Source organism: Passer montanus, unplaced genomic scaffold, assembly GCF_014805655.1.
Source record: "Passer montanus isolate IOZ18808 unplaced genomic scaffold, ASM1480565v1 scaffold22, whole genome shotgun sequence".
In the NCBI taxonomy this organism is placed as follows: Eukaryota; Metazoa; Chordata; class Aves; order Passeriformes; family Passeridae; genus Passer; species Passer montanus.
The window spans coordinates 11,181,903-11,297,797 of record NW_024366815.1 but is presented as its reverse complement, the minus strand read 5'-3'; the positions used below and the strand labels follow the sequence as shown (position 1 = coordinate 11,297,797).

At 36.2% G+C, this 115,895-nt stretch overlaps 5 protein-coding genes across 15 annotated transcripts; 2 read left to right on the top strand and 3 right to left on the bottom strand.

Annotated features, from left to right (window-relative positions):
* Positions 1-5,922: 5,922 nt before the first annotated feature.
* NLN (neurolysin) lies at positions 5,923-44,973 on the bottom strand. Of its 4 annotated transcripts, none has more exons than XM_039709614.1 (13): positions 44,692-44,973; positions 32,819-33,075; positions 30,303-30,451; positions 27,034-27,141; positions 24,735-24,837; positions 23,888-24,048; positions 22,495-22,630; positions 20,084-20,450; positions 18,461-18,662; positions 14,506-14,692; positions 13,346-13,474; positions 12,725-12,861; positions 5,923-8,423 (listed from the first exon to the last, which is right to left on the bottom strand). In XM_039709614.1, exons 1-13 carry the CDS (start codon positions 44,943-44,945, stop codon positions 8,289-8,291), a joined length of 2,325 nt encoding a protein of 774 aa, XP_039565548.1. In that variant the 5' UTR covers positions 44,946-44,973; the 3' UTR covers positions 5,923-8,288. The 4 variants fall into 4 exon arrangements, with proteins under 4 accessions (XP_039565548.1, XP_039565549.1, XP_039565552.1 ...); XM_039709615.1 differs by lacking the exon at positions 44,692-44,973 and adding an exon at positions 44,150-44,322; XM_039709618.1 differs by lacking the exon at positions 44,692-44,973 and adding an exon at positions 42,399-42,460.
* SGTB (small glutamine rich tetratricopeptide repeat co-chaperone beta) lies at positions 44,895-68,782 on the top strand. The gene is made up of 11 exons (XM_039709628.1): positions 44,895-45,026; positions 46,463-46,576; positions 51,652-51,755; positions 52,178-52,247; positions 55,803-55,902; positions 58,212-58,316; positions 61,283-61,421; positions 61,512-61,574; positions 63,575-63,612; positions 63,859-63,942; positions 65,382-68,782. Exons 2-11 carry the CDS (start codon positions 46,477-46,479, stop codon positions 65,491-65,493), a joined length of 915 nt encoding a protein of 304 aa, XP_039565562.1. The 5' UTR covers positions 44,895-45,026; positions 46,463-46,476; the 3' UTR covers positions 65,494-68,782.
* Positions 68,783-69,926: 1,144 nt separating this feature from the next.
* TRAPPC13 (trafficking protein particle complex subunit 13) lies at positions 69,927-92,381 on the bottom strand. 4 transcript variants are annotated; one of them, XM_039709624.1, is made up of 13 exons: positions 92,249-92,381; positions 85,736-85,804; positions 84,775-84,874; positions 84,157-84,241; positions 82,691-82,818; positions 82,490-82,562; positions 79,290-79,334; positions 76,804-76,821; positions 74,551-74,684; positions 73,253-73,451; positions 71,145-71,245; positions 70,348-70,498; positions 69,927-70,254 (listed from the first exon to the last, which is right to left on the bottom strand). In XM_039709624.1, the coding sequence occupies exons 1-13, from the start codon at positions 92,292-92,294 to the stop codon at positions 70,150-70,152; spliced, it is 1,254 nt and encodes a 417-aa protein (XP_039565558.1). In that variant the 5' UTR covers positions 92,295-92,381; the 3' UTR covers positions 69,927-70,149. The 4 variants fall into 4 exon arrangements, with proteins under 4 accessions (XP_039565558.1, XP_039565561.1, XP_039565560.1 ...); XM_039709625.1 differs by having other exon boundaries at positions 70,085-70,254; positions 70,348-70,495; XM_039709627.1 differs by lacking the exon at positions 76,804-76,821 and having other exon boundaries at positions 69,932-70,254; positions 70,348-70,495.
* On the bottom strand, positions 87,644-92,366 carry SHLD3 (shieldin complex subunit 3). Its single transcript, XM_039709629.1, has 2 exons — positions 92,249-92,366; positions 87,644-90,127 (listed from the first exon to the last, which is right to left on the bottom strand). The coding sequence occupies exon 2, from the start codon at positions 89,994-89,996 to the stop codon at positions 89,247-89,249; it is 750 nt and encodes a 249-aa protein (XP_039565563.1). The 5' UTR covers positions 89,997-90,127; positions 92,249-92,366; the 3' UTR covers positions 87,644-89,246.
* Positions 92,382-92,523: 142 nt separating the features above from the next.
* TRIM23 (tripartite motif containing 23) lies at positions 92,524-115,335 on the top strand. Of its 5 annotated transcripts, none has more exons than XM_039709619.1 (11): positions 92,526-92,698; positions 93,348-93,510; positions 101,184-101,305; positions 102,107-102,385; positions 102,980-103,162; positions 103,694-103,909; positions 104,989-105,123; positions 109,957-110,086; positions 110,204-110,314; positions 111,724-111,848; positions 112,230-115,335. In XM_039709619.1, the coding sequence occupies exons 1-11, from the start codon at positions 92,609-92,611 to the stop codon at positions 112,407-112,409; spliced, it is 1,734 nt and encodes a 577-aa protein (XP_039565553.1). In that variant the 5' UTR covers positions 92,526-92,608; the 3' UTR covers positions 112,410-115,335. The 5 variants fall into 5 exon arrangements, with proteins under 5 accessions (XP_039565555.1, XP_039565554.1, XP_039565553.1 ...); XM_039709622.1 differs by having other exon boundaries at positions 92,645-92,774; XM_039709621.1 differs by lacking the exon at positions 102,107-102,385 and having other exon boundaries at positions 92,524-92,698.
* Positions 115,336-115,895: the final 560 nt, after the last annotated feature.

Sequence of the window (115,895 nt, the reverse complement as noted above, 5' to 3'; positions counted from 1 at the left end):
ACCCTTGTACACTAAATTTATGTAAGTATCACACCTCCCAGCATAAGTTTTCTCCAAAAAGACCTCATTAACTGCATTCCAACCCAGATATCATGTTATCTTTCTAGTCAGATTAAACTGAATCTATTTATTTCTATCTAACTTTTCTTGTCTTCAGGGCATACAGGTTTCTGGGTACAGCTCTACTGAGAACTGATCACATTGGATCGCTGATGGCATGACAGAAGGGCTAACTTGTAATTTAAGCAATTTCCATAAGAAGTCAAGCAAACCCATGTAATTCCTAAGGAATAAGAGAGAAAGGAAAGACATACATGTCAAACTTAATCCACACTTTCACCAAGGACTAAACTGGTTAAGTTATGAAAAGCCATCCTGGACCAGAAGGTCCTTCAGGTTAAGGGGTACTGATGCATGTCTCCAACAGAGCAAAGTGCACAGAGAAAACAAAATGAAGGAAAAAAGAAGCTGATTTGCCACTAAGTGTGATTATCTTCAGAGGTGTTTTTTTTTCTGTGCAGATTCACACCTGTTGAATCTTTCCCTTGTACATAAAGTTCCATTAGACATGGTGAAGGGGCCTATGGCTGGGCTTATCCAGGGTTTACCATGCTTGCTGTAGAAACAGATAAGACATAAACACACTTGGGCAAAACCACATTAATAATGTGAGCATGTATCTATAACACCCCTCAACTTCTGATTATTTTTCTTATCTGTAGAGAATGTGAACATTTTTGTATAAAAATAAAATTTAAATGTAAGAGAAAAATGCTATTAATATTATTATGTTTAATTGCACTATATTAATTAATATTTTACAGATAGCTGATTTAAGCCCTGTTATCTCTGTGGGTCTTAATTCTGAATTTTCAATGGGATGAAAGTCTTACTTCTTGACTAAGCTTAAAATACAAACCCACACTTTAAAAAATTTACCAAGGTGAATAAAATGTATTCCTCTCGGTGCATGCTCTTAAAACACAATATGTGCTTTGAGACATTTCTCATTAATGCTTTAGGCGAAACCTCTTCCATGTTTATATAATCAAATAGTTGCAAAATCCTTCTGTGACTAACAATATTTGCAACATGTTACACATTATGTGGCTGTAAAATTCCAACTAGATTTCTGACATTTTGTCAGATTTTAGTAGTAACTTATCTTGAATGTTGGATCATAAGTGGTTCTTAATAAATAAAGAAATTAATAAAAGGAGAAATTCAAATTGCTCAGCTCTTTGTATTTCTTTGTATTTGTAAGTGCTTCTCCCAAGTTTAAATTTTACATCTCAGATAATGTGTTGACTAAATTCCTGAGGACAGCAACACTTCAGTGGAGAGGTAAGGGAGAGAATACGTTTTGGGCCTCACAGTGAGACCAATCAGAAGATATCAGGTCTTCAAAAAAGAAGTCATTTAAGAAGTCAACCTAACTGAAATCTTGAAATTCAAGGGGGACAACACAATGAAGAAAAGCTAACTTTGGCTACTCAAAAATCCTATTTGTAATAACAACTTTGGAGTACTATTCAGTTTCTGCCTTCTACGGAGAAAAATATGGCCTTCTTCAACATGAAATCACATTATGAGTTTATCTTCTGTCATGTAAAAAACATCTAAGTGCTACTTTTTCTTGTAGAAGTTTGGAAATCCCACAATCATGCAGTTAAAGAAAACTTTCAGGTTAAAATGTTTGCTTACTTTAAAAGTACATTTTCCATTTTCTTTTACTTTCCATTAGTGGTTTAGAAGGCAATAAGTCTTTGACATTGAATTACCTTGGGTAGTGTTACACTTCCCTGCATAAACATGCAACAAATGCTTTTGCTAAGATATGGTTTATGGAATTGCAACATTTTAAAAGGAAAAATTAAATCAACCTGATTTGTATATTACTAGCCATTCTGTTTCACCCAGTTATAGTGAATGAAATCTAAATCATTGTGTTTGGTGAACATACACCTCCTAGAAGAGGTTTCACTTGTCTTGATTTGAAGAAATTAGTAATGGACTAACCATTGGGACAAACTACTCACAAAGTTGGACTTGTCTTCACTGTTAAAAATGCGGTTATTTTCTCTTCGAAATGACTGGCCTCAGCTTCTGGCTGACATTCTCCTACTAAGGAGTTTTTAATATGTGATGGTGATATCTAGATACTAAAAGTCATCTTTTGCTTTTTCTCCAGTCTTCATACTAGAGCAAGCAGCAGGTTGCTTTGATACAGTATCCTATCTCCAGCAGTGGCTAAAAGCAGATACCTAAAAGAAATGTGAATAGGGCTGCAATACATGTTAAAATCTTGGATATTCTTCTTATTTCCACCCCCCTACTTTGCAAGGTCTTTCCTAAGATGAAAAATATTTTATTTTTTTAAACACCCTCCACTGGGTTTCTCTTCTAAGACTGCATTGTGTTGACTTTATTTTGAACTCACATAAAACTACCACCTCTACAATATCCTTGGCAAGGAGTTCCACAGCTTAACTTTATTCTACATTTAGAACCATCTGTTTATTTGGAATAACATGGCTTACTAGCCCCAGTTAAAAATCAGGCCACCAAAATTTTGTGCAATTGCTGTGCCTATTTTACTGCTATGGTACACAAAAGTAACTTGTTTCTACATAATATTTTCGTGCTCATCCATCATGAGGTTGACTAATCATTTCTTGCTAAAGTCTCCTAACAATTCTGATTGAACTGGCTACTGTAACTAGCCTCTAGACACTTTCCTAAGTAAGGAACTTACAGAATATAGTCCTCCAAGCTTTAGTTTTAACCTACATTTTAGTTGCTTACAGGCATACTACACCTTCCTTTGCCCATGGTACATCAGAATGCCAAAAGTTCTCAAACAATCTAAACAATTCATTGTGACTGCTTTTTTTGGTCAATTCCTTACAAATTCTATCACCAGTGATTTTATATTATTGTTTTATATTTTTATATTCCTGTGCAATGCCTGAAGCACTAAGAACACTGCACCCTGTTCAGTAATTCTATGCCAACAAGTACTCCCAACAGTTAGCTCTTCCAAATCCATTTTATAAATCCTCTATTGATATCTTAGAGTGTTATTTTAAATGAAAATACGCAGCACTAAATCAAATACATAAATCTCTACAATCACCCTCAATAGGCTTGTAATGGCCATGAATTATTACATCAGGTTGTCTGAAAAAACTTGTTTTCCATAAAATCATTTTGCACTCTATAAATTATACTCACTGCTAGCTCTTCAACAACAGAACAATTTTATGCTTCCTGCTGCTTCACCGAAGTTGGCTTTCAAGTTATGTGACAATTAGCCACCTATTTGGTTTTTAAGACTAGAACTCATTAGCAGTGTTTTAGTACAATGACATATGCCCAGTTATCCCAAAATTCACAGCACTGGGAAAAACTTCCAAACCACTAATTCTTGTTTGTTTGTAGGTTACAAGTTATTCAACTCTACTCATGCCACAATGATTATTCTTAGTAGGTATTGCTTAATATGCTCCTCACTTAATAGACTGGAAAGTACCCCACTGTTCTCACATGACATGATTACATTGCTTGCTTCTTTGTAAATGCAGAAGAGGAACTGAATTTAAAACTGTCTTGGTTATCACTTGCCATGTTAGCATTTCTATCCACTGAAGGGTCTGTAACACAAGTGGTATTTATTTGTTCTTAATACATTAAGTTATACATATTATTTGCTATAATGCTTTCATCCATTTTTCTTTGCCTTGACAGTCTTAGCCTTCTTCATAATTTTTAACACTTTACAATTCCTCATTTTATAACTGTTTCTTACTTCTGACCACACACTTCTGTTTTGTTTATTTTTAAATGCTGTTTTTACCGGTGAGCAGATTGCTTCTTAGAATTTTTCACAAAGATTAAGTTGCGAAATTGTGGGATTTTGGCCAATTGAATCTCAAAGACATACAACTTTTCATTCCCTTTTTTTTACCCCAATAATTTTATTCCTTGGTTCTCTTAACACTGAGATTTTTAACCTTTTCAATTCATCAGCAGTATAAAGCAAGCAAGTATTGGTTGAGTCCATTCTCTGTTAATCAATACTGAACAAAATTAGGTCACGATTCTTGGTTTCTAGGCAACCACTTCCAATTCATTTACTTAATTTGTCTGTATCTATTCTAATGAGGTCTAAAATAGATTGACTGCTGTTTGGGACTGCATCTTTAGTATCATCTACACTTTTTACACAGACCAGTGATGATTAGCTATACAGGATTTCTGGCACATGCCCCACAAACTGAACTTCACCAAAAACTTCTTTCCTTCCACCATGAGAATCTATTATTTAAAATATATTAATGAAGAAAATAGTGGTGTAAAAAAATTAATCTCCAGATGTCAGGAAGAAGTCAAGTTCTCAAATAACAAGCCAGTGCATAGTCTCATGTTCTTTGACTTGCAAGCAAGAACAGAAATTTATTCCTACAAAAGCATGTCTTGTTTCTAATTCATAAAACAATGATAAGCATTTAAACAGCCTTTCACAAATCATTATACATCAAGTTAGTCTTCTTCCTGGTATCTGCCTCTGACATCCACTTCAACCCTTCTACAACTATTGTTAAAACACCATTCTCCAACCTCATCCTTCCACCTAACTGCTTTCCTTCCTTTTTCTCTGACTTGGGTACCACATAACCAGCTGATGTTTAGCTTCTCTAACCCCTATCAGTAAATCAATTATCATGCAAACAGCTCTTATGCTACCGGAAAACCCCTCCAGGAATCTCCATTTAACTCAACTACCTTGCACTACCTTCAAAGGTATTTGGATATTGTTTCATTTTTTCAGAGAGAAGTGTTGTAACTAATAGCCACCACATCTCACAGAGCAAAGTTTAAATCTCTTACGTAGACTGTTTTTACTATTTATGTAAAAATTACCACGTGATTTGCAGGCAATCCAGGAAAACCCTACAAGCTGGATCTTTGTCAGACAAGTAGGCAGAAGCAGCTGCTGAGGCCATTACTTAGCCATCTTGCAACCCAGCCATGTGCTCAAACCATTCTTTTACAATGAAGCAACAGAAAGAGAAAGCCGTTGGCTGTTACCCACTTGCTCAGTGGATAATAGGCACTCTCTCCTGACTCTCTGATACTACCCTTTGCTGTGAAATGTTTGTTGTGAAGCCAAAGTCCAATAGGAATTTCTAATACAAGAAAATAATAATCCTAAACACAGTGAAATTTTAACGATACTAACTTTAAAAGCCATCTGTTTGTTACAGACAAAAACTACACATTACCTCCTCATTTATTATAATGAATACTTAAAGTTGGGCTGGAATAAGCTCAGGCTGTCATAAGCCTGAGTTTTGAAATTTAATTAAACCTAGGTGTAGCAGCTCTAGAATAGGCTAGGCTTTGTCAGATATCTATGTTTTGGCATGATTTCATATATGTGATTGTTTCTGGCAGTGTCAAGGTCATCAACTCATGTTTGCAAAGCAGAAGAAGTGTTCCCTGTTTTATTTGGGGACTCCATGTCACAGCCTTAGAATAGTGTCAGAGAAAGTTTTTCCTATACAAAGTTTTCTACCTGTTATAGACAGGTGTAGAAACAGAAACCAGGTTACTTTTCCATTGCAAGATCAGTTATTTAGAATAAAAACATGAACATCAATTTCATAGAATCATAGAGTTAGTTTTAGTTGGAAGAAAAAAAGGCATTTAATCCAACCCCAATTTAATTCAGAAGGCTCTAGGAAACCAATATAAAACTTAGCAGACAAGTTTGATATGTTACCCCATTAAAACTTTCACAAGCACTTCAGAACATACCCATTAGTCTTCTGTGTTGAGTGTAGTGTTAGCCATAGGCTGATCTGACTTAATTACTGCCTGATGAAGGAACTGGCTTCTACAAAAACAAATTACAGTAAATCCTCTTCTTTGGGAACAGATATAGAACATAACGCTTTCATTTGTGGTTACAATATGGTTTAGTTTTTTCCTCCCTACACACATGGATATCCATTTGCTGCTAACATAACTGTGCAATCATGCAGGCATTTCCACACATGAGTAATAGCAGACATTCTCTCACACTTCAGTATCTGGGCTATTCAACACTGTACAACATACAAGAACACACATTAAAGAGTAAGAAAATTAAAAAGTCAATTAAATTGTCATAATTACCATCAGTACTGTTCTAAATCTAACTTTTAAATCACATGACTTTTTATCACCACGTATTTTTGCCTATAATTACTGTACTTACAATTATCTACCTTGATCCAAGACTGCTGAATTTATGCAGAGAAAGGTCTCCCTCATGTGGAAATCTGCCTACCAACTGTAAAATAAAAACTGTCTTTTTCTTAATAAAGGTTCTATTGCTTAGAGTTGCAGATTTATTTGGGGAAAGTATCACTTAGTATGTATTTTACAATGTTTTCGTTCTTTGGAGCTATCATTACAGTGTGAAAGAAAAAAACACGTTAATAAGACAGAATCACAAGAATTTCAAACATGTATAAAAAGATGGCAAAATATTGTAAGCAAAAGAATGTAAGGGAAACCAATCTAGGCAAAATTCATAGGTTTTGAGATAATCTTGTACCTACCAGTTTTCTCAGCTTTCCATTCTGGCCATACTGAATACAGTTCATACACGTGATTTTAACGTATTGCCTTTTCACAGCCCAGCAGAACTGTGGCCTAAAGTTGTAACTGACTATAAGATTTAGATTTAACTTAATTGTGTGGTCTGGTCAGTCTATACAGTTAATCTGTTTTGCCTACAAATAGTTATGATTCTTCATATCTAACGGGTGCAGTTCAAAGGTAAGTCCGTTCAGATTTTCAATTTCAGAAACCAATAAAGCTCATTTTTAACTCCCCAGCTTCAATTCTTCAAAAGAGAAAAAAAGGCAAAAAATAAAGTTTCTCACTTTGAAAAACACCCACAAATTGTAAGAACAATCCCAATTTTAGGTTTTTTCCTTTAAAATGAATGGACAGATTTGACTCAAAGTGAATGACATCAGTTTACTTTTGCTGAAAAAAATCTTTTTAGTTGACCAGGCACATTTTCTTGTCTCATTGTTGAACAATAAACCATAGACCCCTACCACATTTACAATTGTAATTTAAATGTCTAAAATGTATTGGCTAGTAAATAACATTTATAAACTGTTTAGATCACGCCATAATAGTAAAACCACAAAGATATGATACCTAAGAAAAGTGCACTTTTAACAGTGCATTTTTAACAGATTAACAGCTTTATTTGGATGGTGTAGTTGGCTTATAAGACTACTTTTTCTTGATTTTGCAGAAAACCTGCAGAATAATTCCTTGATTACTTTCACACTCCCACAGCTGAAATAATTAAATCCATTGCACTTTTCTGTAGCATCTCTTGCCTGTCACACTGGAATGGAACAGGAAAACTTTCAATTGGCTTTTGTCATTCTCATCAGGGATATCCTATTTCCTTCCTTCCTTATTTGTATCTCAAAATACTTAAGAAACCAACTGAAGCCATTATAATTGCTCAAGTATAATATTTAAATGCCAGTGTTGATATAATTTGGGATACAAAGACCTGATTTGTTGTCATCAACAGAAAGAGTGGTGGAATAACTGAAAAAGTCACTGATTTTGGCTGACTTTTTCCTTTTTAGTTATGCTTTTTAAGTATATAAGTGGTACAAAAATTTAACATGCATCAGAATTAGGTATAAAAGTATCACACAAACATCTCTGCTGTAAAGGTATCTGGGGCAGGTTCTCAGGCTTGAAATTTGTCAGGCAGCTGGACTGAATTCAACCAATGACAAAATCAAACACACTTCATATCCATCAGAGACACTGGTGAAGCATCAAGACAATAGAGAATAGAGAATAAGAATGAATCTGTTTCCTTTATTGCTGGTTGTATTCTTTCTATCCCCTTCAGTTTTAAAATTAATTCACAAGACATAATTTAAGTGCATCTCTCAAAAGAAAAACATGGCATTAACTCCTCACATTGATTAGTATTAATTAGTATCATTTAATAAAAAATTTTAAAAATTACTATCCAATTTCCTCAGCTTCTGCACATCTCATATTTTTTCCTTGATGTTGAATTTTGTAATCCTATGAATTTTTGTTTTAAAAGTCACATTTTTATTTATACAATTTAAAAAATCATCAAAAAATGACCTAGTTTCCCTAGAGTGATACACAGTTAAAATGTGAAACACACTGACATTTCCAGCTGATTGCATACTTATTGCCATTACAAAAGAATCATAACTTCACTGAACACACAATCCCTTACTCAATAGGAAAGCTCTCTGGCTTGGTTTACGCTCCAAGAAATTTTGTAGCATATCCATTCCATCCAAAGATCCTCCAGGTTTCAAAATGAGGTTTCTGTATTTCATCCCAGCCTAACAGAAGGTAAAGCAGAATGTTAGTACTTCTTATCTTACCCACTGCCCCCTTTTCTGTATTTGTTGCAGATTTTAAAATCTATACATGATAAAACAACTTTCCCTGTTCCAGATTTTCCTAATGCCAAATTAGGATATACCAGGATATGTCACAAGTATAATTTAGATCTGCTGGAAGAACTCAAGAGAGCAGAAATTTGACCAGTTCTAAAGAAATTATTTTCCTTGTGGTTTTACCCTGGTTTTGAAGCTATAATCACAACTTGTCTGAAGACATTCTATAAAGCATAACAAACACACAACCTCCTCAAAATCTTCAGTGAAGGATTACCCCTGTGATTGATAGGCAGGAAGAGGGAACCCAACATCCTTTCTCTAACTGATGATTTCTCTTTCTTTAATTTTTGTTTAGATAACACAGATGATACTTCAGAGATAAAATAGGCAATAACATTGTGGAATGGCATGGCAGTCACACCCATACCCATAGTTGTACATACATACATAGTTGTACATATCATACATACACCTATTATAGTATCTTAGAGAAAGCGAGATTTAACTCAGATTTTAATTTAAGGAAGAAACATTATTGCTTCAGAAGGAGTAGATTCCTTTAAAAAATTATTTAAGTTTCTGAGAAAGCAAGTAGTGAGGAGTTTCTTAACAAGAAGTTGCATTTTAAGAAACGTATATATCTGGAGAATTCTGGGCTTCTGAGACATGACTACAAATGAGAAAATGTAATTTTGCATGCGCATTTCCCAAATGCTTCTGATATTGAAGAAGAAAATGTTCTTCCTTTTAAGCAGTGTACATATACATATATACTTCTCCCACAACTCAGTAAGAATACATTGCTTCATCATGACTTGTTGGGGGTTAGAATTTTTCCTTTTGTTTCTTCCTCTCATGGAATTTTGTCCCATATGTTGCTAGGAAACATAACTACCAATACTTAAGAAAACAAAAGATGTAGCTGTGCATCACAACAATCCATTGAAATGGCCCTGTCTGGGGGCGGGTTACATCTGTCAACACAGAGAAAAGGTGAGGGGACCTCAGAAGTTTGGGGCTGGGCTTTTGGTCAGTCTGGTTTCGGGATTCGTGGGAGAAGGGAGTTGTTTGCTGTTTTGCCTGCCGCCTGTCTACTTTGACATGAAACATGAGGACTGGCTCCCACTGAACCCTCTACCCACCTCGCGCTGCCATGGCCACTCCTGCATGGGGGATGCTGAGATCCCCGTCTACTGCAGTTTTCCTGCACGGCAAGTCTGTTTAATTTTTTGTTTTGCTTTGTTTTCTCGGCCATTTGGTGGGGGGTCTGGAGCCAACGTGTGGAGTGTCTCAGTACAGGCCACCTCTGCATGGCAGCCTGGCAATTGTGACCAGCTGCCGGTCATGACTCCCTGCCTCAGCCAAGCCGCCATGCCCGCATGGCGCCGAGCCCCGGCACAGCGCCCCCTGCAGCCGCGGGGGAACGGCCGCAGCCCCGCCCGCCGGGAGCCAGCAGCGCCCCTGCTGGCCGTGACCGGAACTGCGCCCCAGCGGAAACTGAGGGAGCTGCGGGGAGGAGACTTGGGTGGGTTTTCTGGTTTGTTTGTTGTTGCTGCTTGTTTGCCTTGCTGTGCACATACATACCAGTAAAGAACTGTTATTGCTTTCCCATATCTTTGTCTGAAAGCCCCTTAATTTCAAATTTACAAGAATTTGGACAAAAGGGGGTCATATTCTTTATTCCAAGGGAGGTTCCCACCTTCCTTGGTGGACAACTGTCTTTCAAACCAAGACATGATTGTACTGTAAAAAGAAGCAAAGTTTTTAAGTGATGGACTTCTATGACTTAACTGAACGACCATTTGCATTGTCTGAATTACAGCTGGAAAAATCTAGACTAAAGTAAAAATAAATTTAAAAAATCAATGAAGTATTGTTAACACTTCACTATTTTTGTTAGTTTGCTGAACATCAGCAGCAAATGAATATATTGTTCCTTATAGTTTACAAATATTTTTGAGTAGACTTGAGTCTGCTGTTGTCCCTTCAGAGCCAGAATACTGCTCAGTTCTAGGGAGACCAGAGGTTAGTTCAGATAATGTGCAATAATTGAGGAGGTTGGCTACCAATTAAGTTAAAGTTAATTGTTTGTGTAAGAATTTTAATACATTCAATTTCTGAAATTAGGTAGTATAACTGTTGCTCAAAACAGGAGGAGAGGTTTAATTCAAAGAGGAAGAAGTAAGCCAAATTTCTATAAGGTCTAGTCATAATACCTTAACCATTTTCCTTTTCTGCTGTTCAGAAGACTAGACTAAATCTAGATATAGTGACGTATGAGTAACTACAAAAGACATACTGGTATCTAGAATTTGTTTATAAAAAAAAGTTTGTCCCATCCTGTGGGATTCTATCACACTTATTTGGGTTAAAAGATAACTAATTTGAAAAGATAGCATTGAAGAGGGAGAGAAAAAATATCTCCACAGCTATCCCTGATGTTATATCAGCATTCATACAAAGTGTTTGTCTGTACATATGCCAGAGAGCAAGTGACACAGATAAATAATCATCTTTCTGTCTCACTTTTTAGCCTGGATAACAGGCTTCACAATAAAAGAGGCACTAACTGCCTTTCAACTGTTCCACAAAAATATTCACTTTTAGCATAATTAATTTATTCTCAAAGCCTCCCATACATAGGCAAAGAAAACAAAAATTCACATTAAAAATCAGAATAAAAGACATTCCTCAGGAGACGTAAATGTAACACAGCCATTTTGCCAAACTATAGCTTAGGATTTTGACTATATAGACTTAAATCAGACTTTTGAGACTAGAGAGTAAAACTGATGGAACAAAAGTGTGATGGCACTGGAGGGACATGGACATGCCAGAACAAAAACTGACACAAACTTCCACAAGCTTGGCAACAGCACCCTTAACCATCGTTCCCAAATGCTAGCAGTTATAAAAGCCAGCAAGTCTGACCCTCCTGAAATACCATTTTTAAGATCCATATGAACAACATTCCATTAAAAGTTATTTTATTTACTCATTCAACTTGACACTTCTTCTCTAGTGCTCTTATTTATGAGTGACAATATTCCCAATGAATAAGCAGGTATGCTTATTCTCATGTGTACCTGTCATGATTTCCTAACCCTTCAAGGTTAATCTTAACCTCCAAACCCTATGTCACTTCTTTCCTCAAACTGTGAAGTTGGCTGCTTTTCTTCATAAAACACCTTTTGGGTTTTGTTGGCCTAACCACTGCCTCAGTTTCAAAGTCCTACTCCATCCCGATTCTCTTTCAACTCCCCTCTTTGTCCACATCAAATCCTGACCTTATTTACTGTCTCCATCCTCTAGAGGGATGGACAGTTCTAGAAGTTCTGGTTGCTGTGATAAGCACAGGGAGGAAAGAAGGCAAATTCCAGGACAGAAAAACGACAGCCATGTATTTTCTGCTCTTTCCTTTATTCTCTCTTGTGTACTCCTATCAAAAGGAAGAACTAGTGCTGGCAGCTGAATCTGGAAAACAGTTAAGAAGATCAGGAAACTCAAAAGGTTTTCCCATGACAGAACTCATCTATCTCATCCTTAGCACCTCAACTCAAGTCTAATACTCACTAATAAACTCTTAAAAACTTCTCTAGAATTGGCAGGACTATTAATTACATCACTAATTATCCTTTTTCTCTGCTGGAGGTGGAAGAGGCTGGAGAATTACTCTAGAGAAAAAAGGCCCAGTAAATCTAGAACCTCTTAATGACTTGGACTTCCAAAAAGACCTGGGATTTAAACCAAATATGAAACAACTTTCACGTTACTCTGTGTTGTGACAGAGAAAGCTCAAAACAAATTCAGTTTTCTAAATAGTAACTACATAAAAGGACCACATAGTTGAGTTATGCAGAATGTAATGGAAATGTAAAAGAAACAGAGCACCACTATCATACAGGTTTGACAGCAGATGAATACGTGTCTGCTCTTGCAAAGGAGGAATGTTCATTCATTCAGAAGAAGGCATTAGACAAGGCAACACAGTATCTCAAAAGTACTACTGTATTAAATATATGGTGATTCAAGAATTGCATTAAAATTCAAGTGCTCCTGGAAATTTTAAGGTGGTTTTCTTAAAGTTACTTTTACACTTTTTTGTGGTTGATCTGAATTCAACAGGTACAGAAGTAGTACTTGAGACTACTTTGTAGTACTTTGGGATCATGATGGCAATAAATGTTGTTTCAGAGAAAAAGTGCAACAGAAGAGTTTATCAAAAAGTATTCATTACCTACCTTTGGATTCATGATTCCTTCTTGCTTAAAGCAGCTATAGAAGATATCCATGGAAAACACTTCACTCCACAGGTATCCATAGTATTGACCATCATAACCACCTGCCAAATGTCCAAAAGTAGCTGGCATGTTTGTTCCTTGAAAAGTAGATTAACATCAAGTTATTGAAATCAAATTCAGTTATTTCTTTGATGCATACAGTACTTCAACAATAAATAAGGAATGAATTTATATCAACTACTTTGAAACTTTTAGCATAAAGGGTCTGAGTGTGCCTCAAATTACTGAATATAGTCTGTTGAAAACAAAGTAAACTCAATTTCTCATTTTAGGCTACTTGTACATCCAATACAAATGTGACAGAACATCTCAAGTGGAATTCACATCATGTCACTCTAAAATATATCCTGCAAAAGGCTAAGTTTGATATTTACCTTCAGAATTTTCCTTCAGAAGAGATCATTAAGATCATCCTAAATTTAAAAATAATTATTTTAGCTTCATGAAGTAGATTATTCCATAAACAGCCCTGTTTTTTGTATGCCAAGCATTACTGAAAAACAAAAGCATGTTAAATTGAACCACTTGGGCATGCTGTATAAAAGCTTCATACTGACATACCTGGGGTGGCAGGAATTCCTAGAATTTCCATACAGTATTTAGCATATTCATCTGCTGGGTCAACAGACAGCTTTGTATGTAGTACCTGGTCAACTTTGCTCAAAACAATCTGACGGAGGGTTAGAAAGCCTAATTGGGTAAAAACATTTAATTAACTAGCATCAAAATAGCTGGAATTTCATTTGCATCTTTCCTTCAAAGATCTCAACATGTGTACTAAATTATTAGAATTCTGGAGTTACATAATTTCCATCTGAATTACTCTACTTACAAAGAGTTGAGAAGCATGGTTTTAATAAAGGAGTTACCATGTTAAGCCCCCTCTTTTCAATATTACTTTCCTCATAGATCAAAACTAAAATAAAGCAGATATTTTAAAAGCAAATTTTAATTTAAGCTGTTTTTAAGAAGCTACAAGATATGAACCTTTACTCAGATTAAATGCTTATGCAGCTAGAGTCTGTGCAAGCCACAAGGACAAAGACTTCTTGTTCAGGATAGGAAAGCAGTATGAAATAAACAGGAGTAGCTTAAGGATGAATTGGTAGCATAAATAGGAAACTCTGATTACAAGAATAAAGAGATGGGATTGATAGAATAATAATGGCATGATAGGTAATGACGTGTGATTACAGTCTTAGTTTGGAGATACGTATAAGGTCTACAGTAATGCTGTCTGGTATATGTTATGTCTGTTCATTAAATTTGCAAGTAACTTTCATATCTGTTAAGTGTGGCCTGCAAATCAAATGTAGACAACACATGTAGGTATACTGTGTCTTGCACAGTGCCTGTTCTGGAGTACATTTAAGTTTAAAAAATACACAAAAGCCAAACCTGACTACACCAGACTACCCTCCTCCACCTACCACATGCACCACCAATTTTAAATTAAAAAAGTTTACAGGTAAAAATTTACATGGATAGGAAAGGTATTTTAGTCCTGGAGGTGGCCTGGAAAATCAGAGCTGCTGCTGTTCCTGTAAGGAGTTCTGTCTGTCATCATAGCCTTTTTTTAGTGGGGCTCCCACACAGATAAACGCAGAAAGACAGTGGTAAGTGTATACACAGAAAAAATTTAATAGGCTTCTTATGTAGGTCAGCTTTAAAAATTACTTACTTTTATACATATACTGTGGGGAGAAAACGCAGAGAAATACCTGTATTAGCAAGCCTAGAGGCAGCAAGTTTCTCCAGGAGAGCATCTCCAACATGGGTTGCATCTTTGTAATGTCTTGACATCTGTTGTAGTGGCTCTTTTTCCCACACCCAGTTCTCAAACATTTGTGAAGGTACCTCTACAAAGTCTGTTTCCACATTAGTTCCACTAAACCTTGCAAAATCAGTCTAGGGGAAAAAAAGCCATTGAATTAAATTAAAATAGAAGCCAAGATTTTTAGCTGAATATAATATTTCAGATGTCAAAATTTCAGTTTAAATCACAGGAAAATGAGTCATTTGAACAGACCAATAATAATAACAGCAATAATTAAAAAATGAGATTTAAAGAAAGGAGGAAAAAAATCAGACATACGACTATTATCAAGGAGTAAAGTAGAGTACTCAGTTGTTATATACTGCATTATCTACTGGTACAGAACAGTACTTCAATTTTTTTAGTATTACTGATTTTTACCTTTAAGGTTATGACAGCAATACAAACATTTTCTTGCTGTCCTGTGACAATGATATAATTTGTAAATTATTATAGATTTTTGTTGTATTACCCCAATGTAAAATAATAAACTCCAACTATGCACTTTAAAAAGTTTATTCTATTGCAGTCTACCACACTGATTAACAGACTTTACTTAACCAACTTATTCTATTGAGCTCTGCCCTATTTGTCATCATTTGTAGTATATATGGTTAACATACAGCACTTTTTTTGCCAGTAATAGATAGACTGACATAAATAAATCCTAGCAACCTTATCCATGAAAACTTTTCAAATCTGACACTTTGATAAAGGAATCTTTTTCTGAAAGCCAAACACAGTAGAACTTTTTTTTAGTATCAACAATTAACTTCATGTTTAAGAAGCTCCTCCAATACCAATTTTGAAGAAAAATTTGTACAGTTAAGAATCTTCACTAAAATATCCTCTAAATCCAAATACTTCTGAGAAGTCACCTCTGAAAGACAGTTGTTCAAATACACAGAAAATATTTAGATTCATAGAATCATAGCATCATAAAGGTTGGAAAATACTTTTAAGATTATTGGGTACAATGACCAACCCTGTTCAGCATTAAGCTGTTAACCTATGTCCTCAAGTACCATATCCACACATTTTTTTTAATACTTCCAGGGATGTTGACTCCACCATTTCCCTGGGCAAACAATTTCAAAGATTTACAACTCCTTCAGAGAAAAAAAATCTACTAATATCCAATCTAAACCTTTCCAGGTGCAACTTGAACCATTTCCTCTTGTCCTGTCATTGATTTCCTGGGTGAAGAAGCTGGCCTCTGCTGGCTACAGCATCTTTTCAGGCAGCTGTAAAGAGCAATAAGGTCCCCCTGAGCCTCCTTTTCTTCAGGTTAAACACACCTCAGCTGCTCCTCACAGGCCTTGTGCTCCAGACCCTGCTCCAGCTCCACTGCCCTTCTCTGCACTCTCTCCAGCTCCTCAGTGTCTCTCTTGCACTGAGGGCCCAGCACTGGACACAGCACTGGAGCTGTGGCCTCAGCAGTGCCCAGTACAGGGGACAATCCCTGCCCTGGCCCTGCTGCCCACACCATGGCTGATCCAGGCCAGGATGCCATTGGCCTTCTTGGCCACCTGGGCACACCCTGGCTCATGTTCAGCTGCTGTCAATCAGCATCCCCTGGTCCTTTCCAGCCACTCTGTCCCAGCCTGTGGCACTGCCTGGGGTTGCTGTGACCCAAGGACAGGACCCAGCACTGGGCCTTGTTGAACCTCACACCATTGGCCTCAGCCCATGATCCAGCCTGCCCAGATCCCTCTGCAGAGTCTTCATACCATCACTTCACCCTTATCTTGTAATAAGTCTACCTCTTCTTGCCAGCCCAATTTTATTTTTTTTCCTTCTCAGCAACATACTAACAAAATATTTTAAGTGGTAAAAGAAAAAGAATTCTCTGATGTCCTCTCTAAGAGCCGTTGATATTCTCACAGTCCATCCTTTGCTGGGAAATAGATCCTTACAGGATTACAGGCTTTTGAACTTTGTTTCCTGCAGGGTTACCAAAAAAAGCATGTATAATACAGGACATAACCTTGAACTGACATCTGTGTCACATGCATGTGTCTTCCTTTCATGTCTTCAGAAGAACAACACAAAAGGAGTAAAACTTTCCTCTACTCTTGCAGGCTGCTTAAATCTTTCTGGCCCTTCTTTCTGAATTGCTGAATAGCAGCTCTGAAGAAAAGCTAAGAAGCACCAGCTTCAGGGAAGAAATAATGATAGAAGTGGCTAGAGCAAAAAGCAAGTGGCCCTCAGATATCTTCATTTACCCATACCAAGTGCACTACACTAACAAAAAACACCAAGACATTTGGTACAAGTTACTTCAAGAGCGCTCCCTGAACAATACCAACAAATTCCCTCCCTGCCCTGATCTCACTCTCCAACAGTATATCTCACTTTTCCAGTATATTACATAATCAGACCTTTACCAGCAGCTCTCAAATCCCTCCCAGTCTCACCCTTGCATAGCATTTAACTGTAAAGTCTTAACATGCTTAAACAAATCATCACATGAAACAAGACAGTGCTTGGTACACACGAATTCCAGAGGACAGGATGTTCTTATGTGGGACTAGCAATTTCGCACACATGCAAATTTACTATTTACATACAATACAGGAGAAATGAGCATGGCAGCTGGGCACAACAGAAAACACCAGAGGAGTGTGAGAGACAATTGGAAAGCAGGCCTCTGATCTGTGTGCAATTCCAGAGCAACTGAAGTACACATGCACTGGAATTGTTGGCTTCGGCTGCCCTGAAATGACTCCAAAACACCGAGGCACATTCTCACTGGCTGTCAAAATATTGCCGTCAGTTTTGTACTGTTCTATACCAATGCCAAATGTGTTACATTTATAAACACCTTCTATATTGCCTAGGTTTTATTCCTCAGTTTTTGATATCAGAAACACCTATCACATAGTTGATAAAATAATAATTGTATTTCTACCTTTAAGATGATTCAAAAATACCTAAGCAATTATTAACTCTGGATTTAACATATGGATTTCTGTGATGACGTTATTTCTTTATTCTGTATTCCCAGTCTGGAGGATCATGGTCAAGAATTAAAATCTACTCTAGATAATTTTTCCTTGACCTTATTATTTTGTATTTGTTTATACAGAAGACAAAGGAAGTGCTACACAAAATCTGAACTTGTAATTTTAACTGTGAATTTTTTTGTGTGTGAATACTGACACTCATCTCATTCTGAAATATAAAATTTTATTAGGCAAATAATAAATTTATCATCTGGCGGTATCAATTTTACATGTAAATAATAAAAGAAAACAGAAATTTTACAACTTTATCGGTACCTTGATGGAAAATCTGAAACTACCATCAGTTCTTTCTGGTCACTGCAATAAACCTAACCTGTTAGATAGGAAAAAATAAAACAGCTTACGCAAGATCTGTTTTATGCTTGTGATGTCAAGAATGATAGGTCTCAACAGTACTAAATGCCAAAATGCTGGAGGTCAACTAGCTTCAGATATTATTTTCATTCCTAGGTATTGCAGCACTATTATTGTTTCTAATACCTGGTTTCTAATGCCATACCTCTACAAAACTAGAAGTAATAAAAAGCCATCTGAACAAAGCCATGACTGAGCATCTTCTTCACTTTACCTGTACCTGTGATGAGTGAATAGACTCCTGCATGATGCAAATGCAAAAGTACATATTCCTACCAAAATGTTTTTCATAAAAAGTTGTAGTTTTCCTTCAGTTTAAAATAAATATTAAAACTAAAACAAATCTGAAGCTTCAAAAATATAACCAGAACTCTGCATACGTACTTTACTAAAATTAGAAATACCAAAACAGAACTATACCTTGCTTTGAGACAGCTGAGAAAGAAATAAGTCTTACACTGGAGTACAAACATCACTAACCTGTGCACATATCTGATGCATTACATGACCAAATTCATGGAAGTAAGTCTTTACTTCATCATGTCGCAGCAATGATGGTCGATCCGATGCCGGCTTTGTGAAGTTGGTTACCAGAGCAGCTACAGACATCAATCTGCTGCCATCAGAGAGAAGACAGCCAGGCTGTAGACCAAAGCAGGCTGCATGTCCATACTTTCCTTCTCTGCATAAGAAAATACATCAGATACTATCTTCAAACCACAAACCTGCTCACCAGAATGGTGAAGCCTGTTCAAGAACAGGGACAATTAGTCAGTGTCTCTACACAAACTTTTACACAAAAAATGTACATCTTTTCATGACTTCTAAGACTCAATAAGTTAAGAGCACAAGGGGGGAAAAAAGCCCCTTCTACTCTAATACTGAAATCACAACATTTCAGGATTTCCAGCAGCATTTAAAAGAATCTGTTTTTTCACGGAAAGCTGAAAGTATATATAAAAAATATATATATATAAAACACAACTGGCATCTGAAACATATATATAAATATATATATAATATATATATTTCAGATGCCAGTTGTGTTTTAAACTGCTACTGCAACAGGAAGAACCAGGTTCTGTTCACTGATGCAATTTTTTTTATTACAGAAGACAAAAGAATACAGTAAACTGCATTTTCATGCTGATGCAAGAGTTTAAAGAAAAATTATTTTGAAAATTTTGCCCTAAACTATTCAGTTAACTATTCAGATTAAGTCAGGAGTCTTACTGACACATTCCCTCAGCAATTTGCATGATATACAGAAAGGTGGAAGCAGGTAAACAGGTGAAAGAGATAGGTATGTTACCGTAAAAAGAAAAATTTATGTACTACTATATGTATTGAGTAACCTTATTTTCTCAGGCCAGAAAACCTTAAATCAATTTACATTAAAAAAGAATGTCAGCAAATTTATCACATGATAAATACTAATCTAAAAAACCCTACACTAAAGCAAACAAAAAACTAGTGACAAGTAGCCAAAAAGGACTAGCCCAAAATGAATCCTGTCAAACCAGTCTGGTCTCCTATCTTTGACAAAACACAGATCATACTGTAAATAGCTACAAAGACAGCTGAAGAGCTAGAGATCAACATGGAAGTAAATCTGAATGTGTGCTCAACATGAATCTATTCTTGATATTGACCTATTTGATTCAGCAGTCTGGACAACAGGGTAGAAAATACACATAAAGTGTAAAGGGAAATTAGGAGAAACTAGGAACTCTTAACAGACAGAAATATAATTGATTTGAGCAACAAACTGCAGTAAAATTTCAACAGAAATGAAAACTAAAACTCAGTAGTAAGCTAGGAAGGAGAAAAGTTCATAGATGCAAAAAAATTATGGACAACTGACCAGAGAGCAGTACTACCAAAAATATGAATGAAGTAGCAATGCGTCATAAAAATGAATATAAGCAAAAACGAGTGTAAAAAATCTGAACACAGTCCAGAGGACAACTTAATGAACACAGTATTAATCTTGTCAGTGGAACAAATAGTTACTTCCAAATGCGTTTAATTTTAATTAACCAAGCAGCAACCCATTAAGACAAATTCAATTTTAAACATGTAAGCAAAACACTAGGTCATTACCTGGGGTAAAGATCCAAATAGAACTGCCCTAGCATTTCTCCTGTTGATTTATCCTTTACTGTATAAAGAGTAACACTGTCATGCCAAACATGAGCACTTTCTATTTGCTCAAATTCAAGTCCCAGCAGCTTCTGGTAAATATTGAGTAAGCCTTCTGTAACAGCCTCAATTGGGAAGTATTCCTTCAGTCTTTCCTGATCTATGGAGTACTTCAGCTCTTCAGTTTTGCTCATATAATAATGAAGATCCCATGCATTGATTCTTCCATCATAATCAAAGTTTCTTTCTTTACATTCCTTCTTCTTCAGATCTAGAATGAATTGTCTTTCTTCCTCAACCAATGGCTTTAGCTTTTTACTCAAATCATCTGAAAGAAAGATTGCCTTGGAGTCAACTTCCATGTTCCTTATCTATTCCTATAAAGTGCACTCAACACTTCAAGCACATACTCCAGAAGTGGGTGTTTCCCATTCACTCAGCAGCAACAACCAACATCTTCTTTCTTGTCCTAAATACTATAAATGATACAGTAGACTCCATGTAAGCCAAAGAGTGGTGTGAAGGATTTAGGTGAATTTAGACTTTTTCTAAGACATTATAAATGAAAAGTAACACAGATACTTATGCTTGAATCCTTTGATTTTATGTCACGTAATCTCAGTATTCCTCATTCATTTCTTCAGCAACAGCCAAAGACTACAACTGCTGTTAGTTACTGAAGGAAGTACAACACAAAATTCAATACTTCTAGATAAAGTCCTATAAAAAGTCCAAGAGCCCCAAGAATTCTTGCCTATAGGATGGCTGGCTTCTACACTAGCAAAACTTCTGGATATTAAAGTCTATGATTGAAATTATTTCCAATATACTTTCCTTGGAAGCAGACATATTGAATATAAAATATTTAAGCTTACTGACACTTCCATACAGTACATTCTGTACTTATTCTCTTGTAAGTATTTCTGGTTTATCAGAAACTTTTTTCTTCATTAAGAATTCACAGTAGTGTTCATTGCTGATATCTACAGTGTAATATTTGGGAATTGCCACTTCTGTTTCTAGGAAGGCTGTAACACACTAAATGCATTTGCATGATTGAAATAGTGTTTGCAGCTTGTACTGTGCTAAATTCAGAATATGTCATAGGAGAGTTGCTCTTCTTCCTAGATGTAAGATCAGCATATGAACATTTGATTTAAAACATGATTAGATAGGAACAAAGTAGAGCAAAACACTTTGTCATGCTTGTAGCTGAGGATATATCAAAAGAACTAAATAAAAAGTGACAATTAATTTGATGCATGTTCTCCCTCTGTGAGAATTATCATGAAGCATGATATGCTAACTTATCTGTGTCAGCTTCAAAATAAATAAAAAACCACAGTATTACAATAATATAATGAACAAAGAAAGCCTAAAATACTTCAAGTACACTTAAAAACCCTAACATTTAATAATAAACCAAGTATTTGTTAATTGTCAAGTATACTGAAAATTGGTATTGCCAAATATGAAGGAGCAATCAGGAGAAATGCAATAGAATTATGGGTTTAGAGGGAGGAGCACTTGAACCTCTTTACTGAAGCATAAACACAAACACTCCACTATCAGCAAACATACCTTATTTTTGTACTAATTTCTTTGCAGGGATTACTTGTATGATACATCAATATACACTCCTAAGTGGTGTTAGGACACAGTAATAAATTAACACATACTATTCAGTGGAGATACCAGAGAGCAGAGGTTAATTCTACATCCAAGAGTCCATGACATCGTCAGGATGACTCTAAATTAATTCATAAACTGCTGTGTTTAAAATTTTCAAGATACCTCTGTTTTCAGATCAAATTCAATTACATGGCTTTTGAATTCCAGATTTAATCCATCACTCCGGATATAATTTTTTAATTCAGCTCATGGAAGTTGCATCATCCATACTGTAAAGTTTTATAATTAATGCAGTTGTACCAGAAAAAGACACCAAGGCTACAGATTCACAAAAAAATTGGGAATGAAAAGCTGCAATTCTGATGCAGCCTCTTGAACTGATAAAATTGCTTAAGCTGCACATGTTACTCTGATTCTAAATTAGGGTAACTGTATTTTGGGGCAGAAAGGTTTAATCACTTGCTTACACTGGCTGTCACAAAGAATTTGTGACAGCCAATATAAGCAAGTGATTAAACCTTAACATTCTCAGAATTTGCCTTGTGCTTCCTGATTTGGAGCAACTTCATTTGTACAGCTATAATCTAAAAAATATATATGCCAGAAGAGAGGCAGCAGAGTTCAGTTTCCGGCTAAATGTCATGGGTGCTGTGACCCAGTTATGTATTTAAATTCATCTTGGCTGAGGGGACATGTTACTACATTAAATATACAAGTATTGCTTATAAATGTGAACAAACCTAAGAAGGTTGCTACGTTATCTGTGCTCTTGGCAGTGTTTACCTCCAGGACAAAGTTGGCATGTGTGTTATAACCAAGAAGCTCTGCTACTTTTGCCCTTAGTGGGAGCAACTGCTGCAGAATTTTTGTGTTCTCCTAAAAAATAAAGTAGGCAAATTTGTAAAATGAAACCAAAAAACACATGTTAACATAACAATTATCTTGATAATATCTATAATCCTATGAAATAGAAATTATTTCAAATTAAACACTTTCAGATTAAAATATAATATAACCTAAATTTAGCTAGATTCTTGAAATAGTTCTTCTCAGTGTTTGCAGGTTGCTGGTTTTCTAGTTGACCTGATTCATTACACTCCTTATTATAACAACTTATCTTGTTATTTAATCAAAATATACACCATTTTCTTTCAGGCTGTGAAGAGCTTATTTCCTTTATCAACCATTTACATATGAAAGACATAAGGAAATCGCTGGCAGCAGGTTTAATTGCTTATTAGTGATAAAGACAGATTGCTAATTATTGTGCCAACATTCAAAGCTGGTTTGCAAATTTTTCTCTTTTGCCACTCTAACAATCAGTCAGAGAAATATCTGAAACAGAAAGCCCCAGAACTTGACCTAAACGTGTTGAAAAATCCTCAAGAACCTGAAAACATAACTGTGTAAACCTCTAGTTTTGGAAAAGTGAGATTTATCGGGGGGGGAATAATTAAACACTAGATTCAAAGACTGTCACAAAGTTTTATTAAGAAATCTCTTTATATGTGTTGACTTGCAAAGTGTTCAGTTCCTGATGTCATTTTATTTTATCTCACCACATTTCCAAGCATTTCAAGCACAAAATCTCAACTCTGCTATTGTTCTCTAATACATGGTTGGTACAATTGTCTGAATGACATATCCTTTATCTTTCAAAGGTTTTTTTTCTATTTTGTACCTGTCTAGTTGTGCACATATGCAATCTGTAGATTTCACATTTAATCATCAGTATTTATAATTTAAACCTGTGCTTAAATAACCCCTCTCTATTCTAAAAAATCCCAAAGGACTACAGAAGCCACTATCAGACACCCTTTTCTGTGAGCAAAGTGTCCGTAAGCATCTGCAGAACACTGCAGGAAAATTTCACAGAAGATCAAAATCCCAGTTCTATTAACTGAACCACTTGAACATTAAGATACATATAAATACACACAGAGGCAGATTGTCAACTTCTAAGGTCTCAGAAGGATATCAGAATAAATTGGAGCAAGGCTCTGTTAAAGATCACATTGCTAAGTTTTGATTTGAAAATACTCTACAATGTGCAAAGTTCAAACCTAAGATTTGAATGTCTATCTATTTTTCAGCTCTGTCGCTGCACTGTAGAACAGTCAGTACACAACATACCTCTTTGCATCTCGAGTTAAAGGCAGATTCCATTTTTCTCCTGGTTTCTGAAATGCAGCACTTCTTCATAACAGGAAAATAGTGGGGATACTTTAAGGTAACTTTGTATTTGTCTTTCTCAGTTTTCTCTAAACTGTTAATAAAGTCATCAGGAAGGCCATCTATAGAACACAATTTAATAAAAAACGTTTACCAAAATTATCTACTCCCCCCCGTGTTTTTGTGAGACTGTTGCATTTGTTTTGCTGCAATCCACTTTGAGATCAGAAATCTCCACAGAAATATACCTCTTTTTTCACAATTTGCTAAAACTTTTTCAAATGTTACCAAACAAAGGAAAATTTGGAAACACCTGAGAGCACAAGAAAAATACATGTAAGGCCACCAGATAAAAACTGAATACCATAAAAAAAAAATCTCTGTTATTAGAGCGCATTTTATATGATGCCTTCAGATAATGAATCCCCAAAATCTCTGTCACATGAAATCTCTAGCTTGGTTTAAATTACCAATGAGTTAAACTTTATTACAGGACTCAAAAAGCTTTTCCAATAATTACACAGGTTATTGCTTGTTGATAATTGTGAAAAGGAACAGAGTAAAATTATGCTAAAGGAAGTAGGACCAACATTCTAACTTGATGCAAGGCAAAAACTTCAGGAAGCACAAATGTATGAAGACATCATGAACACCTGCAAAGGATAACTCTGAATTGATTCTGGAGAAGGACTAAAAAGGAAACAGAAAAGACTGGGAAACAGTCAGAATTTCATGCATGGGGCAAAAATCAGTTACTCCAATAAAACTGGAAGGTTGCAAAAACAGAAACAGCAAGCATGCTACTCACCAAGTTCTTCCTTAGAAAATACAAGAAATGTGTTTTCTTCATTCAGGTTTTTGTTAAAGTCTATACACAGCTCATTCAATTTTTTCTTCATTGTCTTTATTTCCTGTATTGGGTATAAACTGAATTTAGCGGAAAAACAAAAATCACAGCTGGCAATTTTTATCTTCCACATGAATAACATTTCATTTTTTTCAGATAAGCTCTCTACTAACCAACAGTAAATACCAGGACCGAGCAAATAACACATTGCAGGTAGCATCATACTTCACACCCTGTCAGTCTTCCTTTTGTGTTTCATTCAGTCCTGAGCAATATTGTGACCAAGGGCTATTGCTCCAACATTTAAAATTCAGCTTAGAGAGGACTAAAGAGATTAAATAGATTCACTAAACAGTTTCATGTGCTAACATTCAAGTATTTTCTATTATTTGAATAGCTAAATTACAATTTTATGTGTAAAAATATCTACTGAGATCAATGAGAATGAAGGGAGTTAAAAAGCATGCAACCTACTCAAAAACACTGTCTTGGAATTGTACAGGTATGGTATGACAGAAGGAAGAGTGTGCTCTCACAAGATGAAACCATTCTAAAACCTATTGTAAAAATCCTGAGAGTAATTTCTCTGAAACATTTTATAATATATCTCATAGCAAGTTTCTACATGTTATTGTCAAGTTCAAATAAACATAGTAGTTACCAGTAAGAGAACACACACCAAATACAAAACTAAATATAATTCATCTATTGTTCCCTAAGAAAATTCGAAATATCTTTAGAGGCATCAGTTATATGAAAATACACATCAAACTGTTCTCACTGGGAGAAGGATGTGGATGAAGATTGATTATTTTCTACAAAGGGTTAAGTCTATTCAACAGTCAGAAATAAAGGTCATAATATAGTCAGAAATATCACTCAGAATTTGAAGATAACTATGTTGGCATCTGTGGAATCCCACAAGATAAGAGCCAGTGTGTTTGTCTCAAACACCAGTAGCAGCGTGACTGTGCCACCAACCAAGGACTTTAGGTAACAACAGCCAAGGACTGCTGGCAATAACATACTGTGAGAAAGAACAAGATGTGACTGGACAAGGGGCCATACGGAGGTAGGACAGCACTTTTCTGGGACAAAGGTCTTTGATCTACCTCCTGGAGATAAGCACAGCTCAGTACAGCACAAACAGAGAAATGAGGAGCAGAAGCAGGCAAGGACTGCATGGGGGGGAACAAGACCACCAAAGACCCCCAAAGCCCTCTGACCCATTTCCAGAACAGTGTAAAGAACAGACTGTGCATGACAGCTAATTTACATAGAAAGTGCAAAACTTTTCTCCAGGGCAAGGAAAATGTATCTACAAAACAGTACCCCCATCCAGGCCCAGGCAGTGCCTCTAGGTCTCTGGACACCTAGGCAGCTGGATTGATGCTGGAGGCATGAATGGTGATCTTTCTCCCTTTTTTCTTTCTCTCTTCCCCTCTTCAATTAATTTATCTCACTATCTTTTCCCCTTCACTCTATCCCTTTTATTCAAAACCCACTCCCACATGCTTATGCTAGGTCAGCGACTAACATACTATTTCCATACCAAGTATATACTTTACTAATGAAAGTCTGTAAGCTTTTGAAGACCCCCTGATTTTGCTGCTCCTTTCAACCACAAGCATCTGTATGAATCTTGGGTGCTCCCTTCCCATGAAGGGTGGGATGCCACAGCATCTCATACTGACAATTTTACTTCCTGATTGTCTGACAATTTCTTTCTAAGTCAGCTCTCCCTTAATGAAGAAAAATTCACAGAGCAGGTGGTTTTCCCCTCTAACCTACTTTGATTTTTTTCAGATCTAAAATCTTACACATTTTACAACATCAATTAACTGAAACTAGTGTAGCTGTGGGTTTGCAACAGTTACACATACTTTTGAATAGAAGTGCAGACTCACTAGTAACATTTTTTGAGAGGTCTGGTCCCTAGTAATTTAATTTAGGCGCTCTCTACAACTGTAATATAGAATACAACTTTTTCAGCTAGGCTTCTTTTAGTCTCAAGGCTACAAAGTGATGCAGACGATCTCTATCTACTGTTTATCATGGATGTCTATCAGATTAGTTTAAAAACCTTCAAGTGACTGAAGTTTAAAGGATGGATCTGGAAGAATAGTTAAGATTAGAGCAGTAATTCAGCATATCCAAAAGCATGAAGTTCAAATATATGCTTAATACACCTAACTAACCATAAATTTATCCCTTCAACAGTTGGTAACATTTGCTTTACAAAAAAATAGTCCATATTTACTTTCTGTACTTCTTTAGGAAGATGGAGTCCATTTCTTCTCCCCACTTGAACAGATTTCTCTAGATATCTCTTTGTTTCAGGCTTTACATTTTCAAGATCATAGGTTTGCTGAAATGACAATATAGAATAATTGAATTCATAATGCATTTTAAGAACCATACCAAGCATTAAAAGGGTTTAAAGAGAGTTGTTCTTGAGAATACTGTCATATTAAAAAAGGGAACATCCTGGATTTTAATGTGAAGAACTCCCCCAAAACAGTGACCTTACACAACAGTATTCTTATATTCATATAGAATGTTTTTAAAATATTCTTTTAGCAAGTGTCTCAGCACATTTACATGCTGTCATAATGGCAAGCCCTTTCAGTTTACAGTACAGTGCACTTAAACTTCTTCTGTAGAGATAACTTTCTTTTACATAGTTGAAGAAAATCAGTGCTAAAACACTGTACCCTAAAAGTTTGAGTGATTGAAGAAAAACCCCAAAAGATCAGAAGTGTCACTTCAGAATATCAGATGGCATATAATTTCAGCATATTTGTCTTCTCCAGAACCAAGCTATCAGTGGCAAAAATAAAACAGTATCACAGAAAATTCTGACTTGAAACGGACCCAAAAGGACCATCATCTTGAATATACTACACATACGAAATTCTGGAACTCTCCAGAACTTTTAGAATTGTTGTGGTTGATGATTTCATATACTATTTCATACTTGTTTTCGAGTACCTTGCTAATTTATTCCAGAAAGAAACCTTCAGACAGAGTAAGAAACAAAGCCTACTTAGAATTCCATGAACAAATCCCGAAGCAGCTCTTTACATCAGGCTCTCCTCAGGGCATGTGGGTGGAGAAGACTGGCAACATTCTTAAGCATGCCACTACTAGTCAGCATGTGCACATGTTAAGAGTTACAAAATTTAAAATGAAAGTTTCACTACCAAATTCACCTTTATTCTAAGTTTCAAACATCAAAACACAAGTTTTTCAAAGAATAAAATATGAAGCATGTTCAACAACATAATTTTATGCAGAAATTTTCCCCCTAATGTGTGGGGAAAAGAATGTGACCATGTTACTTTAATATTTGCTTGAATTAAATGTAAAAACCTCAATGATTTTCCTCCACCAACAACTCTTAAATTAAGCATAATTTGGAAGGAGTACTATTGTTAACTTAGAAGAGTTTAGTCCCCATTAAGGGGAGCTAAAGCATTCTGCATGTCACTGAAGTCAAGCAGATATGCTCATCTCTTAGTATGCTGCATTATAAATAACATGGAAGTGTTTTTTATAACATTCTCCTCACCCCAGTTTAATCTGGCCCCCTGAAGGATCATGAAAATGAATTAATCTACCTGAATTATTAAATTGCCAGTGAGGCCATGAAAAACCTGATTTAATCCAACTGTTTATTGCTGTTTTCAATTGGCAAAATAATTTCAGCCAAAATCTGAATTCTGCTTGTGGAAGTTCTTTTTTCATGTGTCCCTGGAGCCTGACTTTTTTACCGAGAGTTTATAACAGGGGGAGGTGTTAGAAATTGAGAAAATTAACAAGAACTTTATGATTTGGAAATACGAATATTTGACCAGTCTGGCACTATTGGAAATTTAATATTTGTTTGAGAGCAAAACTCTTACTATTTTAACAGTTATTAGAATGGATATATTCTCAGAAGTTGCATCTCTGGCAAAGTAATACTAAAACATGCTGCAGTTAAGAAACATTTCAAAAAAACTTAAACCAAGACTTAAGCAAAAATTCTAACTTATAAAGGTCAAAGACTGCTCCAAGTGAAAATGAAATAAGAAAACACCAAATGAGAAAAAAAATTAAGAGAATAATACTAGTGAATAACAGCAATCAGTTTTCACTACCTACTGTCAGATAGTCCTGTAAAATATCTATCTATTAAAAATAGATAGATAAATAGATATGTTAGATTAGTCCTCAATGTATCTGTGCATTCTATAGTGGAGGGTGGGGAAAATCACAGTAGATAATACACACAAATCAAGCCATTTAATTACTAGCAACAGAGCAGGGGAAGAAGAAAAAAATCAACATAAAATATAGAAGGGAAAATATCAACACAAGGCACTATCTGCCAACACACAACAGAACATACTCAGAATGGGGTTATTATATACTTCCACAAATATGTAACAAGAATACCCAGCTAGAGGAGAACACTTGAAAATTTCCCTGGAAAACACAGCAAAAGAAGACAATGGTAATGGAAGGCAATTTAGTACAGTTCTGCAAGTATTATTCTAATTCCCAGTCAAGCCTCCAAAAATCACATATGGTAACCCCAAGAAATAGGGCTCCAGTATCTTATGAGCATTACAAGAAGATTAAAAATCAGTGGTGTTGAGAGGAAAAATTAACACATAAAATACAGAAAAACTTTTTTTTGTTATCACATTAGATAACTTCCTTGCATTATCCATATATTGCACTTTAAAGAAAATTATTACTAAATGCCACCAGACACATTGGAACAAAATCAAATATTCTTTCTGATATAACCAAAAAATACAACCAAATATTCTTTCTTTGAGATACAAAATAAACAGTACAAATGAAGAATATGAGATACCTATAGGTGCTTAATTAAAAGAGAAGCTAAACAGAAACACAGAAAGAATAGAAACTGGTTCAAAACTAAATGCACCTTTTAACATACTTTTATTTTGAGACTGAAGAAACAGATGAAGAGGATACAATGTAATTGTCTATAACTAGCTGATCAAAGAGGTAATTTCACAGGTCAATGCCACTTATATTTTCTCATTAACCTACATAACTTAAAACAACTTTTAAATTTAAAATTCTCAACTTTTTCAATAAAGCAGAATTTTGGATACAAATTCAAAAGCAGTATAAGATAATGTAAGTGCTGTATTGCCTGCTTTCTTCCCTCCCTCTTGGAACAAGCTGAGCCAGTAGAAAACAAAAAAAATTTTCCTAATAGGTTTCCCTCTTTCAGTTTAGATTCCTTGTATAAATTCTTTGGAAGACTAGACAAAAGTCAAAGCTATTGCAATGGAGAGAGAAGGAGACACAGATCTAGATATGAAAGGCAAAGAGTAGGAACAGCATGATACACTGTTTTCTGTTGTACAGCAGGGTCCTATTAGAAAGATTTGAGTGGCACAAACACAGAGGAAACACAAAGTTTTTCTGAAAAGCAATGTATATACCAAATAATTTTAGATAAATTTAGATATGTGTCACAACTTATGCAGACATGTTATTTACCTGTAAATAAACAATCTTCTGAAACACATCTTCTCTCATGCTCATCTCCACATCAAAATTTGACAGTTTTTTGTCAGCTTCTGTACTTGCTAAGCGTATCTCTTTGTCAGGGGAGACATGCTGGGGAAAATCCAACATGCTTCTTTCCACTGTTTAAATAAGAGGCAGTGAACACAGAAAGATATATATGCTTTAAGGATAAGGACCTTTCCCTCTTCTGTCATTTATAAAAGACATAAGAAAAAAGTATCCAAAGCAACCTGACACATACAGCAAATAAAGTGATTACATGTAATATAAAATTGAATAGGTGAAAGGACAAAACTACACACCATTGTAACAAATAAATATTTTACAGAAGATTTGTAAACCCCAAACCAATTATCTCATCATCTTCTGCAAAATCAGCTGAATGGTTCATAAATACATAGAAATGCTTCATCTTCCAAAAGTCATGTAAGTGAAGACTGACGTTTCATAGCTGGCACAGATGCTTCCATGTTAGCATTTCAAGTCAGAAGCTCTGAATCTTTCAAATATGCCCATCTGTCCCGAAGTTATTTTTACATTGTTATGAGCGCAGTGTCAAATCCCCATGTACTGCACTCTTCTGTGTTTAAGAAGAAACAACACGGCAAACAGGGAAGATGCTGTCTGCGCACTCTGAACTTCCAGAGATTGGAAACTGAGTAATACTACTTTTTTAGAATATACTTTTGAGATTAAGTAAATCTTTGCTATTAAAGGAATGTTACATCTTACAATGACATTGAATAGAAATCCTAAAATATAAATGAATTTGCTTAATTAAAAATAAAATTACACTGTCTCTACCATCTACCTTTCCAAAAGTAGATTTTAGAATACCATACTAGGCTGATGTAAAGCTTTGTAATTTTATGTGATATGCAGTCATTTTATCAAGCTCCAAGACAGATTCAGAAATGCAACCATGGGCATGTGATTCTTCTTGAAGTCCTTAGGAAACTTGCCCCTTCACCTCCTGCCCTTATCCAAAGATGTTTCAAAATTATAAACGGAGTTTTGGCAGCTTCCAAGCGTAATTTAAAGTCTCTTGTCATCTCTGTCTTTTTGGATAATGAGCTGCAGTTACTGGGGTAGGTCTTTGTGTGAAAGGGACACACAAGCCTTAAATTCCAAGTTTCTTATGGAAGTCTTGCTGTGGTAATACATCCCTCCATATGCCATGGGCTGTCTCACAGGAGGTCATGATAATTTTACATACAGCTTTGAAGATTAGCATTAAAAGCTTAAATGTGACCCACTACTGCAACAGTATGTAGTGAAAAATGTACATCTTCCATCAAGTCTTGGTGGCTGTGCTAAAAAACTGATGACCAAAGTTTTCTGAATCAAACACAGATTTTGCTTCTGTAAATTTTTGTGGTGAAAAGATTTACAATAATTATACCAAATCGGTATATTGGTACAACTAAAACTGAAGCTGGCAGCAGGCTTTTTTTTTTTTTAAGATTGCAATCTTTCTGAGTATCCCAGAATAAATTCCAGCTAATTCACTGGATGTGCAACTTAAAGTAAGGTGAAATCCACACTATTATTACAGTATAATCATTTGAGATGCCAACTGTGCTTTTTTGCTAGTCACAGATTTTATTCCCAGCCAAGGCGGCTGTTTCTAGCACCTGTGTGGCTACTGTAGAGTTTTTTAGAGTACTTAAAAGAATTTGACATCTATTACACTCACTGTTTTATAAATAATGCAGCCACCATATGAAAGGTTTTTCTCAACAAGACACACGATATGTAGTTTGTACTTCACTTATCTCCTCTGACAATTATTAACAAATTAACTGAATGACCTGTGTTTGACCATTACAACCCACCCACATATTGGTATGGATTGATAATTCATTCAGAATAACCTGGATGTGACTGCATGACCAATCTCTCCCTAAATTCTTTAAGACCTCACAGGCCACAATTTAAATGTGAGTAAGTAAAGAAGTCTTCTTTCAATAGCATATTCAAAATTTTTTCATCCTCACATTTTCTCCCCTAGCAGTTTAGCAACATTTTCATTACTCCATTCAATAATTTAAATGTGAGTAAGTAAAGAAGTCTTCTTTCAATTTTTTCATCCTCACATTTGCTCCCCTAGCAGTTTATCAACATTTTCATTACTCCATTCAACTTGCTTGCATAAGATTCCGCAGTGTCTGAAAAAAACACCGCTTACCACGTGTAATGCACTATGCATACCACAGATGCTGCAGCCTACACTGCTGCAGTGTCCCCTGGCAGCTGCACATGGTTGGAAATGTAACTGTGTGGAGCTTCACATGCAAAACCAAAACAGGTGACTAATGCAGGCCTCTGGGAGGTCCTGAAAGATTATGGACTCTTGAGAGGCCTCTACACATTCCACACAAGAACAGCAGGGATCAAAAGTGGAAGCAACAACTATTTTTTCTCAATGCATCCTTATGTGCAGATGGAATGCCTTATGCAAAGAAATACAGAAAACACATGCTAACCTGCATATTCCACTTCTATATCTGCCAAAGCCCGTATGGTATTTTCGTGTGTTACTTCTTCAATTTCAAGCATCCCGACACTGTCATATACATGTTTTGTCTTCCTTATAAGTTCTTCCGTTCTTGTTCTGATTTCCTCTGGTGACAGGTCCCATCTCAAAAGGTTTCTTCCTGACGCTATGTATGAAGAAGCCTTGAGCTGGCTAGTAATTTCTGCTCCTAATGTCATTCTCAACACAAGCTGTGGCCCAATGGACCTGAAAGTATAAGAATGATCTTTACACAGCAAGATTCCAGTTCAAGAGACAGTTTACAGTAAATATTAAAAAAACCAGCATCAGAATATTTTAGAAGGAGGAACAAAGTCCTTTTTAGAACTGTTATCTTTATCAATTAAGTCTGATTTTTAAATAAATCTGTCTTCTACCTCTTTCATTTAGAGTATGCCTAAGTGCAAATAGGGACAAAAAATTTGGTATTGACAAAACCATACAGATTAAATTATGACTCAACCTTCTAAGAAAAACAGCATTGCAGTTACTGGAACTCTACAGAAATAGACAGTATTAACATTTTTGAAGTAAGGAATAAAACCTACATAGTGATTTGTAGATGACAAGGAACAAGAACTGCAAAGTTGCAGAAAATAAGAATAAAAAACATCACTTGGTTGTATTCATGGTAGCAAATAATTTTATATTTATACAGGATGTCTGCAACATAATCAGCATGGGAAGAAATATTCTAGTTGTTACTCATCTGAAAATTTATTCCTTCAGTTGTGCTGATTTTAAACAGGCATTTTCACTCTTTTACCAGAAGAGGTACATTCCTTTACTACAATTTATGTATTAATAATCTATCAACTATATTTCTAATCAACTCTATTTCAGCTTCTTTAAAATTAAGTTTGTATTCAAGTAGTCAAACTTGCTGCATTTTTTACTATCATACAGTTTCTGGCTGTCAGAGACTTACTATCTGTCTTCCTATTTCAGCTACATAATTTCAAAAAATTAAAAATCACAGGTGGTTATGGTAACAATGACAACTTAAAATTTTCAACAATAACCAAAGAAATACACAGAGATCTTGCTAATAAAGGGATGTTTACTTCACATTGTTTTCCATTAAGTAACCTTTTCTCTTAACACTAGCCATTGTACCTGTATTGATTTTATTGTAAAACCTGCCTGGTATGTGCAAAAGTGTACACAGAGTTTTTGGCATACAATGCAAGGAGCATGCATAAAAGACAGCCAATTTTAGCCTGGAGGAATAGCAAAGCAGAAGAGTGAAAGGCCAACAATGCATGCATTGTCTTCTGTTTGAAGAAAAGCAAAATTTGTATCAAAAGTCTGCCAATTCTATAACAGAATTACTCCAAAAATAGCCTAGCCAAAATTATTTGATGCAAGACAAAAACAAAAGACAACATTTCTACCTATGCTTTATGTTGAAATAGATTCTTCAGATCTTTCCATTCCAGTGTAGGTAAGTTATTTACTTTTCCCTTTAGTGGCATACAGAAACATCTGGGTCCAGAATACTGATGATCTAACTTGGAAAATGAAGTGCAAATAAAGAATATTTGTTCAACCTCTGTTCTTCTTCTCTGATACCAACTGAGTTCTGCTGCTCGGGCTTTAGTAACTTCTCCACTGGACTACTGAAACTTTGAATTTCAGATATAAGTTTAGGATAAATGAAGCTGCTGTCATGAAAGCAAAAGCTTAAGTAATAACATTCTCAGAAAGCATTAGTTTCCCGTCCCCAAAATATACTGAAATCTACCCTGAATCTACAAATCCATTAAAGAGCAGTATTTCACTAAGTCACAAACAGATTCTCAGTGGACTGTCCTGTATCTAGTTTTTCACTCACTGCTAGCACAGGTCTGGTAAAACCTCTTGGGAGGTAAAGGGAAGCTCCTCAGAAATAGTTTTATGGCTCTGAACTCTACTCCACACCACCCACACCCAAGAAGATGAGAAAGACTACACAATGTTCCAAACTGAAGTCAAAATAAAAGTAAAGTGGAGTCAAAGGAAAACAACAGCCTGAGCAACAAAAAGTATGCTTAAGTGAAGGATACTAAGCAGATATTACTTTTAAAGAGAACCATTGCTTTCAGTCATTCAGTATCTTCACCTAGAAATTTAGACAATACAGCCCTGTCTCTGACCAATTGCCTATCAATCCAAAACAAACACTAAAACAGTCACAGCACCAACATATTACATCAATTTCAGCCTGTGCAACAAGATTTATTAATAATGAAAGTTGGACTGAGTTCATGAACTGGAATGTAGGGTCTCAGATTACCAGACAACACTATTTTTAAATACTAAAAAAAAGATGCCACATGATTTTCTTAGTATATTGGCTAGTTTAATTAAGACATATATCATATAAATTTGAGAGCTGCATAAATTATTGGCATAAATACCAGCAATTGTTGACTACCTGTTAGAAACAGGAAAACACAGGACTGCCCAGTTTTGAAATGCTGATAAATAAATAATCTTTTCCAGACGTGTTGCTACCTTGCTACCAGACTGTACTAAGACTCTACTAAGACTCAAACTCAGACTGTACTAAGACTCAGACTGTACTAAGAAACAAACTAACATCACCTTAATAAAAAACTGTGCATGTAAATATATATGCACAGGTGAAATCTTGGCCATTTCTTTCATGCCTTAGTGTTTTGAACTATTTATCTATGTAAAACTATAAATAAATAAATTCCTAAAACTCCATGTATCAGACTACAATATTTTAATAACTTTGCTCAAAAATAAAACACAGAAACAATGCCAAGATCAAAAATAGTAAGTAGACTGTAAAGAAACATGAAAGAAGAGTATAACTAAAATAATATGAAGCTCAAAAATACTCTGCAGTTACATTTGACATGCTATTAGAGAGAAAATATTAAATTGTATCACTGAGGGAACCTTTAACTTCCAAGATATATAACTGGAATATAATTTCTATTAATAGTTCTAAGAATCAGATGCAACAGTGAAAAGTTTTCTTCAAACACTGAACCAAGCAGGTACAAATACTATTTTAGACCTGCTTTTGGTAAACAGCACCAACATTACAGAACAGCCAACTACTGCTTGCACTGAGCAATCAGAAGTTGATTCAGTTTAAGTTAGATGGCAGGATGTTGCCTTGCATAGGGTGTTGCTAATGCCTGAACTATTTGGCTCAATCTGTTTCAGGTACCACATGCAGTTTTCTCTGGTGTAGTGCAGAACACTAGAGGCATCTGAACAAGCCTGGGTTAAGTATAAGGCTCACATCCAGCAACAGCATTGCATTAAGACATTTCTGTCAGTGCTCCTCCTTCCATTGCTCATTTCTGCCCCTGTACCTCACTCCATCAAAGGTATCAGCACAACAGTTGCTAGAGTCCTACTTAGAAAATATTCAGGACAGCATATAAAATTAAAAAAATAATGAAAAAAAAATAAAGAGGAAAAATAAAGGGGACCGAAAACATCCAGGGGTGACAGCTTTTTACCAGGTAATCAGTCCCATCACCCTTTTGATGAGTGACTTCAAAACAGCTGTGTTGGCCTAAACAAAGTGTCAGTAAAATAAAAAATGTCAGTAGCAACCTAAACTTTCACTACTGCCAGAAACACATATGAAATCATTAAATCAGTCTAGCAAAGAGAGTCTCAAGATGATTGCAGTCATTAAGCATGCCATTTAAATGTCCTAAAGTAAAAAGAGTTATTGATGCTAAGAGGCAATACAGGCTTAAGAACAAATTAGAATAAATTGGTCAGGAATACATGAAAGCTAGAATTGCAATAGATATAGGTAAGCATAAGGGCAGTGAGACTCTGAAAGAGATGTCCAGTAAGTCCCAGCAACTGAAAACATCTCTATTTATAACCTGGTGCTTGACTGGCTTATAAAATATATTAGGTTACTTGGTTACCTAAGGTAGCATGGGACTAGATTTGATCACCCCAAATGCCCTTCCCAGTCCCTGCAATTCTGTGAGGTCCTTCAAAATTAACACAACCTTATTGCACTTTTATAGTAAATATCTAACTGGCCTTTATTGGCAATTTGCACTGGCCTTTTTCTGGGATGAGTCCTATGGCATCTAATAATGTCAATGGAATGACACAGGGCAGACTGAAATATTTTATGCATTTGTGCAGTGCTTCATCCATTTAGAAGAACATTGGGAGGAAAGGCACATAAGGTTTCATTTGGACTTTCAGCTATATACTTTTCTAATACAGACGCAGCTGTTTTCACAAATTATGGAGAAAACATAATCAAACCAGCTAATCTGCCAATCCCAAAAGCAGTAAGAATGGTATTTTCTATCAAAAGCAGAGTAAGTTGAATAACACTTAAAAACTTAGTAGCTACTTCTAAAAAAGCATTTTAAAGAATAAAGCAAAGCTTCTAAGTTGCAGAATGCAATTGCAGAATGCCAGGTAATTTCTTGCACCAATAAATCTACAATTTGATTACTTGCTGCTTCTGGAAAATAGAAATTTGATTTGATTTTAGAGAGGGTAAGAACCTTTATAATACTCCATTACAGCAATACAGTGGCCAACATAACTGCTGTAAAGACAAACAATGCAATTGAATTAACAGACTTGCTTTTTAACTTGTGCAATATCTTAAATATATTAAACATTTATGTAAGTTTGGCTTTGCTTAGAAACATTTTCTGTGACTGAAATGTGTGTCAAGCAGTCTTTTATTGGCATGTTCTATTAACACTATTAAAATTAAACAAGAAAGCCACAATCTGTGAAGAAGCAGCAGGGAGGCATAGCACCAGCTTTAGAAAATACAGACAAAAGCCAAGATCCTCCTGCTACTGAAAACCACTATATAATGCAGTTATATTAATTTATCAAAATATATCAAAATTCAAGCCTGCTGTCTCATTTAAGTCTGATTACAGGCTGATAGTTTTAATTCCATCAAAGAATTTTTAATGGCACTTTCAGTTTTCACATTCTTCAAATCTTCACCTAAACAGTATTAGTTACAATGACAAGTATAATTTTACAGAGTGAAGTAAATGAACTAATGTATTTCTGGGAAAAATATATACAGACCAATTTATTGTACTTGCAAATATATTTGACAGTTCCACGTAGCACACAAAATCAGCGTATGCTGAATTAATGCAGGATGGAAAACTATATTCTCTCCTGACAAAAGAGAATAACTTCAGAACAGCTTCAGAAAGTGAAGTGAGAGCCAAAATTTTAAAAAGAAAGACAGAGGGCTGTGTGTGTGAGAGAGACAGAGCAAATTCAGATGATTTAGTCATCCAGTTCTTAAATACTCTAATACAAATAAATACAATTAAGTCTTTCTTGCTGGATCTTCAGAGGACATTCTTACGGATATAAGTAAGAGCAGATTTGCAAATCATAACTAATGTAATGAACAACTATTTCAATCAGTAACATACAGCATGAAAAATGCTGGATTTCAAATTCAAGAGAAATTTTGGTCTTTCTATTTTTTGAAACAGTATATCTTAGCTAAACAACACTTCCTGGTCTTCCACGCTGCAGGAGAAGCAGTGTTGCACGCTGGAAAGCAGCACCGTGTATCTGAAGACTGTACCTACTAGATACCTGCAAATCAGTACCCACAGGGGCTCAATGTTCTGACTCCACCTAGCGGCCTCACCAAAATGAAAAACAAAACAAAAACTAGACACACCTTACTAAGGCAATATAAAAACTGACAGTTTGCCTCAGGACAAGTTATTTGATACTTGAGTAACATCTCATACCTCAGCATTTCCCTGGAATTTAGAGTCAAGTGCTACCAAATATATACAAATGACAGCAGACAGGCACAGTTTAAGTAAAGTTTTTAACAGTCAAGCCTCACATGAAATGGAATTAAAAAAAAAAATTAATTTAAGTTAAAAAGGATTTCAAAACCAAATCTCAATTCAGCAGCATCTAATAAAATATACATTACCATTGGTCTGTTTCACAGGATGGGCTTTATAAAAAATTTAACAGGCTAAAATATATTATTTAGAGATCCTTAGTTTTTGCTTGAACTTAAAATATACTTTCATATTACTTTCAGTTTTGAGGCACAACTTTAGACAAGAACTAACTGTGTATGTAATAGTAAAGCAATGACAAAATTAACCAAAACAAGAGAACTGGGTAGTACAAGGTAAAACAAGAATGGAAAAAAAAGTCCAAGAAGAAACAGCAGAGTTAAATGGCTCAGAGTTAATCACAGGGCAACATTATTTCAGCTAAGCCAAAGGAATGAAACTATAACCCTTCAATATATCATTTCTTCCTGCCAGACAAACACACATGAAGTCCTTTTTCCATTTCCCTTCTCAGTCCTCTCATCTGTTTGGCTCTTAACAGTATACGGAACAGTAAATACATGCCTTGAATTCCTGGGCCATTTTCTTTGGAAAAGTATTTGGCTCTGTGTCATAACTGTGTTTGGCACAGACATATCTTACTGTAGCAAAAGGATAGCATGTCTAGTACTTCCTAATTTAAAGTTCCATAACTGCCATTAGAAACTGATTTTTAAAGCTGCATTTGAAGAAATAGAAAATCTAGTAGCTTCTGCATTAGAAACTGATTTTTAAAGCTGCATTTGAAGAAATAGAAAATCTAGTAGCTTCTGACACTAAACCTTAATTTTATCACATCTTTCAGAAGAAAGAAATTCTCTGCAACTGAGTTCACTGTACAGTCAACATTAACTATACTTTTAGGTCTTCCAGTGTAACTAGCAAGTAAAAAAAACCTACAAGTCATGCAAACATTTAAAAACTTTTATTGATACATTCATTACCCTCAGTACTCATGACCTTACTATCTGACCACAAATGTTTACTGGTTTTCCAATAGAATTAACATCACAAAATTAACTGAAAAGGTGCTCCATGGCAGCTAACAAGAGGCCCAGACCTTAAGTAGGAACTAAACCACTGTACTCAAAGTGTAACTTAATTATTTCTTCTCCCCTTTTCCTCTAACAGTCTTTAAATGAAAGGAATTTGGAAACTGGTCTGATTTGCTTTCATGTAAGGAGGTGATTTCCACACAGTAGACTGCAGTGGAACACTCAGAAATGCTAGGGTATGGTTTCTGCAGTGTCTGATCTCTAAAATTATGGTATCCATGGTTTTAGGGAAAAAAACAGAACAAGACCAAACAACCAATGAACCAAACACAAAAACCCCAACATGCCCCAAAACCCAAACCATAAATTACTAGTACCACCAATTTAGGTTTCACAGCACTTTGTGAATTGTACCCATTGCATGTCACAGCAAACCTCCACCAAAGTTACTTGCTTGCAGGATCTCAGGAAAGAATATTCTCAACAACACTTGCATGTAGACAGTAATTGTACTATACTGAGTCTGAAGCACAAGGCATTAATTGAGGTTGTCTTATTGTTTGGCTCTACTATCAGGTGAACTGTGGAAACACAGTGGGAAAAAATTGCTTTTAAGGTCCTACAGTTCTCTCAGGTGCTGCTGCATAAGCACATATCATATTTCCATCATGACAGCCATAAACAGCAAGTGCAGGCTGTTTAGTGCAAACAACGCACTCCCAGGATAGCTCAGTAGTTGAATGCAATCAGCTAATGCATGGGAAACAGCTTGTTGACTCTATCTGAAAAAGAGCTGGTACTGCAAGACAGAGAAAAATACTGGGAGCTTGTAAACACTTTCTCTTGATACCCAGTGCTAATCAGCTCAGCCTCTTCCATGGAAATATGCTTTGACTTCTCACTAATCTTGTCTCATAGAGTCAAAGCAATGAGAAATGTTCCCTTGCCATCACTAGTTAGTTGGAAAATGCTGTGTCTTCATAGGGATGATGACCCACGCTGCCTCACTTGTTTACCACCTTACATCAGTCTTCCCATCTCCTTGGGAAGACAGTGTATTATGAACATGCCATGTTCATTTTAGTGCTTGCAAAATCCCAAACAGCCTGATCAACACCACAAATTAGGAAAGGAAATGAAGTCTGCTTTCTTCTCTGGCTTTTGAGTGACAAGTGATTTAGGAACACTGTGCTTCGCAGGCTGGTTAAAGGTTATGTGAAATATTGTTCCACCACAATTAATATGGCAAAGAACTTTGCTTATTTAATTTTTCACTGAAGAAATAAAAAGTGACTGTTAGAGATGGTATTAAAAACACAAGTGTCCAGTAATATCTTGCTCAGAAACAAGTAAAATCACTACCATCCTCAACTCACCTTCTCTAATCTAAGCACAGATAACATTCACTGAAAAGAAGTCTCCTCTACAGAGAAAAATTCAGACTCAAAAATCTATAGTTCAGTTAATATAATCTATTTTATTTCCACAAAATTATGTTGTTGTGGGCTGAGAATGTAGATCCTCTTGCAGGCAAATGGTTTTAAAAATTAGGCTGCTGTTAAAAATGGCTGCTTATTTTTCTGAATGGAACTATGTGACCTGTGGAATCCTGCAGGGTTCCATGTAGGTTTCTGTATTCTTTCACGTCTTTATACATCACCTGCAAAAAGTTGAATGAAGTCACAAAATTTACTAATGAATATTTCCTCATGACAATGCAGCATATAAAAGGCAGCCACAAAGAGATGAAAAATAATGTCACAACACAGAAAAGTTTAAAACCACTAACAAAGTGAATTTCAGTCTTAATAAATGTCACACACTTCTGACTTTACATACACAGGAGGAGTTGTGAGACATCTAATCATTCTGGAGACAAAACAGTTCAACAGAAACATCAACAAAGAAGCAGCTGCAAAGACAGAAATTATAGGATTTAGTAGAGGTGGAATAGAACAAAACATAGAAATTCATTATACTACATGCATTTCTGATTGTCTGAACAGTTAAACTCTCTTGTCTTCTGTTCTCCCACTTACCAAAACCTTTTTCTGTTCTACCAAGTCATGATGAATTAGAAATAACAGACTTAGAAACAATCAGCTGCAACGAGCAATGGACTCCACTCAAAGTACAAATACTAACTAGACTGGGATTCTTTGGAATGGAAAAAAAAATCACAGAATAAAGCACAACCAAGGAAGTACTTCAAGGATCTAAACGATCATGAAGAGGATGGAGACAATGAACAAGGATCAATTTTTAAACTGTAAATTTCAACATAACCAGCAAAAGTTTTAGGAGACAGTTTCAATATTAAAAGTTATCACTGAACAGATTTTTATACAAGATCATTTAAAAGAAACAGTTTTTTGCTATAAGTCCCTAATTCCTAGACAGTTCTGAAAAGATAATACTAGATGTACATATTATCTTACATGTTTTCTAAGGTACCTCATCCTGACTCCTGCTGAACAATGGTTAGACTTTTGAACTAACCCAAACTACTCTAAAGAAATCTTTCCAAGACAGGCATTTCTTGCTTTATAGAAAGAATGAGAGAACAGGTGTGTCCTCAAAATACATTAACAACATTGTTTAGCATGGTCTAACTAGTGCTCCATGGGTCAAATAAAGTCCACAAATGCTTGCCAGCTCAACAGCTTTGTCTCACCCAATCCAGGAAATAATTTTGTTCTGCAAATTCAATCTAATAGACAAACTGTCCATCAGGAGTCTGCTGTGGTTAGAAAGGTGGTAGCTGGTGCTTTTAACCACAGGAAAAATTGCTGCTGCAATACACAGGTGAGTTTATGCAGTCCACAGATTATAGGGAAAAGCAAAAATGTTCTAAATGTCTTGTTTGGGCTTTGCCATTTTTGAGGTGTTGGACCTGATACTTCAATGAATGAAACAGATATATTATTGTTCTAAGTATGAAATAGGAAAATTACTATGGAAGTTCTTCCCATTTCTTTGTCCTTCAGTGTCATTCCTTCTTCTGCCTTTTCCCAGCCTCAGTTTCTTGCTGGTTTTCTTTCTCAGCAAGAGAAATGATAGTGTTCAGAGTTTCCTTCCACTTTCTTTCATTATATTGATACCTGTGTATAGTACAGTATGGTGGTACCTGTCTCAGTCATGTACATGGATTTTCATACTCAAAACCCGATTTTGAATATTTTCAAAGAAACACCCCAGAATTCATGAATCCAAGAAATTTTTTAGAACACTAAAATTATTCAAAACAGTGTGTCTTCTTTTATTTTTTTCATATATAAGAATATCCTCATAAAGTAAACAGACATCTATGCTTAATTATGTAGCCAGTTTTTCCCCATGTATTTTATTGCATTAAATCTACATTTTAAAATCTTTTGAATCTGAATGGGAAAAAATTGGAGAAAGCCTCCTTCTGCAAGGCTGCCTATTTTAACCAAAAGAATAAAACCCTAACATCCTATTATTTAATGTAAGGCATAATACTTGACACTTGCTAAGAATGGTCATTTTTATCTCATGTTAAGATGCCCTCAGGAAAAATAGAAGCTGGGACAGAACCTATTCAAGATTTCTGTGACCAGCTCCTTAACTTTTGAAAGTTAAGAGGTCACTATGACACACTCAAGAATACTGTGTTTCATGAAACAATTATGTGGGCACATTGAAATGATGACTTGAGAAAAAAAAAAATCACAATTAATGAAGTGCAGCAACCATTCCCCATTTTACTGATTTTACTTAAGAAGGAGGTACCTTCATTGTCCAAATGCAAACTGCAACCAAAGATAAACCTTTTTATATAAAGAAAATTTTAAAACCCTTCTTGTAAGACAAAGATAGTCGATGAGGAGAAGAGTGAAAATGATTGCACAAAAAAGGAATGTAAATGTAAATTAGGAAAAGAAAATAGATATACACTTTAATTAGCACTGGAAAATAAATCACTTAATTTTCAACAGCAGCAGGAGCCTTACGAAAATATTCTGATTCTTATTTTTTATCTGCTAATACTGCTCAATCCTAATTTGAAATGAACAAAGGCTGTGAAATAGGACAAAACTGTACACTTTGTGCAGTAAGCACATGACTATCATTTCTCAAAAGAACATGTGAGGCAACCATCTTTTCCATTTCATGCTGAAATTCAGCTCTATTCTCTTTACCACAATGCACCCTCATACTATTTCAGTGCTTCCTATCAAATGCAGTCCTTTAGACAAACTGAGAGGCCAAAATAAAAGCAATTATGTCTATTTGTCTAGTCTGCCTAGAACTGACTACAAGTCTTCTTTCATACCGGTTTTCTGGGGTCCGTTTAGAGCTAGTGTTCACTATGGAGAAAATAAGTATTCCCCTATTTTAAAACCTTTTGACATTACACTGTTACCTGTTTCAGCTGTCCTACAACGTGTAGTAGTGACACACCTTTTTATAAAGCTACTATGAGCACACTGCCGGTTTGCTTCACGTACACCCTGCTGCAGAGCCCCGCTGTTACAGCCGTATCCCTCAATCCATTGTGTTCTGTCCGATTTCTCTTGCAGTGATTCTGACTCAGTGCAAAGAGTGCAAAGAGGAGACCTCGCCTCGCCCATCCTGCCCACCTGGAAGCCGTGCACAACGGAGCCCCTGGCAGGGAGGGCGGGCGGCGGGAATCACTCCAGGAGCTGAGGCAATAAAACCCACAGGCAGTCAGGTTTCCTGCCGCACTATCCGCCTGGCCCCTCGGAGCGCGGCAGCTCCCCCTCAGCCCAGGGCTCAGGCCCAGCTCCCCGAGCGAGGACCGAGAACCTCCTGCCAGCCGCGGGCGGCTCCGGGCTCCCCCGGCTTCCAGTCGGGCCGTGCGGCCCCTGCTGCTGCCGCCCCCCCGCCCTCACCCACACCCCCGCCCTCACACACCCACCCCCGCACCGGACACCGCTCCCGTCCGGGCTCCCGCGGCGCCGCCGCCGGCCCTGCGCGCCTACCTGCGAGCCGCGCCCGCGCACAGCGACAGCATGGGGGGCGGCGCGGGGGGCGGCGGCGGCCGAGCAGGAGGAGGAGAAAAGAAGGAGGAGAAAAAACCGGAGGAGGAAGGACAGGCTGCAGAGAAGAGGAGGAGGCAGGAGAGGAGGAAGAAGAGGCGACTTTGCTTCCGCGCCCGCTGCCGCGCCGCCCTCTCACCAGCCTCCCGCCGCCCGCGGGCGCAGTGTTCAGCGCGCTCCGCCGCGGTCCTGCGCATCCGCTTCCGCCGCCGCCTCACGCCCCCGCGTCCCCGGTGTCTCGCAGCCGGAGGCAGCGCGGACTCGCCGCATCTCGCACGGTAAGGGCGATGCCCGTCCCCTCGGCGAGCGCAGCTCCTCGGGCGTGGGAAGGCTGGGAGCCGCCTCCGTGCAGCTCCCGGTCCGTGGACCTCGGGGCCGGTGGGGCGGGTCGGGCCCGGGCGGTGCGGCCGCGGTCCGTGCGGGGTCGGGAGGGGCCCGCGCCGCGGGTGGTGCGGAGTTGTCCTTGGGGCCCGGGCGAGCGGACCCGAGCCTGGGAGCGACCGGGAGGGAGCGCGGCCCGGCCGGTGGGACCCGCGCTGTCCCCCGTGAGGGGCGGACGGGGACCCCAGTGTCCCCGGCCGGTGGTCTTCCCGGCTTTCCCCATCTCCCCGACGGGATTTGCCTGGTGTGGGTTTGGCCGACACACCGGTTTGGTCACGGGTGGTAGAAAGAAAATAAGGTACCAAGAGCAGGTCCTGATCTTGCCATTTATTAAAGCTCCATTTTAAACCTGCTTTTGCTTGGATAAGATTGTGCCCTTTTAAATCAGAATGGTTTAAGGAAAAATAACTTGAAAAGTTGTGACTAAAATTGTCCTCCACATTATATAACTCCCAGATGATGCTGAATGGAAATCAGACTGAGCCAGTAGTGTCCCTAATCACAAGTATGCACTGAGGTCACAGTGTTCCATTTCTTTGTCCAAAGTGACAATAAACTGCTCAGAGCACCATGTCACACCATAGAACACCTTTTATGAAAGGATAACACCATGTATCACCATCGAACACCTTTTATGAAAGGATAATAGCGTGTCACACCATCGAACACCTCTTATGAAAGGATAACAGTGTGTCACACCAGAGAACACCTTTTATGAAAGGATAACACCATGTCACACCATAGAACACCTTTTATTAAAGGATAATAGCATGTTGCACCAGAGAACACCTTTTATGAAAGGATAACACTGTGTCACACCATAGAACATCTTACAATGAAGGATAACATTGTGCATGTCACACCATAGAACATCTTTTATCAAAGGGTAACACCAAGTCATATCATAAAACAACTTCTACTGAAGTGTGTTTTTTTATGTCATATTTATCACAGTGGCTTTTTATTGGTTTTGACTTCAGCATGTGCTCATGCTTGCAAGTGTATATGTAAATAAAGTGCAAACCATTAAAAGAAACCTATAAATGAAAAATAAGTTCCTAAGTTATTTTAGCCTTTGTGTACTTTTCTTCCAGGAATGAACTGGAGGAAATACGTGCTTTTCTGCTGATAGTTAGACTACATTATTGTAGCAGTTTTCCCTAATCCATGCAAATTCATCACTTTTTTCAACACATCGTGTTATTGGGCTTTCTGGTGAAGGATTAGATTTTATGTATTGTGTGTACTTCTTACTGAGGTTACTAGGAGGTTGGAATACTGGAGGGATTAATTTTCTAAAATAAGAGATTCTATTGTTTTTAAGACATAACAGAAAACAATTTCAACATGTCATCAGTCAAGCGCTTGGTTTATGCAGTCATCCATTTCTTGAGAGAACAGAGTCAGATGGATACTTTCACTCCAGATGAACAAGAAAGCTTGGAAGGTAAGCAACAAATGTGCTTTCATGTATTTTTTTTAATATGTATACATACATATATATGTGTGTGTGTATGTATAGAATGCCTGCACAAATGTTAAATTCCTTTATGCATAATATCACAGAAAGTAACTGAAATGATGTAAATGAAACTGCCACCAAATATTATATGCAAATAAGATTGTGATCCTAATGTTTCTGAGATTATTAATTGTAAGACATCTCTCATTTATAAAGTATTATAAAGCTACAAATGTGTAGTGCCTTAATTTGAGCAACAGGCACTTTAAGTCCCATCAGTTGCAGAGGTCTTTCCCAGTCTGAACAATTCTATGATTCTGAGTTAAGCAGTGCTATAATGCAGACAGTGGTAATGACTTGTGTATGTATACCGCAAATATCTGCTGCTTCTTTCTCTCTTTTGTGTTTGCTTTCTTTCTTCATTTCATTTCTGTTAGTAGCTCTGCTGGTTGCAGAGGAAGTAAAATAAATACTGCATTTGTTTTGGTTTATTGGTTGTGGTATATTTGTTTTGATTTATTTGGTATTGTTTATTGGAAACATTTCGTAGAATGTTTCCTACTTTCAAGGATTCTATGTTTGTGAGGAAAAAGCCTAAGAAAATAAGATAAATGTTTTGCTTTTCTTTTTCACTTGAGTACTGGCTCCAAAGAGTATGTGTAGTAGATATTTTCAGTATGGTATAGCTTTACTATACACCCAAGTTCATCGATCTGTAGATACAGTCTCTGTATTTCTTTATTGACAGATGCTCATTAGGTCTTTGTAACCTTGTAGTATTTGATGTTCTCCTTCATACTGCTGTTATTCCTTTTCCCTAATTACTGGAGACTTCATGTCAGGTGGTATCAAAATGTGGCACTGAGAGAAGTCTTAAGTCTTAACACTGCAGTAAGTTTTTCATAGCATCTTTTAAAAAGATCTCTGTACTGTTTCAAGCAGTCTTCAGTTGTGTCCATCAGGCAGAGGAGGAATTTGGAGAGAAGTCTAGGACCAGCAGTGCAGTTGATCACTGAGTTCTGTAAAATCTTAGGCATGGAGAGACTTTGCTGAGATGCAAAGCAAATCCTGCTTTTCAGAGGCATAAATTAAAATATAAACCTGGAGTGTGCTTCTTTCTATTATCTACTGGTTGTCCAGTCTAGTTGTTCTCCAAAGTAAACAAGAAAGAAAGCTTTGTGTCATTATATTCAAAGCATAGTCCCAAAGGAATAAAAGTTAAAAGATTTGGTTTTACATCAGAATCTGGAGCATTTTGTACATTTGAAAAGCAGCAGCCATCAACAAATTTAATGTGTGTCAGATTATGTTGATGTTCATCTGATGAAAGAAAACAATGTTTTTGGAAGTCATATATAATAGAGGTAAAGAGATTTACTTTTGCTTTTGTAATGAAGCTGGCAAAAATTGGTTTATGGTTGAAAATTTACCTGATAACATGTCTTAGAGGAGCCTTAGCCAATGTGTTTATGAAAGAATAAATTTTAAGATTCAGTTTTCTAAATAAAAGATATTACAAAACCTCAGTTGTGCTGAAAAGCCAAGGCAAAATTTACCATTTTAATATAGATCTGAAATCCTATTTTTAGATTTGTGCTCTGCCATAAGCATGGTACCATATGCTATGTGTTAGAGGAGAAGAGGCAGGCATTCTGAAAAATAGACTCATTTTAGCAGTGCAAAATATCTTTAGTCTATGTACAGTAGCAATAGCCAAGTCTTACTCACTGAAGTATTTAATGTTAGGTGGAGACATAAGGGATGAAAAGAATTGAGCGATAGTTTTTGTTGGTACCTTATGTACCTACTTGGTGTCTGTGAAGACAAAACACTGTATGATTAAGTGACTGTGCCAAGAAGTAATTCAAACAGTTCTCAATTTCCATACAACAACAAAAAAAAGAGATAGAACATCACAAAAAAATTGAGCCTTTATAAAATACAAGCCTAGGATGTATTCATACTCAACGATAACCTGCATACTGCATGTTTGAATTATATAGACATGTCAACGAGAGTGTAAATTTCCTTTAGGAATTTTGTACTTGCTTGATGAATAAAAATACCTTATTTTGAGAAAGCAGAGTAATTGGAAGGCAGACCAGAGAAATATATTCCCCTAGCATCTTACAGCAGTGATACAGATCACCGGTGCTTACTGCTCAACTCTTTTGTATGAGCCAGAAACTTCCCTTCTTCCAAGTTATATTTCAGACTGTGTTTAAATTGCAGTTATTTCTCTTTCCTTTTTACAAGGTGGAGTTTTTTTTTTTTCCTCTCTGTCACTCTCCCTTGCTTTCTTCTTTTGTATAGCACCTATTTCTGTGGGATTAAAGCAAAAACTCTCTAAAACATACCCAAGGCTGTGATTTTCTTCTTACTTCTATGATTGATATGCCACAACTATTTTCTGTAGGGCAGTGTTTCCAGAACAGGAAGGCAGTGGATGCATGTAATACTTGACATGGGTAAGGTTATGGGTAAGATGAAGCAAGGTGACAGCAAGTACTGAGTGGGCCTCAGCAGCCCAATTAATGCTCATTATTCAGCCTGCACATTGGCTGTGATGCAGGCTGTGTTGTCCTTCGTGTTGCTTGTGTTTGGACAGCAGATGTCCTGGAGCTTTGTGGCACTGGGTTCCAGCATAGCCCAGTGCTGGTATTGTCAGACAGTGGATGTTTGTGTGAGCCCCAGCTGTTCAGCAGGGAAGTGGTTTGCAAGGTGGTCACTCAAGCTTGAGCCACCACCTAGGTGGATGATGGTAGACCTAACTGGGAGAACAGATAACTTTGGCCTTTGATATCAGACATAGGAAAAATCTTAGGTGAACAGCTCATATGGTGCATCAAGTCTTTTCCCTGATAATATCAAGCTTGCAGAATTTGATAGTGCCTTGCTTGGATAAATGGGATAGCAAGGTGCTGGCAGTCTGGCCTCCTGAGAAACTTTTCAGGCAAAAACCAAGTTTCCACTCCTTTGACTTTACTGGAGTTGTGTTTTTGTGTAGTGTTAAAAGCAGGCAGTTACTGACCTTGTCACAACTTACTATATTTTCTGATTTGAAAATGTTTGTGTTTAGCAATGTTTCCTGCTATGTGGGTTTCTGTTGTTGGCTTGCATTTAGCCAGTGGTTAATCTAATCTATTGATTCATCCTATAAGAGGTCCTAATTTTATTACATCTATATATATCACATATACTATATATGAGAGATAGAAGGATTATAAATTCCATTTTCCACTTAAAGGAAAAATATGGGAATTCACAGCACCAACTAATTATTTCATTAAAATGCTGAGTAGTAATAATACCATAGTCAGAGTAATTTTGTTTACACATAATGTGCACTGCTGCATTTTGTGAAACTCCTCTGTATCATGGAGATTTGGTGTCACAGATTTGATGCCTTGAGAAAAATAAGGGATGTGGTTGTATTTAAATTTATGCAAAATTACAAATGAGGAGAGACATGCAGAAAAGGGAGTGCCTTGCAGTAAAAAGATGCTGGCAGGGAAAATTAGTAGGAAACTATTGCATGTGGCTTCCTATTAAGTCATATAAGGAAAAATGATATGTCTTATTTCGCTGATTTTGTAATCAGCCTGGTAATAAAAAGTACTATTAAAGGTATATATATGTTTCAAAATTCAGCATAATCTGTGTTTACAAGAATTAAGTTTTTCACATAGCAGGAGACAAATGAGTTTAACCTGAATCCCTGAGTGCTCTTACTGGGTAATTTAGGATCTGGTCAATTGATTTCTAGATTATAGAAGCAACTTGTATAATGCATATTTAGCAGTGTATTCAATTGTTACCTGCTATTAACTTCAACTTTGTGTCACGCCATACTGTTTGTAAGAAATTTCTATTGTATACTTTTCTAAAAAAATTACATCTTCCAGGTTTTACTATCTGTTTTACAAACCTCTTCCCCCTCCCCCCCGACCCCTTCCTGCCAGCTGTGATACAGAAGATAAAAACTGGCCTTATAGTTGTTAACATTCACATTTACTTTTTTAATTTTGGATCGGTGTTCAGTCTCATTGTAAAGCAACACATAATTCAAATTATATTTTTTATGTTAACATTGGATTGAGGGTACTTTAATACTTAATTTGAATTCAGATACTCCTGGTTGTCCATAATATTGTTAAAACACCAATTTTTCCGTTCAAGCTAGACTTTACAAAGACTCTTCTTTGTTCCTCCTCAGTTTTCAGTCTAAAACATTTAGATGATACATGTTAATAAAAAAATTCTTCTACAATCTTAAGATTGTAGGTAAAATAATTATATCATTTGCCACAGTTTAATTGTGTATGTGTATGTATGTATCTAGACAGAATGGTGTATAGTAATTGCCACTGATCTTATTTTGTCTAAAAATATGAACATATTTAAAACTTCACCTAGGGATATGACTCTACATTTTTAGCTTTAATCTGAGTGTATTTACATTATTGCAGGCTAATCCTTACACAAAGAACACGTGAAAGGATATTGCAGATATATTTTTGTAGGACAAAGTTTTGTGATTAATGCAGCCTTTGATTAATAAAGTATCTTCAAATAAATATACTTTTTTCTAAAAAAAAAATAAGACTAATAAGTATCTTGCCTTTATTCTATATAGTAAAGATGAGCCATTTTCTTCCAGTTGTTATGGCACACAAATATCTGTAGCCATTTGTGTGCTTTGAGGTGGGATGTGTGACACTGACATTTCTAGTCATATTATGAGTTGTGGTGCTCTTCTTAAATCACTATATTTTTATATTAAAAAAAAAAAACAACTTTAAAAGACTGAATTAAAATTGAATTTAAAATTGATTTAAATATAATGGCCAAACTATATGTGGATTGTGTATATCTTAGATCATTTTCAGCAAGCTCATTCTGTGGTGATCAGGTAACCTCTCTTTATTTTTTTTATGTTCCAAGGAGCTGCTTTTACTAGTTGAATAAGGAAGTGAGTCACAGCTTTATAAATAAATCAGTGAAATTATGCTTATATTGAGAAACTGGTGACCTATGTTATTAATTTTTTTTCCTGTAAGTTGCAATTCAGTGTCTGGAGACTGTGTTTAAGATTACCCTGGAAGATACTCATCTTGCATCCTCACAGCATTTGATAGAAATGTTCACAAATTCTATTCAAAAGGTAAGAATTTAATTTAGATTTTAGAGTTACTCTGCCAGTATGTGCTAAGGTTCCATATTGTATATGAATTCAACAATATTAAAGTTCTTTATAGGTCAAAATGATGTGAAAACTTAAGGAAAATATGAAAAACCCTACATTTCCATAAAAGCTAGCACAACATGAATCTTTGGGGGCAGTGGGAGGAATTAATTTCAGCTAGACAAGGAAAATTCCATATAGAAAATTACTAAAGAGTGGATGCCTTATTCTCACTTGAAGTCTTTTATTCTTAATTTAAGCATTTTGCAATTCCCAGAGATAAATGCCTGATGTGCCTAAGGTCATTTGTAGTTTGATGTTTCTCACTCCTTTCTGAAAGCTTTTGATAAAATCAGGGCATATATATTAAAGGAAAAAATCTTGGTATTTTTTCCATACAGAATGATGTGCTGCCTCTCTCACGTTCTTTACCAGAAGGCGTTGTAAAGGCTGACCAACTGAAGGATGAAGGTCTGTAAGAAAAACAGAAATAAATTGCCTTATGCTCTTAAAATGTTTTTGCATTATTGAAGGCAGTGATAATATAGCAGCTGGGTACCACACACCCCACAAAAAATCTCTAGCTTATTCTCTGGTGACTGCTATGTCATAAGAGGGCTAGGTGATTTTTTCCATCCAGGAGCAAAGGAAATAATGTTTATTCTCTTCCTGGCTCTGGAGGTTGCTTAAAATCTAATGGATAACATGTAAAGTTGGAAATATAGTAGCAGAACCTTTAAATAATGAAGAGCTATTGTTTGGCTGTTTGTGTTTCTTACTGAAATGGTATGTGATGGCAAACATTGGTAAAATCTGACCCAACAGCAGCCAATGGAAAAATTCTTGTGAACTTACTTATATTTCACATATGTGTAATTATTTGTCTACTTTATAAAAATTGTAGACAAGCCAGTTGTTTATTTTCCCTCTGGCAGCTGTTATTGCTGTTTTGTGAGGAAAAGCAGCCGCCCAAGAAGGAATCTATATTATTTCCCCTCAAAAAGAAGGGGAGGGAAATTATAAAAAGCATGTAGTACTGATAATAGTTATGACTTGTTATGGATTGATGCTTTATGAATCACATTGTTTATGACCTGTTCAATTTTCAGGTAGCTGAGTTTTATAGGAAAAACAAGTAAACGTCTAATTGAAAGGCAGATATAATCCTCTCAAAATTTCTGTAATAATGTGGAAGAAGGCCTACTGTTTCTCAAAATTAATTCCATGTCTCTCTTACCTTAAAACTGGCCATCTGTAGTCATAAATACAGTCCATTACTGGCTCTGAAATAAGTTTTCCTAATTGCTGGAGTTGCTCATTAGCTTTTTAACTCTGAGAATGAGAGCTCAAACATGGTTAGGTCACAAGTGAAAATGTTAGCCAGTTGTAACCTACCTGCTGCGCCTGCTGGCTTTTTGTTTTGTTGTTACTGCCAACCCATGGAAAGTGAAGAATACCTCTTGGTCTCAGTATGGTTATTGAACCCTAGGAATAGTCAGCACTTTGCAGGTGTGGGTGTTACAGCTCTTGTAAATCTATGACTTCAGTCTTGCTGTCTTTCAGTCCACAAGGGACTGTGAAATAGACTGAGGAAATGGAATTAGTGTGTGCTATGTGTTAGTCTTTGTGTGGTTTTACCAAAGTAATTCCACAGTTTTTTCCAGCTTCCACTGAAAAAAACTGGAAAGGTCTAAACTTGGTAACAAAGGACCATTTAGAGCGTCATCTGTCAGGGGCATTAGTAAGCAGTTTTTGAACTGCTTGAAATGCCTCTGGTAATTTCCCATAATAAGTGTCCTTGTTTCTCTGCTGTTTTGATCCTACACATGTAAACACACATTTTATCTATGACTGCTATCATGCTTTTCAGTTATGAGTATTTTTTAGTCTGAGTTAGGAATTAAATTAGATAACTTGGAGAAGTCTACTTGATGTCTATCTTCTACAATATTATAATTCTATAACTGTGATCTCCTCATTTCTATCTGTATCCCCTCACCAATGGAACAACTTTCCTCACCTTTGTGGCCACCAGCCTGCTCCTCTGGTTTCAAACCAGCTCTAATCTTAGTAGATTTTCACTAATGAATGGCAAAATAAAATCAGGGAGCTGAATTTTCTTTCTTGGTAACCAGGAAGTAATATACACTTCAGACTACTTAATACTTGACTTTAGATGCCTGACCTTGTATATAATTTGACACTTCAGCTTAGTGTAAGATGTGTAAGAGCACAGATTATGTGCAGGTTTGTGTAGTGCAATGGTGGCCTGATTGTAAGATCTGTGTTTTATTACCACAGCATAATTATAACAATAGGTAGTATTTACAGTATAGAGGACATACATTCAAAAGTATAACCATTTGTGTAATTTTTTTGTCTTAAGGATTTTGTATGACATTAAAATAGAATAATAAAGTTGTTTTTCCTTATCTCAGCAGAATTAGTAGATCTTGCTGTTTTTCTGTTTTCCTGTAGCAAGGTTGCAGCTGGAGAGAAAGATAATAAGAAGGGCATGCACTGATACTATCTCCAACTTAGCCTTGTACACTGGGTCATATTCAGACCAGTATCAGAAATTCTAATGCTGATAGACATTGATGGCATTTTTGTTTTAAAGGAACACTAACTGCTGCAATCTTGCTGAGTGCAGCTGACTTACTAGGCTTTTTTGTCTGACAACATAATTTAGTGTACAGATCTTTACCACAGAACAAAGGAAACCTGCCTAAACCGTGGGTCTCTAGAAACAAGAAGGATATTGTTAGATTCTGCATGTATTTTGAAGGTATACATGCAAGAACAGTTGAGTTAGAGTTCTCACTGTAAGGGAGCATTTACTATAATTACACTCTAGTATAGCAGTATCAGAGTGATTTTGTACTACTTTGATGATACTTTGTTACTTAAATCTGGTTTTGTTCACTAAGCTCTTTGTGTTCACAAATAAAGGCAAGTACAGTTGCAACAGTTAGTGCCAGCACTGAGGACTTGCTCCACAGTCTTGCTTTCTCTCAGAGATAAACTGTTGCTTACGCAGTTACCTACATCAGTAGTAATTTATTGACCTACCCCTGGACTTGTTTGTTTTAGGAGAAGGTTTAAATATTTGGCCAAAATACAAGAAGTCAGTGGAAGTATATATTTTCCCTGATCATTTCTTGACATTTCTAGGAAAGCAAGGCTTCTGTAGCATCTAGCTGGCCAAAAATTCATTGTAGCAGAACCACAGACAACTTTGGGCAGTAAACTAGGGTTTTTTACTACTGTGCATCAGGAAAGGGAGAAACTACCAGGATTGCTTTGTGCTGGGGACAAAAGAATGTGTAAGGTGTCTTTTGCTTTGAAAGACTTTAGTCCAGAATTTTCTGTCCATAAAGAAGTTACATAAATGTTTCTGGGGTTTTTCCCACTGGACTGAAAATATATGAAATGTGAAACTTTGTTACAAAGTAAAAGTTTTAAGCTTCCTTGGTGAGAAATTTTACTTCTGAATCCTTTTAGATGGCTTACGCTATACATACTTTTCATTATCTTAATGAGTTAATTATTTATTGTCACAAAAATGGGGCTTACGTGCTTAGCTTTAGTTTTGTTTGATTTTTTGGTGTTATTTAGATAGTCACTAGCAAGTTGTGTGGACAAGAAAATGAGATTAAAAATTTAACGTAGCATTTTGGGCTTGCAAAGATAGTTTATTAGAGTGGAACTGCAATTACAATGACACTTTTCAGTGAAGTGATCTTTCCTTAACAGCAGAAACTAGCTGGAAAGTCTGAAATACCAAGATGAAAAGAGGAAGGTTTCTGTGTTGTACAGCAATGCACATAATAAACTTCACAGACATAGTGGATATTTTTATTTGCATTAAGCCATGACATTTCTCTTTAAAAGAATGTATCTCAAAAAAGTGCAATCATAACTCACTTCTGTAGATGCTAAAAGGTAGCAGAAACATCTGCTCTCTTTCTTTCATACAGAGCTGTCTCATCTAATTACTTAAGAGCTTTTTATAATTCATTTCAGGTAATAATCATATGAAGGAAGAGAATTATGGTGCTGCAGTGGATTGTTACACTAGGGCTATAGAACTGGATCCAAACAATGCAGTCTATTACTGCAACAGGTAAACCCAAAATGATACACACCTTTCATTCCTGAACTTTGTTAATATTATTTTAAAAATAAATTGTGAAGCAGGTCAAAGGGTAGAAACCTCACTATTTAGAAATCTATCGTTAGATTTGTAAAATTAGAGTGAAAGTGAGCTCATTCAGCATATCTGTATCAGTTAAAATGGGCTTTTAAATTATTTACAACTCTTCAGATAAGGTATTGTGTGTGTCAGGTTGTCTGTATTAAATCATAACATAGGCTGTGGTTTCTAGCCTGCTGAGAGTAGTGAAAGCCTTTTTCTCTGGTGTTCTAGTGACTCAGCTGCTCTCTCTGTCTTCTAGTACTAGCTACCTCTGGCAAAAAAATCATCAATGCAGGAATACCATTTTGGAGATTGCAAGCATTTTCTAAATAGTATTTTCATGCATGACCCATTGAAAAATAACAATGCTGCCGTTACAGTTTTCTTATCTAATCTGTTCTTTACCATCATGAATGAAGAAGACATAGTGATTTGGCAGCAGGTAAGCTTTGAAGGGCATGTTAACCTAGTCACAGCTGTCTGCTCTTCTGGAACACTGCTTGGAAGAGCAGCCAGAGAGCAAAGGCAGTCCCAACCCCAGGCCCTACTGGAGTGAGCCCACCTCTAGAGTGCCTCCATTATTAATTTAAGGATATAGAATATATTAACTTAAGTGCTGTCAGTCTAGCCTTGTGGCACTCTACCCACTGGATTATACTATTTTTGAAGTTCTGCATCCATTGCTCCAGAGTTTAGTTTTTGATAAATACAAATGAAATATTCAGTATTTAAGGGCAAGTTTCAAGAGAAAGGCAATTATGCAGTTTGCTAACATTTTACATATTTAGGATGGCTGTTCAAAAGTGTAAATCATCTATATTCTTTGTGAAAACTGATCACATGAGTCACTTTACGTATAAAACAGAAATATCGGACCAGATTCAAATCTTCCTAAATTCACTGGAAGTTTCCTCAGTAGGGGCTTAAATGTTAAAGTTTTAATAAGCAAGAGCAGAAATAATTTTTGAGTTGCATCATCAGATACCACATTTGTGAGAACCAAAATGAATCTTGATGTCAGTACGTACAGCATTGTATGTATTTAAAAGAAAACTGGACTTGCTTGGAGTTTTGTGGATGATAGAGTATTTCAATAAGTATATACCTTCTTCTTAAGTTTGTTAGGGAGCCATGGGGACATGCTGCATTTAGTAGGATTGCTTTTTATCCATAGCAGTGCAAAAAAGATATGCCCTCAGAATTTTAACTGGCCTTCTTATGAACATGGAAAAATGTTTTCTGTTCAAACACATGTGAGAACAAGCATTGCCCCCAGCTTTTATTTGTAAATCTTCACGGGCATCTGTGGAGTTGGACAACTGCTTAACAGCCCAAAACAGATAAGTAGTCCCATTCAGAAGACATTTTAATCAAAGTCAGAAAAACCCATACAATTTTGAGCTAATCACAGGACAAAGGATTCTTAATAACAAAGATATATTCGTTATGCAATTAAAATATTGTAATTTCCACTATATTTTTTAACTCAGGAAAATAAACGAGAGTGGCTTAAAACATGTCAGACTGGTGAAGCTTTTATTATTAGTGGGTTTCATTTTAATTGTGTCACATTCATTTCATTTAATGTGTCCTTTTTAATTTGGTTATGTCTTTAATCTTACTGTATTAATATCTGCAACATTTAGTATTTCTCCAATATAGAGATGTAACTGTAATTTAGTAATGCAGAGGTTACTGAGAAATGTTACTGTGATTTACCTACAAGCTTGAGATGGATTATAAAATCCTGAGCAGGGAAAAATCACATCATTCCTTTGAATGGCTGTAAAACAATACTTCTGGAAAACACCAATTATATAAAGTATTTCTCCTTAACAGTGATTTTATATAACTACTACTTGACAGTTTCATTTCTTGTAATAGGTTTTATGGTTTATTCTGTGCATAGTCATATGCTAGATCTTAGACAGTTTCTTAGAATTATTTGTCCTTTGTGTCCTCAGAGGTGAGTGCATGTTCTCCAAAACCATAGTCCAGCAATGCACTTAGGTACATGTTATAACATCTGCTTCTCCTACTTCGTTAAAGAAAGTTAAGCATAGCCAAAATAGTGAATGAAAAGTCAGTAAGGTTGAATAAGTCACAAACATGTGAATATCTAGGCTTGGCGTTTGGTTGTTTTGGGTTTCGTTTGGTTTGGTTTTGGGTTTTTGTGCATTTTTTGGTTGGTTGGGTTTTTTTTGACAAGCTTCATTTCCTTACCATCTTTCTCTTAGGGCTGCTGCTCAAAGTAAACTCAACAACTTCAGGGAAGCAATAAAGGACTGTGAGAGTGCCATAGCAATAGATCCAAAGTACAGCAAAGCCTATGGAAGAATGGGGTAAGCTAATAGAAATCTGAGTAAACACTGAAGACCCATGTGTGTATTACCATAGATTTTTCTGAAATATGTGGAGCTACTTAGATAATTCACTGTAATTCACTTACAGAACATTGTTGTTGTGTAAGTACAACAATTTTCTGAAGATGACCCTATCAGACTGTCAGCTCTTTTTCTATACTGTTGATACCAGCATTTTCATCAGATTTCTTCAGTTTGCAGGTTTTTTCTTTCAATTTATCAACTTGCTGGATTTAGTTTAGGAAGTAGTGATGGATTTTTCCTACCTCCTAACTAGATAAAAGTAATCAAAATTCTGCTGTTGGAACATTGAATCTGTTAATGATACTGTTAGAGAACAGCATTGGGGCTTCACACTAGCAGGAATAAAGCCTCAGTTTTTCAATAGCTCTTTGCAAGCAGATATTTTAGCAAGAATAAGCTATGTCTCTTTCACAGGATTTGTCAGCAATGTCTGAGAGATTAACTGTGTAGCCTCTTGAGGGGGGTTTTAAGTGTCAACTGAAACAATGTCAGGAATGCTCTAACAGGCTATTGGTTTGAGTGAAGAGCCATTCTTCCAAGATGTCTAGCTTTGCATTTTCAATAATGAAGCACATTGTAGTAGTGGACTTAATGCCTTTTGAGGTTATATTTATACCAGTAAATTAAAAAATGCTTGGGATTGTTTGTTGAGTCAGTTGGCCCAAAATGGCTTATGTCCATGTTATTTGCAGTATGGAGTAGCCACATTCAAACAACCTATTGCTAAACTGCATTGGTCTGTATTAAATTCTGAACCATGTCCTGAAATTGTCTGTGATAATTCTTGTTGGCTTGGGACAAAACCATGCAGGGCACATTTATTTTAAGGTAAAATGTGGTGGAATTCTATCACTTAAAAACTTTCCATAATACAGTTAATTTTACTAATATCAACCTAGACTAAGGAGCTTTGGAAATGATTAATTGATTTTGAAATTTTAGGTTGAATTGGTTTTGTTTCATTTAACTCTCCTTAGATTGTTTCTTCATATAGCACAATCCAAGCTCCCTTGATTTCACTGATATAGAGGGATGCTACAGGCTTATTTAACTGGAGATTATTTTAGAGTTTTGGGTGTAAAACCAGTGTTTCTTTGATACACATTTAAAGTGAGACCATTCTCAGACAACCAAGCTTCTCTTTATTTTATTGTCTGGTTGTTTTAATAAAGGACATATTTTGAGCTACAAGCCATTGCTTAACCCAGCAGATGAGTAAACATTTGGCATAGGCTGAATGAGGAAACCCTGCTTGTTTAGTAGTAGTGAAAATCCCACCCTCATGCCCCAGTGTAGCAAACACCTTCTCAACAAAAAATCCTTATGAAAAAGGTGTGCTCTCTGACTGCATTATGGAGACATACCAGTTTTTCTCAGAATCTGACAGAAATTCTTTGTATGTCACAGAAAGATACAGAAATGCCACAAATATTCAGAGATGGGAGCCATTTTAAAGTGGGAATGCCAGTTAAAGGAGGTATTTCCAGCATGATCAAGAAAGACTACTTGTCTGGGTAGGAGGTGTGAGGAAAGGAATTGTTTGCTGCTCTGACTTGTACTGTGCTCCAAGAAACTTTTTCTGTGAAATACTTTTTTTGTAAAAAGTACTATTGCATCACTGAAATAACGGATTGCATTTCTTGTCTGGGCAGAAACTATTTTGGCAAGTTAATGGGCCAAAAGGGAGACTGTGTTTTTTTATGAGGGTAAATGAGTTAAGAAAGAAAACACCAATATTGTGTGGATTCCTCCAGGAGCTATATGGGAAATTCCTGGAGTTTTATACGCCTACTGAGAGTGATGACAATCACAGGTGTATCTAAAACGCTGAACTTGTTTGCATGAGATGAAAGACCAAGGTCTGTTAGTGGACATAAGCACAGACTTATCAACCCAGGCTGTGTAGCTCAGCCTGGCTGAGAAAAGTCAATATCTGAATGTGGATTACACAAATCTTTTACAAAATGTGGAAAAGATCAGATTAGTTTTCTGGTCAGTATAAATTGAAAATACAGTGGCAGATAGAATTGAAACTGCAGCCAGGTGGACATCTGGAATAGTTCAGAGAAAGAGGATATTTTAAACATAGTATCTAATCAAATTTGAAATAAAATACTGCTTAAAGTTAGTAGGTCTGTCCTGTGCTCTCATGAGCTGCTGAAACAGAGTCTTTTTCAAAACATTAAGTAGGCTTCCTTGATTACAAGGGTTTCTTACAGCATTTTACAGATATTACTACTATGCTGTATAACCCGTTTGTCAGGTTGTTGAAGTACAAGATCCAAAAGGAAAACCTTTACATTGATCCTGAGACAAAAATGCTGAAACTTGTAGGTCCAGTATTTTAAAATAATGAAAATGTTAATAATAAAAATAATTTTATATAAATGTCCAAGGAAAACAATGTAATCATCAAACATCTTCTAAATTCAAATATTTAATACAGTAATTATTGTATTTAAAGTATGTTTTAAAATATATGTAAAAATAAACAATGTATTTGTATGTCCAGTTTCTTAACACTGCATAACTCATACTAAGGTGTCTTTGCCCTACTCACCTATGTAAGTTTCTGAATAATCTCTTAGGTCAAAAGAACTGAAAAAAACACTTGGAGCTTATGCAAAAAGGCACAGATGCCAGATCCAGCTTGTGCTCTTAAAGTGACTAAGTCACTTGATGATATTGAGGAGTTTTAAATGAAATTTACATACATATGAAACAAACAATGCAAGATGTGTTCTTGAGGGATTCTCTTCTCTACAAAAACAAGTGCTTATACTAAGCAGTAGTACCTGTTTTATTTAAATGGTCAAGCTAAAAATCAGTTGTGAGATACTATTTTACCTAGAACAGAAAATATATCATTAGCTTTTGATGATCATTTATGTTCTAACCAGTATTTCTTTATTTCCCATTAGGTTGGCTCTGACCTCAGTGAATAAATATCAAGAAGCAGTTACCAGTTATCAAAAAGCACTGGATCTTGATCCAGAGAATGACTCTTACAAGTCAAATTTGAAAATAGCAGAACAGAAACTAAGAGACGTGTCCAGTCCTGTAAGTTTGCTCTGTATCTATCTATTTATTTACAGTAGTTTAAACTGGTATTTTGTAGGAAACTTAGCTTCAATTGCAATTTGTTTGTAGACTGGAACTGGACTGAGTTTTGACATGGCAAGCCTGATAAACAATCCTGCCTTCATTAGTATGGTGAGTATATCTCAAGGTTTGCATTATCCTGTTTTAAAAACTGAACTTTTGGAACAACTCTTGTCCAATAATACAAGCAATTTTAAGGAGTACTGCTATAGCAATGGTTTTATTACACTGAATTTAAACTTTGACATCATTTTACACTCAAAACAAGAATTGAAGCAAGTATCTCTAATAATGCCTGTCTCATTTCCAGCTGATTCTATTACATATAGAAAAAAAAATACACATATCTTAGCTATGCTGTTTTATCTATGCTATGACAGAAAGCTCTTGTCAACAGCATGATGAAAATTTCTTCCATTCTCCACAGAACGGTTAACAAAGATACAAGGACTAAAGTAACTCTCCTTTGGGAGAACTATCCAAAAGACCTTTCTGTTCTTACTCTTTCAAATTATCCCTAATAACCTTAAGAGTTAAAAAAATGAATATAAATAGCATTTACTGCATTCTTCTTATGTTCAGTACAATAACAAATTGTGTACTTCTCCCTCAGTATTATTTTTTTTCCCACATGGCTTTCTTAGCTAAACAGAATTAATTAACTTTGTAGAATGCAATGTGGAGAAAAAGAAATGAAAAAAAAAACCACAAAAAACAACCCCCAAACTTACTTCCTTTAAGAAAGCAGTTAAAACTTTACAAGCCGTCTGGTAGCTTCAAGGAACAGCACATTTCAGCCAGTGCTCTTGTGTGGAAGTGTGCAACATTCAAAAGAGATCTATACATCTGGTTTGGTAACACGGTCCAAATAATAGAGACAGTAGGCAAGGAAAGAGAGGGAGCAAGTTCTCTGATGGCATTCATGAATAAATAGCACTGTATCTCTGTGTACTACTTCACTAGCCACATGATGTACTTAAGACAACCTCTGTGTGTTTAGAATGGATGTCTGGAGCTGGCTTTGGGGAAAGGATTTTTTACATTGTTTCCAGAAGATGCCTGGTGAATTAGATAGAACACAGAGCATTTATTCAGGAATAAATGAGTTATTTTCCCAAAGTGTAGTTACTTGTTTTTTTGTTAAGGTGAAAAAACTGCCTGTCTGACCTTGAGAAAATTTGTTGTAACCTCAGTTTCTGGAGAAGGCTTATTACTGATGGAAGAAACTAACCCTATATTGAGGACTAAATTGACCTGCATGTGACATTTGATACATTTTATATATAACTATTAAATAGAGAAAAAAGTTTATTTACTTTTGAGTTATCTATGTATGTCAATATATTGATCAATAAAATGAAAACTGGATATATCTGATTTTTGTAATATCTTTAATAAGACAATTAATAAACACATACGGTGTTTTGTCTGCTGGTGGTGTATTCATACAGACACTGATTTCTGTAGGAATAACATTATTAACATTGAAAACATCACATTTTTTTCTATAGTATCAGTCCATAGACACTCTTACACTATGGTAAAAACAATATCATTTTAGAGGTATCTAATGAATGAGAAATTTAAATAGCCTCATGCTTACTACAAAATAAGAAGATAGGCAGTTACCAGAGGAGATATGTTACCACAAAATCATGCTACAAAGTAAGTCCACACTCCAATTTGATCTGAAATATTGTGGCCATAATCTTAACTGTTAATGCCTGGTACTAATAAAAGTTTCAAAATTAATTTATCCAGGCTGAGAAGCAACAAAATACAGACTTTTGTCCAAAAAGTTCAGTAGAAAACATTTGTCCTTGTTTCATTTGTTTGTTTAGTTTTCTGGTTCTGGGATTTTTTTATGTTAAATGGCTTGTCATATTTTTCATGTCTGAATCTATAACCACTATTTTTTCTTTAACATACAACAAATTGTATCAGCTTCATTTCCATGAAATGCGTTGCTGTAGTGATTCTTTTTGCTCTGCATGTAAACTTAATTTTGTAATAAAACAGAACATAGTATGTTGGTTTTTTCTGCATGATTTTCTCTGTGATAGCGAAGTAGTAAATGTTTTATAATTTCAGCTGTATGTTGTCTATTCTAGGCAGCAAGCTTAATGCAAAATCCTCAAATTCAACAACTGTAAGTATTAAAACGGGGTACCATTAAAACAAATGTCTTAAGAAGTTTGAATTAAGTACTTACAACTATATTTTTGAAATGTAGATGTATTACTGAAAATGTAGTTTTATTTTGCTTACAGTAAAAGTGTAGCTTCTTCTCCTTGCAAATTAATTCCTCTTAGCAATTCAAAAAAGAAGTGGGGCTTACGGCTTACAGTAAAGATTCTTGCACACCCCAATAAAAACACTGTGCTAACTGTTCCAGGATGTCAGGGATGATGTCAAATGCCATTGGTGGCCCTGCTGCTGGCGTTGGTGGCCTTTCGGATTTGTCCAGCCTGATCCACGCGTAAGTTAAGAACTGCATGGTTTTAACTGTCACATTTGTAGTAGGATAACTGTGCAACATCTATTTAAAAGGGTGCAGTGTCAAGGGAATCATACTGTGGTCTGTTCCCACTGTTTGTAATTATAACCAAGAACTCGAAGACTTATTTTCCAGGACTGTGTTTGTTTGCTCCGCACATTTCCCTCAGCTGGAATGACTGAACTGCTGTGTGCTCAGTTTACCTTCTGTTTCTCATATGTTGTTATTTTCTAATGCCCCTCACTAAATTTCTTTAAATCTTTTAAGTACTCCTACATGTGTTTTCAAATTATGTGGATAAATTTACTACCTGATATCTCAGATACTAGTTAGGAAAGCTACAGATTTACTTAGCACAAGTCAAAACAATTTCAGCTCTGGCATCCCTCCATTTAGTAACGAATATTTCAGGGAACTCAGGATAATGAAGAATACCTTAACAAAACCCAGGACCCAAGGCTTTTATACTATAATGATGATATCCATCTGGAAGGGTCTGCAAAAAATCATGCCATTTGCTTATATCCCAAGGTCTCTAATAGGGGATACAATTTTATTTTATTTCAGCATTCTAGCAAATTCCAAACTATTTTAAGTTTCATCTCTTCAGGGCAAAAGTAATTTATGATTTACATCACAGAAATGTCTCACTGCAAAATTTTAGGGTTATTTTCATAAAAATCGTGTACTGTGCAGACGTCTATAAAAATGTGGTTTTCTTTCAACCTTCACTGTAGCTTGAAGGAGTCTTGATAGTTTGCTGCTTGCACAAAATGCAGAAGTATCAGAGAGGACAAACTAGGCTTTTTATGAATCATATTTTTTACTTATTTGTTTTTTATTAGTAAACAAGTGTTATGCTTCTCTTATACATGGAATTAGTCTCTGCTATTAATTCAACTCTTAAGCTACAACTGTTGTAGATAGATCTGGTTTTACTTCAGTCATGCAAAATGTAAGAATTTGATAGTATGCTTGGCTTTCAATTAATGACATCTTGTTCACAAGTACAAGTCAGCAGCTGCATGCTGTATTTCTGGAACCATTAACATAAGGTTGCATGCCAACTCTAAGAGTAGTTACTTTAAACAGTTAGAGTGGATCCTGTCAAAAAGGGAATAAATCACTGGAGCAGATGTGTTATTTTACCATAAAAGGTAATATATTTTGTAAGGTGATACTTTTCTCCTCCAAGTAGAAGTAATAGTACTAAAGAATGAAAATAAATTTATGACAATGATCCTGTTTGGAGACACTTTAACCAGATAAATTCATAATACTGCAAATACCTTAAGACTGTAAATCAAGGTATCTTTAATCTTAATTTTAACGTAATGCACCTTTCAGCTGTATTGGGATATCCTGTTTTCTTACAAATGCTCCTTTCACTTGCTGAGCTCACTTAAAACTGTTCAACACAGGGGGCAGCAGTTTGCACAGCAGATACAGCAGCAGAATCCTGAGCTCATAGAGCAACTGAGAAATCATATCCGGAGCCGATATTTGAGTGGCAGCACTGAAGAACATTCCTGACTTCAATGAGTCACATGAATTGGAATGATGTATAACCCCAAAATGCATACCATAGTTAGTAGCAAAAGCACCATTGTAACTCTTCTGCTTGAATAGAAGACAGAAAATTCTTTGTGTGTGTTTGCAAACAAGAATAAATCTGGTAAACAGACCTCTTGCACATAACTTGGAACATAGCGTTTATGTATAGTTACTCCTCTGAAAATCAATACACTGAATAGGTGGTTTATCAAAATCCCCAAGTCCAAGTCATTTCAGTATGTGCATCAGATTGACCTCCAGGGCTACTGAGTGGGGAGTTTTGTAGTGTGCTGATCTTGCCTAATAGCTACTTCTAAAATGATAGGGCAAAAGATGTGTTACTGATATGGTAAGGATCATGATGGCTGTACTCCTTTAAACAGTATTGAAACACTGAAATATTGAAACAATAGCCCATCTGATGTGCCCTTTTATAATGAGCATTAAGTAGTGTTGGTATAGAGAGTACTTAAAACTCATGCTTGAGAAGTCTATTTCTTTAATCCTGTGGAGGGGCCTTCATGAGTAACAGGAAATACTTTTCAACTTCATTGAACAGAAAAGAGGGAGATGGATGCGTACGAAGGAGTAGCACACATTGTAGAGAAAGAAAAAACAATTCTGTGTAGGATAATGCACAGAAATCAAAATGGAACTTGGCTCGGGAAAGAAAAGTTGTAGAGTTTTCTACTGCCATGTATACCCTCACATCATGATAGTAGCCCTGGAGGTCAGAATTATGGCTCTATGTTCCTAGGCATGGCAAGCTGTATTACATTCCGTATGTATGCAGTATTTAATATCAATGTAAAATTCTTAACTGTAATAAGCTAAAACTGAGCCTGTGACTGTACAAATAACTAGTACTGAAAATTTTAAAAATGAACTGCCTTAGAAGGATTCTTTTTCTATCCTTGTGTGATAAATCACTGGCTTAAACAACTGGGGATTTTTTTTAATTACATATATATCTATCTAAGAGATGGTTATATAGTCAAGCTAAAGATTTTTCGACTCTATAGTATTTGTTTCTTGCTCAGTTAATATCACTCTTGCAAGACTGCTGCTCTTCTGTATGTCTAGTATGTTAACTTTTTTTACTCTGTTTACTGTTCACACTGCTTTGTGATATAAAGAACGCTTGTTTTTAGCCCAGGGACCTTCTCAACACACTTTCCTCTTCCTATATCTAAAGTAATTCGAGGAGCCTGCTTTGAATTTTTAGGCAAAGTGATCTCTCATGGCCAGTTAGTCTGGAGGAGTAACAATAGCCTCCCATATGGAGAAATACACAGAAACTCCTGAACCTCAGACTTTATATCCAATTGACCCTGTGGTCATAAAAGAGCTCCTCCAGCAGAAGCAAATAAAAAATTTGGGGCTAAGTAATATACTTGATTCTAACAAATTATTGTTGTACATCTACGGTATGAATCTTACCCTACTAAACCAGACAGAAAAATGCTGATCCAAGGAGAAATGAAAGGAATTAGAGAAAACACAAATCTAGGAAATCCATATTACCATCTGTTGAATAAAGAGGTAAATTACACTTAATACATGAACAAGTTTAAGACATTTCATACTTTATTTGAATAGCTTGCCTATGTACAGCATTAAAATGCTTTTGAAAATTCTCACTTTAAGTTGGTGTAGCTGCTTTCTTCAGGTTGTAGAGATACTTAAGCTTTACATTAAATACATTTCAAGTAACAGCTTCTGACTCAACATCTGATGACAAGAAAGAGAATCCCTAAAGGGATCTTTTGTCAGAGGTAGCTCAGATCCTGAACATTATTCATTCAAGGAAGCTTAATTAAGTTTAATTACACTGTGTAGGACAGGACTTCCATTTAGAAGGAAGCTTTATGGAGGCTCTGGGTGGGCTACAAAAAGCGTACATGTATTACTTGGAATAGTGTGTTGTGTCAGGAGAGAAGCATTGTACCTAGTATGTTAAACTTCACAGTTCCTTTTAATTCTCTTTCTTATCTTCAACTGCCCAAAGTGTGTTTCACTAACTCAGATAGGGGGAACCAAAAAAATCCATGGTGGAGTGGGCAGCTCTGCCAATATCTCTGTACAAACTCAAATTATTCTCACTTTGCAAGAGCAATCCTCATGCAGTTACTTTTCTGCTTTGAAACAGAGTGTCAAGAATTTAATGAGAGTTCCTTAAGAACGACAAAGTATGTTAAGATCCAGAAAGAGCAGAAGAAGTTGTGTACTTGTACTGTTAAATACAAGCTCTATAGCTTATTGGATTTATGGGAGAACAATCCCCAAGGTTAAATGGAATGAAGCATTGGGTTAGTTACCTGAAAACTACTCTTGAAGTCATCTTCATGGAATTGTAACTTTCACTTCACATGCTACAATATTTTTGTGTTTAGGTTTTACTTCAGATAATACAGAGTATATATTAAAATGTTAACAGCATTAGCTAAGCCTTCAGGAACGTGCTACAACTGACTGGCACAATACTTTACTAGTAAACATTCTCTATTTCTTATGTATTAACAGAAAGGGCTTTATAGCCTAAACAAAAAACAGTGAAACCAGTAACAGGAGCTGTCATTACATGCTTTTCCACTGAAACCATGAACAGAGAGATCATTTATGCTAAAGTCTGCTTTTCTTTGAATTGCCTAGATTGTTTCAGTCACGCAACATGTCTTAATCACAGGGTGTGGAAGGAATCTTTTCCCGTGTAGTAACTGCACTGTATCTTGTGCTACAATTTTTCATCTTGCTAGATAAAGTGGTAAACCACCATCCCTGTAAATATTGCTTTAATTTAAGATCAATTGCAGTTTATCATTCAACTGAGCAAATCTGCATTTACACCTAATTGGTTTTGTATCATTACTGTTCCATTAGTGTGTAAGTACAATAATTTGTTAGAGAACAAAGTATTTTGCAATCAGTTGTGAACTCCTGTAACCTGCTTGCATGGGAGTATATTCTTCTAACTATGATCATAAAGACACTTAAAGAAATATTCAGCTTAGAAATTGTTTCAGTTGCACTCTTGGTTTTGTAACAAGTGCAAAGTAAAATCACTCATGCATACTGAGATAGAACTAGCTCTGTAACTTCGAGTAGATTGTTTTATGGCAACAGAAAGTCATACTGGCATAATGCAACTTGTCTACTATTTCTGTATCTCTCCTACCTCTTACTGCCATGTGGTTACATCTCCTTCAGTTTGTGTCGTTTAACTCAAAGATATATTATAAATAAAGTGATATACTTTTTTGTCTGTATAGTTGTGGTTTTCTGGTTTACTTTTTTCTGTATCTCAAGTAACAGATAAATTGCATTCTTTATATACCTGTTCATGTTGGTTGGATTTTATCACATAGGCAGGATAAATTTCTAATTTATTGTTTCCTGTATGGACATAGTTTCTCAATATACAAAGCTGGATCACAATTTATCCAGTATTTTAACACTGAATAATACTCTTAAGATTTATACTTGGGAAGCTCAAGTAAAATAGTGTCAAAACTAACTATAAAGTTGCTAAGTGACAACATGGTAGTTGAGAAATACAAGCTGCTGATTAGTCTTTAACACTAGTTTAACTAGTGTTAAACTAGGAAAGACAGTTGCCATTTTATCTACAAAATGGCTACCTCTGGGTAACCATAGATATTTCAGCCAAAAACATTTTCTGTTTTTGTCAAAACAAAGCTAGGGAAAAGCAGATTGTAGTGCTTGACCAGGCCCAAAACTTCCTCCTGTATATGCTTTAGAGAACTTGATCTAAGGCAGCAATGCAGGGTGGTTTTTTTCCTTTTTTTTTTTTCCTTTAAAAATCTATTTAATTGACTCTGGGATGGGAAGAACAATTGGCGCCACCTTCTTTTAAAAATAAGAAACTACGTGAGTTCTGCTATTTTAGTTTTCAGTTCCCTACTACTTGGAAAGTAACATGCCTGTTAACAACATGTCCTCTATTGCGGGATGCACAACTCTGCTCATGACAGCAGATAATTGGGACAGATTTGCTGTATTGCTTCCTCCTCAAAGAGTGAGCCACAACCAACACTGTCTTTGCTTATACTTCAATTCCTAGCTCCAAGTGCCTCTAACAGTGCCAGCTGCACTCTCTCATCTCATGCCTTTATCAGGTTTTATTTCCTATGGCTAGACATGTACCATGCAAACACACTGCCATGCCAGGTGCCCAATACTTTTTTTTTTTGGATTTGGATTCTAGAAACTTGTCTGTAAAAGGTCAGTTCTTTTGAACTGAAGTAGTCTTGTCAGAGCCATGATTTTAATACTTTACTTTTAATACTTAAAAAAAATTAAAATAAGAAAAATAAGCACAAAATGCTAATATTTCTTATCAATCTCATCCTCCTGTCTTGAGATGATGTAAATGCAATATAATTTGCTAGAACTACACTTTTTTCAAAGGTTTTATTTTTAGTAGATAAAATGCATATGCATGTTTTAAAATATTTTAAAACATTCAAGAAATGCTCAGAGAAATTAAATAATTATTATCACATTTACAGCTATATAGGGATTTGATTTTGTTTGTACTCATTTTAGAACAATTGACTGCAAAAACATCAAGAAGTTGGTCAAAAAAAACCCCACTAAAACTACACATTTTTTTCTTCAGCTTTGCTTGTTTTCTGAAGAAACTACACAGACTTGTGCAATATCATCATACTCGTATGTTCTCTTCAAAAATGTGTCTGTGAGTCTTAGGCCGGAGACACTCTAGAAGGGGAAAATATTTATGAGTTGTTATTAGAAAGAACTGTTAATATTATAAAACAGCCGTTTTACAACAAAACTGTGCTAATAACTTACCTGCAATCCCTGCACTGAAGACAACAATGTAAGTGCAAGATGGAGTGATGAACTTGGGTGCAGCTTCCCAAGTTGCCTTCCTGAAACTCCACACCAGTGGATGGAATTAGTATTGCACATTTCTAAAACCAGATCCATAGTCCTTTCACTGCTAGAGGAAATCAAGAAACAAGAATAAACCTGTGGGTTTTTTTAAGCATTCAAAGACTGCAAATATCTAAAAGCTTGATTATTATTCAGGTTATTATTAATCAACATTCATAAACAGTTATAATGTAGCAAGCAGTATTTATTGTGATGCACAGTAATTTAGCTGCAGACAGCTCTTTTTGACACAAGCATCCTGCCATCGGCTTAGCAATACTGGATAACATAATACTTGGATGGACTACAAGCTTCTCATGACAAGCATCTGCAGCCAGATACATGCTTTAGTCTCTGGGCTCAACTTCCATTTAGAATTACTTTATTTAAATGTCAGTCTTGCAACCGTAAAATGAGTTGTGATTTAAGCATGAGGTACAATCATAAATAATGTTGCAGACAGATTAATGTAATTTCTCTACAGAATTTTGTCTATGTCCTAGTTAAGTACCATATTAACAGACCATTATATAAGTTTTTTAGTGTAGTTGTTTCCTTGGAGTTTTTAGTCTCTGTGTTTCAAGTAGTTTCGTGTTGCCCCAAATCATAATAAAGACCAGGTTTAAGTAGTTTCAGGAGGAAGTACTGAAACATAAAACCAGCCACAACTCACCCACTCAGGAAAAAGTAGGAGAATCACATGACATTATTACCTGCAATTTGTTATTTTACATGTAATGTCAAAAGGTTCTTCCAAATTTACAGTATCTGGTATTGTCTCCAATGAAAGCCTTACATCACCATAACCAGGAGCCTGGGAGGGAAAAAGAATGTGTATTCTCAGATGCTGGACAGGGAAATTGAAGTTTTTACTAAAGTTTTGATTTCCTGAAAGAAGCATGGAATAAGAGAAATCTGAAGAAACAAGACTGAATGTACTTTTGATTAGTATGGAAATCACAGCAGCTCTCCAACTGATGAACACCTTCTTCACAGGTTTAACAATTGATCAGATAAGGATGATCTTTATAATTACATTTTCAGGAGAGTTTAAATCCATAAAGTTTGAATAGCCATATACAGTTCCTGAGAATATCAGCTTTAATCTAAGACCTTTAGTCTAAGGTAGGCAGATACTGTGTGGATACCACCAGTAAAACTTCCCTGCTTAAACCCACCACTAAGAAACAAGAGAAGAAACAAGAGAAACTGCCATGTCGGTCCTCTGTGCCTCTGCCAAAATAATTAACTGTCATCAGTTAGAAAGTCACACGATACTTTTGGCATATTGTGGTCACCTGCCTTGTTCATTGTCTCCCAAAGAGACTGTACTTGTGAATTCCAAGACCAAGCCACATTCAAAGAAACAAATAAAAAAACAATCCCAAAAAAAAAACCAAAAAAACCAACCAAACCTACAAATTTATGGTATGTGGATACTTGTTTCAAAGGTGCATTTCTCATCTGACCTGCAACTAGGTCACTTCCCTTAATTTTCCTCCCATTCCAAACCACAACACTTACTAAATAGGTAATAGCAGAGCTAAAATTCTGGGCCTGGGTGGGAAACAATGATTATAGTGCTGGCAAATGGATTAAGAGGAAAATTACGCACAGTGAAGTCTAGAAATCAAATAATCTGATAGCACTTAAAAATGAGGGGAGAGAAGAGGGAGTTAAACTAGAACACAGAAGGGGAAAAAAAACAACTACCTGCTGCTCTTCTAAAGACAGATGTTGCTCTAAGTACACAAAATAGTGTTTTTCTGTTAATCACAAGGCACAAAAAGATGCATAATCAAAACTAATCCTAGAGTGTTGAAGTATGTGCTTCACATGCAATTCTCAAAGGTTCAAATAAAAGAGATGCAGAATGAGACAATATTGATTTGGGGAGGGAAAAGAAATGAGAGAAAAGGTCAATTGAAAATGAAACCATTTATTGTTAAAAATAAGCAACAAGTTTAAAATTAAGAGGAGGAACTAAGTTTAGGAAAATGGCAATTTCTAATTTCACGTGTTTATGCACACACTCAACACCTCAATTAAAAATCTAGATACATTTCTGTAATTTAGTGACTTTCTTGTGAATTTCCAGGATAAAAGTTTGCTTGCCTAGTTCCAAGTCAGTGTGACTTGCCTACAGAACTGCTCAATGTACTAGCAGGTGGGGACGGGGGCAAAGACAGAGGCAGAGACCCAATTATAAGCTCCTCAAACTTAGACTGAGATTCAACTGTCAAAGTTTTTTTAACTACCCTTCTGTATCTTTCTCACCATCCTTAAGTGAGAAGATGCAAACTAGGTTTAGGCATTAGATGGCTGTGGAGCTGACTTAAGGAAGATAATAATTACAACTCAAAATCCAAGAAAAATTTATAAATCATCTAGAACAGTACAGACTCTATAAAAACTGTGGACATGAAAGATAAATAATATTATGCATAAAAAAATGTTACTCCAAGCTAAAATATCTGTATGGACTTGGAAGCAGCTTCCATATCAGGAGTTGGCACATTTAAAGAGGTTCTTTTGTCATTTGCTGCCAAATAGTATCCAAGCAGTTAATTTTACTCTAACAAATGTATTTTGCAATACTGATTACTGGATTCTGACAATTGAAGTGCTCACTCTATTAACTTATCCACATTCCACTGAAGAAATATATTAAATAACTCTCTAATACATACAGAAAAGTGTGAATAAAAAACGAGGCTCAGAAAGTAAGCAGCTTGCACTTTTCCAAGTCATTATTAAAATTGTTCATTGAGTTTCCTTAAAAACGAATGCCAAGTTAAATTAATACTTAAGTTAAACTTACCATTCTTTGGAGCTGGCTAGTTTGCAGCCTTCCTCGTTCACCCAGATTAGTTTTCCATACAATGTCTAATTTACCAATCACTGTTACACCTTTTATTACTCCAGCTTTCTCTGCAAATTCTTGCTTTGGTTTTAGACAGTACAAGTATTGACGTGTATCCATAGGTTGCAAATAAGTCCTTGCGCCAAAAGTAGACTCACTGAAAGGAAAAAAACCACTAGGTCTTAATTTAAACAGCTGTTTTGAAGATTAAGAACCAAAGTTTTTTCCCCCATCCCCCACAAGTCCTATTGTATGAGTATGCATAGTTTGACAAGTTTGACTATGGTAAAACACATAGAATATTTTTTGTTTTCACAACAGAAAAGACCTCTAGAATTTAGTTAGCACCAAGGACCATGGTGAAATAAAAGAACCTGTTTTTCTCAGCAGAGAGAAATAACATAGAAATTCTCTCTGCTACATTATAACTAATTATCTACCATCTTATCATTTAAACAAAAATGCTGGTAATTTTTCTTCTGCTCTTTGTTTTCCTGCACAGCAAAGCTCAGTGTCATGAAACTAAGATTCCTGTTCAGGAGAAAAACCATTACAGTGGATGCAGACACTTGGTAAAACAAAGCTTCATTATGCTGCAGGTGTATCCTTCAACAGGCAAGGAGAAGACAGAATTTTCACTTCAGCCCCGACTGAACCATCATCTCCAAAAACCCAAGCAACTGCAAAGCACCAACCAAAGTTAAGTTCACAAGATCTTGTATCCACTGTAGTCAGTTATTATGGTATTAGGTGTTTAACTAAATTAAATTTATTTTGTTTCATCGTGAAACTCCATGAGGGTGTACCACTGATCCACCTTGACTGGTGTCTTGATATGTCATGATTAGAACAACTGAGAGCAGTAAGCAGTTTACTGATAGGAAGCAAGAATCCCATAAGGCTAAGTATGTACACAGAGGTCAGGTGAAAACCAGATCTTAAATCTTAAATTTTATATAGGAAATATTGAAAGAATAGTATGTGTTCATGTTAGCATGTCATCATTGTATACAAATTATTTGAGAATTAGGCTGGATATTTCTCTATTAGGCAGAATTATAGATTTTTAAGAATAGTTTCTATACGAAGAAAACTCTAACAAATTTTCCAGTTGAACACAGAATCGGATTTTGATTTTTTTATGCAAGCAAAGACATACAATCCTCCCATTATGACAAATGACTGACTAATACTTGTATATCCTGAAATATTAATACGAAGCATTTCAAAGTCAACTGTCCTGAATGTAAACATACCTTTCCCCTGCTGTGTCAACTGTGTTCAGTTCTGCAACATTGTACATCATAGATGGCTCTAAAGAAACCTTCTCCATAAACATTGGAGAGGTAGTGATATTCTGAATTTGAGCTTCCAGAAACACTTCATCTGTCTGAAAAAAATCAAAAGTTCAAGTTCATGAAAATATGATTAGTGTTATTAAAAAGAGTAGGCGTCCTATTGTTAAAAAAAGTCACACGTTTAGTTCATGCCTGCAAATCAAATCAATTAATGCAAGAAAAAACCTTAATCCCAGTAACAATAGGAGCAAAAGTGTTAGTCAACAGATATCTTGCCAAACAATGGATGTGGGATAATTTTGCTGTGTTCTAGCTATTGCTTTTTTGTAATGCATTAAATCACCACTTCGCAAGACTTTCATCAATTTAATAGCAACTCAAACTTTTTATCCAAATTATTTTAAAAATTGAATAAATTGTAAGGAATTGCAGTGCACAAGAACATGCCAAGCCAGATCACTAGTGCATCAAGCTGTATAACAAAATTAATGTGTGTGTTTTTCTTTAACTGAAGTAAAATAGCTCAGGTACATGCTCTGAGCTTTTATTATTAAATACTAGCATTCTAGCTAAAATGCAAGATCTAGCCCCTTCTCTCACTCAGCTGCATCATGCCAAAGAATATAGTATGCATCCAACAGTTTAACTGGTGCTCTACCTTCAGAACATCTGAAGCTAAGCCCTCAATGTGGTATTGAAGGACCAATTCTAGTACAAAAATGAAAGCTATAGACTGCTAAACTTCAGAGGATTAAAACCATGGGACTAAAGAAGTTTTTGCCTAATTTCTTTTGTGCAATTGCAGACCAATAAAGTCACCATTTCCATGACTAAAATCTCAGGATAGAATAATTACGGAAGACTCAGTCTATTAGATATGAGTCCCAAGAAATGTGAAAACCACAATTAAAGAAGTGCCAGTTAAAAAAAGGGGGATACTAAATTTGCATTTATAGCAGTCACTGATTCAGGCCATTGGATTAAGTGATTCTTGTAGGTCCCTTCCAACTGAAATAGTCTACTCTACAGATTCAGATTGAAGCAGTTTGAGTATTTTGTTATGATAAATTTTAAGAAAGTACTTTGTGGGGAAGGTGGAACAAAACTTACAGTTTCTTTTTGATCAGTGTAAATAAATGATTCTTTATACAAATGGAGTGCTACTTGTAAATTACAAAATAAAAGTGGGACAAAATTGCCGGAATATGCTTAGTCTCAAAAAATTGTGTTAGAAGGAGACACACAGAATGGTTGTGTAACTTTTTGTATTGCCTTATAAACACATTACATACAAAGCAGCATCTATATAGTAATGAAAACTGTGCAACCTCAACAGGTTACAGAGACACTACATGCTTGTAGGAACTGGAAATAACCCAAACTGAAACATGGCTCTCAGTAATCATTACTACTACCACCTGACTGCCACTTGAATTGACACCATTTATATCCCATAAATCCATTGCTCAAAGTTTCCATTTACCCAAATTTTAGTAGTTTTCAAAACAGCAACCATAGGCAGAAGTTTAAAAAAGCTAATTTGAAGGGGAAAAGAAAAAACAAGCAGCATAATGAAAAAGCAAGTTAGTTTTGTGTTATTCTTAATTTGGTTTAGTATTACATATTAAAAAAAAAAAAAAAACTTGTCAAAATATGCAGTTTATCTTAGTACAAGGCACGCCTTAAAGTGAAATCAGACTGCAGAAGTTACATAGTAACTCAATCAACTGTTACATGCAGTTAAAATTATGAAGTGCAGTTACAGCTCGCCAAAGGAAGAACATCCAACTGCTGCTCTCTCCTCAAACCCACTGTCTCCACCAACAGATGTGAAAAGTTCTGTCACAGCTTACACAAGCAGTGCTGCAGTGAAACCTACATTTCCATGGGTCAAAACCAGAAAAATTTTAGAAGGAAATAAATTCTCTTTTCAAATAACAGATATAATAAAATTTTGTTGAGGTATTTTATTGGGAGGACCCCCACAAGAATCTGTAGATATGAAGTTCTAGTTTCAACAATGGGTATCAAAGAAAGAGCTAACCATTTAATGATTAGCTGCACGTATAAAGATGAGAACACATCCCTTTATGATATGCAGAACAAACATTGCTTTTCCATTATGTTTGTAAAGAATGTCAATAACAAGCACAGAGACAGTTAAGCAATTAAAAAAGCATACATATTTATAAAAAAATAAATAAAAATTACCACAGAACTGAGGTCACTCTAATGGGAAAATAAAAAAAAGAACACATTAGAGAAATTAGGGTTAAATGTTAAAGAAAAAGGAGGCTAACTTCCAAACAAAATGCATTTCTGCATTTTTTTGCACCATTTAAACATGATAGCATTAGTAAGACAGAAACAAATAAAAATGGATGCAAACAAAGATGACAACTATATTTCTAATAACTTATAGCTAGTATGGTTACATGATTTACTAGCTTTGCTTCAGAACCAATCCAAAGTAGAGCTTAAGGCACACAAGTCACAGACAAGATATGGTAGAATAAACTGACTCAAAAAAGAGAGTTAGTTTTTGAGTAAGTTTAAAGTTTGTCCTGAATTTCAGTCCATGCAATGGGTTGTACATGAAATGGAAAAACAGTCCTTGTCACCTTATATATAATTTTAAGTATCCTCATATATGAATGTCTCAAAAAAATGTAGTAATGTGTCCTAGCAAAGCTACTATGTTGCAAGTTGTAACAAAATCTGGCACAATATCAATAAAAACTCTTTTAGAATATTCACCAATCCAAAACCCCAACTTCAATTGCAAACTTTGTTGTCTACTTCCCTGTGCATGCTTGCAGGAACAGAACCTTTTACAGAGCCTTTTTTCAAGGCATATTGAAGTCAGTGAGAGAGTAATTCAATCCCAGGATTGCAGCAGGTTAGGGCAACAAGGCATGTATTCTATGTATAAATTTCAGTGATCAACTCCATTTGGGTGCTACTGCAGTATAAGCAATAAGCAAGTGATTAAGGTTCAGCATCATTCCTTGTCTTAGAAAAGATATAATTATGGATTATCATTAGACTATTAATAGAAATTTTTTTTAGTAACAGACATTATGAACAGACAGCATCACATCCATGATCTTAATGATAAGAGTTTAACTGGTTAGTCAAACTTTAGAGATCTTTAGTTGACTAATAACTGACACGTACCATTTTTTTCTCCCTTGCTCTCAAGGATAATAGTCAGGATGAATTTCTTGGTGCTTTCACAGCAACGTAGTATCACACACAACAGCTAACCATAGACTTATTTCTAGGTTTTTAGAAGTTAACTGAATTCTATGGTCACAAGACATAGCAACACTTTATATACGTTCAGAAATTAGACAGGAGTGCTACTATACCAGCTGGCTAGGCAAATGGAAATTGCTCATTCAATGTCATCCAAAATATTTTTTAAAAACTTTTTTTCAATAAATCAAATGGGTAAGATGGTAATGGGAGTTGCATAAATTCACGAACAAGAAGAACAAAAGGTATCAAAGAGCCTCTTAAAAACTCTACAGTAGAAAAGAAAAAGCACAAAAAAACCCCCAAAATCCAAACCCACATGTACCAGCTCAAACACCAAAGCTTCTCATAGATTTTTACCACAAAGAATTGGTAGCTAATTGAGAATTAAGTAAGACCCTTATCAAGACTGGTCAGTATAACTACTATGAAAACCAAAAAGAAAAAAAAACCCAACCAACCAACAAAAACAAACAAAAAAAAAACCCAACAAACCCCCCCCCCAAAACAAACAAACCCCCAAACAAACAAACAACACTAATCTATGTAAAAAGTTTGAAGTTTGCCCAGGATTACCTTAGAGAGGTGCTTCATCACAATCTTTACACATGAAGTATAAAGAGACAGCACCATTTAAGATATCTGTCCCTCTTTTCCCTACCACATACTTTACAGCGGAAACAATAATATAATCCACACACTAAATAAGAGATATATTTTGCTCCCAGACAAATTACCTCATTTCTTAGAATTATTTTTGTTCTTAAATCACAGCAGAAGAAATTTCCAGACATTCTCACTTACAGATAATAGCAGCTCTATAAAGGGCTCAGCCAGTGCTATGTGTTTATGCTCCAGTCCTGCTGAGGTACCTCATACCTGGTCAATGTATGGTTTGAAGCCTGTGGCCTAAAGATATGTACCAAATTCTTCCCATAAAGAGACAAAGGCAGACATGTACATATGTCCAAATAAATATGCAAGACACATATAATTAGAAGCACTGTGTGTAACCGTCACAGGCCTAAAACTTAAATTACTGAATTAAAGGATCATAGTTACATGGGGAAAATCTAAATTTAAGTAATTTAAATTTAAATTTCCCCCACTATGATAAATTGTCATCTCCTTTATGAACAATTAATTTCCCTTACAGTTAGTACTCTATCAGCCTAAACATACAAGCAATAACTGAAAGTATCTGAGTGCATGAGAAACTGGAATATGTACAAAATTTTTAGTCAATTATATTAATGTCCTGACATCTCTTTTGCCCTTCATCAAAAGCCTATCTATTTTTAAATGATACAATATATATCTACCACCATTTTTCCATTAGAATTGGTCAATTTTCTCAGAAAGCTGCACTTACAAAGCACTTGGAATTTAAGTAACAAACGCATCAGGCCTAAACAAACCTGAATATACACAGTTCTCACCTCTGCATTGTAGAATTTGGTTTTCACATCTAGTGGTTTAAGAACCTGAATGAAAGGGAAAAAAAGACAGATTGACAATTGGTTTTTCAAACAACTTCGGCATAGACTGTTATGAAGTACCAGCGTCCCTTACTAAAAAGTGTTATTTTTCTTTTGATCTTACATATAGCAGGTCCATGACAGAATATATGACAGAATCAACTCAAGAGCATATCCTAGCTGCTTCTTACTTATACACACTTGACTGCTTTCCTATTAAGCATTCTCCTCATACTGAGACCAAGTAATTCTCCACCCAAGCACTGGCCTCTTACAAAACTGCCCAAATCCAGTGCTCTAAGTAGATCTGTGTGTTTAAAAAAACACTATATCCATCCTGGATCCTTCATTTACTTTCAACTGTGAGCAAGAACTGACTAACATTTACAAGTCCTTCAGAGTTATGTAACAAAAGTTACTGAGGGCTTCTCTAAACATAAATGAAGCAGAGAACTATCCATTTGTTCAGCTTTCTTAGCCTTCATTTCCTTCTTGAAAATGCAACTGTTTCAGGAAATTAAAGAAAACCATAATACATAAAATAATAAATTATATTCATCTCATGATTAAGTGTTGGTTCTTAATGCTTGAATTTTGTGCATGAAGCTATTGCACTTCACACATTTAAATATGAAGCATATATAAAGTGATGTAACTGAAAGAAATAATCTTCTATCATACTTGTAAGAAACCAAATTTAAATTCTGTTTCTGCAGACACTTATTTCCCATTACAAAGGGAAACTTTTTTTGTTTGCATATAAGTGTACTGTATCCTGAAAGACCTCTAATGTTCCAAGTTGTCAACAAACTTTTTAGCACTGAAGAATTCAAGATCAAAAATTTGTCTTCAGAGAGATTTAATCATTTTAAAATGCATGAAGTTCAAGTCTTTCAAGTATTCATAACTATGTTTCTCTAGTAAAAAAAAAAATTAATTTAGGTCTTTGTTTGTTCAGTGAGCTTCTTATAAATTTTCCAACAGGCTGAATTTTTTCTCTCTCTTCTGATAAACAGTCTTTCCATTTATTGCAGTAAATTTCAATTGGTATCCCAGTGAAATACAAAAAATTATTCTGAGGTTTAACACTACCCTATCCTAGAAAGAATCATTCCTTATCCATGAAGACAATGCTGTTAATTATTTAGAGAAAGCTTAGGAACAGAAAGCCACTATCAATCACTGTAAAACTACATATATTAGTTTAAAAAAGAAGCTGATTCAAGCCAACTAAAACCAGTTCAGCTTAAAATATGTTAAAAAATATAACTGAAAAATCTGAGAATCTGTAAAACAGTATTTTTTTATTATGAAAATCTCAATCAATACCAGCTATGAATTTTCACTGTAAAGACACAGTTCAGTTTTCTGTAACACTCCTTTTTGTTCATTCTCAGGTTTCCTATTGGTGTATCCATGTTAAATTTAAAAACTAACAGCCAAAATTCTCAGCGCAATGCTTTTCTCATAATGAATCAGGAGTATTTATAGAACTATAAGGAAGTGTATGTATACTTATGCTTCATTCTTTGAATGAAGGGCCTAATATTTAACAGCTGGCTTCAACTGTTTTAACAATTCTGTTGCCTGTGCTGGGTTCAGTTAAAAACCACAGCAATTATACATGCAAGCAAAACCACCAAAAACTGCATAAATAAGTTTGCAAACAAAATCTAAAGGACACAAATCTTGTACAAAGCTCTGACAAGAAGAACATTAGGGAACACAGAAAAGATGAGATCTGCAGCTTGCACATGCATGTGTATGCAATCATAGAAAGCCTAGAGGGGACAGAGAGACAGAACACTGAACAGAGGGAAAGAATGGAGAAATGGAGAGGGAAGCAGTGGAAAGGAAAGCATGACAAAGCACACAAAGATGTGAGAAAACTAACTTCAATAAAGATGAAGAAACTCTACAGAGATGCTAGTTTCAGAGGGAAGGCAACACAAAAAATGTATATGGAATCATTTTCCCTAGGATTGTCAGGAAACAGCTTTGACTAATCAATACCTGGCATTTCAAGGCCCATGAATACTAAAGCACTCAAGTGTTCTTTCTAATGCATGGCAACTTAACCTTCTAAAGACTGAAATAATTTTTTTCTGAAGTATCTAGATAGAATACTAGAAAATAGCAAAATGCAATCTCCCCATAATATCATAGAATATCCTGAGTAGGAAGATGACCACAAAGACATCAAGTCCAACCTCCAGGAATATGTCCCAGACAGCATTGTCCAAATGCTTCATGAAAACATTGTCAGGCTTTGAACTGTGACCACTGCCCTAGGGAGACTATTCTGGTGTCTAACCACCCTCTGGTGAAGAATCTTCTCCTAGTATCCAACCCAAACCTCCCCTGAAACACCTTTAGGACAAAACTATATAATGCTGCTATATTACCAGACACTTTGTCAGAGTATCTAAAAATGTATTTAGTAAAGTATGTCATGTAATCCTCCACTCCACCAATATTCAAGTCTCAATATATTTCTCTAAAAAAATTAAATATCCATGAAATACACATTAAACAGACTCTTTCTTGCCAGAACCAGCCCACAGATTAGTTTCTTCCTTTCCTCAGTCACTCTTAACTCAACTCTTGAAATTTGTGTGATGGAAGAAAAGGTTTAAGATGTAAGATATATATATATAAGATATATATATATATATATATCTTTATGTAAGATATAAAAGATGTAATACAATAGACTTCTTTACTTATATTCCTCTAAAAACCAAACTATTTAATTCCAGTTTAATAAGGTTACACAAACCAAAAGAAAAATCAGAATTTTACAATACAAGCTCAGTGGTTGGATGTATCAAAGCCAGAATGCCATTGGGCACTGTTCTGTTTAAAAATAGTCAAAGAGCTGTCTGCTATAAAAAAGGGACTTTTTAGGAGCACATTTTTTTCTCAATAAATTAGTAAAAATTATTAGACATTATATTTATTAGTTCAGAGATGTTTAACTGTGTGTAATTGGAAAACACCCATTTGTGTGAAGTTTGAAGCAGTAGCTCTTAATGGTTCACTTTTAAAAGGGAATGGATTTTTGGTACATAAAAGTGCTTATGAAGTATCGAATGTTTTAAAATGCATTTTCCAGACTCACTACACTTACTAAAAGTAGAGTAAAATACTTCACAAAATACCTGAAATTTGAAGAATTTTCTGAAGTACATCTTCTCTCCAGTCTGTGTAGTATAACTTACTGCACAAACTAAGCTGAAAAACCGAATTTAAAAAAAAAGCTGTGTTACTTTAAATCTTGTGCTATATCAAAAGTCGAATAGCATGCATGTACTCCAGTTTCATTTAAGCTCATTTAATAATAGAAGAAGTTAAAATTTTACATGTGTGTTCCTATCTCCTTTACTTCATGATGGATCACGTCATCAATGCAACAGTCAGGTTTAAGTTCTGCTACTGCAGCACTAGAAGCTGAAAGGTTCAAGCGCTGAGAACTCGTCTGAAGATCAGCCTGGGGACAGAAAACCAAAGCATCAGTTAGAACTATCAGTGTTTAACTTGTGTTAAAGAAAAGTAACTTATGTTATAAAGTACTAGGTCTCACTGAGCATTTTGTACCCTACGTGCTTTCACACATTTTGTATGAGCTCAGTTGGTCAAAACATGGGGCTCACAACACCAAGGCTGTGGATTTGATCCTTGTGTGGGCTACTGACTTAAGAGCTGGACTTACCCGTCCTTGTGGGATCCTTCCAACTCAGAATATTCTGATATTCTTGACTCAGACACCTTCTGTGACATGTATTAAGATGATGAGATACTTACAAAGCTAAAGACAAGCTGTATACATATAAATAATCCAATCCTTTACCATACAGCTTGCAAAATCTCTATTTACTTTTTACATTGAGTTCCACAATGACTTCTGAAATTTTTACTCTGTTTTATTTGTACAGTAAACACAAAACCCCAATTCTCTAGAAAATAATTAATACAATATACAGATCAGTGTATGCTGCACAGGGAATTGAAAATCTCACTGAAAGTGAATGTAAGTGAATGTAACTCTGCTTTTCAGCTGTGGAAGTTTTGCTACACCAATTGTCCAGAGAAGTTTTAAATAGAAGGGTGCGTGTCCAAAGAAGGTCAGTGGAGGTGGGGGTGTTTAGCCAGGAGAAAAAGGCTCAGGAGAGGGACTTTACTGCTCTCTGCAACTAAGTAAAAAAGACTGTAGCCAGGTGTGAGCTAGTCTCTTCTCAGAAATAACAACAAACCATTGGAGCAAGAGGAAATAGCCTCAGGTTGCACCAGGGGAGGTTTAGATTGGATAATTTCTTATGAATTGTTTCACAATAAAGGGCTGTCAAGCACTGAACAGGCTGCCTAGGGAAGTGGTTGAGCACTTCCCTAGGCAGCCAAAACAATGCTGCCATCCCTGCTGGGGACTATGCAGATGTGGAACTTAGGGACACAGTTTAGCAGTGGACTTGGCAATGCTGGGTTAACAGTTCCACCTGGTGACCTCAGGAGGTCTTTTCCAACCTAAACGATATGATTCTGTGATAAATCCATTTTTTTACACAATCCAAGTTTTTTATTTTAATCTTTGAAGAATTCTATAATAATTCCTATTTTTATGCAATTGTTATAGAATTATAATAATTATAATTATAATAATTCTATTCTTACTCTTTCCAATTTCCAGGTATAGTTTCTGGATTGGAAAAAAGGACATATATTTCCTAAAGTCTATGCATTAGCATTAAACATACAATATACTGTCAGAAAATATAGTAACTGTGTTTATTTTTTTATATATCTTTTATAAGTGGATTTTCCTTTACCATACCTTTACCAGTATGTCCTTAACAACTTGATTGCTATCATTGTGCACACTAATGTAACTGGAAAATGTCTCTCCCAGGAATATATTTCTGTATTTCAGGAAAAAAAAAAAGAAAAAAATTTTAGTAACAGTTATTAAAAACCAGAATATTTCACTGAAACATTTTTAAGTTCATACACATGCACATTTGCCAGATCAAACCATAGTAGAAAATTGGAATTTGTGCACCCATACTTCTGAAATCATTCTTCTAAGACAAACAGTTTTAAAAGACAACAAACAAATCAGAATTTTTTCTAGCTAACAGTCTGACAGGAATAAGAAGATGGCTTTCAGTACCCACAAAAATCACAGTAATAAACTCTGTTAGTATAACATGTGATTTATAGTGCATTATCTTAGAAATTCACCCACAGCTGCAAATCTCTTTCAACTTTCAATGCTCATTAGGTTCAGTTAGGCTACAGACAAGAAACATCAGGCAGCACACATATATTTATAAATCAAGCCACATATTTTTTAAATGACTGAACATCTCGTTGCAGAACAATGGTATACAAAGAGAAGGAGAAGTATGAGTCCTAAACCTTGCATATTACAGCTACAATAATTTATTCTTACCCAAAATTTTGAGGCAAAGTCAGCATTTCTCCTAACATCAAAGTTTCAGCCCCCTTTACAGTAGATGGATCATCTTTCATGAGCTGGTTAAATAGATTACCTGTAAAAATATCAAGTTCCTATTAACAAAATACTTGTTAAGTCCAAAGTTTTGTATACATTTAAGTTAGGCACGTAATCACTTACTCAAATGTAGTTTATTTTAGATACAATTTTTTTACAATAAACTTGTTTAAGGATGAAATATATAACACTGCCTATAAGTTATGACTTAACTTCAAGACACTTGTGTCCAATAATTTACTCAGTAGGTACATACTGAAGTGCACAATCCAAAAGGCATTGCTCAAATTAACACTGAATTTTGAGAGAAATTCTGTCCATCTAAACCATATTACATAATAGAAGTAATCAACCTCACTTACTTTCTTCCCCTGCTTGCTTTGTATTTCCACACAACCCTCCTTCTTCAATCTTTCCTTTGACTTGACTTTAAGACTTCAGCTATTTCTGGGAGACAGCCCAGGGGTTTCCAATTCATGACAGCACACTAAGCATAATGCATCTCAAAACCAGTGATTCTTGCAAGATTGTTTTCCCACAGAACATTCATGTGTTGGTTCTACCTACCAGGGCCTTTTCTCCAAATTAAAAAAATATATTAAAATGCCAATCTTTCTCCACTTACACACTGCCTGCACAGAACTGCATCTCACTGTGTATGTCAACTGCTCAAATTTTGAGGTCATGTGTTTGAGTATCATTATCAATCTCCCAGAGATACAGGTCAAGAGCTATAGAATGCACCTTGGTACTGTCCTTTAGCTATTACCACATCTTAAGTATATTGTCATTTCATGTAAGAGTTTATGGGACATCATGACTCCTCTAAGTATTAGATGGTCACACTGCTTAAACTTGGTAAAACATACATAATAACCAGTCATTAGAAAAGACTTACCTGGCAAATCTCTTTCTTCACATGTCACCGGAATATTAGTGAACAAGGTAGGTTTGGTTAGCCTCATCACTGCAAAGATAAAAAAAATAAACTCAAAAAAATATTGGTCGATCAAACAACTATTTTTAATTTTGTTTTTCAACTTCCACAAGAAAAACCAAAACCACCCAACAGACCACAACCACCAAATAAGTCTCAGCTTGAAAAAGGATCACATGGCCTTTCGCAATAAAAAAAACAAAACTTCCATGCTGTTCTAAGATCCAAGAATGCCACTGCTTCCTCTTGCTTTCTATCCTGGTGAACTAACCTACTCATCTACTGTTTTCAATCTGATGTGTTAGAAATCTTACACCTGCTACAGCATTAGAGTGCTTTGTGGTCTTCAGAAGTGTGTCCGTTTCATTTGTTTGTAGACTTTTCCAGCTTAAGTGCCTGTCCTGTGATCCTTGTTGCCCTAGAATGGGACATGATAACTCATACGGACCCTTTCAGTCAAATACCAGTCTACTAGAAATTGCACTTATGTCTTAACCTATAACACTTACACAAGGCAGAGTTACAAGACTAAAAGCCTACACTATACCACTGCTTTTTCTCTAAGTCACAAACTTTAAACTCAAACCAGTAAAATCAACACAATAACCTCATAAAAATACAACAAAGCTATTTTATTGATACTGGCAAAATCAAAATAATTAAGATTTTCCTATTAAAAAACACTACTTCGAGTAAGTGGTATTTTCAAAGGCTATTTTAACTCACACTCAAAATTAAATTATTTTCATTTAAATGACAGATTTAAGTGAAAATAATGCTACTACTTAAAAGAATTTCTTCCTCTTCAAATTAACCAAAGGCCCTAAACTTACATATAGCTTATCATGAAGGCATTCATATGAAACAAAATTGAGCATTTGTAATCTTAGGTGTTAATCTGAATATGTAATAACTGTCAGGGCTTTTTTCTTTGAAACTTAACAAACATAACACCAACAAAAACTAAAAAATAAACCAAAAGGATTTCTCTTGATTGCAACAAGTTAATCAATACCTTTGCACTGACACAGGTATGGTGGGTTTATTTTTATTGTACTTTTGTACAGCTACTGTGTCCAGACAGCATTCACTGTTCCCAGTGGTGTAAAGTATTCAACAACTTGGATGGATATTTGGGTACAGTGGGCCGTATTGGTTCACAAGAACTTATGCTACCATACAGCAGACCCATGCAAATTGGCACTGACCAAAAGAATTCTCACTTTTCACAAGAAAAAAAGAGAATATATTCTCTTTGTTATGGTGACCTTTGAAGACTTAGAACCATGAGGTTTATTAAACAAAACCCAAGATATATAAAATAGAGTAAATAGTGAACCACATTCAACATTGGAAATTAAAAAGAAAAGATACTGAATGCCACATGCTTATGAATTAAGCATTCCTCAAAGACAAAAAAATTAAGGCCTGGATTTCAGCTTGTATACCAGTGCTAACCAAGCAAGACTGTAGTAATTCTCTGCAGAATTACTACAAGAGTGTAGTAATTCTGCAGAGAAGCATGGCGCTCACTCTTACAAGACCTCAGTTACCAGCTGAGGGGCTCACAGCTAGCAGTGCGTCTACCATTACTCACATACAAGCCAACCCAAAGCAGCACAAAGCTGGCAGCTACAGTGGCAACAATCTCTCCTTCTGTTTAGTAAAATGCTTAGCTCTTTTGTCAGTATATCAAATTAATCTAGCAGGACTGTATTATTGGCATTATCCAATTTTATTCAAGTTCACACTGCCTGTATAGCAAATGCCTATATAACTAGTATTTGCTGTTTCTAAAAAAAAGTTAAGTCACTTTTCAGAAAATAAACAAATACGTCACAGAATGAAGTCAAAACAACCTATGACAGGTATTATTATCACATTTATTAGAAGTACTAAATTACTGTTAGAAAATGTATCATTTCTTCCAAGATCCTCGATACAAAATACATTAAATAGAACTCCAATCATGCTGCATTTTACTTCATTTTATCTTCAAAAATACTGATGCACGAAGAAATTTTGTTACTATTAATGTTGAGCTCAGAAATATAATGTCAGTGAAAAATTTGGCTAGAGAGACTTTAAAACTAATAACAACCATCAGTTGTACTGCAGTTATAATACAGTCTAGACAGCATTTTGCATCAATTTTGTTAAGTCATCATATTAAATGTGACAAACGCCCCAAACATAAATGTAAGACATCTACAAATGTCTTAAAATTCAGTCAAAGTTTAAAAATACATGTCAGTCACTCAAATGGAGAAATTTTTATCTAAAAAATTGTAATGCCTATAATAAAATATAATTATGTAACACAAGGATGTTATAAGACTGTTAAGTCTGAGGGTAATTCACTTTTTTTTTACAGAGGGATCTCTGTTATGCTTAGGTACATTTTGGTGTGAGCAGCATTAATGACAATCTAATAAACTACAAATACTGTTTTCCCCCTTTTCCAGATGCTACAGGCCTTGACCACCAGCTACATCAAAACTATCTAGAATTAGTAGGAGTTCAAATGCAAAAACCTTGCAGTCACATTGATCCCAGTTTAACTTCTCTACTGACCCTCCAAAGTTTCAACGAGCAGGGACAGCATGACCTTGGAACACTTCATTCTTTTAGGAGACAAAAAGTCATCCTGAACTCTGCCTTTTACGACCATAAAAGGAATTAAAATTCTCAAAGACAAGAAGAGGTTTCAAATAGATGTTCTCGTTTCCTAATTTCCTCACTTTTACCTGGAAACTACTGTTTTCTTGTTCCCAAATATAATTAAAGACAAAAGAACAGAAACATCAGGAAAATAAATTATCAAAGGCATAAAACAGCAATTATTAACTTGATTATTTTTCAACCCACAGCTTCCACTGAAGCTATCATTAATACTTCCATGAAAATATAGCTAACATTACTAAGACAGTGCATATATCCCACATAAATTAAGTTTGTACTTCATGGGAGGAATATGCCATCATTAAAAAAACTCACAGACTACTTTCAGGAAATAATCAGATCTTGGAAATCTTAATGTCAGTTACAGCTATTATAGCAATTATTACAACACACTTAAAAACATCTTTCCTTCTCCTAATTCCAGTGAAGCAGAGAGGATGTACTTTGCTTAATTGAAAGCATTAATTTTATTATCTGACATACCTTGCCACAATAGTCTGGAATTTTTATTTTAATTTTTCCCTTTAGACCACCAAGGTAGAGAAAAGCTATAAAACACAGTACTAAGCCAAATGGAAACTTACTAATCTTAACAGAACTATAAGTCTTGAGGCAAAACAAAGTTAAAGAAATATATCATTATAGTTAGAAAACCAAAGCCTATAGCAAAGTAAAATAAGTAGTTTTCTCACTCTTAATTTATCAGTTGTTCTAAAGTCTATCTATTCTGAAGTGCTTAAAAACTTTTAGTATTTCTGACAGCAATGTTATTATTAAACTATATCTGAAGTTATAAACTAAATATAATTCCATATTTATGTACAAGCAAATTCATTTTATCTGTAAGGCTTAGCTTTTCCCTAAGAATATTTCTAACATATTCACAGTATAATATATCACAGAAAATCCATATCTGTCCCACAGATCTTTGGATAGTAGCGTTGCAAGATGGCAATTCATTCTGTTTAATCAGTTTATTCAATTTTATCCATATGTCCTCCAAATTCTGGTTTTTACAAAGAGACTGTTCAATTGTCCACTTGGCTCTACAAAATGCATGCAGTTTTAGTCTTTCCAAATTATTCTGCAGTTCTTGAGATAGAGGATGAATCTTTTCTCTGAGTTTAGCTCTAGGGAGAGAGACACTCCAAGACCTTTTCAATTTTTGTTTTCCATTAGCTGGTGGTTCTCCTTGACAGTCCAAGTTAATTGGTTTGTGAACAATCTGTGCTTGGATTAAAGTCGGACCATGTTTCATGCTAGAGTGAAACTCAAGGAGATTTTTTGTGCAGTCATAATCAGTAGATCCTGTAACATATTCTGAAGGTGTAGAAAGCTCTTTCAGTTCTTCCACTTCCTCACAAGAAATAACAGGTGCCTGCTTTTTTGGTTTGAGGGGAAGTCTGTGTAAATCATTTGGAAACCAGGGCACAAATCTTGGTAATTGGCGAATGGGAAACTCCTTCACTGCTGCTTCTGCAAATTTCTGAAGTTTTAATAAATCTCTCTGATGTGGTCGATAGTGCAAGACCACTTCCATGCTTGAACAGTAGGAATCCAGTGATTCTTAGGAAAACAGTCTCTTGATAATGACTCTTGTATCTAGACTGAAACATCTTATTTACAAGAATTTCCTTGCCCCATGATGCATAGATCAGTGGAAAGCAGGACCTAAAGCAGAAGTATTATAAAACAATGAGATACTACCATATTAAGACAAACGTTGCTAGGATATTTTTCAAAAAAGAAACAGGTAGTAAAAATACATGAGATATATATCAGAACATTCTATTTTATCTAGGCTGAACGTTAGCAGCTGTATTCCATCATTACCAGTGTAACTTCAGAACACTGAACATTATTCACATGCACACTGCTTACTCAAAACAGTCCTTTTCCAAGAGAACTCTTTTACTGTTCCCATCTCATACTTGCCATCCACCACTATTCTGGTTATATTGTCGTGATGCATATCAAAAGAAACACAATTACTTCTGCCTATTTTCTCAAACTAAGCAGACAATTTTTTTAAGCGTTTTACTCCTATATATCAGCACTTTTAGCTGAGGCACATAAAGTAACTAGAAAACACATAAGTTACAGAAACCCTTCCCAAAATATTACAGACTGATACAGTAATTCTTAAAGTGAAAAGTTAAAAGGGAAGTGCTCTAGGCAAATTACAGCTGCCCGCTTCCATTTTGTATCAGAACTACACATCTAGTTTTAGCCTCAAAGCTTCCAAGCATTACAAGCAAATATGCTTTAATCCTTAAGGAACTGATAATTTCTGAATTTATTAGACTTTTGAAATAACTAAGCAACTTATTAAGTTGTCAAAGGTTTTATATTTCATACAAAGATTATATTAAATTCAGAAGAATGGTGAAGAGACAGCTACACTATTATGAAACATATGCACAGTGTTGCTCTCCTATTTCCTACCTTTCTTCCCCTTTCCCCCTGCACCCACAAAAAACTTCCAATCATTTCACACTCCCTAATGGAGAGTAGTAACATACATGACATCAAAATAATAAAAGCTAGGATTGCCACTATCAAGATTTTGTTTAATAGAGTCACAAGGCAAATAAATCCCCATACCTTCTCCACTTCTACAAGAAATACAACCTGGATTAAATTCAATACAAAACCAAGGATTGCACTGGTTTCTTATAAATGCAAAATGATCCACCATAAAGCTTTTTACTTTGAATTAATTACTAGCAAAACACATTTCACAGCTGCCGACCTTTCACATTTTCATGTTTTTGCCCTTATTGTGTACGTGTATGTACACGTATTTGAAAAGAGCTTGTTGAGCTTTGAATTATGGTTAACAGATTTTACCAGCACACAGAGACACCATTAAAAACTTTGTCCAGGAGAGTTTTAAAACGAGAATATGGTCCCTGAAATTACTCATACCTGCACTACTTTATCCACCTGGGCATTCTCACTGATCTAGAATGCTTGCAGAGGTAAGATTCTAATCAGCTCTTCATTACATGTGCATAACCACCAGCATTTATGATTCAGAAATGATCAAATTATTCACAGGGCTGTCTTTAATTTTGGAGGCATGCAAGTGATCTACCCTACACAACTGTATTTTCACTCTGTGATGCCTGAATCAAAGAGGTAAGCCTCGTAATTGCACGTTAAGGATGAGGTGAAAAGGGGAAAGCCATCCTAAGGGAAATCATCTGTGTTGGAAAAGACGCCTGAGATCATGGAATCCAACGCAAAACGGAACACCACCTTGTTACACAGACTTCGGCATCAAGTGCCACATCCAGCCTCTCCTTAAATACTTTCCGGGACGGTGACTCCACTACCTCCCTGAGCAGCCCATGCCAGTGTCTAATCACCCTTCCTGGGAAGGAGTCCCTCCTAAAGCACAACCTAAACCTCCCTTGTCGCAGTTTAAGATTGTGTCCTCTCGTCCTGAAAAACTAACAAACAAGAGGTAGCAGGAGAACTGGAGAGGAAACTATAGCTGAACATTTTCTTTGAAGCCTTATGCAAAGCACTGACACAGCCGGGCAGCCGCGCTGAGCCCCTCACGCCAGGTGCACACCCTGTGCCGTGCGCGGCTCGGCCGAGCAGCCCTCAGCGCTCCCTGACGCCTCCGGGCCCCGAGCGCCGCGGGCCCCGAGCGCCGGGCCGCTCCCTGCTCCAGCTCCTTCTAACCCGGAGGGAGAACCACCCTCGGCTGCGGATCACACACGCTGTTTCACCACCGAATCGGGACCGGGCGGGCGGGAACCGGTAGGGCCGCGCTGTTGGTACCTTTCAGAGCCAGCAAATGTTCCTGCTTGGGCTGGTTGACGTCCATGGCCTTCACCCCGCGGGATGGCCGGCGGAGCGCGAGGAGCCACGCAGACTGCGGCGGCAGCGGGCACAGCCGTCCCAGGCTGCAGCGCGGCGGGAGGGACTACAGCCCCCAGGGTTCCCAGGGCGGCCCGGGCGCCGCACCACCACCTGCCCCGCGCGCCAGTGCTCCTGTGGGGCACGCTGGGAGTCGTAGTTTTACGTTACTGCAGTTTTGCAGTTCGGCAGGGCGGCGCCTGCGCCCGCCGGGGTGGTGCCTGAGGTGGCGGCAGCTCTGCGCTGCTTCCTGCGGGGCCGCTCCGCTCCGCCCTTCCCGAGATGGCGGCCCTGGCTGTAAACAAGGCCGGGCCGGAGAGTGGCCGCGGGCTTGGCGGCGGCGGTCGCGGCCCGGCGGGCGCTGCGGTGAAGGTGAGGCGGCGGCTCGGCCCAGCTCCTGTGGCGGGGCGGGCTGTGCCCGCCCAGGACGCGGCGCGGGAGGCCTGTGGTACAGCATATGCCCCTGGGGGTGCCGGGCTTGTGGATTGGTTGTGGTGTTTCTTTTTTCTTTCTGTACGACCATCAGTTTTGCTTTTTGTTTATAGTTAGAGATGTTCCGGCCCTCAAGTGTTTGCTCGCACTAGCTCGGTGCTGCGCTTGTAGCTTGCTAGCTGGCTCACTTGGTATGACTGACCTCTTTATGAGCATCAGCTGCGAGGGGGAGCTCCGCCCGCCAGCACTCTGCTCTGCCAGGGGCTTGCTGGCCGCTTCCTTTTCCTGCCAGGATGTTTCTTGGTTGTGCCGCTTGACCAGTAGGCTTACTGTGGCAGCGTATTAAATGAAGTGCGTAGGAACTAGTGGTGGTCAGGCAGGATGCTGAGGAGTTAAAATGTTCTGTTTGTGTCTGATTTTTTATTTACTTTTTAAAAATCGATAGTATGATCGTTATATGTGTGCACATAAAGCAAAATTACTGACTCAGCTTATGTACTGTGATTGCAGGAACCTCTGTGAAAAAAAATTGTGCTATAGTTTCCTTCTAATTAGCTTAAAACCAAAAATGGTCTTTTTTAACTTACAGGTTCTTGAGTGTGGGGTCTGTGAAGATGTATTTTCGCTGCAAGGGGACAAAGTTCCCCGGCTGCTTCTGTGTGGCCACACTGTCTGCCATGACTGTCTTACCCGGCTTCCCCTTCATGGCAGAGCAGTTCGTTGTCCTTTTGATCGACAGGTTACTGAACTAGGTAAGAAAATAGAAGTTTGACATTCTTGAAACCTTGCAGTCAAGGGTATCTAGAAGATAATGCTTGACATAGATTCTTAGTGCTCCACTTAGTAATGATATTTCCAACTAATGAATGTGCAGTAAGGAGAAGAAAGAAAAGATTTTGCCTTTATGTTTTTGAACCTGGGCTTGCACGCTTTATACCTGGACATTTACAAAGTGACTGCTCTGTTTCTGTGTAAGAGTTCTTGAAGTATGAGTATTAGTTTCCTATTGTCCTAAACACTAAACCCATGTAATTGAATAGTTAAATTTTTGACAAACCTTTGCCTGGACTCATGATGAAGTAATATAGAGGGAAAGATCAGTGATAACAAACCTGGTTTTTACAATGTTAGTGACTTCTATACATGCATTATTGATAGTGGCAGGCTACCAACAGGAATTCCCCTACTCTAATAATGTCTGCACATGGTATTTGAAAGATAAAGATTTTTTTCTTACAGTGAAAGTTTATTTTAGGCAAAAGATGGCATGTGCATATAATTTCTTCAGAATAAGAATTATTCTGAAGTCCACATGGGGTTATGGAGAAGACAAGTTATCAGAGGAAGCTGTAACAAAAAGAACTTGTTAATAGAACTGGCTCCAGCAGTTTTGAAAAGCACTGGAGGAAAAAGGAGTCTGTTGAAAGGAGAATCTTTAGAAAAGGGCATCTCTAATCTTGCAGGCCATGAAAGAAATGTTTAAGTATCAAATTCACTTGACTTTGAAGTACAAGAATCTGCTAGGATTATTAAGGCACTCTGCAGGATGTTTTTGTGAAGATAGAAATCAGGAAAAGAAATATCAGTCTTGTATGAAAGAGGGATTTGTTTTTTAGGCAAGGGAAATGGTAAAGTGTGAGAATCATGAATGATGGCCAGTCTGCTAGAGTGGTTAAGAGTGATGGTTTGTTTGGCTTCTTATCTATGACTGTACAGCTGCACAAGATTTCTTAAACTATGCTTTTAGAGGAAGAGTCTTAGAGCACAACACTTGGTCCTGTTGTGCTCTAATGTGTTATGAAACATTTTTGTCCAAGACCACTGCTTTTTCTCTTGTGATGGGGAACTTGTTGCTTCTTAATTTTTATTATGCAATTTTTCCCAGGCATCTGAAAGGATCCTATCATATTTTTTCGGTATGTTTCATGTTTGGTGAAAATAAAGCTTTACAAAAGCATTTACAGATTTTTTTTTTAATCTTTCTGACGAGTGTTTGATGAAATGCCATGAAATGTTATTAAATCTCCAAGTTTCCTAAAGTTAGGAAGAAGGATTAAAAGCTTCAGGATCCTTAACTCGTATTTATCAACTCCTTAATATGCTTCAGGATATTAAGGAGTTGATAAATAGAGTTTCATCCTGCTGTCTAACCCTAGAAAGAAGAAGGATGCACTCTGAGCAACAGTTGCTTACTAAAGTAATGGGTAGAAAATCTCAGCCAAACAGCTTGAAAATAAAAATACTTCTGCGAATGAAAGTTTCACCTGGTGATCTGAGGGAGGGGGAGGTTGTAGGCACTTTAGTCTTTCCATACCCAATACCCTTGAGACATATTACTGGTTCTAGGATATAAAACTAGGAAGTTTTGTGGAGTGCAGCTCATGGCCCCTCTTTGAGATATCTGTACATTTCTACCTTTCTCTAATCACCTAGTAGTTGCTGGTATTGGTTAAATTTGCTGCACTAGTTCTGTTTTGTTCTAGAGCTTAGGAGCAGAGGGGGCAACTCAGCGCCCAGGGTCACTTTTCATACTTCCCTCCCCTCCATTTGATGATATGAGAAAGCAAGCTCCATGTTCACCCTATAGCAATTCCACGATTCCAATAAAAAATTAATGTTCTCTAGTCTCAGAGAGTTGTTTAGTGTCTAAATCTTGATTATAGGACCACGGCCAACAGAAAACTCTGTTGAAAGAAAAGCTGTAAAATTAGAACATAAAGCTAGCTGTGCTGAACAGTTTCTTTATAAATAACTATGGATTTTATGGAGACTTTTAGTTGGTCTAAAGTAACCTATGGTACTTTTTTTCCATTGCTCTTACTACTAAAGCACTTAATACTATATTCATCCAAGTTTTCCTAAGTAATCTTGGGAGCTTTTTGAAATAAATACTGGGAGATCTGTATATGGGTAGATGTAGCTCTGTTTTTTGGAACTGGACTCAGTTTAAATATACAGGGCTGTCTCTTCTTTCTATGTACAACCGTATGTGAGGGCTGGGTTAGTAGTACTTTGTGAATCAGGATTTTTGGAAATATGTGTTCTGCAAGTGAAAATTGAAACATTGTTTACATGCTTAGCAAAATTTTCTAATAGTTCACAGAATCCTGTTACAAGAGAAAACATTTTGTAATGAGCAAATAGTACTAATGCTTGTCCAAACCATTCTGCATTGCAGAGTAGACAAAACATTGATTTTTGTTGGGTTTTTAAAGAATTCTTTAATAAAATTGCCTGTGATTTAATCTTCTAATGGAAAATTTTCAATTCGTATGTACATGCTGAAGGTATGTGAACTGTTGTCTTCAATTGGATTAACTTTTTTTTTAACCAAAAAGGTGCAGTGGAGAAGTTTGTTTTATTTTCAAACTTTTGAAATCATATATTCTGGAGAGTGTTGATTCAGGCAGTTTATATGGGGGAAAATCCCATAAATGGTGTCCCTAGAAAAAGAGGCTTCTCTCAAAGATTTTCCTTAAGGTGTGTTTATTTGGGAGAAAAGACAAAGACATTTGGGGTTTTTTAAAATTAATATGCGGACCAGGGTATTTTTAGGAAAAATGCACTTTAGGAAAAATGTTACAGCTTTGGAGTTTCTATCTACCATTATTGCAGAGCTGAAATTATTTTCTGTCATTAAAACTTGTTCACAGACATATGCAGGTGATGGCATCTGTCATGGAATCCATCTTATTGGTATTGCTTACATTTACACATGCCTTTGCTAGTGTTTGAGTGCCAAGCTGAAGCTTAAAAATCCTGTGCAGTTAAACATTTAGACGAAAGTTGTTCCTTTATCCGTTTCATTATTTATAATACGTTCGCAGTCAAGCTTCATGCTTCTGAAATTGATGTTTGTGTTGTTAGCTGGAGTCAGTCTAAATATCGTTGGTCTGTCAGTATCTCTCATTCCTGGCTGACACATTTCCTGCTATTCATGTCTTATTCTTCTTTTGAGATGACAGTCAGAATGTGTAATGATTTTTCTAATGGGCATTCTTTCTAGGCACAAGGATGAGATCACTAGACTCTCTTACATTTGTGATCAAAGCAGAATTTGAGGTGAAGTCCAAGAGATTAAATGGATGTATTTACAGAACTCATTGTTTAATGATTTCAAATATAAAAAAAACACTTTGAAGTTGTGTTGAAAATGTGTAGGTCAGGTACCTAAAATTTTGATAGGTAGAGTTAAAAGGAGCAAAGTCCCATTTGTGCAAATATGTAAACTTTATGATGAATACCAGTGAAATCAGACATGACTTTTTTATGAGAATGCATGCTTATGACAAAGTAATCCACCTAGCTCATCAGGGGAAGCCAGTTGATATGGTCTTCTTGTATTTCAGTGAAGTTTTGGTACTGTCTCTCACAGTGTCCTGCTGGACAAAATGTCCAGCGTGCAGCTGGATAAACAAACACATCATGGGATGGGAGAGCAGCTGGCTCACGGGTCAGGCACAGAGGGTTACAGTGAATGGGGTGACATCAGAGTGCTGACCTGTCACTAGTTGGGTTCCACAGGGCTCTACCTTAGGCTCTGTGCTCTTCAATGTCTTCATAAATCATTGGGTGCATGACTGGGGGGGAATACGAAGCTCACAGATGATAGAGAACTGGGAGGAGCTGTTGGCTCTGGCCAGGAGGCCCTGCAGAGAGGGCTGGGCAGCCACCAACCACGTGAAGTGCAAAGTAAGGGAAGGTGCTGGGTTCTGCACTTGGGATGGGGCAACCCTGCTTGTACAGACAGACTGGGAATGAGAGGCTGGACAGCAGTGCCATGGAAAGGGCCCTGGGATTCTGGTCCATGGCAAGTTGAACATGAGCCAGCAGTGCCCTGGCAGCCAGGAGGGCCACCCATGTCCTGGGGACATCAGGGACAGCATGGGCAGCCAGACAAGGGAGGGGATTGCCCTGCTCTGCTCTGCACTGGGGCAGCCTCACCTCGAGTGCTGGGGGCAGTTCTGGGTGCCACAGTGTAAGAAGGACAGTGTGGAGAGTGTCCAGTGAGGGCATGGAGGCAGTGAAGGGCCTTGAGGGGAGGCTGCATGAGGAGTGGCTGAGGTCACTTGGTCTGTTCAGCCTGGAGGAGACTGAGGGGAGACCTCACTGCAGTCACAACTTCCTGTTGAAGGGAAGAGGAGGGGCAGGCACTGATCTCTTATCTCTGGCAAGCAGTGACAGGACCCAAGGGAATGGCCTGAAGCTGTGTTGGAAGGGTCTAGGTTGGATATTAGGAAAAGGTTCTTCACCCAGAGGGTAGCTGGGCACTGGTACAGGCTCCAGGGAAGTGGTCATAGCGCCAAATCTGCTAGGGTTCAGGAAGTGTTTGGAGGATGCTCTCAGGCACACAGTGTGGTCATTGGGAATGGCTTGTGCAGTGCCAGGACTTGCACTCAATGATGCTTGTGGGTCTCTTCCAACTCAAGATGATTCCGTGATTCTGTGCTTTATAGAATGCTTGCTGGTTATAAATTCTGTTTCAGTAAATTAAAAGTTAGCTTCACTTGTTTTTTAGGTGTGACCAAGATGGACATGTTATACACTTGCTTGTACTTGCATTACCAAGTCTCATGATACATAATAGAAAGAATATAAGAGCCATACATCTTTGTTTCTCATGACAGAGTTATGAACAAAAAAATAACTACGTAATAGCTACTAATTTATCTTTTCTGATCTTAGTTACAATTCAGTAAATTACTTTTGTTTTGACTTTCTCTTCACTGCTAGACATGGAACAGAACTGACATGATTAAAATGGCATACAATGTTGTAAATTGAGAAGAGTACTTCTCAGTTTCTAGCGGTTTTGTCACAAACACTAAAACCTGTGAAAGAAGAGACTTTTGTAAGAAGCTCTGTAATGATTGAATAGCTTGTTCTTCTTGCAGCCTTACCCAGTGTTTGCCTAAAGGCTAAGACAATGTTTGCTTAAAGACTAGGAACTATAATCTCTTATTAAGTAGGCTTATCCTTTTGGTACATGTAAATCCATTTATACTGGGCTATTAATGGCTATCTGGATTAGTAGCTAATCTGAAAATAGAAGGTGCATGTTAGTATCAGCAGTCATTATTGTGACTATTTTGTATGCTGTAGAAGCTGAAGGTTGTGCACAGTTAGTTTCCTGTGGGAAGGTGCTAAACACCCTAGAAGGGAAGCAAGTAGCCACTTTTCAGTGCTTTGTTTTCTGAGAGTTATTCTGTCTAGATATCTATTTAGCAAATCCAGACTGTTTAGAAAATGTTTTGATGTAAATTGGTAATACGAGGTGACTGTTTCTTGTTCTGTGTTATAGAAAAAAACAGTTATCGTGCTAGGAGTTCTCAACCTAAAAAAATTTTAAGCTCTGAAGTCAGAATATGTCAAAGCAGACTTTGCTGGTGCTTAGTGTAATTTTGGAGGGACAGAACATACCTTCTGTAAACTCCTACAAGTTCTGTGATAAATAAAAGTAAAAATATTTTGTTTGTTTGTTTGCATCTTATTTTGTGGAGTGCAGTGACCTTAGATTGGGTGTTGGCAATGTAGTGCCTCTCTGGGCAGAGAGGTCTTCAACCATGGAACTGATAACTGCAGAGGTCCCTGACTTTAAAAGCACAGACTTTTTAAAGCACCTTGCTTTATATCTAACTTCAGTTAGATAGCACTACTTAGCACTAGTTACTAAGTAGTATTTCCATAGGCCCATTTCTGCAAGCAGCAAATGCATGGTCTTTACTGGTAAACATGTTTTTTAAAACAGGTTATCAGTGTTGTTTTATATCCATCGAGAGTGTTGTAGCATAAAATTGTTAAAAGTGCTCCCATTTATAGCTATAGGAAAACAGTATCATCCATTTATTGCCTTTAATCTGCGAGGCACATAAATTCTCAGTGACCAAATTTCAAATAGCGTATTACAGTCTATAGTCTAAACTGTGAGGAAGATGGACTAAGGAAAAAAGTTTCATGAAGTTATAGTGGAAACTACATAAAGCAGTGTGGTTATCGACTGGGTATTTCTCATAACTGTGTAGTTGTTGTCTGTCTCGTCATTTATTAATGCACTTTCATTCCAGTGATAAATTACAGTCTGTGGAGTGTTTGATGAATGTCCATATTGAAGAAGTAAAACTTCATGTCTGTAAAAGATCAGTGAGATGACACTGAATTCCAGAAGGATGAAGGGCACATACTCCTACGAGACTGCCATAGGGCAGCATACTTCAGGAGTTAGGAAACAATGTGGGACAACTGGACAAATCAAGTAGTCTGGGCTCTCTGGGAAAACACATGGGAATTCTGTTTCCTTGAGTTCATGTAGATAGCTGATGTGTCATGTGCACAAACTGAAGTGCAGAAGTTTTGTCTGTGTATAAGGAAACAATTTTGACTGTAAGAGTAACCAGGCTCTGTCACACCTTGCCCAGAGGGGTGATTGCATCTCCCTCCTTGGAGGTCTTCAGAAGATGCCTGGGTGTGGTCCTGGGTAACCAGCTCTAGGTGATCTTAGCAAAGTGGTGAAGGGAACCCTCCAAATGTCAACAATTTTGTGATTTTGTTATGGTTAAAAAGTAATGATCCAGTGCTCAAAGATGATGCTTTATCTCATGAGCCACGTTTTCCTTGCAACAGAGAAAATGTCATTAAATTTATGACAGTCACACTGGAAAAAAGTCAAGGGATAACAATTTTTTGAAGAAGCAACTGCTAGGATTCTCATATGCTATGTGGCCTATACAGTTACCATTTAGCAGCAGTTATTGGGATGCAGTTCTGATTTTGCTTCTCATCTCATTGCTTCATGTTAACTTCTACAAAATAAGGATCATGCAGGAATAGAAATGGATTTCTGCTTTCCTCTAGGGAGTATGAGTGATCTTCCATTTTCTCAAATAGTATAGTACCTTGGGTTTTGTTTCTGAACATTGTTTTAACTCTTACTTAGATTTTGCTGGCATGAGATCTGCAATTGGTGTTGCATCTTGTGATACAGGGAATAAGGTTTCTCAGTAGGGAATTCTTCATGGCTTCAATTACTAGGGTAGAAATGTTCACTATACCTCTGGAAAGAATAATTTTTATAATACACAGTGTGTGTTCCTTGTATTCTTTAGTTATTGCAGATTATTTTACAAGTATTTTTACTAAGTTTCTCTAAATTTTTAATAATCTTGGCATCTTTTGATAGGGAAGATCTGCATAAATATTAAATAGCTCAATGATTAAAGGAAGGAAGAAGATGGAGTGAGCTTGCAGAAAAAATGCTGCCTCACTTAGGGAGGTACTTGAGTATCTCACTTTGCTAATATTAATGTAGTTGATGTGTTCCTAATATTTGTCTGAATCTCAACTGTGGTTTGTGGAATTTCTCAAAATGATATGTGCTTGAGATTTTTCTTCCTCTCCTTCCCTTTGTTTAACTCTTCATCAAAAATAGGAGATTCTGGTGTCTGGGGATTGAAAAAGAACTTTGCTTTATTGGAACTCTTGGAACGGTTACAGAATGGACTTGCTGGGCAGTATGGGACAGCTGAAGAAGGCATTGGTCTGTCTGGAGAGGTACTGAATTTTAAACAAAAAAAAGTTTCATTTGCTACAATTTATCTCTAAATAGGAAAAAGATTGAAAATCAGTTCTTTGCTAAATGTAATTTCACCAATAATACTGTTCTTTTCTTCCAGTATCTAGTATTAAGGCTTCAGTGAATTGTTCATAATTAAATACTCATTTGTATTTGACTAAAGCAGAAAATAAAGTGGTATTAATAAACATACATACTATTTCACCCCCTTTTTATGCTTGTAGGATTTTGAGAAAAGGTAACTCATTTTAGTTATATAAGCATAGATTTCTGAAACTCCCTAGGCATTCTTCCTCAACACTTCAGCTATTCTTGTCAGTAGTTGCCTTTTTCAGTAATTTTATTATATACTTCATTACCAAAAAGTAGCTGCTTTTATCATTTTAGTATTAACAGCTGGTGTGCAACGTATCTTGCAGTACCATTCTAGATGTAGATAACTTTTCTAAGTGCTTATTTGAGTGTTGGTGTTTTGTTTTACTGTAATTCTCTGTTCTGTAATAACTGCTTTGGAGGAAATTCCCAGAACCAGATTTATTTTCTCCTCCAAACCTTTACAACTTGCACTGAAGCTTGGATTTATAAAATCACTGAACACTTTAAATTTGTGTTTTCAAAAAGTTTATTGAAAACTTATAAACAAATTTCAAAGTAGTCCAAATATTTATTAGTGTATAACTTTTGAAGAAAGCCTGTATTGTTGACAAGTCTTCTGATTTTTCCTCCATTATTGGGATTAAATGTTAACCACTTTAGTTTTGCCTGGTTTTCGTTGTTAGAGTATCATTCGTTGCGATGAAGATGAAGCCCATGTTGCATCCGTGTATTGCACTGTTTGTGCCACTCACCTGTGTGCAGATTGCTCCCAGCTTACTCATTCTACTAAGACTCTGGCGAAGCACAGGCGTGTACCTCTTGCTGATAAGCCTCATGAGAAGACGATGTGCTCCCAACACCAAGTGCATGCCATTGAGTTTGTTTGTTTAGAAGAGGGCTGTCAGGCGAGTCCTCTCATGTGTTGTGTCTGCAAAGAATATGGGAAGCATCAAGGTCATAAGGTACTGCTAGTAGTTAATTTCTAGTCATGCCATGGGGTGGCTTGCATAGTTACTTATCCAAATAAAGTACAAAAGGTTGTCAAAAAAGCAGGATAGATTCTTGATGTGTTCATCCCATTCTTTAATTTTCCCTTTGTGTCAGACAGTTGCCATGGTAAAATAAAGAAAAAAAATGTCTAAGAACTCAGTGAGTTACTAATGTGAATATATATGTGAAGAAGGACAGTCTCTTTATCTGCTGCATTTTTCCATGATATTGGGCCACCATTTTAAAAGCTGTTTTCATAATGCAGACACTACATACATTTCACATCACTGGTGCAATCTAATTGTCCTTCTTTTTTATAATAAATTATGATAAACAAGTAAGTTTTTGTTTAGTTGTGTAATTGCTAGATGTCTGAGCTAGTTCCAGCATAATCTGTAAGTCCTGACTGTTTTTTTTTAATTGCAATATGGTTTTAAGTTCTTATTTGGTATGTGTAAATATATGCCTATATACTTGCACATGTATATTAAATATGTAGTAAAATAGAAAAGATTATTAAGGAGAATCATTATGATTGATGTTTCATATGTTGTTTTAATTAATAGCATTCTGTCTTGGAACCAGAAGCGAACCAGATTCGTGCATCCATTTTAGACATGGCTCACTGTATAAGAACTTTCACAGAAGAAATCTCTGATTATTCCAGAAAATTAGTTGGAATTGTTCAGCATATAGAAGGAGGAGAACAAATAGTTGAAGATGGAGTTGGAATGGCCCATACTGAACATGTATGCTTTTAAAAAAATTTTATCTACCCCACATGCACAGTTTATTGGCTTTTCTGTAATAACTGGGATAAGGACTTTCTTTGAAAATTATGTGTAGGTTTTATAGGGCAAGACTTCAAGGTCTTCTATTTAGCAAGTCTATGTTGAGACTTAGGTCAGCAGATAGATGGGAACTTGAGTGTTACAATGTTTTTAGGCTATATGACAATATGGAGGCACTGCAAAAAGTTGTTTGACTCCTAGTGTACAGTCTGTGTGTGTTCTCAGGTGGTGTAATACTATTCAGCCTTTTTTCCCTGGTCATTTTTAGTGAGGTGTCTATACATGCAAAAAGCTATGTGATTATAGGAATAACTTCTAGAAGTGTTTTGGTATTATGCAGAAAGTCTTACCAGCCCTAACTGGGACTTGTACTGTGATGTAGCCAACCTGATGTGAAAATAAATTAGAATCTGGAATAAAATTTAAAATTTGCTCCTGCAATCAACTGGTGTCCTTAAACTCTTGGATCTCTGTACTGCAACACTCTAGGTACCAGGAACGGCAGAGAATGCTCGCTCATGTGTCAGAGCCTATTTTTCTGATCTTCATGAAACCCTTTGTCGTCAGGAAGAAATGGCTCTTAGTGTTGTTGATGCTCATGTGAGAGAGAAGTTGATTTGGCTTAGGCAACAGCAAGAAGATATGACCATTCTCCTGTCACAGGTTTCAACAGCTTGCCTTCACTGTGAAAAGACTTTGCAACAGGTAGGTTGGCAAGTGAGCTGTAGCATATGGCAAAATACATGGAAGTACAAATTCATTTTAGACTATAAAAAAAGAGATTAGATGGTATTCTGCATTATTTTCTTATAAGATTAAATTAGACATGGTCTAACATGAGATTTAAGTATTCATTACAAGGGAGTGTTAGCCAAAGATAATCGGTACAAAAGCATAGAGTCCTCTAGTTACTGGAAACCCTGTGGCATGATTTTTCTCGAGTTCTTTCTGATATTTGTGAGGTTAGTGGGAAGGCAAGACAAGACTGAAGCAAAGAAAAATACCTACAGAATGTATTGGAAAGATTTTACAGTTGCAGGTACAAGTATAGATGTTTGAAGCCAGTTGTCATAGCTGGCTGGTAGGAAAATATGTTTTACGATTAAATTAGGATTAAATTTCAGTAGCACTTGTAACATTGGTAATTCAACATCTTAAATGTATGACGAAAGTGGCTGTGAGTTTCTCATTTGTCTCTTACTCATTCAGTTTAATTATAAGAAAAAGTAAATAGTATGTGTAGCAAATAGTAAACTGAGTGTGAGAAGCTTCTTCTTGAATGTGTTATTTGTTCTTCTTTTCCCCAGATTTGTTTAGAGCTTGTGTTTGGTTGTGTAGTCAGGTTTGACTGTACAAATGTTCTGATCATGAATGGGTGGATACTGATATTTTCCTATTGTGTTGCTGTATGCTGCAAAATAGTTGCTCTGTTCCATCTGCTTAAATGATATATGAAAAATATAAATGTTCTTTATATGTTACATTGTTATTATTGTTTCTTATAAATTATTCCTAGGTGCGTCATAATGAAAGTTTGTTGTTTTTTTTATAAACCTGCAGAACTACTTAGCATCTGTTCATGTAAGAAAACTGTTAAGATATTCATATTTGTGTTGCAATTTTAAATAAATCTATTTTATAAACATTAATTTCTTAAATTTCTTAAAGTAGTGTAGTGTATTTCTATTTAAAATGCCTTCTTTCTAGCAATCATATTGTATTTGGGGTATTTTTAAGTAAATTACTAAAGAAAAGGCATGCTTTTGTTTTCTTTGTCTGTTTAGGATGACTGCAGAGTAGTGTTGGCCAAACAGGAAATTACAAGATTGCTAGAGACATTACAGAAACAGCAGCAGCAGTTTACAGAACTTGCAGATCATGTACAGCTGGATGCTAGCATACCTGTCACTTTTACAAAGGTATTCTTAATCTCATGGAAGTACAGTTATCCACTTTATGAAGTCCCAAATCTAATGTAAAATAAAGCAGGAATAATAGATGTACATTATTATGCTGTTTTTGTTACAATAAGTTGAGGCAATTCAGTATCAGTTAGAGCCACATTGTCTTATCACATGATGAGTGCAATCTGGTATTTGAACAAACCACGATGCTGCTGTAATAAGGGTGGGAAATGTTCTTTTGACATTGACCATATCAGTAACTTTGTTTGAACATGAGCTGTTTTCTTCTAAATAAGTTGGATAACATTTGTGAGTTCTAGAAACACCTTTCTTTAGAAACATATCTGATTATTTCCTGGAGAGTGCTCACTTCTTTTAAATGGAATACTACTATTACAACTTTCAGTTTCTAATGTTAAAAAATTTTATTTCTTCAGTTTATTAAACAGTCATTTGTTTTACAGTTGCTTAGTATTCACCCATAGCTTAGCTTATATATGATTAATCTTCTAAGTAGGTTTGGGTTTTATTGCTTCAATATAATTTCAGCACCACTTTCTTGAAGGGAATGAAATTATTCACAGTTTGATAATGGTACTTCAAATTTGGTGTATTTATGTGGTATTTATTATGCTTTCCTCATAGGAAAGTAAATATTTTTGAAACTCAGTGAACAGGAGGTACTTTGGTGTATGAGGGTTTTTTGGTTCTGAATGAGCGAAAGAGGAAGAGGATCTATTGTGGCTGAGACAAAAATGAGAATTTAACTGTAGCTGTTGAAGCATTTACTGTAGGGAAATGAATGCTTCCATAAAGATTCATAATTCCATAAATTCTATTTAATTTCTCAAGTCAGTTCTTGCTGACTTGAGAAATTAAATTTCTTCAAAATGATTTTGTAACCTCAGTATATTTGAATTTCCATGTTAATGCAGCATTTTCACTTCTGCCTGTCTCTTTCCTATTCAGCAGAGACCAGAGCTGGTAGGGCTTAGGAAACCTCTTCTGCAAACCCTCGTTATTCCATGAATGATGCGGTAATCACATTTCACAGATGAAGAATTGCGAGTCAGAGGGGCATTTTGAATGTCTGGCTTTGGCTTTCAGAGCTATTCATCAGATTTGGATAATTTTGGTTGTGAATTTTTGAGCATTTGGAAGGAGAATGATGGGAGCTAGCTAAAGTGTTACAGGAAGCCTAAAATAGGCTTGGGGGACCCCAAAGATTTGGTTTTGTCTTGTAACAATTTGTATTTCTATTAAGTCTTCTGAAGGTTAATTTCTGAATTTCAAAGGTGCTAAAGTGTAATTTTTCACAAAAACAGCAGCAGCCACAAAAAATAAGGTGAAAGTAATTCCTTCAGCCTCTTACTTTTTGTTTCCTCACATCTGATAAAGCTAAATGTTCTCTTTCTTGACAATATGTTTTTACATTACTGTTATGCTGATGCCCTCTATTGTGACTTGCATTGAGGCTTGTTATACACATCTGGACCTGACAACAGATATCAGGCAGAAATAAAATCTTCAGATAAAAACCTCTATACTGTTACTATATTACTAGAAAGGTCTCTCTTACAAGCTAGCATACACTGAAGGCTGAATCCATTATAAAATGTAAAAAAGCATTTCAGACAGTACCAGATCAGAGGAACATTTAATATCAAATTAAAGTTATGGAGGTTTAAGGAGGGGAGAAATCCTTTTCATTCTTGAAAGTGAGTAAATGTTACCTTTTTTTTGTTGGTTTGTTTCAGTGATGGCACAGGAAAACAGGCATAGTGCCATTTCCTCTTTATGAACCAGCTAGATACAAAGCTCTGAAGGGAGGATTTGGAAAACTCCTCACTAAGGAGCATGATCCTTATTTAAAGATGGTTTTCTGTTAAATGAGTGCAGGGGCTGTAGAACATTATAGACCAGTAATGCATTTGGTCACCGTTAACATGTGTATGTGCATACTGTGGAGAGAGAAACTATTAAGGAAGCAGTGCCTGAGACTGACAGATAAATTCTCATTATGATGTTAAAGTCGCTATGGCAACTAACCGTTAACAACATCAAGACTATCTGAGAGGGCAGTGTTCTTTCAGACGGAAAGCACTTTAAGATACCATTAAGTAAACCTGTACAGAGGGCTTTTGTCTCATCAAATTTCTTGAAAGAGGTCAAGATGAAAAAGTGAAGAGATCATAGTTGTGGATTTTTCTTCTGCACTTTCTGCACTGAGATGTAAGAAAACAAGTTTTTCTTCAACAGAAGTCTAAGGTTACCTGTTTTTAAGTATGCGATTGAGTTAGGCACATGCCAGAAATACAGACATGAAGGGGTTTTATTTGTCATTTTTAAGCAACATTTTAATTAAAGGTGCTGATAAAATTGACAAGGAGAGACTTTTTCATGTCAATTTTTAGCTGTGATCATGAGTAGTACATTAATACTGACTCATATTGCAGATGCTACACACAGTTTTCTAAATAGCAACTTTGCTTGAAATGGTTTTTTTTGAAGTGACAAAACTGCTTGTTCAAAAAGTGGAAATTTGGTATCCATTGTATTTTGCTTCCTTCTGAGAGAATACAAACATGCTGAGAACACCCTGTTTCCATTCTAAACCTCAGAGAAAGCAAACGGCAACAGGATGGCTAAATTTGACGTGACTCATCTCCTTAGTTTCCCTAATGATTTAAGTTGTATTGCCTCTGCCCTCCAGCCATGGGAGCTGTCAAGGTGACCAGTACATCTGGTGGAGCTGTGAGAGGATTGTCAGACTGGCTCATTGTCAGTAAGCTCTGCCCATAGCCAGGGTACTGCCACCTTCAAGAAACCTGTGAACTGAGCAGCTCTATCCAGAGCTGCTGCTTTTCCTTCTTCCTTTCAGGTGCAGAGAAGAACTGGGGAGATTCACTGACAGAAATTTTGGATAAAATCAGAACTGAAGTTTGAGTGTGAAAAGAGTGCTGGAGACATGGCATTTTTTAGACTTTTCAGAGCCTTTTGCATACTTATTTATGTTTTTGCTTTCTCAGAATCTTTTCTGTTGATGTGCTTGTCAAAAATCTGCCCACAAGTTCTTCTTTTCCAGAATGAGATAACCCATTCTGATAATTGTGTTGTGTGCAGCGTTGTCACTGAATTTCAGCTCTGACTCCAAATATCTAGAACTTAGACAAAATTTATTAAAAAGCAGTTAAGTCTCAAGGTTTTATTTTCCAAATCTCAAATAATCTTTTGGTTGTGGAGCATCTGCCTTGTGTAATAGTAGTGCTGAACCTGCTGAGTTTATGCAAGTTCATTTCACAGATTCAAATAAAGTAATTTATTTCATAGTGAGTAGGTAGTCTGTGGAGTTCTATGATAAGGAACATCTGGGCCCATTTAGGTTTCAAGCAGCAAGTGGACAATTTCATTGGTGAATAATGCATCAAAATCTGCTGGTTGAGGAAACTTCACAGCTGGCTTAGGAAATCCATGAGCTGCAAGCTCTTAAGCACAGGGAAGTTATTTAAGACAGTTATCATCACTATGTACTTTCCTTATTTCTTACTTTCATGTCCATCTTTGCCTAGTTTCAGACAGTGTATTTGATGAAATGAACCTTTGATCTGGCTTCTACACTTACAGTCATGATGTTGCTGACTCTTGCATTGTGGTAGTTGCATAATTATATTTTAAATTTTTTGTAGGGAGCAATTTTTCAAGGTATTTTTATTCTCTTCTAGGATTGTGATAGCATAAGGTCATTGAATTGTATTGATTATTCTGAAAGTATGCTACTTCTTCGATGACAGAAGGGAGAATCCAGTTGCTTGTCATGATGACAATATATCCAGATACATAATGGATCCTGTGTGTGTGTATCTGTGTGTATATGGAAAGATAAATAGTTTGATATTTCACATTGTGTGATATAGATGTTTATATGTCCTTTAACACTGGCAACCTGTTGGTCTTTTACCAAGAGATGTCATAGCATTTTTGCACTCAGTAGTATTTCTTCCGTAAGAAGAAAGAAGAGGCTGTATGGAGTAGGCACAGTGTTGTCTGGATTTTGCAAGAAAACAAATATACTGCCATGTAGTTCTGGTGATTGAAACTCCTGATCTTTCATCAAGATAGCAGTTCTAAGTACTTCAAAATGTGTTTTGGGAATATATACCAATCTCAGAATATGTGTTTATTTTAGACATAAAGCATTTTATGCTTTGCCATTTGATCACAGTGTCATCTCCTTCAATACTCAACAATAGTTTGGTGTAAACTACAAATACGGAAGTTGATTCTCATTTCTTGTCTCCAAGCATGACTTAGGGGATTTTGTTTGCTTTCCTCTACTGTTTCAGAATACTGCTTAGTGCTAGTAATGTTGCTGTTGCAAAGGATTGGAAGAGGCTTAGGGTGAAGAGGTAAAGCTATGGAACCTCCAGCAAGGAAGTAGCTCTCTAGGTGGAGGAATTAATAATGTGGGGGGAAAGAAAGAGTTTTCTGATCAGAGAACTCTAATTAATTGCCATATAAAATTGCTCACATGGTCTCAGCCAGGAATGATGCAGGAATTTGAAACTTTATCAAATACAGACATACTGTCACAAAACTGGCTGACTTTCTAAAAGACATGTAGTAACTCAGGTCAGGTAAAAGTTACAGGTTCACTACAGACATTATTGGATATTTTGGTTTCTATTATTGCTGGAAGTGATTGATGATTGTGCCTTGTACTTTTGGAGACCATCCAGTTAATCATTTTAGAAATGGCGACAAAATACACTTTTTAAACATAAGGGTTTTCTAGATTCAATTTCCAAAATTTGCTGTTGTCATTAATACATGATATTCTGTTTCTTCCAGGACAACCGGGTACATATTGGACCAAAAATGGAAATTCGAGTTGTTACTTTAGGATTAGATGGAGCTGGCAAAACAACTATTTTGTTTAAGTTAAAGCAAGATGAATTCATGCAGCCAATTCCAACAATAGGTTAGTAGCTACAATTTAAATGTAATGACTTTTCTGAATGTTTGGTTTATCTGCTAATTTTGGTTATTTTATGTTCATACAGAGCTGGACTGTAAAAATTAAATATTTTTATTCCAGGTTTTAACGTTGAAACAGTAGAATACAAGAATTTAAAGTTTACTATTTGGGATGTAGGAGGAAAGCACAAATTGAGGCCTTTGTGGAAACATTATTATCTCAATACCCAAGGTAATACTGATATAGCTCTTAAAATGTATTTTGTCTTCTAGCTTGTGTTTCAAAGCCAGACAGATTATTAACAGAAATAATTTATGACAGTAGAAAGTTGTTCATCTAATGCAAAGTACAGCTGTTAGATTCGTGAGCTAATAAATTTTAATCCAGTTGGTCAAAATGTCTACTGCATGATAAAGGTACATTCTCCATAAATCCATCAGACAGTTCATGGAGCCAAACAAAATTAGAACCTCTGTTAAATTGGTTCTAGCTGACAACAGACAAGGTACAGCGTCCCAAAGTCTGAATAGTGAGAAGCAGTACTTGCCAGGTATGAAATATAAATAGCACTTGAAAATACTCAGCTTTTAGGAGCCTTTAGATAGCAGCTTAAAAAATTCTACCAAGTTCTGTAACTTCTAACTTGCTATTGCAGTGTGACTGTAGACTATATTATTGAGTCTGAAAACATTGATGAACTTAAAAATTTCTGTTGTTTTGTAAATCCTCCATAGGTTTTTCCCAATTCAGAAAGAAGTTCATCTTGATTCATTCATTCACAATTATCTGAAATACTTAGGAATTACAAACAGCAGCTCATGTGCTGAGCTTGGCTTTGTGCCTTTTTCAGCCTTAAATGCAAACTTTAACATGTTAAATTACTCATGTTTTCAAACTTTTAAAAGTTGTATTTTGGGATTTCTGTTGTCCTCCAAAAACATATTGTGTGAAGTAGCATGGCATCATGCCTGCCTTGGAACTGCATGTTGGAGAGAAAGCTACGCAGTTACCCTGGTACATATCTGCAGTAGGTTATTTTTAGTTTTTGGTGTTGGGGCTTTTTTTCATTGCAAACCCCTTGATTTTAAATTCTGTCCTCTAGCTCTGCCCCCTTGACTCTGCAGTCTTTCTGGCATCTTAGTTACCCTCTAGTGGGTAGTAAAATCTAATGCTGCTATGTCGGGTCCTTGGCCATCTTTTCTGGATTGTGTAGTCTGTAGTTGTAGCAAGCTGTGCTGATTTGGCTAGACCTATGAATATTACAGCCCATTAAGGGAAACTGAGACAGCCATATGGGAGTTAATGGAGTATAAATGAATCAAGAAATGGTTTAAACTGAGGTACTTAATCCACGCATAGTAAATCTGGTTTTAGACCTAAGTAGTTAAAATATCATAGCCTTTATGTTAGACTAGGAAAAAAATTGGATTTTTTTCATTGTTTTAGGATGAATTCTAGACTTCTGTTTAAAATACAGAAATATTTAAGGAATTTCTCAGTCATCCTGGATTTAAAATTTAAGTTGTGTACTGAGAAACTTCACATGAAAAGCTTCTAGAAAAAGGAATGGTGTAAGTTGAAAGCTAATTTTGCAGTTTATATGTGAATGTGTGTAAAACATTTCTCTTCTTCTTTCATAGCGGTGGTGTTTGTTGTTGATAGCAGTCACAGAGACAGGGTCAGTGAAGCGTACAGTGAACTTGCAAAATTATTAACAGAGAAGGAATTGCGGGATGCCTTGCTCTTGATCTTTGCTAATAAACAGGTACTTATGATTTGGTTTTACTCTGTTTTCCTCAACTTGTCTATCAAATTCCAACCTTCTGAACCCTCTGCTGTGGATAGGGAGTGCTAATGTGGAAAGCATAAAATGTAGATATTTTCCTTATGTGTAGTGCTGGTCAAGTAAATGGTGGTGCTAAATAGATTGATCTTAAGTAGCTAAGTAGCGTGCTTAGTAGATTGATCAACCAGGGTTTTTTTATGGTAAATAACAATTAAACAAGTAGTAAATGCTTAACTGGTTGATTTGTCTTTTGTGTTTGAAGAGCTGTTATGTCATCTGTAGCTTCAGTCTAAGCCGATGAAATGGCTTCAAATATAATACAGAAGAATAATTGAGTCTTTGTATCTGATTCTCTTGCAGGATGTAGCAGGTGCTCTTCCAGTGGAAGAAATCACAGAACTGTTGAGTCTCCACAAGCTCTGCTGTGGCCGTAGCTGGTATATTCAGGGTTGTGATGCCCGAAGTGGTACAGGACTTTATGAAGGATTGGACTGGCTTTCAAGGCAGCTAGTGGCTGCTGGTGTCCTGGATGTAGCTTAACTGTACATCAGCTGCAATTTAATGTTGTAGTTTATGGTTTTGTTTTGTTTGCACGATTTATGGTGTTGGCACCAGGTCTGCTCCCTGAAGAGGGGACTTTATTTAAGTTGGTGGTTACAAAAAAATATAAACCTTCATCCTAGATTGGATAATTGGTTCAGTAAACTTGTGTCATTATAGTGGTTTTAAAAGTTGATACATCTACATTTAATGGGAATGGAAGAGTGTTACAAGGATGCCTTGAAATTCCTTTTCAAGATATTGTTAACATTTAAATTTTTTTCCTGGTAAAATATGCATTGCATTTCATGTAATAGTTATAATGCGGTTACAGTAGTTAATTGGTATTATAAAAATTCTAAGTAGTTTAGGAATACTTTCCCATTAAGCTATTCCAACATCCATCTCAAGTTTATTGGAATAGCCAGCTCTATTAGTTAGAGATAAGTGGTGCTACTCTTTAATATCAAAAGAATCCATCAGTATAAAGGTGGCATTGAAATTTAAATGCAGCTACACCATGTAAAAAAAATGCTTCCCTTATTATTTATTAACCTACTTGTTTGTTACAGGAAGGTAGCATAACTGCACAAAGAAAATTCAGAATTGGAGAAAAGTATTGCAGAGCAAAGGGGCTGTGGCATTACTTAGCAACTTGTTTTATATCTTGGAGGCAGGAGTTAGTTGGGTTTTCCACACTGAATTATTTATGGACATAGTACGGTGATACTGAGGTGAAAGTGTTTTGTGCATACTTAGAGACATAATCTGCCTTTAGAGATTAAGTTTATTCCTGAAAAAGTCAAATTAAATTTTTAAAAACCAACTTCTTAAAGAAGTAGTGTGGTGTAATGTCAGTCCAGCTGTGTGTTTTTATGTAGAAGTCATGATTCCAGAATAAGGTAGTGGCCTTAAAATATTCAATAACACAATGTAAAACCAGTGAACACTAATTATAAGTCCTTAGAAGGGTAGATGATAAAATGTGATATAAACCTTGCATAATTAGATTTTCAGTTTTTACTGTACCTTCTACATGGAATTGTCACCAATGCCTCTATCTTTGAAGATTACTTATCCACAAACCCATGAAGTACGGGTGTAGTGCTGTTTAAATTTAGAGAAGGTTGCAATGACCTAGTGATATGTTTTTTTCTGCTGGACATGAAACTTTGGGAACAATTTTATCTGTCTGATATGCACACCAGAATCTTCTTCCCTTTTCTCTAAGTCCATGGCCACTGCCAGCTGAAGAAGTTAATGCCATGGACTCTCTTCATGTTGGTAGAGAAGTTACAATGACTGTGAGCAGTAGATCAAAATTCTGTATCATAACTTTTACTGGAGTAAAGGCGAATCAGGAGAACTAGATAGTGCGAGTGAACAGTGTTCTTTCACAGGTGTGGAGATATTTTTGCCGTGCTGAAAAGTGTTTATTTTTAAGAGCTCTGGATCTCACCTAGTAAAGAAGGTGTATCCCATTATCTGTGGCTTTGCTTTCATTGTATTATTAGGAATTTTGTTGTTTTCCTACTACATACCTTAAGTAAAGCCAAGAATGTATAAACGAATAATTTAGTACATTTGCACTTTTCTTCTAGAGGGAGCAGTTAATGTAACTACTTCCTTATTATGACACTTGTAGTATTCTTCTTACTTAAATTTCAGGTAAGTTATGTTAAATGCAGCTTCAGATTCAGCAAGTCTAATGATGTGAATACCTGAAGGAACACTAAGCTTTAAAGTAGTTTAATGCATTTGAAGTGGTCTTCAATGCCTACACATGTACAGGTACTGAGACAGAGTATTTAGTCTTTCTTTAGACAACCTGATAAATTTGGGAATCGTTTATAATGGAGTGAAAAGTGGGGTTTTTGCACATGCCAAACTTTAAATTGTTCTTCCTTCCCAACCTGTAACTTCTTGCACAGTGTGCAGTTGGTGGCTGTGATTTGAGCATCTGCTCAGCCTGTGCTGCAGAGCAGCCCCTGACCTAATTAGGGCTGACTGTCCCTTCACAGCTCTTGAAATACAAACAAGTTCTGTTAAGTATGGTAGACATTTCTTCTTGTAATATTTTTAACAGAAGACATGCATTCTTTAGAAGAATCCTGATTTAGTTTCATTTTAGCTGGCTTAAGCTTCAGTTACACATGCTGCTCAGCATCGTTCTAATTCAAAATGTTCAAGGTGACTAGTTGGTATTTTATGTAACATTAAATTTGAGGGGAGAGGAAAACTTCTCACTCATGCATATTTTCAAGTACAAGTGATTGCTTGTGACACATGGAATGCTACCATGAAAGTGTTTTTAAACTGAATTTATTTAAGATGACTTGAAGTAAATGTGAAAGTGTTGCATTTGTCTGTGAGCTCTTCAGTGTAGAGTACACTGAGAGGTTTATTCGTATTATACATTAATACAACATATAAATTACTTTAGTTTTAAATTTAAGCTTGTTTTACCAGTTTTACTGAACTTTAATTTTTAGTGTACTGACTTATGGAATATGTAATTGGAATATTTCTTGAACTAGAACTCACTAAATGCACTAAAGCATTGCTAACTGTTTAGAAAGACTGAATTAACTTTTCAAAGGATCTTGATGTAATTTTGAAATTGAGTAAATGCAACATCCAGTGACTGTGTTGTAGCTTTCTTCAAAGAACTTCATCTCAAAAATAGTATGTATGTGCTAACTGAACAGTCATGTTTTATCACTGTTTCTGTATTCTATCTTCAAAATTACTGTGGACTGTGAAGGTCTGGTTCTGAGAGTGTTGAGTAGATGTGGATCTTAGGTAAAGATTTCTTTAAAGAAAGAGCTCTTTTAGTAGAAGAAATTTGTGAGCTGCTGCAATTTGCATTGCTCAGAAAAGAATTTCTTTTCAATAAAATATGTAAAACTTTGAGAACTAATTTTAATAAACTTGCCTTTTTGTTTTGTTTTCTAAGGTCCTCTGAGAATAGAGGTGCACTACATTTAATTTCCGTGGAATTTTTCTTACTGATGCTGTACCTCACTAAAGATAAACTTCCTCATGGTAACAGCAACTTTCGAGGAACTATATTTGGTTACCATGCATCATATCTCAATTCATAAATGAAGTTAGCAGAACTGTAAACTCCCAAGTCTTTTATGAGTGCAGTGGTGTTAGGTGAACATAAACAGCCATGATCAATGTTACTGTTTATAGAGTAGATTTAACTAAGCAGCATAGTAACAGGACCTTTTTGAAACAGATTCACAATAGCTTGAGAAGTTGTCTGAGCTTTCAGTGTGAGCCTGCTGTTTGTGAACAGAGAAAAATGAGAGTGATGTTTGGGGGCTGTCTTGGGGAAAGTGATCACAAAAGGGGGTTTTGATTCTTGGAGAAGTAAGGATAGAGGTCAGCAGCTCTGCCACCTTGGATTTTCAGAGGGCAGACTAGGGCCTGTTCAGGAAACTATTTGAGAGAGTCCTGTAGGAGGTAGTCCTTAAGAGC

Coding starts and splice junctions, on each gene's coding strand:
- SHLD3 (XM_039709629.1), bottom strand. CDS start 89,996: ATGGAAGTGGTCTTGCACTATCGACCACATCAGAGAGATTTATTAAAA.
- NLN (XM_039709614.1), bottom strand. CDS start 44,945: ATGCGCAGGACCGCGGCGGAGCGCGCTGAACACTGCGCCCGCGGGCGG. Junction 24,049..24,734: donor ATTTTCTAAGGAAGAACTTG/GTGAGTAGCATG, acceptor TGTGTTCTATAG/ATGGCCTTCCTGATGACTTT. Junction 20,451..22,494: donor TAACGTAGCAACCTTCTTAG/GTTTGTTCACAT, acceptor TCTTTCTTTCAG/ATGATTTGAGTAAAAAGCTA.
- SGTB (XM_039709628.1), top strand. CDS start 46,477: ATGTCATCAGTCAAGCGCTTGGTTTATGCAGTCATCCATTTCTTGAGA. Junction 51,756..52,177: donor TCACAAATTCTATTCAAAAG/GTAAGAATTTAA, acceptor TTTTCCATACAG/AATGATGTGCTGCCTCTCTC. Junction 61,422..61,511: donor TAAGAGACGTGTCCAGTCCT/GTAAGTTTGCTC, acceptor ATTTGTTTGTAG/ACTGGAACTGGACTGAGTTT.
- TRAPPC13 (XM_039709624.1), bottom strand. CDS start 92,294: ATGGACGTCAACCAGCCCAAGCAGGAACATTTGCTGGCTCTGAAAG. Junction 82,819..84,156: donor TTAAGGACATACTGGTAAAG/GTATGGTAAAGG, acceptor TTCTGTCCCCAG/GCTGATCTTCAGACGAGTTC. Junction 79,335..82,489: donor GAAAATTCTTCAAATTTCAG/GTATTTTGTGAA, acceptor CCTTTCATTCAG/GTTCTTAAACCACTAGATGT.
- TRIM23 (XM_039709619.1), top strand. CDS start 92,609: ATGGCGGCCCTGGCTGTAAACAAGGCCGGGCCGGAGAGTGGCCGCGGG. Junction 102,386..102,979: donor GGAAGCATCAAGGTCATAAG/GTACTGCTAGTA, acceptor TTTAATTAATAG/CATTCTGTCTTGGAACCAGA. Junction 110,087..110,203: donor GCAGCCAATTCCAACAATAG/GTTAGTAGCTAC, acceptor TTTTTATTCCAG/GTTTTAACGTTGAAACAGTA.